The following is a 144,179-nucleotide window of genomic DNA, read 5'->3' as shown; positions in this document are numbered from 1 at the left end:
CAATACTGAATACCAATATGATTCAACACAATCTTCTTACATAGAAATCAAACTCCAATACAAAGTACACTTTAGATTTATCCAGTTAAAAGGTTATTGCTTACTGATATAAAGAAAGCAAATTCTCTTTCGAAATGAAGAAATACAGTATGGAGGGAAAAATTAACAAATGAATATGGCATCTCGGGATGAGATAACTCATGAACTCACAAGTGTGACAATTGAGTTAGTAATGATAAAGCATCTGGAATGCTTCCATTTAACTGGTTTCCTGAGAGAGACCTAAAATATCAGAACGAAAGAAAAACTGCTTTAAGTACATTTCTAGATATGCATATGGCAAAAAGATGACTAATTACTATGTCCATGAAGAAAAAGAAAACAAATTCAGATGTGAAAAAGACAACATACAAGCTTGTAAGAGTAGGGGGCAAAGTGAATGGAATGGGCCCTCCAATGTGGTTGTTGCTAAGATCACTGCACAAGAAAGAGAAAGCTTCATTTCTAGTTCAAACAATTACACAATTGGTGCTTAAGAGGTACTAAACTCTCTTGATTAATCAAACAGAACCACGTTTAACGTCTCACTCATCAGTAAACACAATATTGAAATTGAAACAACACTTACATTTCTAAGATGGATGGAAAATTCAAATTACTACCAAGCTCTCCACCCAAATTCAGGCCATCAAGTCTTCTGTCAACCCAAAATACAAGTTTTACTTAGTCTTATTGCACTTAATTAAGCTCTATCAATCAAACAACTAATGAAACATTGAAAATGATAACATTATCATTTCCAACCAATTATATAGAGCATGCAAACAATAAATCAATATTAACCAAAAATAGTTTAGAAAGAGAACTTCACATACATGGAAGTGATGTTGGAAAATACACAGCCAACACCTTGCCACATTTCAAAACATGGATCTCCTCCCACAGGCTTCCACCCTAGAAGAGGCGGTGAGCCAAGAGCAACATATAGACTACTGATTGCTGCAACTGTGACCATAGCACATATTGAGTTAAGAGTTTAGACAAATTCTGCACTTATATGATACATGTTACTTAATTAGGTGAGCTTCCCAATTAAATTTTTAACCATCATCTTTCAAATTGCAAACAAGTTATCATCAACTCTTTGATGATAATATAGTGCAATAAAGCAAAACAAATAACACTTGAAAGCTAAATGAGTTTTGTCGTCTTCCTTTTTTTTTTCAAAGGGAAACAACAGATTATTTCTGCTATTTTTTATTTCAAAAATAGAAATAAAACTATGGAAAGGGAAAGTATCTACCATCAACTACGTCAGTGTCACCAACTGCACAGAAAGTTCCAGCAAGAATCACCATCAGAGTAACAAAGAGTCGAACATGCAACACCAAATTCGTACATCCCATTTCCTCAAAGGGTAAAGTTTCCAAAACCGAGGCCTCCACTGCAACAATGAACTCCAAAGACACACACCAAGTTGAACTAACACCACTGACCAAGACAAAGGTAGAAACTTTGCGGAGAACCTGAGGTAGTTCTGAGAAAGGAAACAAACCCTTTTCAGTGAAGAGCTATACAAACCAAAAATGAGCTGCAGCCCAAAAAAAAAAGAAGCTTTTTTGTTGTTTAATGGTAGGTACTAGGCATGGTGAGTGGAAAGTGGAAATGGGAGCCTAAGGGTACTTAGAAACGAAGATAAGAAGAGTTGGAAAGCCCTAACATGGTCCAACCAAAGCATAAAGCACACTCACATATACATACAGAGAGAGAAAATTTGTGTGTCTGTTTGTGTGTGTGTGTATGAGAGTATGTCATGGCCTATGCTTTGCTCTCTCTTTTTTCACTTGTTCGAAAGCAAAGGAGCAGTGTATTGGAGAAAGAAAATTTGTATATTGAAATGGTGGATTTTGGGGTCCATCACCCGCCACATCAGAAGATTGTGACAGATTCACAGAATGATGGTATCTCTGCAACATATGTCATAAGTAGTAACTCTTCTCACGTTGTATGATTGTATTGTATGGTGTCAAATGTAATCTGTTTGTTTAGTTAGATTATTAGTTGTGACGAGGAACAAGGAACAAAATTCAATACAATGTTGCTACTTAAACCTACAAGGACCAGAGTTAATATTATTGCTTATCAAAATCAAAATTGAGAGGGTATGAAATTCACCTATAATTATCTTTATATAAAGATGATATTTAAAAATTATTAGATAATTTAATAAATTTAAATAAATTATTATCTAAAATTTTTAAATATTAACTTTATATAAAAATAATTATATCTAAATCTTCATTATTATTTAAATAGAATAACATGATTTTAATATTCAAATTAATTATCATTGGAAGACGATTTTGATTATTACGAATAATTAAATATGATGACATCCGAGGCCAAAAAATCTTGAAACAGAGCAAAATTTGATTAAATGCTTTAAAATGGGACAAATAAAAGAATAAAATATCTAGGGGATTAGCAACTTTATTAAATTTTAATTAGTATATAATTAGTAAAAAAATAAATAATCACACATCATTAAATAAAATTTCACACAATTAAAAATATTATTAATGACTATTTAATAAATATAAATCACAAAAATGACTGACTCCTTAACACTCCTTATAAAATAATTACAATAATACAAAAAGAGAAAAAAATCGTAGGAAAAAAAAGCTTTAAATATCTGCATTGTTGTGGTACGAATGGGACGTGGATGCCTATTTCCCATATAAAGTTTACATTCTCAAGAGAGAATGAAATAAATGAAGGTTGACAATATCCCTTCCATAAGCTTATAAATAGGAGGTGAACCTCCGTTAATGTGACATAACAAGAAATAATATTCTCCCTTCTTTAGACACACAGCAATAATAAAATAAAAACAAATGCAATTTTCTCTCTTTACTTTATACTCCTTTCTATCTTTATATATATATTTATGCAATTCTTTCTCTCTTTACTTTTTATACTCCTTTCTATTTATATATATATATATATCACATTACAACATATAATATTATTATATATATATATAAATCATTATTGAGCTAATTATTTTTAACGTTAGAGTCTTCTATTTATACATCTTTATTTTATATTTAATATATCTTTTATTTATTTTACAACACGTTATCAGCACGAGACTCTGATTAAATTTTTAAGAAGACTCAGGTAACAATTTTTCATTATGTCAAAACTCTCTCATCTTGAATTCAATACTCTTGATATATCTGGAAACAATTATTTATCATGGATATTAGATGTTGAAATCCATCTTGATTCAATGGATCTTGGAGATACCATTAAGGCTGAAAATAATGCATCCCAAAATGATAAAGCCAAAGCCATGATTTTTCTTCGTCGTCATCTTGACGAGGGATTGAAAAATGAATATCTCACATTAAAATATCCTGCAGATCTTTGGAAAGACTTTGAAGAAAGGTATAATCATCAGAAAACGGTGATACTTCCTCAAGCCCGATATGAATGGACGCACTTGCATTTACAAGATTTTAAATCTATAAATGAATATAATTCTACAATGTTTCGAATCACCTCACGAATGAAATTGTGTGGGAAAAAAATAACTAATCATGATATGTTGGAGAAAATTTTCTCAACCTTCCATGCCTCGAATGTGCTCCTGCAGCAGCAGCATCGAGAGAAAGGGTTTAAAAAATATTTTGAGTTAATTTCTTACTTTCTTGTTGCTGAACGCAACATTGAGTTGCTATTGAAAAATCATGAAGCGCGCCCAGCTGGCGCCGCCCCATTTCCTGAAGTAAATGTGGCAAATTACCCAGAAGAGGTAAATGGCAAGCTTTTAATAACAAGAAAAATTATGGAAGGAAAAAGAATTATATTCAAAAGAGATGATGTCACCAGAAGTGGGATAAAGAAAGAAATATCGGGCAGAATAAATCAACAGAGGATAAGTGTTTCCGGTGTGGTGGAAAGGGTCATTGGTCACGTACCTGTCGTACCCCAAGGCACCTAGTTGATCTTTACCAGGCATCTTTGAAAAAGGACGACAAGGGAAAAGAGTCAAATTTTGTTTCAAATGATGCTGAAAATTCCACCACTCATTATGATGTATCTGATTTCTTTGAGGATCCTGAAGGAAATATTGGTCATTTGATCAATGATGGAATAGTTTAATATGTGAGACTGTTAAGTATCCATATAAATAAATAATGTAAAGAACTTATTATTAAGTTTTATTTTCTATGTATTTAAGTTTCAAATATGATGTATATAAATAATGAAATATTAATGTTTATGAATTTTGAAATTATTAAATGTGTCATGTTTTAAAATAAAATTTTAGTATATGACATTATTTTATGTACAGTGTTTCTTAGAAAAATAATTCTGATCAAGTATTCAATTTAACTGTGCATACTACTCATTTTATTATTATTTGTCTTTTAAGAAAATGACAAGGATATGTAATGAAGATGTATGCCTTGCGGATAATGCAAGTTCGCACACTATTCTAAAAAATGATATATATTTTACCCATCTTGTGCCAAAAGAAGAATGTGTAATACTATTATTGGCTCAGGCAATGTGATAGAAGGCTCCGGAAGAGCTACAATTTTGTTTTCCGGAGGAACAAAATTCATAATAAATAATGCACTATTGTCTACGAAGTCTTGAAGAAACTTGTTGAGCTTTAAAGATATTCGCCGAAATGGATATCATATTGAGACTATGAATGAGGAAAAATCATGAGTATTTATGTATCACAACTCATAATTCAAATAAGAAAGTTATATTAGAAAAATTACCCTCACTTTCATCTGGGTTATATTATACCAAGATTAGTTCAATTGAATCACATGCCACTGTAAACCAGAAGTTTACTAGCCCAAATGAATTCATAACTTGGCACGACCGATTGGGTCATCCAGGAACAACCATGATGAGGAGAATTATTGAAAACTCTCATGGACATTCACTAAAGAACCAGAAGATTCTTAAAACTAGTGAATTTTGTTGTACTGCATGTTCTCAGGGAAAGTTAATTTTAAGGCCATCACCAGTAAAGATTGGATTTGAGTCCCCTGAATTCCTAGAAAGGATTCAAGGTGATATATGTGGACCTATTCATCCACCATGTGGATCTTTTAGATATTTTATGATCCTAATAGACGCATCTTCGAGATGGTCACATGTGTACTTATTATCTTCTCGCAACCTGGCATTTGCGAGATTACCGGCTCAAATTATTCGATTAAAAGCACAATTTCCAGAGAATCCAATCAAAGTAATTCGTCTTGATAATGCTGGTGAATTTACTTCCCAAGCTTTTGATGCTTATTGTATGGATAATGGTATAAGTGTTGAACATCCAATAGCTCATGTTTACACACAAAATGGGTTAGCAGAATCACTTATTAAACGCCTCCAATTAATTGCTAGACCCTTACTTATGAGAACAAATCTCCCAATATCGGTTTGGGGGCATGCTACTTTACATGCTACAGCACTTATTCGTTTGAGACCAACGAGTTACCATAAGTTCTCTCCTATGCAATTAGCTTTTGGCCAGCAGCCAAATGTCTCCCATTTAAGAATATTTGGGTGTGCGATATATGTTCCCATTGCACCGCCTAATCGCACCAAAATGGGACCCAAAAAAATTGGGGATATATGTTGGATATAATTCTCCCTCTATAGTAAGGTATCTTGAAATACAAATGGAAGATGTATTTAAAGCCCGGTTTGCGGATTGTCATTTTGATGAATCAAAATTTCCAACATTAGGGGGAGAGAATAAGCTTCCTGAAAAGGAACTTAACTGGAATGCATCATCGTTGATGCATTTAGATCCTCAATCAGGGCAATGTGAACTGGAAGTTCAAAAGATTATACATTTGCAAAGAATAGCAAATGAATTACCTGATGCATTTTCCGATACAAAGAGGATAACCAAATCTTATATACCAGAGGAAAATGCCCCAATTCCAATTGATGTCCAGTTGGACAAATAGCCACCGAAGCAAATACACGCCAGAAGCGTGGCAGGCCTGTCGGTTCCAAAGATAAAAATCCTCGAAAGAGAAAAGAGGTAAATACTATTCTTGTTGAAAAAGACATAGTAGAGACACCTGCAGTTGTCCAAAATTCTAATATAAACGCCAGAAGACGTTTAGGTACCTGAAAATTGTGAAAATGACGAGATCTCGATAAATTATGTCTTTACAGGAGAGAAATGGGACCGAAATAAGACAATTGTCAATGAAATATTTGCATATAACGTGGCATTAAATATCATGCATGAAAGTAAGGATCTTGAGCCAAGATCAGTCGAAGAATGTCGACAAAGGAATGATTGGCCAAAATGGAAAGAAGTCATGAAGGCTGAGTTAGAATCACTTGCTAAACATGAAGTCTTTGGACCTGTAATCCGTACACCAGAAGATGTAAAACCTGTTGGATATAGGTGGGTATTTGTGAGAAAACGAAATGAGAAAAATGAAGTTGTGCGCTACAAAGCCCGACTTGTGGCACAAGGTTTTTCACAAAGGCCCGGTATAGATTATGAAGAAACATATTCCCCTGTAGTGGATGCGATAACATTGCGTTATTTGGTCAGTTTATCTGCATATGCATTTAATGGATGTGGTAACAGCCTATTTATACGGCTCATTAGATCAGGATATCTAAACCACCCAATGAATATTCGCAAGGGTTATACTCAGTCAAATTACAAAGATCTTTATATGGTCTAAAGCAATCTGGACGAATGTGGTATAATCGTCTTACTGAGTATCTGGCCAAAAACGGATTCAAGAATGATGATATCTGCCCCTGTGTTTTCATAAAGAAAACTACATCTGGGTTCATTATAATTGTTGTGTACGTTGATGATTTAAATATCATTGGGACTCCTGAAGAGATTCCAACAATTATAAAAACTCTAAAAGAAGAGTTTGAGATGAAAGATCTTGGAAAGACTAAGTTTTGTCTCGGCCTGCAGATCGAGCATATAAAAAGTGAGGTCTTTATTCATCAAACAACATACACAGAAAAGATCTTGAAAAGATTTTATATGGATAAGTCACATCCATTAAGTACCCCAATGATCGTAAGATTTTTGGATGTGGAAAAGGATCAATTCCATCCTAAAGAAGAGAATGAAGATATCCTTGGTCCTGAAATACCATATCTTAGTGCCATTGGAGCGCTAATGTATCTTGCTAATAATACGCGACCTGACATATCATTTGCTGTGAATTTACTAGCAAGATATAGTTCCTCTCCAACCAGAAGACATTGGAGTGGAATCAAACAAATCTTTCGATATCTTCATGGGACAGTTGATATGGGATTGTTTTATCCCTATGGATCTAAGTCACAATTAGTTGGCTATGCAGATGCTGGATACTTGTCTGATCCACATAAAGGGAGATCTCAAACAGGATACCTGTTTACATATGGTGAAACAGTTATATCATGGAGGTCCACGAAACAGACGATTACTGCAACATCCTCTAATCATGCCGAAATACTGGCGATTCATGAAGCTAGTCGTGAGTATTTTTGGCTGAGGAGTCTGATTCAATATATTCTATCATCATGTGGACTGATTGATCATAAGATAGCTCCAACTGTCCTGTTTGAAGATAATGCAGCATGTATTGCTCAACTTAAATGCGGATACATCAAAAGTGATAGAACGACGCATATTTCTCCCAAATTCTTCTTCACTCATGATCTTCAAAATCAAGGGACAATTGATGTCCAACAGATCCGCTCAGGTGACAATTTGGCAGATTTATTCACAAAGTCACTCCCAAAATCCTCCTTTGAAAAATTAGTACATGAGATTGGGATGCGCCGATTTCGAGACATTAAATGATGTCGGCAAGAGGGGAAGACTGTACTCTTTTTTCCTTGGTCAGATTTTTTTTCCCATTGGGTTTTTTTTCTTGACAAGGTTTTTAATGAGACAGTCCCCATCACAAAGGATATTGTACTCTTTTTCCTTCACTAAGGTTTTTCCCACAAGGTTTTTCTTTAGTAAGGTTTTAATGAGGCAATATTCCTAAATGGTCATCCAAGGGAGAATGTTGTGATAGGAATGGGACGTGGATGCCCATTTCCTATATAAAGTTTACATTCTCAAAAGAGAATGAAATAAATGAAGGTTGACAATATCCCTTCCATAAGCTTATAAATAGGAGGTGAACCTTCGTTAATGTGACATAACAAGAAATAATATTCTCCCTTCTTTAGACACACAGCAATAATAAAACAAAAACAAATGCAATTTTCTCTCTTTACTTTTATACTCTTTTCTATCTTTATATATATATTTATGCAATTCTCTCTCTGTACTTTTTATACTCCTTTCTATCTTTATATATATATACACATTACAACATATAATATTATTATATATATATAAATCATTATTAAGCTAATTATTTTTAACATTAGAGTAATCTATTTATACATCTTTATTTTATATTTAATATATCTTTTATTTATTTTACAAGCATATGTTTTTGAAGCGAAGAATACTACTTTTGACATGGCTAGAATTAATGGTGAACCCTCTTATTATCTCTTTCCTTTCTTATTTTCCCACACGTTCTGGTTCTTTCTCACTTGGATAATTTAATGAATGGTTGTGGAGAAAAGATTTCTTAAAATAAAAACTAGTAAAAGTTCTCATACAAGACAATGTATGATTACAACCCAACTGACTCGTTTAATTCATCTGTCTAAATTTCTAGTCGTAGATCGGTGCAACATAGAATTTTGATTTGCGTGAAGATCACAGTTTTCTTTTTTTTTTGGGTCAGGTGAAGATCACAGTTTTCACTTTTTTTTTTGGTCAGGTGAAGATCACAGTTTTCACTTGCAATTAACAAACCATCAGCGCCATTGGGCCTAAAATATATTGGGCCTAAGGAAACCAAGCACAAAAATCTTCTAAACCTCAGCTCCATTGGGCCTAAGATTTAGCCAATGTTATTAGTAAGGATTGGTCATAAGCATCAGCCCCAAAAAAAGTCTTTAGGCCTAAGCTTTAATATTTTCATCATATGTTTTTGTACTCAACTATTTTATTTTATTTTTTCAAATCATTGATTTCATTCTTAGTTTCTGTGTCCTATGTTAAATCTGGCATTGGTGGGTCACTAATTTAAGAATGTAAGACAGGTATCAAATGGCACGAGCTCAAGATGATTGGCTGAGAAGCTATTCAATTTTGATGGTACTAAGTACAGGAAATATAATATTATTATTATAATAAATAAAATATCTAATGTAAAGATATTAATATATGATATAAATCTTATTAATATATCTTATTTAAAGATATTTATAATTACTTATTTTAATTTATAATATTTAGCACAAAAGTTAAAACAAATAGTTATTAATGTGGCTTGTATTATATATAAAACTTTTATCTTTTTTAAGTTAAAAGACTTTTTATTGTTTTGATTTTGTTTCTAATTTTTTTGGTATTTCTAACCGGTTCACCATATTGCAGGAAGTACATTATGAAGAGATGGCAAGAGAAATGACAAATGAGGAAATAAAAAATGCTGTGTTTTTTATGGGTAGTTGGAAAGTACTTGAAAGTACCAGTCTCCTAACAAAATTTTATCAACAAGCAAGGTATATGATGGCTACCTCTCTCATATACTGGATGAAAGGTTTCAAAGAATCAAATAATATTTCAGATATTAATAAAACTCTAATTACCTTAATTCCTAAGATTCCTTTGTCAAAAAATTTGGGACATTTTAGGCCAATTATTCTTTGTAATGTCTGTTATAAGTTTGTAACTAAAATTATTGCTTTAAGACTGAAAAAGTTTATGCCTACACTTATCTCTAACACCAAATCTAATTTTGTGCCTGATAGGGTGAGCGCAGACAATATATTAGTAGCGTAAGAGGTGGTTCACACTATGAAAAATAAAAAGCATGAAAAGGGCTTTATGACTATAAAAAATGACTTCGAAAAAGTCTATGACGGATTAAACTGGGCGTTCATAATGGACACTCTTAAGGATGCAGGAAATCCGGAGAACGTCACTAAAGTCGTCAGCTATTGCATATCAACGACTTCTGTAAATATTCTATGGAATGGTTCTTCTTTAGAGACCTTCAGGCCTACCAGAAGAATACGACAGGAAGACCCCTTATCCCCTTATATTTTTGTTCTTTGTATTGAACGCTTATGTCACTTGATAAATAAATTAATTCATGACAAAAAAATGAAAATTTATCATGCTTTCAAGGGATGGACCTAAAATTTCTCATCTCTGCTTTGCAGATGACCTAGTACTTTTTGCTAAAGCGAATATGAAGCAAGTCCGAATCATCAAAAATGCTCTCTCTCTTTTTTGCGATTGCTCGGGTCAGAAGGTCAATCTTGGGAAGTTTTGTGTTTTCTTCTCTAGCAATGTCAACCATAACACTAGACATCTTTTGAGTCAAGAGCTAGGAATCAACCTCACAGTTAACTTGGAAAAGTATTTGGGAGTTTCACTCATTCACGAACGGTGCAACAAACAACACTTTTAGTTTATTATTGAGAAGATGCAAAGCAAGCTGTCTAGCTAGAACAGGAAGACTCTCTCTTTAGCAAGAAGATACACACTCATACAGTCTGTTCTTGCAACTATTCCAAGCTATTGTATGCAGACCATGAGGATCCCCGCAGCAGTGTGTCGAAAAACTGACAAGATTTGTGGAGACTTTTCATGAAAAAGCAGCAAAGGGGAAAGAAAAATACACTTGCTAAATTGGGATAGCATATGCAAGCCCAAAGAGAAAGGCGGGTTGGGTTTGAGGACGGCTCATGATTCAAACTCACTCTTCCTCATGAAATTCGCTTGGGGACTAATTCATAACAGAGACAAGCTTTGGGTAAAAATCATGAGAGCAAAATATGAATGTAGTGAAGATATCTTGCCAAAAGTTCAACATAGATCAAGTACCTCAAATGCCTAGCTTGGAATTAACAAGATTTGGGAGAAATTCAAAACCAATTTCATCTAGAGGCTTGGAGATGGGACTTAAGCCTTTTTTTTTTTTTGAAGGAACAATGGATTCTTGGATTCACTAATCTGAAAGAGGTGGCCTTAACTAATCTGGAAGAGGACAAACTCAATGAAAAGGTTGCAGACTATGTCAATGAAAATGGTGACTGGATTGGGAAGTCCTCAATCGTGCTTTATCCGAAGAGGTCACAGATATTCTACATACTATCAAAGCTCCAAATCTGCAGATTGGAGAATATTCTATCAGTTGGATGTCCTACCCAAATGGTGTCTTTTATATTAAATTAGCCTATGAAACTTTTTGTATTGAATATGGAGAGGAGCATACTCTATACAAACAGATTTGAAAAGTCAAATTGCCACAAAAACTTAAATCTTTTTGTTGGTTACTCGCTTATAAGACATTGTTGACAAATCATAAAAGAAGAAGGAGAGGACTTACCGAAGATGGCAACTGCCCAAGATGCCAAGGAGAAGAAGAGACTTTACTCCATACATTATGTGACTGTCCTTTTATTCACACTATTTAAAACATTGTCAATAGTAGTTTACAACAAGAATTTTTTAGCCTTTCTTATTCAAAATGACTTAAAAATAATTTGAGTAAACATACTCCATCTCAAAATGGTATTCCGTGGACCATCACTTTTGTGACAACCTGCAACTTAGCCTGACAATGCAGAAATGAATTAGTGTTTAACAACCTAAATACCCAGAATAATCAGATGCATCACAAGATTAGAAACTTGGCAAAGAACTACAACCATATTCTGAATATCATAGAGTAGAATAAAAGAGCATTTCGTCTTACCAGAATAGTCTTGATTGGGTGGAAGCCACCAGAAAGAGGATGGCCAAGTTTAACATTGATGGTTCTGTATTTCAACTTGACAGCAAAGGACCCAGCAGGGACATAATCAGAGATTCCAGGGATGCATTTGTTTCTGAAAATAAGACAGGACAAGACACTGAGAATAGGACAGGACAAGACACTGATGGACAGAGACACAAAATTTTGTGTTCTTGTATTCTGTTTGGTGATGAACTAGAACGAATTATGAAAATTTCATTTATTCTCATTTTTTTCATTCAAAAAATTTGAGATGAAAAATATCATAATAAAAAATATAATTATGAAAAATTAACAAGAATAATAAAAGAAAAAATGAAAAATAAGTTGTGTCCTTTATTAGCGTCTTCGTGTCCTTTCTGTCAGGATGGACACAAAATACACTAATTCAGTGTCTCTAGACACATTGTCTTTGTCCATATCTCTTCTGTCAAACACGATTTTGTGTCTCTGTGTCCATGTCTCAGTGTCCTGTCTTTGTAAATAAACGCAGCTCAGAGGACGATTTATCGCTGGATTCAGTATGAATATTAAAAAATATACAATTACTATAGCTGAGTTTTGGGGTTTCTTTCTAGGAATGAAATTAACAATAGACTTGCATATTCCTTACTTGAAAATTAAATCTGATTCAAGCTGTGCTATTAATCTCGTCCAAAGTACCATGATTGAGACTCATGTTGGAGCTTCCCTGGTGAGGTCGATCAAGGAACTGCTAACAAAACCGCAAAAGGTAGTGATTCGGCACATCTTCAAAAAGGGTGAATCAATGTGCTGATGTTCTTGCCAAATATGGGCAAAAAATGGAGAAAGGGGTCATGCTGTTCGAAGAAATCCCAGCTATGATGGTTCTCTTGATGAAAGCTAATGAGCATGGAATAGAATTCTACAAAACCACTTTGGTTTAGTGTTTTTCTTTTTTCTGGGCTTTAGGCCCGTTATAGATAAAAAAATTTTACTTATTATCTTTTATCAGTTATTTTAATTAAATACACTTTTATTTATTATGAAACCTAAAATCATGTGTAATTTAAATAAATATTAATGACATATATAATTAATGATTATTCAGTGATCTTAATTAAATTCCGTATTTGTAAATATTTCTTAAGTTTTAAGTTTTTTTTTAGTTCATTCATTAAGTAAAATTATGGGTTAAGTATAATTTTGATCTTTAAAATATAAGTCAAAATTTTTTTATCTCTAATTTTTTTTATACAAAATCGTCATTTTTATTTAAATATTAAAATTTTGATCCAAATCACCTATAAAAAATTATAAAAAAAGAAAAAAAAGAGAAATTGAGTGTTTCTGCTCCTGCGAAGAAGGGAAAATGAAGAAGAAGTTGTCTACGATCCATCTCTATTTTCGCTTTCGTTGTCACTTCTGTACAATTTTGGTTTCTAAAATAACGATGATTTTAAAACTAAGTTAAACCTTATGAACTATTTTGCATACAAAAAAATATTGAGAATGAAAAAAATTTTCAGATTTAAGCCGAATTATCAATAAATTCAAATTTCATATTACATTAAATATTTTATTTTGGTAATATCTAATCTCCCCTGGTTTATTTAGTGTCGCATATCTCCCTTTTCATGATATATATAGTTTGGTGTCGTATAATATATATATATATATATATATATATAGTGTCATTTATGTTATCCTTTCTGCACTGCCATTATAATTAATGTTATTTATAGGAATAAAAACAAATTGAAAAAAAAATATTAATATTCTCTGATTGGACAACTGAGCTTCAGTTAGATTTCTATCACAATGAATTTTAATTATTCATATCTTGACACACACAGTTTATATTAATTAATTTGCCAACTAATTAAACAACTCCTCATCATAGGATTCTTCTCTTGTAGTTAGAGGGAGCCTACCACATGGGTGGCAGCACTCATATACTAAAACTTAATAATGGTGTTACATCTAATGCCAATACATCAATTATTCAATAAATTGACCACATCACGTTACCTCCAAGCAAAAAGGTACAACCAAATAATGTTAAATGAGACCATATCTATGGTTATGGGACCAAAAAAAAAAAAAATTCCCCGTGTAGATTACAAAAAAATTATGTTTGAATGGCTTATATTGGCTTATGCATGTTATGTGTGTCTGTACAATAGGGTTCATATTTTAATAAGCTGACGCAGAATATTCATGTAGCCATCACGTTTTTTACACTGTTCATGCATAAATGTTAAGTGAACCAAAAACTTAAGCAGCCACATTTTCACACATTTGACCTAGATCCCATGCATTATTTAATTTATTACCATCCATTATTGCTTGCAATTCCAATAATAATTAACCTTTATAATTGATGCCTATTTATTTTTTATTTCGCCGCTTCAAACTTCTGCCATTTCACTAGACATCATATGTTTTTTTGTTTCTTTTTTTTTTCTCACCGAAATCAATTTCCTATTTATTATAAAAAAAATTAATTGTACGTATATTAATATTAATCATTATATATTTACATTTTATATTTTAATATATATATATATTATATTAATTATTAAATTTAGTGAATGCTTTTGCTATATATAACGAGGGATCCTTAAAACTAGTTGCCATATCTTATCATAAATTATTATTATTATTAAATGGACAAAAAATCTGCACGTAAAATGACCCATGATTGCGGCGTGGTATGGATCCACACACCGTTTTTATCATAAAAAAACAATAATATTAATATAGACCTCACTTTATGACTATGATCCCTACACTTTACTCATTTAATTTAATATATAATAACTAGTGTGGTTCTTGCAGAATCTGATTTTCTGGATATCAATGTTAAAACTAAAGAATAATATAATATTAGAGACTCAATATTTTTTAGTTTATTTATTTTTTAAAATATTATCGTATTTACTTTAAATTTTAAAAATAAATTAGTTAATATTAATTAACTAAAAATTAATTCTTTATATTTTTCTAAAAATATTTACACATTGTCTATAAAAAATATTTCTCACATTCTCATAATAATAAAATGTTGAATCCACATGTTCTTGAGATATATTATTCCAAACTTTTGTCAAATGTATAGACTCTCCTTGACAAATGTACATACAAAACATTTTTCTTGACCCAAACCTTAGAAATCTCTTAGCAAGTTTATGCTTCCATATATTTTGTTTTTTTCTTCTGAGATACATTGGATTAAATGAGTAATGAAATATTGAGCAATGGAGGTTGTAGGAATCTTTGTCATGTGAAATTTTGGTAGCCCATATAGGATTGACTTGATTAATGGTGGGTCCGACCTCCATGAGTCCTTAGGCTGCTTTCGTTTATTGACAGTTCAAACATAAAGAAAGACCCGTCCAAAAAAAAAAAAAAAAAAACATAAAGAAAGACATTATATTTAAAGATATTAAATTAATACATTTTATATTTATAGTGATAAAAAATAAAATATAGAAATATTAGGGGTGTTAGAATATAATTAAGATTAATTAGGATCAATTAGCATGATTTAACATATTTGAATATTTATTATAGGATATTACGTCTTTGTTATTTTGATTCTATTAGCATCTATAAATACCGTTCTATGTTGTATCATTCTAGATAACTTGAATACACTCAACAATACACAAATCCTTTCTTCAATTAAGTCTCTTGTTTCTAACATGGTATCAAAGCCATGGTATCCTTCTTGAAGAAAGGATTTGTGTATTGTTGAGTGTATTCAAGTTATCTAGAATGATACAACATAAAACGGTATTTATAGGTGCTAATAGAATCAAAATAATAAAGACGTAATATCCTATAATAAATATTCAGATATGCTAAATCATGCTAGTTTATGCATTTTTTTTATTTCGTTTTATTAATTTTTAAATAAGTTTCAAACTCTTCTTTCGTGGCAGTTTAGTTTGTGTTTTCTTGTGCCAGTTCCATATATGCATTTTCTCGTGGCAGTTCCGTCTGCGCTTCCTTCAGACAAGCGGCAGTTCCGTCTGTACTTCCTTCAGACAAGCGGCAGTTCCGTCTGCATTTCTTTTAGACTAGCGGCAGTTTCGTCTGCGCTTCCTTCAGACTAGCGACAGTTCTGTCTGCCCTTTCCTTCAAACGAACAGCAGTGCCGGCAGTTTCGTCCGCACCTGTTTTATCAGTTTATACAGTTTTTTTCTTTATTTCGTTGTTTTAAATAAGTTTCAAACTCAAGCTCTCACTTGAGTTTGAGGGGGATGTTATAATATAATTAAGATCAATTAGGATCAATTAGCATGATTTAGCATATCTGAATATTTATTATAGGATATTACGTCTTTATTATTTTGATTCTATTAGCACCTATAAATACTGTTCTATGTTGTATCATTCTAGATAACTTGAATACACTCAACAATACACAAATCATTTCTTCAATTTAGTCTTTTGTTTCTAACAAGGTGTGTCAAAAATTTTTAGGAGGCAGGAATCTCTACGGAGACTGTTTTAAATGGAGTTCTAATGGTAGAGAATTTTTTTGTGGAGAAGAAGATGGGGAGCAAAATTTTTTTGAGACACGTGCGGGACCCGAGTCGGGATTCTCGCCCCATTTCCGATAATTTTTTGAATTTTTGAACTTACTTAATAACCCTTACTTTATTTTTAATATAGGAGTTTTTTATTAATTTCACTAATTGAAAAACTCTAAACATATTGTTTAAGATTTTATTTTATGAGGAGTGCTACACATACAAGTCTTTTTGACTTACAAGTCTTACAAGTTACTAGGCCTTTTAATGCGTTATTCAACGTTTCCTGTTTTCAAAGCGCTACACTCAGAATGGTTCTTCTTCTTCCTCTTCCTCTTCCTCTTCCTCTTCCTCTTCCTCTTCCTCTTCCTCTTCCTCTTCCTCTTCCTCTTCTTCTTCTTCTTCTTCTTCTTCTTCTTCTTCTTCTTCTTCTTCATTTTTTTCGATTTTCATGGTTTCTGAAATCAAGCTTTGAAATCGTTTTGAAGAAGAAGAAGCAGCAGAAGATGAGGAGAAAGAGAAAGAGTTCTGAATTATGCAACGAATTTTGGGTGTATTTCTTAAATACTTTGGGTGTATTTTTCGTAATCCTTTGGGTGTATTTCTGTAATCCTTTTGAAGATAATGGAACTTCAAAAATACACCCAAACGATTACAGAAGTACACCCAAAATGATTACAGAAATACACCCAAAGGATTACAGAAATACACCCAAATGGTTACAGGAATTCACCCAAACGATTATAGAAAATACACCAAAAGGATTACAGAAAATACACCCAAAGGATTTAAAGAAATACACCCAAATTTTGTTAAAATACATCTTATGCATAATTCAGAACTCTTTCTCTTTCTCCTCCTCATCTTCTACTGCTTCTTCTTCTTCAAAAACGATTTCACCATGAAAAATCGAAAAAAAAAAAGATAAAACAGAGAGAAAAGAACGTAAATGAAGAAGAAGATGAAGACGATGAAGAAGAACGTGCAGAAACAAAAGAAAAGGAGAAGAAGAAGAGTAAGAGGAAGAAGAACGTGCAGGAAGAAGAAGAAGAAGAAGGAGAAAGAGAAGGCAAGAAACGAAAGAAAAGAAGAAGGAGAAGACGAATAGGAAGAAGAATGGTTGGAAGCGTGTTTTGAGCGTTAGTTTTAATTGAACTTGTAAGGCTTACAAGCCTTAATCGCTTGTATGCGAAGAATTACTCTTATTTTATAGACTATGATTTGTTATGTTATATTTCTGGACTTATAATATTGGATAAGATATGTTTGTGTGTTTGTAATAATATTTTGTAGTTTGTTTTTTTATTTTTTATATTTTTTATTATAATTTTTATATGAATGTTAAACGTAAGGAGATGGAGAATGGGGCCTGCAAAAAACGCGAAAAACACGGAGAATGAGAATAGAGACAATTATTCCTCCATGGTGGAGAACGGGGTGGGAATGAGAATTAATTCTGGGGTCGGGGACGGAGAGCAGGGAGGCATCCCCGCCATCGCCTCGCCCCATTGATATCCTTAAGAGATGCTAACAAAAATGATTTATTTTTATTTTTTTATTATTTTTGTTAATTTTTTATAATTATATTTTTATTATTATATTTTTTAAAATTTTTTAAATAAAAAATAAAAAAATTAAATTTTTATAATTTATTATCAAATTAAATATAATAACATTAATTTTTATATTTTTATTTTTTGTGTCTTCTCTTTTTCTATTCTTAAAATCAAAGACACCTTAAATACTACCCATACTTAATGATATATGTTTCTCATTAGTACCGATCCTAGGAGTATTCGTGGTGCGGTTTGAATCGGTTTTGAGTAAAAAATTCATTCGATCCGAACACTAATTTTACTTGCGATGCAGTTTGGATTGGATGATCTTTTAAAAAAATCCGATCCAATCCGATCCAATTTCAAGCGGTTTGGATTGGATTGGATTTGCGGTTTTGTAAATTAAAAAAATTAAATACATATAATAAGTCTCAACATCAAATTTTAAATAATCAACAATGACATAACAAGTCTCAATAATATTTTAAAAAACTAACAAAAACATAACAATAGAAATAAAATTATAAGTTAGTTAAAATAATTAAATAAATAATATTTTGAACATAAAATATTTATTAAATAATAATAATACATGAATAATACAAAAATGTATAATAAATTGAACATGTTATAAGTATAATTGTAAATATAATAATAAAATAATAATATTATAGCACATTATGCGGTTTGGATTGGATTGGATCGGTTATGAAAAGTAGATCCAAAATTCGATTCGATCCCGCAGTTTGCAAAAAATAGAATCCAATCAAATCTGAATGAGTGTGCGATTTTAATCAATTTTCGATTTAAATTGAATTAACTAAATGATTTAAATTGGATCGGTTTAAATTTAAACACTTCTAGGCGATGATTCTGTCATTGACTCCTACTACTCCACTAGCAGCTTACTTAATTAGCACATCCACTGCATAATTAGTACTAATTAACTTTGCACACACAGAATTGTGACGCACGGATCCAGACTCCAGTCTCACATGGAGAGCCGCACCTCAACCATAATCATATATATGTAGCTACTTAATTTTGGATTTTACTAATACGTATTCTAAGAATATAGATTAAGTATATTATAAAAAATATTTTATAAAACTATTTTTTTTATTTTGAATACATTAAATACAATAAAAATACTAAAAAAATTTTATTATTATATTTTTAAAATATATTCTTAATGCATAAATTAATTAAATCTTAATTTTATTTATAAAAATTTGTTAAATTACTAGAATAATTTTATCATTATAAAGGTTAAGGGTATACATTAGAATTATTATTGGTAAATAGTTTAAACATCTTATTTAATAAATATATTTAAAAAATTAAATTTTATGTATTTATTATATTTTTCAATTAGTAGCTTTAATATGTTTTTTAAAAATACATATTAGTTAAACTTAAATTATTATTAATAAATTTTTTATGTTTTTACTTTAATAAATATAAATAAATACATTGAAAATTTTAGTTTTGTGTGTTTTTTATGAAAAAAGCTTCTCAATTAATAATTATTTTAACATGTAGTCTAACAATACATGTTTAGTTAAATCCTAATTATGATAATAATAAATTAGTATTTGGTTACAATGTATTTATTAAAAAAAACAAAGAAAAAATTTTTATTTGAAAATTGAAGATTTTAATATTTTTACTATACTTCTAAAATATTCAATACACAAAAAATATCAAAAGTTACTACGTAACTTTAATTCCTATAAATTATTATACATTAGAAAAAGTTAAGAATATAAACCATAAAGTATATATAGTAGTATTTGTTTTTTGGTGACTAAAGTGTATATAGTAGTAGGAAAAGTATATAAGTAAATAATGAAAATATTAAATAATATGAACAATGAATATATTGATTATTCAATTTAATAGGTATGTATATGATTATATTTATTATTTTAAATTAGATGATTATTTTTTTAATTTAATTTAATTTATTTATGTACAATTAACAATAATTAAATGTTCAATTTATTATTAGATATATAAATAATTATTTTAATATTAAAATTTAAAAATTAATTTAAAATTAAAATATTTTTTATTTTATTAGATCAATTCTAATACAGGAGGTAGTTACTTAGCTTGCTTAAGCGTTATGTTTCGGGTTCAATTGTTAAGCATAACCTATATGTATACGACTGATTTCATAACCAACTTCCTTTCGATCGAAATCTGAACTCAAAGAATTGGTTATCTCTAATAACTTAAAACACAAGTAAAAAGGGAATATTAAATATATAATTATAATATATATAGTGGTATAAACTATAAAATAATATGAATTAAATAAATTTTAAAATCATTTAAAATTTCGTTCCACATGTTCAGCTACAATTATCCTCTGACTTCTTTTAAAAAAAATTATATTGTGCAACAATAATATATGAATTAGGTTTGCTTATATTTGTACGAGTCTTTTTTTATTTATTTTATATTTTTTTATATTTTTAGAATTTATTATGAATCGAATTCTTCATCTTTTGAACATAGAACTAATATCATGTTATGAAATTAATCGAGCTCAGAGATATCTTAAATAACAGGAACATAATTTATAATTTTATATTAATAAATTCTAACTTATATATATTAAAAAATATTAATTTTATATGTTGTGTTGTATCTATTAATCATGAATTTTTTATTTATGTCTTATATCAAAATTATATAAAAAATAATTATAAAATTTTAAATAAGAGTATTAAATATATATGTACTAATAATTTAATATATATATATATTCAAGCCAGTTCACGAACTAATGAGTTGAGTTTATTCAAACTCAAACTCAACTAATTTATTTTATGAGCTCAATTTTAAGCTTAAGTTTAACTCATAAGTTCATTTAGTTTATCGAGTTATTAACGAATCGAACTTAAACTGATTTATGAGTTAACTTAACTCACTTCTAATCTTATTCACAAGAAGGAATATATATAATTTGTACATCATTTTCTATTTTTTCAGCCTTAAGAGGTGATCCATGAATGACAATGTGAGGCCAAAAAAGAAAGAATGATTACAGCAAAGGAATTGCAGACACTAACGAGTTATGAGTTATGAGCAGGGGCCTCTCACCTCTGCCTCTCTCATTGATGCCTTCAAAGACAAAGACAATGACTACATATCACCTACTTTCAACTCTGTCCGCTATGTTTTTATTGTTCACTCTTGCAATGCCACATGTCCATTAATAATGTGCTTTTAACACTTAGTTTTCAAATACTCACTCCATCAACCTTCTTATATTAGTTTAGTTGCTGCTATAACCTGGGTTTAAATTATAATAAACAAAATATCCAATAATTCGAAAGTATGTCCAGTTTATAATGGATAATATATACTACCATAGAGAATGGAGTTTTAATAAAAAGTGGAAATTATTTTTTAATTAAAAAACTTGTCTCTTCATCAATGAAATTTAGAATTTTTTATTTTTAATATTGAAATGGTAGTGATGTTTTTTAAATGTGAATTATTGGGGTGTTATACTCAAATGTGAAAGTTTAACAAGAAAAGCAAAAATCGGACCGTCTGATTTATTAGAGGTACAGAAATCGGACCGTCTGATTTGTAGAAGTACAAAAATCAAACCGTTCAATTTGTGGTAAAAAATTTAAAAAATTTGAAATACAAAAATTGGACCATCCGATTTGTAGAGGTACAGAAATCGGACCGTCCGATTTGTGACAAGTACACAAATCGAACCTTCTAATTTGTGTACTTTCATAATTTTAAAAAACACCAAAAATTACAATATTAAATATACACTTCTATTTCCATAACAAAAATATTAGCCTAAAATTTACTTTTCACAAAAGAAAAATTCCCCTCTATAATATGGGAAGTGAAAGTTCGAAGCTTCTGACATAGTAAAAGAGAAAAAAGAACTATTCTTCATCCACATTGTATTTTTTTATTTTTTACCTTGTAATGGCGGGATGGGGTCCATAAAAAAAGTACAATAAACAAAAGATTAATGTTGAAAACTACTATTCCTGAACATACATCAAACATAGCATTACACCAAAATATACTTCTTCTGAAAATTAATTTCTGCCAAACATAAACTATAATTAAAGTTTGTCTAGCTTTTTCTTTATATATATTGATAACTGTTAAACCTAATTTAAAAAGAAAAATTGTCTAACGACAGTCAACAATTTATTTATAATTAGGCCACATGGGCCTCAAAATTTTCTTTCTTTGTTTTGTTTAGGCATACATCTTACTTTAGTAAGAAGCGATAAAAGGGGCTAGACCGAAAATTTTTTAACAAATAAAAAAATATTTTGTGAATTAGTTTGATGCCAATAGACATTATATTCCCTAATCATTATAAAATTATAAATCAATTTTTATTCACTTTTATATTTATTTAATTCAATTCTTACAATCAGTTGAGAGTAAGTTAGGCTTTTTTATATAAATAAGCATGGGAGAAACTTTAATTCCAGGAATACGCATGGCTTGATATAATTACTGAAATACGCATGGCCAACTCCAAGCCACCGGCCACGAAATGGAATTCCAAACCAATTCGCAGCAAGCGACTACGAAATGGGGGAGCAACAGCAGAGGCCATCTCAGCTGCGCCGACCACGAAATGGTAAAGCAGCCATTTTGTGGCTGGCGCCCACAAAATGGGGATTGCGTGGGGGGCGAGCACGAAATGTTGCACCTCATGTGTACCGGCCACGAATTGGCAATATAATTTTACTATATAAACGCTCGTGGATCAGCAACGAGAGAAAACATTATCACTCTCGTCTCACACTCCATACTTCCCTCAACCTCTGCTTCCTCTTTCTTTCTTTAAAATTTTTAGGTAGTGAATTTGGATCTGAGATTTGCATGGCGGGAAAAAAACGTTTACGTGATTATATATCCTAATGGAGAAATTTCTCACACGGCAGAAGGTATTACATTCGTTTGCGACGATCCACTGTGGATAATGATTCCACCACAAACATCGTTGCAAGATTTGAAGAATCTGATTCTGATGCATACCGGAATGGTTGGAAAAAAAGAAATTACGAAGCTGACCTACAGAATGCCGGTTGCGGTGGCCAACTCGTTTTCCTATCAAAAAATGCAGATAAAAAGCTGATTAGCATGTGTCGATGATGTTTTCTTATCATTGCAGCATAGGAAGCATCTATTCATTGGAGCTTTGTCTGAATCTTCAGGACATTGGCGGAAGCTCGTCTAGTTCGAATAATGTGGAGGGTGTCGGAAACCGCGGAGCGGGTGATTTTGTTCCAGATCGGATACCAGTAGGGCCCCAAGTCCAAACTTCAATGCATTTGTCCCGATGGTACAAAATTTAGTTATTTGTGAAGCACGCCCCGCCCCTTCTACACATGTGGGGGTCGATAGGCTTCCAGAGGCTGCTATTGCAGATACGTCTGACGAGGATGAGATTGAAGATTTCAGTGGTGATGAGGCAGATGTCGTTCCAGAGACTAGCCTCTACATGGCGATGATGTTCCTCCAACACGGGTCGAACCTGGAGGTGGTGGTGGTTCTTCCTCCACACCGGCACACTACCTATCCTTAAATTTGGGAGCAATGCATTCGACTAACGCAGAGGACAGACCGAGCACGTATCCTTTGTCAGGTGAGATGGAGCTTGAGATTGGGTTGAAATTTCTTACCCAGGAATTAGCGATGCTAGCGGTAAAAAACTACAACATCCGTAGGAGTGCAGAATATAAGGTTGTAGAGTCAGACCAAAGTAGGTATGTATGTCGATGTAAGCAGTTCTGGGATCAATGTCGTTGGATGGTACGGGTTGCGAAGACAAGGTCCTATAGATTTTGGGAAATCTGAAAGTATGAAGGTCCTCATAGTTGCTTGGCAAGTACAATGTCTCATGACCACGCCCAACTCGATAGCAACGTCATCTGCCAGCACATATTTCCCATGGTGCATGCTGATGCGACGATTTGTGTAAAGGTGTTGCAAGGATCAGTAGAGTCAGCGTACGGTTACAAGGTATCTTACAAGAAGGTTTGGCACGCAAAGCAGAAGGCAATCGCAAGGATCTATGGTGATTGAGACGAATCATATGACCAGCTGCGTAGATACCTCAGTGCTCTCCAAGGTTTCGTCCCAGGTATTACTTGTATTTTATTATGCAAAGGTCTTTGGTCTTTACTGTCCGTTTAGTCGTTTACATGTTTAACTAAGTAAGCATTTTCACAACAAGGACAATTGTTGACCTCCAAACTCTGCCGTACTATGTCGGGAACACACTAGACCATGGTAGTGTCATGTTTCACCAGGTCTTCTGGTCGTTCCCTTCATGTATTAAAGCTTTTAGGCACTGTAAACCGCTAGTCTCAGTGGACGGGACACACCTGTATGGTAAGTACACAGGCACCCTTCTCATGGGGATTGCACAGGACGGGAATAAAAACATTCTACCCGTCGCTTTCGCACTTGTCAAAAGAGAGAATACAGATTCATGGTACTTCTTCCTAACCAATTTGAGGAGGCATGTCGCAACTCGGCCGGGAGTTCTGCTTATATCCGACAGGCATGCGGCAATAAAGGCCGCATTGGAACGTGAGGGGTGTGGCTGGGAACACAATGTGTATTGTGTTCGACATATTGCCTCCAACTTTGCTACCAGTTTCAAGAGTAAGGAAGCCAAGAGACACCTGGTTAACGCTGCATATTCGAAGACGCAAGAGCAGTCGCAGTACTACCTGGAGCTAATCAGTAGCGAGGATCCGGTAACATCTCCGCAGATGATGGAGTGGATCCGAGGTTTAGAGCCACCTAAATGGTTAGAGCACCTAGATGAGGGCCGACGGTACGGACACATGACGACGAATCTCTCTGAGCGTATCAACTCCGTCCTCAAGGGCACCAGAAATTTACCAGTGTGTGCAATTGTGAAGTCCACTTACCATCGCCTGAATGAGTTATTCGTCATGAAGGGTCGGCAACCGCAGGCGCAGGTTGCAAGTGGTCAGGTGTTCTCACAGTTCTTGCAGAAAGGCATACTAGCGAACCGTGAGGGCATTCCCCAGATGTTGGTGACGTCATACGATAGAGCTACAACTATATTCACAGTCGACGAGATAGCTGCTGCAGGGGTGCAGTCACGGTTCCGAGTTAACCTTCGGTACCACAGATGTGATTGTGGTTACTTCCAGGCGTTACATTATCCTTGTGCACATGCTCTGGCCGCGTGTGCATATGCGAGGTTGGACTGGCAAGAGTATGTTGACTTAGTGTACCGTGTTGAGAGCATATTTCGGGTCTATCAGATGGAATTCCAGCCCGTACCGGATGAGGAGATGTGGCCCCCTTATGAAGGACCACATGTCCGGCCCAACCCCCTTCTACGACGGACAATGGAAGGGCGTCCGGTATCTACTAGGATTCGGAATAAAATGGAAGATGTTGAGCCGGGACCACGTAAGAGGTGCGGGATTTGCAGGCAACCCGGACATACCAGGCGACATTGTCCGCATGCTTCTGCAACCTAAGTTTTAACCAATGTAATCTAATGTACTTTTTTTATTATTTCTGTTTCGTTGTACTGGAGAAGATCCAAATGTTTCGTCTATTGTTTTTGATTCTGTTGTTTCTTCCACATTTGCATTCTCGGTTTGGTATCATGATAATAAAATGCGAGGCTATCATTACTAAAAATAGTCGTCAACAAAGAAAAGACGTAAAGTAAATGCATGCTTAATAAAAGAACCGAAACAGCACATCAACTTCAAACAAGAAACAGTACAGGAAATACACTCTAAATAACATACGAAACAGCAAATGGTAAAAAGGAGAATAAATAACACCAAGACTAAACAGTAAAACGAACAACATCAACAAACTAACACAAGACTAACGATGCTCGTGACCCAATCTGCCGCCTATGCCACACGAAGGGGCTCGAGTGTCCCGGCAGGGGCGAGCAGCTGGTACATCTACCTCGTCTGCTGTAGCATCAGCTCCTGTGTACGAAAGACGTCGGCCAGGCATCTGCATGGCATCATAGGGTCGAAGTGTAGAACCAGCTGTGTCACCAAGAGAAACGGATCTCATCCCTGCATAGGCAGGCTGCGTGAATATGTCTGAGCGAGGCAGGGCGAGTGCAAGATCAGTGGGGGTGTGTGGGGATGACTGCTGAGGAATAAAATGGTCCAACCCGTCGAATAATGAAGAGAAATTTGTCCGCCCAACTCTGTCCATTGAATCAATCAAGTCCTGCGTACCTCCCTGTGATGAGCCGCCAATCTCGTAGCTACTCTGATATGGCATAAACTACTGAATGGAAGAAGGCTGCGGGGGTTCCGTCGGTCCAGCAGGTTGCGGGTAGTAGCAGTCCCCTGCAACTGGAGGATCCTCTCGGGGAATATGGTGTCTGTAATCTGGCTCAAAACTGGGTCGGTCTTGTTTTGGCAACTCTTGCTCATCCTCCCCATGGTCAGCATGACCCTCAACTCTGGCTCTGCGGGGACGGCGCCGCTGATGGTCTCGGGGAACGGGAGGCAAATTAACCACAGGGCCTCGTCCATACTCTGCGGGGGCATCTGTGGGGACAGCGTCACCCCGCGGGTCATGCAGTGCGTCAGGGGCGGACAGAAACCTCCTTGTTCTCTCATAGTACCACCTATGATAATCATGGCTGGGACGCAATGTATCTGCACGATGAACCCGCAGCCGGTATGCATCCGTGCGCCGGTTTCCCCATACCTCAAACCATTCTGATAGTCGAACCGACCACTAACCCTCGTCATTACGGGCTGACTGTCGATGGAAGATATCAATATTAAGCGGCGGGTTTGGACGTCCTTGCTTTCCCCCAAACTGTCGTAACACCCGGTCAACATTTAGGATCTCAATCCACCTGAAAAATATTAGAGGCACAACGGCGCTATAGAAAGTTCCATGCGGGTGGCCGAGAAATTCTGCGGGAACTCTAGACAGAATCCGGGGGTCCATGTACGGTTGCCAAACAAACTGCAAATATAAAGGAACGCCGTCACAACAGACTACATAGGCAGGTATTGAGTACATAATAATAACAACGGCCACCAACCTCATCGACTTGCAGATTGTCCAAGCGGAGACGGTGCCTAAGTAGGCGCTGCTCAACATAGTCATTCTATCCTTTTTTCCCTGCCCACCTGTTGGACAACCACAAACTTAATCACAAATATACATTTCCAACATTAAAGGATACTTCATAAAAGTTACTAAGTGTGAAGCATGAAATAAATACCTCGTGGCCAAAGTAAAACTAATGGGTGTTGTAACATTCAGGGCCCAGAACGGTAATCTGTAGTAAATCCACGACATGTGCAAGGTATGACACCCGGCCATACCCTCAACATTGTAGTCTGTTGCTAGGCACATAGAACGATATAACCAGCAGAGGATGGCACTACCCCAACTGTAGGTACCAATGGCATCAAAGTCAGCCAATAATGGCAGATATCGTACATGGACTGTGATGTTGGCCTTGTCCGGGAGAAGCACGCCTCCCAACAAGTAAAGTATGTAACAACGTGCATACTGCATGAGACCATTATCATCTAACTCAAGCGGCATCTGTTGAAGACGAGTTCTCAGCCACTTCAATTTGATGTTGTACTTCGTTGTCCCTACGTGGCCGGGGGAACCTCACCTAGAAGTTCATGACACCATTCCCAAATATCTCTCTGATGAAACTTACTCCATGACCTCAACGTACCGCTAACAGGCTGTCCATCTATAGGTAGACCTAGCTGCATGGCTACATCCTCCAGAATTATAGTACACTCACCCCAAGGGAGATGAAACGTATGCGTTTCCGGACGCCACCGTTCTAGAAAGGCACTAATAAGTGGATTGTCGTACTCGAAACGCTTGATCAAAGAGGCATGATAAAATCCGGTGCGTCTCAAATAAGGGTCGAGCCTCTCCCGCCTAATTTCCATGGTTGGATTCCCAGACTCTAACATGAATACATCTACGAGCGTGCCATGAGGAGTAAGAACACGTGTGGGCTACAACATAGGAAACCAAGAAAGACAACAGTTAGAAATACACTATAAAATAAGGTTAATATCGAAAAAATATTACTAACAATCCCTAACAATAGCAAATTGATTAATGGTGTAAACAAACCTTATGGAATAAATGTGCCGCTATATGATGTTCGTCCAGCCGGTTCAAGTTCTCCTCCACGTTCACCCCACCCCCACTCATATTAAGTTATTTTTTAAATTGAAAAACTCACTACCAGAAGCTCACCTCCTCTCAGGTTACATTTACCATGCTAACCACTTTGTTTTTTTTTCCTACCCCACTTGGAATTCAACCGTGCATGAAAGCTCTCCCCACCCCCCTTTTATACAACTATTGGCTCCCTTTCCAAGTGTCCCTTGCCACCAGACACAGCCAATGCATGTGACCTTGCTGCTGCTGCCGTGCCATTCAGAACACCCAACTCGTGGGCGCCAGGAACGAATCCACCCAATTCGTTGTCGCCGCCAGCTAATTGGCCATTTCGTGGGCGCTGATCTTGACATTGACCACTTCGTGTGCGCCGTAATTGATGTGTTTCACCTACTATGTGGCAGCCACGAAGTTGAAAAGCTGCTGCTACTCCCCCCCAATTTCGTGGTCGCTTGCTGCGAATTGGTTTGGAATTCCATTTCGTGACCGGTGGCATGGAGTTGGCCATGCGTATTTCAGTAACTATATCAAGCCATGCGTATTTCTGGAATTAAAGTTTCTCCCATGCTTATTTATATAAAAAACCTAGTAAATTACATGTTGATATGTTAAGTAATATATTGTAGCTGTCTCTTTTGTAATAAAAACAAATTGTCTCTTTAATCTCTTATTATAAAGTGTAATTCTTCTTCTATTTTTTATTATCATTTTCTGTCATCGTCTTCTTTTTCCTCCGAAACTCTCACTCCTTCTACTTAAATCTCTTGCTAAGCTCAACATCTACAAGAAAAAGTTTAAATTTGTTGCCAACCATATCAACTCCCTTCATCACCATTGCGATTCCTTCACCTTTCTTTTTACGGAATCCTTGTGATAAGAATGAAGAAGAATGTGAGTACGGTAATGATGATTTCAGAGAAAAAGTGAAGCAAATTAAGAGTATTGGTAAAGAATAAGGAGTTGAAGAGGGAGAGAGTTTCAGAGGGAGGAGGTGGCGACAAAAAGAGAATAAAAAAAATGAAGGAAAAATCACGTTGGACTATTAAAAGATTAATGAAACGATTTGTTCGTATATTAGAGTAAACATGTTTTCTGACATATCAATGTGTGACCTGCTGTTAATCGATTGTAAGAATTATATTGAATAAATAAAAAAATAAATAAGATTGATTTATATTTTTATAATTGTTAAAAAAATAAATTTTTTTAATTTTTTAATAATTAAAAAGTTAAAATATAATTTTTTATTATTAATTTTTTAAATGAGATAAAAAATAATAAAAAATTAGAAATTATATTTTATACTCTTAATTTTTTTTTAACAATAAAGTGAATCTATTTCGCGCTAAAAAAAATACAATTTCTATCAAATAAATGGTTAGAGATGGAGAAGAAATTTTACTCTCAGTATTAAATGTTAAGTTGTGTAGGCACCGAAGTGCTTGCGTGACTGTTGGAGATCTTACAATAAATGGGATATCCTTGAACCTTTCCAACTCCAACTCCAACTCCAACTCCCTCCTTCTTCTCTGTTGTAATCAAAATCTACCATTTTGGTCACAACCCATCCACACTCTATCAACCTTCATGTCTCTCATTTCTTCTTCATAATCCCAAACAACCACCAACTTCATTAGCTATGGGTTGCTGTGTCAGTACAGAAACTAACAGATCTTCACACTCACAACCACCAAGATCCACCATTTCCCGAGCACCACCACCTCCTCTCATTGACGAAGAGACCGTCAAAGAAGTCCTCTCAGAGACACCCAAATGGAACCCACCACCAACCTTCTCCAAATTCCAACCCCAACAACCCCACAAGCCCAAAACCTTCCATACAGAGATCAAGAATTACGACGACGACGATGCTGATGCATTATTTGCAACAATGGCCACCACCAAACCCCAAGAGATCTCCCAACTCTCTGAGGAAGTTTGCAGCTTGAGCGAGAGTGTCTCCACCACAACCTTCAACGAAGAAGAAACGCGCCAAAGGGTAGTAAACAGATCACCCGCCAGAACGCAGAAAAATCGCTCCTTTTCCGGTGACTTCGCCGCCAGGACGGTCGGGAAGTCTCCGGTCAGGAGGTCGGAGCAGTCTCCGGCGAGGAGGAATGGTGGGTCGGTAAGGCTTGTTCAGAGCAGGGACCAAATGGGGAACGAATTATGGAGGAACCAGACTCGCCGCCGTGACGCCGGCGAGAATTCCAGCCGGCGTTCTAGGTCTCCGGCAACCCGAACCGACAACGGAGCAACTAGATCTATCGTGGGTCGGAGCCCATCTAAGAGGAGAGGAACAAATCAGTCCCCTGCAAGGGTGAGGCAGGCCCCTGCACCGGCAGTTGAGAGTGGTGACCGGAAAATGGATAATCCGGCCATGGAGGAGGGAAAGTGGTCATCTTCAGCTAATAATGAGTCTCTGGAAAACCCTCTTGTGTCATTGGAATGCTTCATCTTTCTCTAGTTATGCCCAAACTGCAATGGCGGTTGCGGTGGTTATGGGCGGTGCCACCACTTTTAGTGTCAGATTATAGTACTATTAGTAATTATTAGCAAGTCATAATTTCATGTACCTTCCTTGATTAGTGTTTGGACTTTTGGAGATGATGAAATTTGGGTGTAAATATTTGAAGTCAAGGTCAATTGTAGGACCCAATTATAGGATATCAGAGTTAATTAGAGCTGCCTTGTCCCAAATCCCAACATGAGCCCTTTGCACTTGAGGAATTATATGAGAATATACATAATTGTCTACTAAGTATTTTTTTGTCAAATAATATTACATGTAAAAATCCATATTTAGTTGTTTTTGTGTGTGTGAAGTTAATTATAAAGTTAATAATTATATTATTAAATAATAATTTAGTCAAATTTATTAAACAATAAATGTTTTACATGTTAGAGTTAGTAAAATTGTGCACTTGTCTGCTTCGTCCACTGCAAGTGGTGGTTGCTTCTATGGCAGGGTTAGGAAAGATTGCATTCCTGGCATATATGATTCAGTCTGTAGACTGTAGCAGTAAATTAAGCACCTACCGCTTTGTGACAATGAATATATTTTGAATCATTTAAGAGGAGGAGCATGAAGACAAATTATAGAAAGTACAGAGCATGTTCAACTTTTTGTTACAGTATAAATAGAACCGCTGTTTTTAACCATAGGGGATACAAATACATCTCCTTTAACCGTGACCAAATAAGGGAACTACTTATTTTGGCGGGTTTCCAATCCTCATTCCCCACAAAAAAACACAAACTGAAAGTGGTGTGTGTCATGTCAATTGTCATGCACATGGCTTTTCTGCTTCTCGAGGTGAGATTAGTTAACAATTCTACTTTGAGTCCACTTAATTGGAAATAAAAAAGAGAATACTAAGAAGGAACCTGCTCTCTGCAATCTGCATCATCAACAACTTCGAGGCTTATCTCATTCTCATCTTATCTTTATTCTCATTTACAAATTACAAACTTACTTCATTAGCATTATTATATTCTGTAACTATTTACATTGATAATTTCCCTTACTTACTTAATAATTGGAAGAGAACATGAAAAGGGTCACCGACTCTCATGAATTTTGATTGATATTGAAAAGAAAAAGGAAGCCCGGCTCCCCCTTCTAATGTTAGAAATAACTTTATGTTGTTAATCCCATGTTTGAATTTATATATGGAATCACATGTGGAACAACTAATATCACGAGCCTGCAAAAACCAAATCCACACACAAACAAACGTGCATATCTATCTACTTAATCAGCTCGTAATCATTGCTACTTATCTAACTTCCCTAAACAAACTCTCTACTTTCAGCATGAATACAAGAACTCAATCGAACCTGGTTAATCGAGAATCGGCCACTAGGTCAGTTCGATTTAGGATAAGGAAAAAAAAAGAAAAAAAATTTTGTAAATGAATTGTTCAAAAATAAAAAATGATATAATAAAACTATAGATCAATTGAATCAAACCAACTTTTTAGTGGTTAATTCTATGGAACATGGCCGGATCTGTTGTGTCAGATATATTTTAAATATGACACTTATTTATATTTGTCTAATATGTTTGTGTTTTTTATTTAATTATATTTTAATAAAAAATAAAAAAATTTTCTCTAAACACATTTAAATATATCTAAATATTATCATGTGTCAATGTGTTCAGTTTTATTTTTGAAATGAGTTTATAAATAATATATATTATTAATTATTAAAACAAAAACATTTTAAATACTTTATATAATTAAAAAATATGAAAAAATTTAAAAATTATTTTAATATTAATAAAATATTAAAATATCATTAAAATTTATCTAAAAAATATTTTATATATATGTTGTGTCTCTATGTCTTATAAGAATTTCAAATTTGTATGTTCACGTGTCATGTTATGCGTCATATTATGTTCCGTTTCTGTAAATCATAGTATTAACTTTTTAAATTTTAACATAATAAAACACAAAGCATATTTTTTTAAAAAATTATTTTTTATACATAAATATATTATTTATTATATCCTATTCCATCTCCATTGAAGTTTTTGTTTTGGCTTTTGGCCCAATGCCAAACCAAACAAAAGATCGGGTCGGGTAAGAAGCCAACACAACCCTATGCTACTGGTGTAGCACCCGCTCTCCTTATTCGTCTCTCTCATTTTTCAACACTCGGTGTTCATCAACTACGCAGCCATTACCGCTATCTGTTCGACGACGATCCCGGAGGCTGCGATGGCAGCATATCTCGCCGCCCCGCTGCATAAGATCTTCAGTTCTGTCGCGGGTGTAGTCCTTCTCGTTCACTGCAACTGCCGATTTCCACCGTCGCCGTCTGATGCTTTTGCCCGCTGGTGAAGTCCTTTTCCGTCGCATGCCTGCCATGATTCGTCGTCGCCAAGGAAATCCCAGTTGGTTTCTCTGTCTCGTTGAATTTCTCCTTCCCTTGTTGACTGTCTTGCCCAAGTGTGATAGTGTCATTTAGGAAGACGTTTCTCCTTTCCGACAAAGTCGCATCAGTACCTTTGATAATTGAGAGAGGGTTTAGAGTTCCGGAATTTGGCATCAGGTCTATCCGCCACATTGAATCCTCGAAATTCAAATTTCCTTGCCTCTGAATTTTGGAATGCAATGTGTTTTGAGTCTTGTCCATTGAATGGCTTCAATTGGAGCATCCATTCTAGTTCGAAGCTTCCCTCGTCAATTGTTATGCTATTTATCGTAGGGGCTTCCGTCTCCAGTTTTCCTCCAATTGGCCTGCCAGGGAACATTTTGCCACTCTATCAGCGACTTTGTTTCCCTCTCTAGGGACCCATGTAAAGCCACAATTGGACAGACTCTCAGCTAGAAGCAAAATATCTCGAAGAATTGATTCTACCTCTCCTATATAAGTCTTTGATTTCACTGCTTGCACAAGAGGTAAATTGTCCGATTCTATTAACATTTGCTCCATATTAAGATTTATAGCTAGAATTAGTGCCCTTCTCATTGCTTCTGCGTCTGCTGCCAGGCTGGAATAATCTCTGATTCTCATTGATTCTCCTGTTAACAATCTCCCGGAATTGTCTCGAATCACAACTGCAATTGCTCCCTCTGCCGTCGATCTACTATAAGCAGCGTCTACATTAGCCTTCAGCCAGTTCCCCGGTGGAGGTCTCCAAGTAATGCTCCTTCTGCTCATACTTCTGTTCTGGTTTTGCCTGAGCTGCTCCCTTTTTTTCATTACTTCCCTAATTTCTGATTCTAGGATTTTAGCTTTGATGATGATAGCATTGGGGTTGGGGTTAGTATTTTGGAATATAGCATGGTTTCTCATTTTCTAAATCTCCAAACTTAGCATTCCAATTCTTCGAATCAGATTATCTACCTCTTCCTTTCCTTGTCCTCTAATTTTTCTGCACATTTTAATCAGCCATTCTGCAAAAGACTTGATTGTCTTTGGTGTTGGTAGACATTGACTCTGTGCTCCAAATCACGTTGCTCTAGTCCACGAGCATAGAAGAATTGCATGCTCCGTTGTCTCTATTCCTTCCCTGAAAATTTGACAGATAGAAGTATTGGTTATTTTCTTTTTAAATAAGTTGTTATATACTGGTATTATGTCATGTGCCGCTTTCCATAAAAACATTCATATCTTCGACGGAACATTCATTCCCCATATCTCTTTCCAAAGATCCGTCATATCTGTGCTTGTTGAAGGTCCCGCTCTTTCGCTGACCTATTTTTTCTTCGTTGCCACATGATATCCTGTCTTAACTTTGTAACCCCCATCATATTTGAAAGGCCATATTAGTTTGTCTTCGCTCCTCAGTAGACTTATGGGTGTTTGCAGAATTTTGTTGCTTATGTTCTTCGTTAATAATTCTGTTATTCTTTCTTGTTTCCATCCTTCTCCCTCGACGATGAGCTCGTTTACTCTATCCACTGAGTGATTTCTGTTCAAAAGGATTTCACCCATGCCCATAACCCAGTTGTCTTCTCATATCTTTACTTTTGAGCCCTTTCCAATACTCCATCTCCCATTCCTTCTCAAGAAGTCCCTGCCTTGGATAAGACTGTTCCATGCCCATGATCCTCCACTCCTGATGCCAACTTCCCAAAAATTACTATCCTCAAAATATATTGCATTTAGAATTTTTACCCATATTGCATTTGGATGTTCAATCACCCTCCATGCTTGCTTGGCTAGATAGGCTAAATTCTGACATTGTAAGTCTCTAAAATCTAACCCGCCATCCCACTTGCTTTTGCACCTTGCTCCAGTTTTTCCAGTGTATCCCCTTCTCTCTTTCCGAATATGCCCACCAAAATCTTGCAACTTTTGATCCTATTCTTTGGAAAAAGTTTTTGGGCAGCAAGACAATGCTCATAGCGTAACTGGGTATGGCTTGAATTACTGCTTTAATCAAAGTCTCCTTCCCTGCCTGGTTGAGTAGTCGCTCTTTCCATCCTTCAATTTTGTTGTCTATCCCTTCTTCTAGCCATGCCAATGCTTTGTTCTTTGATCTTCCGCAATGTGCCGGAAACCTAAGGTATTTCCTAGGTTTTTCCCAGTTTTGCATGCCCATAATCCCTTTTATATTGACCCTTGTCTGAAAATCGGTACCTGCTATCCAAACACTATGCCCGATTTCTCTAAATTTATATTTTGTCCCGATGCATCCGTGTATCTGTTCATAATTAAGATGATTTGATAAAGTTCCTCTTCTTTGGCTTCCGCAAAAAGAATGCAATCGTCAGCAAACATAAGGTGGGTGATAACTGGTGCTGTTGGAGCAAGCTTAACGCCTGAAATACGTCCTTCTCTTTGTGCTTCTTCCATAAGTTCTGTGAAGACCTCTGCTGCCATAATGAAAAGGTATGGTGATAAAGGATCACCTTGCCTCAGATCTCTTTGAGGTTTTATCCTCTTAGACAGTTTACCATTTTTTTTAATTTTATAACTTGCGCTTTTGACACAGTCCATTACTAATTATATCCAGCTCTGCTCAAAACCAAAAGAACGTAAAACATTTTTCAAAAAGTCCCACTCTAACCTATCACAAGCCTTGTTCATGTCCAATTTTATAGCTAAGTTTTGGGAGCTAAACCTATCTTTTTTGTTTAAATTGTGGAAGGCCTCTTGAATAATAACAATGTTGTCTTGTATGAGTTTTTCTCCCACAAAAGCACTTTGGGTAGAGAAGATTAATTTATCAAGAAACTTTTTTAACTTGAGAATAATGATCTTCGTCACGATCTTGTAAATGTAATTACAGCAGCTGATAGGTCTTAATTGGCTAAGGCATTCTGGTTGTTTAACTTTGGGAATCAGGACCATTATAGTCTCTCTCATGTCCTCTGGCATTCTCCTGCTAGCAAAAATATCCTTAATAACATCACAAACCTCTCTACTGATAATAACCCAGTGATTTTGAAAGAATAAACCGTTAAGACCTTCTAGACCAGGCACTTTCAGGCTTTCCATACTGAAGGCTGCATCCCTTATTTCCTTATCTGACACTTCCTTTAGAAGCTCCTTGTTCATTTCAACTGTGACCTTTTTCGGGATAATCCGGGTGCATTCTTCTACTTTGCTCCTTGTGGTTGTGGCAAAGAGATCAGTGAAGTGTCTCTCCTCTAATTCCATAATGTCCTTGCTCCCTGTAATCCAATTTCCCTCTGTGTCCTTCAATCTTTCGATCTTATTCAAGTCTCTTCTTTGAATTGTCGTTGCATGGAAGAAGGAGGTATTTTTATCTCCAAACTTTAGCCATTTTAATCTTGCTCTCTGGCCCCAGTACTTTTCTTCTTTCTTCCATAGTTGTGATATCTCAACCTTCAGATCCTTGATCCTTTCCTGCTGTTGTTCCGAAAAGTCCTGATTCTGCAGTTTTGTGATTTCTTTCTTAAGTTGGTTGATTTCTTGTCAGCTTTGGTGAAAGTTTTTTTGCTCCATTGCTCCAATTCTTTCTTGCAACTCTTGAATTTTCCTTGTAGTTTTTTCCATTTATTCCTTTTATTTTCATTCTTTTCCCATCCTTATTTGATGATCTTCTCACAATTTTTGGGATCTTCCCAATATGCTTCATACTTGAAGTGTCGTTCGAATTTTTCTTTCGGTTCCAGCTTTAAAACTAGAGGACAATGATCAGATCCTATCGTCGGGAGGGATGTGAGGGTTGCATTCTGATATAATCTCCTCCACTCCCAGTTGACAAGGACCTTGTCTAGCCTTTCTTTTGTAACGAAGCCATTTTTAGAATTGCTAAACCATGTGAATTTTCCTCCCTTAAGATCGATGTCGATCAATCTGTTGCTGTTGACAAAATTTCTAAATTCTTCCACCTGCTCTCTTGGCTTTGGGTGTAAGCCCAATTTTTCTTCCTGATTCAAAATATCATTAAAATCTCCAATTAACAACTGTGGTTCATTTTGATTTTAATTTTGAGTTACTAAATCCCTCCATTGCTTCCTTCTCTGCCTAAAGTTGGGGTCTTCATACACAAAACAGCAATCCATTTATTTCTTTTTCTATCTGTAATATAAGTTTTAAACATTATGATACCAAGAGTAAATATCAAGATTCATATTTCAATTCCATAAAAGACTTAGACCTCTGGACAAGCTCCGGGGTTCTACACAAAAGCATTTATCAAAATGGAGCTCTTTCTTTAACTTTTTGATTTTGCATTCCTTAGCTCTTGTTTCCATAGGGAAAATAATGGTCGGCTTGATCTTTTTGCAAAGATCTTTTAATTCGGAATCTGTCGTGGTTGCCGCCACACCCTGACAGTTCCAACTTACTATACTCATGGCTGGGGTTGGGGCATGTGTAGGCCCACCTCCTCAGCCTCTGTACTACTGAGAACATTTTGCACTTCCCCTACAACTATGACTCTCTCTGTTACCTCATCCTTCCTGGTCCTTTTGGTCTTGGTGCTGTCTTAAAACAATTCTTCTTCTTCTTCTTCCCCTACAGCTTTAATTATCAGGAGTTGCTTCAATTTTAACCAAAACATAAACAGTTACATTAAATACCATACAATCTTAACCTTCTGTCACCTCCACCTCACAAACCCAACACCTTTGAGCACACCTTCACTTCTCTCTTCAAACTAGTTTACCACGCTAGTCAATTAACCAACAACCACATACATCCACGAGTAGCACTGCACCAAAAGAAGATACACAAGATGTCACAAAACATGCCAAACTTTGGAAGGGAGTCAATAGAAGGAAAAATAATCAATATCAAGCGAAACAGCCAAAAGGAACATAAAGTAGACATCATCAATTTAGAAGGACAAATCATATCAAGCAAAGAAATCCCATTCAGAAGCAGCAAAAATGCCATTATGGGAATCTGGGGAAACCCAGAAGGAGTTTCTATCTCTGAAGTGGGACATAACAAAGTTATGATAAGTTTCAAAGATATGTGGAGAGGTCTGCAGACATTGAAAGGGGGGCCATCGAGTATAAAAGGTCATCTCCTAAATCTCCACCTATAGTCACAGTATAAATCAATATCGGAGGTCAGCTACCAATATATGGAGTTTTGTGTTCAGATACATGTGCTACTCCTTGAGAATATGAACAGTGAAACAGGCAGAATCATTGGAGACATGATGGGAATTGTTATTGATGTGGAAGATCCGATGAGGAACTATGTACTCGTGAGAACTTTTCTAAGGGTAAGGGTAGCCGTGGATATTCTCAAGCCTTTAGCCACATGCTTCTATATGGCAAGGAAAAACCTCCCCAGTATCTGGTTTCATTTTAAATATGAGCGCCTTCAAGATTGTTACTGCATGAACGGTGGGGTTATAGGGCACAGCAAAAAAGAATGCAATAAAGAGATTGTCATGGCGGCGTGGAATCCAGACGTAGCCAGATATACCCATGGGATAGGGGTATACCAAGCCAAATCTTTGAATAGGAGAGAGCGAAGAAGATGGAAGCAGAGTAAATCACAAGAAGGGGATGAAGAGACGGAAGCGCGTGACATCCAAGACAACTATGAGAGAGTGGAGGAATTCCAGGAGTCTGCAGCCAGCGGAGTAAGTAGAAGTTTAGAAGAGGAAAGGAAGAAAAAAGAAAAGAAAGTAGCATCAGAAAATCAGGAGCAGTTAGGACAAATGAATCTCAGAACTGCAGAGCAGGTAGGAGAAATCTCTCTTAATCAGTTGAGGATGGCAGAAAATCAAGGAAATTATAATCGAAGAGCCGAGAAGATACTAGAGAAAATTATGATAGACTTAAAGGAGATCAGAGCCAGAAGAGGAAGGAATACTAATGGGCCATGCCCAATAAAAGAAGGAATAGAAGCTAGCTATTGGATCGGGAAACAACAGGAAGAACAAAAAGGCATTAACCAAGAAAGAAGAAGCCCAAATAATTTGGACCATACAAACCTAATGGAAGTAAACCAACAAAGCACAAAAAAAGACAGGAAAAAAGAAAGATGTAGAAGACAGCATAACAATACGGAGAATGATTTGAGCCCAATGATAATAAAGGAGATTCTGAAGGCCAATTTTAATGCAAAAAACACAACAAATGCAACAGGAGAAACGGAATCTCCATAGAAATTTTAGTTCTACCTATTCAATGATTGGTTTGGTTTTGGTAACCTTAAGATGTTTTTGCTTTTAAGCTATGTGACAAGGGTTGTTCCAAATAATACAGGGCTTGGGGCTCAACACCCAATCGGCTTCCTTGACATGTATATTATTTTAAGGCCCATTAAATAACTGAAGAGTCTATTCGGTCCATTGAATCCCAAATATGGGAGCCCAAAGAAGAAAGCAAAAGGCATTGTTTTGTTGAGATTGTTTTGCAAATCATTGAGAGCAACTTTATGCCGGATTTCGCGTTCACGTGTTACCATCATTTTAATACTTTTGAGTTTCAGCGTGCGTTTTAACACTCAATGGTAATGTTTTATGTCTTAGCAATCTCATCAAGTGCAATTTTAATACTTTCCATTCATTCTTGATGGAACCACATTTTTCCCTTCAAATCTAACACCTATTTACATTGCTACTAATTATGGAGATAAAAATGGTTTGGTGTAACAACACTCTCTCAACAACTTTCTCTCCTCATACTTGCCTCAGTGTTGGAACTCGAACAATGCTGATGAGAAGGCCATAAAATCCGCTCCGGTCGACATGGCGCCGGCGCCGGATGAGCTATAAACCTAGGAATCTCGTCCCCCGGCATCATAACTGAAACCCAACTAGCATATAAACTCATCTGCAAATGCATTAAGTAAGAAACTTTATGACACTAAATACAAATCTTAAATTTCTCTAATTCGTAAGGTCACAAAAAAAAGGTAGAAACTCAGGTGCAGTCGACTTCACATGAAGTTGATAGTTGGAAACCGATAAATGATTTGATTGATTTGACTAAATTTTCATCTAGCGACTTTCAGTTATCAACTTCACGTGAAGTGAACTGCACCTGAGTTTTCACCCACAAAAAATTGCAAATTAAAACAAAAGTTGCCATATCATTATTGCTTAATTTTCAACGGAATAATCAAAATTCATAAAATTTACAAATTAAGAAACATAATCCAGTGAATTGTCGGCAAGGAGAGGTACAAAGCAATTAATTTTCCATTACCGAATATAGACTCACCATGATTTCAACATTGTCAGACACAACAATAACACATGTACGGATTTAAAGATGCAAGCAACCACTTCGGACAACAACCAAATTAAATTATTAATTACAATTAGCTAGAGTGATCAACAACCTATAAACATATAATAATTTTTCCTAAAGATATAAATGAAGCACTAATCAATCTTCTAAAATAATAATCATCATTAACAAACCAAGGCCCAGAGGGTAGTGATACATCCCATCAATCATAAAAAAAAGTGGGTAAAATTAAAAAAATAATATAAGATTCTTATGTTACGTAGAATCTTATCCGAGTGGACATCACTTCTGGACGAAATTATAAAAAAAATGGAAACTAAAAAAGACATTCAACAAACACAACAAAATGACAATGTTCCTGCTACATTTTTCTATTCATCTTTTCTTTCAATTTATGGACAGATGTGTTAGATAAGGCGCAAACATCATCCAACATCGTATCATATATTTGACTTTTGACATCAATATATGACTCATGACATTAAATATGCTCACCAAGAAATAACCATGCCGGTGACACATGGATCAAATAAAAAGCATAATATAATTAAAAAAAATAATAAATCGATCCCTGAATTTTTTTATCTATAGACATTTAAATCTTCGAGAATTTAAAAATATATTTAAATCTCTTATCTCTTTAAAATTTATACACATCAATTTCTGAGTCTAATTTGTCTAATTTTAAAAATTCTCTTACGTGTGCATTTGTATCAACCAGGTCAATACAACGGGACTCACGTTTGATTTTTCTGTTGGGTCTGACAGACCCAGATGAACACGAGAAATCAATATATCCAGATTTTAAAAAGGTTAAGAATTTAAATATATTTTCAAATCTTCGAACACTTAAATGTCCACGGATCAAAAGGTCAAGGATAATTAAATACTAGTTGCCTTTTAGAAATAAATAAATAAATAAAAGAATGCTTAATTATGTATATTACATGTTAAGATCACCTTTAATAATTTTGTAGTTATCATGCAAAAACTTTGTTTTACGTCATAGACACTACAACACTGAAACCACTATATAGAGGAGTGAGTGAGAGATCACATGATGGTATTGCAATTTAGTTATTCCAAAATCACAATTATATATTGCATTATTGCTACCCTTAATCCAATTTCCCAATGGGTTGTGACATTAATGATAACCCCCAAAAGAAACATTATTAACTTGTAACTTTAATTAAAGTGAAATTAAAATTTTAATTTCCTCACATGGTCTCATTGCCTAAGCCCCTTAGTGGCATCATTAAAAGGAAGAATCAGTGTCAGAAGCCTAAGTGCTGAAGCATGTTCTCTACTAATACCTTATCCTTTGTTGATGATCTGAGTTCAAAACTAACAAAAGAAAAAGAACAAAATTATTAAACTATTTATATTATTATTATTATTATTTGTTTTGTTAGTGAGGTTTTGCTTTCAAAGGGTGATTGGCCAATAGTAGAAGAGAAACATTAATTTTGTTAAAGTTGAGAGAAACAACTCTAAACACAAGGTCCCATCAGGGGGCTGTGCCCTCTTCCCTCCTGAGAACATAGGGTTTGATGAAATATATACACATAGGTGGGCCTACTGTGTTCCTCCAAAGAAGTGGCACAAGGTGGACTACACAATTCTTGCATCACACTTACTTATCATAAGATTTAATTACTATATTAATTATTATTTAACAAAAACTAAGCATATGGGGAACTAGTAGCTAGAAGGATTGAAAATTAGTAATTAAATATGTTGTTCTCTGTGCTATATGCAATTTTGAAAAATTATAAGAAAATGAAGCTACATTTTTACTAATAGTTACAATAACTTTGGTTTAGTGATGAGTGTTGAGTTTAGTGACTATTAATTAATCAAACACGGGCCATGCATTGGTATCATTAAAATTTGGAATTGATGGAGCAGATTAGCATCAAAGACAATGTGGGTCTCAATTCCAACACAAATATGAAGAAAGACTCGTGGCTAGGGAAGGACAGGGACCTATGAATGATTCAGCAGAACACTTCTTTGGAGGACCATGTCCATATATATAAATATCAGTAAACTGTAGACAAAACAGTTCACTCATAATTAAGGGTATTTGATAGAACGTGTAGATAGATCCATTAAGAATTAAATGAAACAATTTGGTGGGTTATCATCTTATCATACACCTTTTATGTATATCTTCAGATTTTTTGTATTATATATTATTATACCCAGTAAAACAAAATTATAGCTTCTGAGAAGCTAAATTCAAAGTTACTACCTTTTTTTCCCCTATTGAAAAAAAAAAATTGGGGGTTAATCACAATGATGAATAAGCACACTGCACATAAGTGAATAAATGCATACTAATAAGCAACACTGCATCAATCTTTTTAGTGTTAAGCTAATAAGAAAAATCTCAAAGAACATTATGTTTAAGGGAAATGAGAAGGAAAAGAAACACAATTTTCTCAAAAAGTGATTATTTGGGATGTTGAACAGTGAGGGAGATGATGAATGCACACAGTACACAAACTTTCTGAATTGGAAAAGGGTGAGGAATTCATTAGAAGAAAGGAAAAACAGAACCCAAAAAAAAGGTAATTTTTACCAACAAGTAGTGCCCAAGATCCAATATTCCAAATTCCAAACAGTGAGGGGATGCAGAAGCAGAAATGCATTAACAAGGTGAAGGAAAGCTAATAAAGACTTACTTTTGGTGATGGATGAGTGAGCTTGGAGTTGAATCCAAGGTGAGGGCGGTTGTGGGAGGGGGTGGCGGTGGAAGAGGAGGAGGAGGAAGGAGAAGAAGAGGAGGAGGGTCTGAGGAACCTCTCAAAGATAGCCATGAGCAAGAACATGGAGATGAGAATGGCAGTGGCAACAAAACCAAATGAAACTGCATTAACAGAGCTGTCAAAGTTGGACCAATGTTGAGGAAGATCTTCATCCACCATCTTGTGCACCTTCACTGCTACTGGTGCCCCAATGGGTCCCCATCCTTCACCACCATTTTTGCTGTACCCTCTCGCCATTCTTAGAAGCAAGATTGCAGAGAGAGAGAGAGAGAGAGGTGTTAAAGCCTTGGAATTTGGATATAAGGCTTGTCATTTCTATTTCCTTTGCCTTATATCAATGTCTAATGAAATATAATTATATGAACACTAGAATATAAAATTGGAAAAATAAGATAAGATATGAAATTGTTGTAAAATGAAATTGAAAACCAAATATTGATGATGGATTATTGTTGTTAATGGTAAAAGACAAAAACAGTGATTTTTGAGCTTCGAGTCATTGACGTTTTGCATGTGTATATCTGTTGACAATCTACATAAAAAAAAAAAAAAAAAACTCTTCCTAAAAACAAGTGATGGACAAAATCCAGTTTTACCCAAATTTGAGTCTTCATGCATTTTGTCGGATGCACACACATTCTTCCTACTTACTCCTACTTAGCATGGAATCAGAACCCTGATTTTGTAATTTTAACTCATTTGGGTTAAATTCATATATAAAAAATATTCAATATTTTCACACTTTTCCAACACACATATACTTTAAATAACTTGGAATATCATGTTCCCTAAATTTTTGCCTATTAGCATAAATGCTTAATGTGATGTTCCCTAAGCAATTGCTTTTTTATAGTGATTTTGACGTTTTTTTTTTCTTTTGTTTATTAGTAGCATAACAAACTTTTATTCATGTCTATTCCCTTTATGATTGACTGAAATTTGCATGCAAGAGATGCCCACAAAATGCATCTATTCAAGTTTTCAATTATTCAAACTTTGTGTCTAATCAGGGTTATTACGTTGGACAAACTTTGATAGAACTTTTTGGCTAATTTCTCAATCGTATCCAACACATAATCTTATATATCTTTGGGCTTAATTAATCAATCCGGATAACATATAAAGTTGAATTTAATTACTAATCGTTTCATGTAAATAAATGGAGATTATGATTATATGTAGTAATAGGTTTTGGCTTGTGATTATTACAATTTTTACTTCCATTCTACTGAAGTCTATAAATATAGATCCCTCACTAGAGTTATATAACATCCACTCAATCATCAGGCAAAGACAATAAATCGAATCGAATGTGTAACATCATCCAATAATGGAAAAAAATATGAAGCTAATTTGCCTTAAGATTTAATTAATTTGGAAAAATGAAGAAGCAACAACTTTTTGCGAAGAAAGGGACATGTATGGCCTAGTTTGGGAAATCATTACGAATTACTTTGCAGGGTATCGTGGAACAGTACTACACTACCACATTTATCAAACAAATTGACCAGAGTTTCTTCAAAAAATAATTCTACTTTAAAAGAATACAAAAGTAGGCTAATTTTTTTAGTTATAGAGATTTAAAATGTGTTATGCTCAATTATAAAAAAATGATGTGTTTTTTATGAATATGGAAATAATTTTTTTTTAATTGAAATTCACAAATCGAAACCTCAGTTTTGTTTTTGGAAACAAAACTTAGGGTCAGGTTTGGAGTTATAGAGAAATATGACCCTTAGATTTGTGTGGACTGAAATTTTTTTAAAAGATAAGCAAATTGATGGATCAGTTTTATGAAAAAAAAGTTATAAACCACAAATCTGACCCTCAGATTTGTATTTTTTTTTTTAAATTAAAATCCACAAAACTGTGCCTCAGATTTGTGATCATCCACACAAAAAAAACACACAAACTCTCCACATTATTTAAAAACACCACAATCTCAATAATAAAAATAAAAGTCTGTACAAAAATATTATATGAAAAAGAATATAGTGCTAGTTTTTTTTTCGAATTTTTTATTTTTAATATTGGAGTAGTAATAGTGTTTTTTTTTAAATGTGGATTGTTGATGTATTATTTTCAAATGTAGAGCCGTTTAATTAGAAAAGTAGAAATCAGATCGTCTGATTTATTAGAGATATAGAAATCGAATCATTCGATTTCTAAAAGTACACAAATCGGACCATCCGATTTATATTAAAAAAGAATTTAAAAATTTGAGGTACAGAAATCGAACCTTTCAATTTGTATACTTTTCACAATTTTAAAAAATACCAAAAATTATAATATTAAGGTATATTGCTATTTTATTTCCATAACAAAAAAATACCCTTTTTTTCCTTTCCCAACTTATCCTAAAAAAGAGTTATATAATAGTTTGGTGTTTTTCTCTATAGTAATAGTTTTTTTTTCGTGGTGATAGTTGTTTTAGGATCTCTAGCTCATTATATATTCGTTCAGTAATTATATAAATTCAAGTTTTTTTATGAATTAAGTTCAATGAAATTAAATAATAAAATTTTTATATTAAATTAATTTAGTTGAATTTAGTTAATAAAAAAATTTAAATATGTAATATTATTCATATTTCATAAGATCATTATTTGTTCTTTTTCATTACAATGCAAATACAAAAAATTTTCTCTCTCTTTATATTTATATATATATAGATAAAAATTTAAGTGTAGCCAACTTTACGTGAGATTAATAATTAAGAGATATTAAATAATTTGATTGATTTGGCTAAATTTTTATCTAATAGCTCTCAATTATTAAATTTACGTAAAATTTGGTGCATTTAAGTTTTCAATATATATATATATATATATATATATATATATATATATATATATATAATTTATGAAACTTAAGTTATAATGAAAGTAAATAGTCAGCATAAAAGCATAGGATATTCCATGAGGGGTGAATGTGTGAATATGAATCCAATTATAGTGAATCATGTGTTAGCGCCGTTAAGCTTACAGCTTCAGATATAAACAATGCAAACTAGTTTGGCCCAACAAGGGGAAGAAATATTAAAAAAAATTAAAGAAAGAGAGAGAAAAATCGCATGCACCATTCCTTCCCCCATCATCATGATTCGTATTTCAACCTCTAATCCTCTTCCACGTGTCACAAATCCATAGCCTACCACGTATCTCAGTTTCACGAAAGGGAATAAAAGTACCAAGACGAAAAAAAAAGTAAAAAAAAGCCTCCCATATACGTGTGTCGGCCTTTTTAAGGCCCAAACCCAACATGTGGCCCTCGGGATTGTCTCACAAGATCAACGGCTCATATGAGTTTAAGTACAAAGAGGGTCAAAGTCAGAGGTTACTATAAAAATGAAATATCACGTAATCAAAAATATTATTGGATAGTGACGTGAACTGTGTAGGGTTCACGCGTGCATGCCACGCCCGGCAGGTGCGAAGATCTTTGCTTAACCAAATTGTGGGGCCGGGGTCTGAGCCCATGGCTCACGTGAACCATGGGCCCACATTCTCTTCTTTTCACGTTGCTGATGGTCACACAAAAAAGGAATGGTGCGAGAAGGCAGAAGCATTAGAATTGAGTGTTGGGCTTTTTATCTATTTTTTCGTGGTTTTATGTTCACAGGCCATGTGGGCTTGAGAAGTTTGTGGTTTAGCCTACAATAGAAAATGGATGGGGCCCAGGAAGGACTTGTTGTTGACCCACCTTAGGGCTTGTCTGATTTGATGGGATGAGATCATGAGAATCATGCAACATTATAAAGAAGAGTATCAAGACCAACCAAAAAAAAAAAAAGAGTATGAATGTTTATGTAAGCATCTAAAATTGTAACACTATAAATATTAAGAGAGTTGAACAACACAGCAATGGCTACAAAGCTCTCTCTCACCGTCGAATTCCACAGGCTGAAAGGTCCTCCAAGCATGTCCGGTGGCTGACGTGTCAAACACGTGGACAAGAGACAGTGTAGTGACAACATGACGATCCAACCTGTAACCTGCGAAGAAAAACAAGGAGGTCGCAATTGGTGCCATTGTTAGGTACAAACGTTTGCTATAGGTGTGTTCCAAAGAGGAAAGGCTTTGGTTGCTTGATCCATCAACTTCATACCAAAGCTTCCCATCATACGCTTCAATCTGTCCCTTCCATGCATTCAAGCAATCTCCAGAGCTAAACAGAGTTCCATTCACTTCCACTATTTGATTCGCCGGCACGTCCAACTGCCACATCCCCGCCATCAGCTCCCACTTTTCCGTCGCCGTCTCATAAACCTCCGCCGAGCTCCGCTCTACTAAGCTAGGCATCGTCTTATCTGAGTCTTCTCTTCCAGCGAATCCACCGACTATGTACACTTTTCCCTGCCACGTCACTCCCGTGCATTTGTACCTCAAAACACGCATATTGGGTAGAGCTGTCCACGTGTCAAACTCGGGGTCATACACCTCGGCAGACGAGATTCCTCTCGCACTTGCCAGCGTGGACTTCCCTCCTGCCACGTAGATCTTGTTATCGCAAACCGTGCACGCGAAGTCATACCTTGCCACGTGTAGTGGCGCACATGGGAAGAATTGGTTGATTTTTACATTGTAACGGTAGACCGTTGGAACAACCTGGATTCCAACGTCAAGCAAATCAGCTGACTCATCAGTGACGTGGACCCTTTCCTTGTGACAAATTTGGCCACCAATTATGTAAATTGAGTCCCCTAAGGAGACCATAGAGAAGCCCTTCAACACTTGACCATCCATTAGGCCCGGAATTGGCCCAACATGGCTCCATGTGTTGGTGTGTGGGTAATACAACTCAATTGAATTTGGGAGAGTCACTTCTGTGCTAGCTTCCCTTGGACAAAACACAGCAGCCACAACATAATTCGAGAGATAATTCTCCGACGACGGCGACGGCGGCGAAGGAAGGGATCCCATTCCAGTTTGGGTAGGTTAATGCAAAATCTAGAAAGAAATATTTTTGTTTAAAAAGGGGTATTATTAAGATATAGTGAAATGTTACGGAGGAAACAAAGTTAGAGGTGGCATCATGTGGCGCTGAAATCAAAGGATTTTCTTGTGATAAATAGTATAGAAAATAAAAATAAATGTCCTATGTCCGGAGTTTCCAAAGTGTAACTAGCTAGGAAGTGATCAACAACATGTGATTAGTTTAATGTGTCTAGGTGGCGGGGATTCTGATGTTAGGACTTAGGACTAGGGATTAATTATGATGGCTTGTCATTTGTGTCTCCCATTTTGCCAGCACCACGGCCGTGAGAGGTGACATTGTCATCATTGGAAATTAAAGTGTTTGTGCAAATATTATATTCTTTCTAGCTACACTATGCCGTGTAATTTTTAGCAGTTAATCATGGTTTTGGTAATGTAAAATTAAATTTATGATTGATTAGCACATTAATATAGATGAATGTCAAAGGCATGGTATGGCATTGCTCTAATTAGAAGGTTGAAAATGTAGAACCTTAAATTTGTAATGACTGCCTAGGTATGAGTATACTAATTAGAATTTTAATTTAACTCTTAAAAGTATTTTAACATTATAATTTTGAATGAGTTAATAACTCTATAAAATTTATTTAACTCTTGTTACGATTTTATGTTTCACATATTCAATATGCTTTTTCAATTTTATGTATCTCTACCTTGCATGAGTATATCAAATATCTTGTGCATGCATATGGGATCTTTCTAAAATTTTGGTGTCATATGCTCTTATTTTTTTTTGAAGGAAACATTTTTCAATTATAAAAAAGCTAAAAGACACTTATAAATATTAAAGAAATATCAATTTTATATAGAGAACAAGAAGATAAATATCTCATATCTTAAACCATAGTCTAATAGTAAAACCAATATTTGAATACTGAAAATTTTAAAAAGTAGAAACAGAGATCGACTAAAATTTTTTTTGTTTCCATATTTACACGCATGTGCTGCAAGTCAATAAGATAATCTTCTTCTTTTTCATATAGATCTAACTATTTTTTGATTCTGAAAGTTTTCTTATAACCAAAACTATTTCTTTGTAGAGTTTTTCTTCTAGATTTGAAAAGATCAACAACATTAAAACACCACCAACAATCATAAAAGGAACCAAAACACCACCACAAAATGAGAAAAATCACATATAGATTATAAGATCAGGAACACAGAGCTAAACTCAAGTCCAAAGAAAGATTATTTTAGGTTTAGATCTAGATCACAAATCTAAATCTCTGAAAGAAAAGCAGAAGAAAACTAAGAAATAGAAAGCAAGGAGAAAGGAGATAAGAGAGAAGGAGATAAAGTGGCGGCGGAGCGGTGTGAGCGTAAGCGGAGGAAAAAACGGGAGACGGAAGAGAAGGAGAAAAGATGGAGAAAGATGGGGAGACAGAGAAAACGAAAAGGAAGATAATGTTAAAAGTTAAAGAAGGGCCACTGCGATCTAAACTGAGGCGGCGACGGCGGCCCTCAAGTGAGCTTTGCGTTTTACCTCACCGGGAGAGAGACAGGAGTTGCGCTAGGGCTTTTTACACTTAAGTGGAATGTCATGGGCTCTTCTTTTATTATCCTAAAGTTGCCTTTTATTGGAGAAAAAAAGATATATATGCACGAGAAAAGATAGACGTTAAACACTTGAATTGAAAGGAGGGCACGGATTCCATGTGTCGTGCGTGTTTGGCTGACCAGTGTGCATAGCACTTTATTTTCGCTAATCGGTGCGTTTGTTGATGAGGGCTGTTGGATCTTTTTTGTTTTTTAATTTGATGGTAGAGATCACCTTGTTACTTGTCTCCTTTGATTGGTTAGTGAATATCTTTTGCTGCTTTTGTATCAGAGGGGTAATTTTATAAAATTTATTTTGTTGTTGGTTATTTTGTTAGATCCAAAAACTATTCGGTTTATGTAGAAAATTTTTATGATTTTTTAAGTTGAAATTAATTACAGTTAATGATTGTGTACTTCGTTAAATAAGAGACGATGGAGTTAGGCTGGGAAGGAAGGAGATGTGTCTTGGACGTCATTTGTCGCATAGAATAAACGCTTTGATGTTTACGTTTTCGTCACTTACCATCGTTCTGTCTATGCAGTTCGGGTTGCAGGAAGTTTTTCCCTGAAGAATCACGGTGTAAAGTTGCCTACTCTCTGAATGGCGCATCTACCGCGATGTATGCGTGATGATGAGACGTTAGTGTCATTGCCGGAACGGGACTCGATTCCCAATGGATGACAAGGAGTGTTGTTTCGGGTGGATGTTTAGCTTTGCTAGAGAGGATCAACAACGAAGGATGGAAGTGGCATGGAGATGGTGGGCGATAGACTGATGAAGGAGAGACAGAAGATATTTTGGGTCGGGTGGGTCATGTTGGCACACAGTTGGGTTGGACTTGGTTGCTTCTAATACCTATCTAAAAAAATAATGGACATGTATAGTATATTTTTTTATATGGAGATGTATGTTTTTTTCTGAAACGAATGTTGGATTCATGGGTTAGGTTATTAATAATGTTGTTAAAATTTGACCAATCTTTTAGTATGGTTCTCTTTACTATACCAAAAAAAAACCTCACATGCCTAAACAAAGAGAAAAAACAAAATAGTTATTGCATGTATAATTAGTAGTTGAACAATTTAACAACAGTATTCAATTACTATAGGATATAATAATTAAAATATTCTGTAAAATCAACTTAGCTGATTAATGTAAGATTTTATCATATGTGCACTAAAAAATGATGATGGTGTATAAAATGAATAGAAAAGTTGAATAATGAACATGCATATACGTACCAATTGAATATGAGATTGTATTCCTACAATATAATTAGTTTAGAGATTCTTTACTTGTTCTTTAAAATTCAGTCTTTGGTGAGACTTTTTAAGGATCTATTATTATTTAATTGTACTAATTAATTTATTATAACCTCAGAGAGAAATATTTTAAAATTTATTTAAACCAGTTCTTTCGTATTCTTTGTTCATCCAAGCAATTTAATTGGAAACATATTTCTTTTTATAATTTGACATAATATTAGGATATGTTAAAAATGATAATATGATGACATTCCTTTGTTTTATTATCTAGTGTAAAATGACGGTATGTTAAAAAAAATATAATTTTCGTTGGAAAGAACTCGTAAATATTCTTGACAATCAAACGCGTTGCTTGTGCTAATATAAGACAGAACACAATATTAACAGTTAATCGCATCTAGAATAAACAATGTGAATACTTATTCTACACAATTGCACGATTTGTTTTTCGCATTAAAAATAAGGTTATATTCGATGTCACATAACCTTCCATACTTAAAATAGTTAACTTTTGTAAACAAAAGGATCGGGGGAGAGGACATCTATATAGAAGTGTTCCTTGGGCCGAATATATACTGACTACTTAGCATAGAATATTAATCTTTCGAAGCAAAATGAAAATAACTTAGAAAGTTTCTTCTTGTGGTGTAATACTACTTTGCCTAAAAAGAAAGGATAAATCGATAAATAGATTTTTGATAACGCACACGTAAATAGTTGACGATATGTTCCAGAGTCATGATTTGGTAATGGTAATTGGCACCAGCGTAGCATAAATCCCTAATTATGTGTCTGAACTATGAGTAATTTAAAACATGTGTTTTATATTCGCTGATTTATAAATTGAGGGTCTGAACTATGAGTAATTTAAAACAATTTAAGATAAATAAACTTTAAGAACAAACTAAAAGCAGATATAATTAGGGTGACTGAGTTATAAGTAACATTCCTGAAAAACAAAAGGGCGCTAAACAAACTAAGCAAATAAATCATTCATACACACCTCGATGGAAAACAACATAAACATATCAATATATGCAGTAAGTTAAATAACTCCAGCATCGTCTTCATTTTTCCTAACGGACTCTTGATCACTACAGCCATGTGTCATTTGCTCCGCTTCAATACCAGTACCACTGAGCAAGACTTTATGCTTATCCTCCAAAGAAGCACCCCTGTGTGTAGGGGTGGCGAGCGGGAAAGCCCGCCCCGCTCCGCCAAAAGCCCGCCCCACCCCGCCTAATGAGACGGTCCCAAAATCCTAGCCCGTCCCGCCTAACAGTGGGCTGGCGGGCCGGCGGGCTAAGCCCGGCAAATAACCTCTTTTTTTTTTTTTTACTTTTAACTATTAAATAATATATATAAAGGCATAAAAAAATCTCTCATATTTTTTACTTTTAACTATTATAATTTTTAAAAGTATAAACAAATTATAATTTTTATATTCACAAATATTAAAGTATTTGTGATTATAAATATCTAATAAATATAATTATAAATCAAGTTTTCATCCAAAATATAATTATAAATATTGTTCTCAAAGCAGAATAAACATAATCCAAAACATAATTATAAATATTGTCTCTAAAACAAAATAAATATAATAAAAAATACTCAATTTTCATCTTCATTCTCTTGTAAGTTGGGTTGGGAGAATTCGAAGCTGGGTTTTGGTAAAAAAATTGTAAAAATACTCCCTTACTAAAAAAATTCTAAGCCCGGCGGGGAAACCCGTCCCGCCCTGCCAAAGTCCGCGGCTTAAGTGGTGCGAGTTAGACAGGCTTTTACTATTTGGCGGTCCCAATTTTTCAGCCCAACCCGCCTTTTTTGGCAGGTTACGCGGGTCGACCTGGTGAGTTTAGGCCCGTTTGCCACCCATATCTGTGTGCCAGTTCATGCCACTTTGCCACCTCATATTGTTCCTGTTGACGAAACTTGTTGATCTGCGCCGTCAATTCATTTGCTTTGTTATCCATTTGGCAAACTGTGATTTTATTCTTCTACCATGCAATCCGCAACATCATTTCCAGCCGCCGCCGTGCCTTCTCCTCTTCCTCCACTTCCAACTCCTTTGCCTTCAACCTGACGTTGGCGATCAACTGTACCACATTCGCCACACTCAGTTGTTCTGTGGTCATTTCAAGTTTAGCTTTCAAATTCTCCTCCTTTTTGACCAGTGCGGCCTCAACTAGGTCATAGTTTATGCATTTTTCTTTTTTACGGATGATGTCGATCAGATCGGCGATCGACAGTTCCGCAAATAGTGTGGCTTGGGTTCGTGATGGATTCCTACAACATTCTCTCAGAAGAAGACGGCAACGCGAGGCCGACGATGACGATGCTTCAAGCAACGATTCTACTTCTGGCGTTACTAGTGAAAAGTGGATATTTTTTATATTTCTTATACATTTAGTGTGCGTTACTAATGGAAAGTGAAAAGTTGTTTTGTATTTTTTTTTGTAATTAGCATGTTTTAATTTTTCATCTAACATTTAAGTTTTTAAAATATAAAATAATCATTTTTAACATGCGTAAATAATTTTTTTCTTTATTTTTGAAAAAATAAAAGATTAATTTAAACTACTTCGATGAACAATAAAAAAGCAAAACATAACAGTTATTTTGTGAGTAATTAAAATAAACAATTAAAATACGAATAATAGAACATTAAAATTGATTAAACCATTCAGTATTAGATGAACAATCGAACAAAAACATTAAATTATTACATTAAATAATAATTAAAATACTTTGTAAAACAAAAGTAGTTAAATAGGATATAGAACAGAAGTATTATATGTGTTCATGAAAGCAACTAAATAGGATAGATATGATGACACGTTTTTAATTAAATATAATATATACTATTACGATATATGCTTAAATTATAATAATATAATATTCCGTATTTTTATTAATATCACCTAGAAGCATCGGTAAAAAAAAAAGAAAAAATTTAGAGAAACGTATGCGGCATTAAATCCACTTAGCTTAATGCTAGTATATTAAAATTTTAAAAAGATATAATATGGACAAATTAATTAATATAATAATTCTCCAATAATTCTCCCCTCTTTCGCCCCCAAAGTACTTGCAAATGGCTGAACATCCTTGTTACGATTTTATGTTTCACATATTAAATATGCTTTTTCAATTTTATGTATCTCTACCTTGCATGAGTATATCAAATATCTTGTGCATGCATGGGATCTTTCTAAAATTTTGGTGTCATAGGCTCTTCTTTTATTAGCCTAAAGTTACCTTTTATTGGAGAAAAGAAAGTTATATATGCACGAGAAAAGGTAGACGTTGAACACTTGCATTGAAAGGAACCAGCAACAAGATGCGAAAATGGTAAATAAATAAGAAATGATGGTATTTTGTAGGCAAGCAACAAACACAAAGAAACAAAAAGAGTGAAAGAAATTAAAATACGGATTCAAAGGGAACATGCTTATAAAAAGCATCTAAAAAGACGATAGATCGGAAGCAAATCCAAATGAGATACTACTTCTGCACTGCTTGAAGATTTTTTTTATTATTATTATTTTTCTTTTTTCTCATTAAGAAAATCGTAGTTCGGCTGTAGGCATAGGCTTGCATATGTGTCATAGTGTGTGTTATTTAAATTTAGGTTTAATTATTCTGTTGGTTTTTATAGTTTTATCAAATTTTTAATTAGATTTTTATATTTTTTTTCTTTCAATTGAGTTTCTATAATATTTTTAATTTTGTAATTACGTCATTTTTATGCTAAAAATATTAAAATTAACATAATATTTTTATCAAAATATATGCCGTCAAAAGATTTAATTAAGTTTTTAATTATAAATACCTTTAATTTGCGAAAAAATATTCAGTTAACTCAATCTTTTTTACACTAGGAAGGACTTAATTACAAAATGAAAGGAGTGTAGGCACCCAATTGAAAAAAAAAGTATAAGAATTTAATTAAAAATTTGGTGAAACTATAAGAACTAACAGAATAATTAAACCTTAAATTTATTATAAAAATGTGTATGATATCATACAAAATCTAAGAATACAGTTTAAATTTAATAACTAATTTTTAGTGTGTATATAAATATTTTTTAAGATTTGAAGGAGGTAAAAAAATAAATATCAATACCGAGTATAATACACTGTTTAGAAAGTAGAAACACATCAAAACAGTATAGCCTATCAAGAAAATGACCCTTTTTGCTATTTCCATGCTAAACTTTGGCTTAATAATATTGCATGCTTTAGCAATCTATCATCATCTTTATCTTCTTTTTCGCCTTTGAAGATTTGGTGCCCCATGATAGAGATTTTCTTTGATTAAATTTCACTATCAAACATGTGTTGCCTATTACAGCCCCAGCAGATCTTTGCTCACATGCTAATCCTTTCACATTTGTAATTGTGCATGGCAAATACTTTTTTTAATCTTCGAGTAACAAAAAATAGGTATTTAACTTTTTATCTTGAAAACAAATAAGTTATCGACTAATTAAAAATACAAAAACATTTATCATTTTCTAAAATACAAGACATTTAAGTCTTTTTGAAAAAGCGATTTGTCTTTATATATCTTGGACAGAAAAATTTAAATATCTTATATTTTCAATTAGTTAAGAATTTATGTTTTTTCGAGTAAAAAAATTATGAACCTATTTATTTTTTTCTTTTCATTTTTATTTTGCCTTTTGGCTGCTCCTAAAGAACGGCAATGTCCTTGAAAAGGTTTGGGCATTGTTTTTTAAGGTCTGAGATTTTTGGGCATTCATAAAAACTCTCTTTTTACATACATAAATCTAAATCTTGTACTTTGAAACTATATTCAAGCAATCCCACAGGGCCCATATATTGATTGTATCAATTGGATTTACATCATTTGTATAAATAATTGTATTATGATGGCATGTTGATATTCTAACTATATGTAGGTGCTGTCTGAAATTTAACAATTTTGACCAAAGAGGCAATGTGGAAAGCAACCACACCCACTTTGTGTTGCAAGTATCATGTGGAAGGAAACCCCTCTTTTGTCCAGTTTTTTGGGGACTTGCACCCAAAGAATTCATGATCATGACTAATTGCTTGTTCTGAATGCTGTAGAAGAATCATTCAAAAACATTAAGGGTGACAAAGACTTTTTAACAGAAACCACCTTGGCACTTACCTATATTTATATATTTGGCAAACAGAATTCTCCTAACAATAGGAATAGTAACATTTACATAGGAAGAAGAAAAAATATTGTCTTAACATGCCATAGATATATTTATTAACATATGAGAGAGTGTTATATTATACATTGGTTAAAAAAGAGTCTGAATAATAAGAAGAAAGGGGAGTTGGGTGGGTTTAGTTAATTAAGCACATGAAGAAGAAAATGGGGAAATGGAACCTAACATGTATAAAAAGGTCCAGCTATGAGTGATAGGGATGGGGAAGAAGGGTTATAGGGATAATATTGAGTGGACAGTTGGGAGTGTTTGGCTATTTTGTGATTGCAAGTAATTGGTCCTGCCATATTGATTCAATATGGTTATGATCACAGAAATCAGTACAAACTAACAAAAATGGGGTAACCAGTTCATTCCCTTCTTGGCCATACCCAAGTGGTAAAGTGGTAGCATGATTTATTACTTATTAGTTAGGTGTAAGTGAAAATCACAAATGTTGATTTTGGTAAGTACTCAAATGTTATAATTGGATAATGTAGACAAAACACTACCAAAATAGATTTAAGACTAGAGATTAGCATAGATAAATTAATGTAGCAGAAAAGTGGGGGTCCAATAAGAGGAAAGGAGTTTGCATAGGGTGCTAAGAGTGGCTCTGATGGGAAGAATGACAAGTCATCTAAAAAGGGGGGAGGCCCACATGTGGGGGGCAGCATAAGCTATGGTGTGGTATTGGATTGGAATGGGACAAGCTAATGCAAAGGGGGGAATTTAATCAAAGGGGGGCTATTGGTGTATAAAGCAAAAGTCAAGTGTGTCTTTACAGGAAGAGGACAAAAGGGGTTAAGAGAGAATCAGATGTGGGGGGTGCAGAATGCTATCAGAGCAACCCACATGGTTTCTGGTTTGGCTTTGTGTGGGAGACAAACCAGTTAGGATGCAAAAATATGCCAGCTTTGATTTGATTGATCAACCATGCTTCTTTTTTCATCCCCTCACTTCTTGTTAGATTTTTTACTCTTGCCATGTCTCTTTCTTAATTTCTTCTCTTGGTTCTTTCTTTCTGTAGTTTAGTAGATGCATATATATTCACTCAATCAATGCAAGCTGAATCAAGTTTTCTTTTCTTTTTTTTTTCTTTTTAAATTATTTTAGGGGCTAGCAATTTGTTTCTTTCCCCTGCATGTGCACAAGTATGGGGATAATATACAATTTTACACTATTTCATGTAAACTCAGTAAGCCAAGAAAAATTAAGGAATTACAATGTTAACTGTCATGGCATACAAATTAATATTTGAATGACTTTTTTTCTTTCTTATGATGTTGCCGCATGGGTAGCTATTATTACTCCTATATAGTACTGGACCCATGCTTTAAACTACTGCAGATTTTGGTGTAAATATGGTATAAACTCAATGTGCTTTTATTTTTTCATTTATGTTGTCAAGATTCAAAATTTATTAGATATAAACTAGTTTAACTCCTGGCAATACACAGTTACTTACTAATTTGTTATGTTAGAAAAAATCAGTTACTCCTTAAAATTTAAATATATAGCAGCATAACAATATAAGTCAATCAATTGGTGGAAGATTATTATCCTAACTTACTTAACTACAAGCTTATATAGTTAAATTTGTCTAAGTAAATAAATAGTTGAAATAGTTGAGATTATAAGCAAAAGAAGCAAGGAATTAATTTATGGATAAGAATATTGGATTAGCATTGAGCAATGAAAGATCTATCATAATGAAACGAAGTCCCCTAGAATCAAGCAATTTCACCGAAAAGGAAGTTGATGAGAGGAGGAGTTATATATAGTTAAGAGAAAATCGGAGGATGGATCTTTATTACTCAATTTCGTTATGTTACATAGCATTAATTAATTATTTAATATTTAATATGATATTGTTTCATTTTCATTTGACAACAACATTCTGAAATCTCTGATAGAGAAACGACCTTAGACTTTTTGGGGCTCTCTGCCCACTGCAAAACCCCACCACCTCCACCACCACCATCTCTCTCTCTCTAGGATGGAATTTTAGCATCCCAACGTGACACATAGTCACTACTATATAGATTGGATTAGATAGTACCTAACTGTGGAACATTGCACCCAACTCATCAGTCTGCGCACCTTCTTATTTAGAAGACCAAAAAGACTATTATCCTTCTCTTTCAGTGTTCATTCTTCTCCATCACCCATCACCCCCATCACATAAAGCTTCAACCTTTTTAAGCATTTCGACAAACCCATCTCACACGTCCATTGTTGAAAACACCATACCATGCTCCCACTCCCATATTCACTATAAAGTACACATACCCTTCTTCTTGCTCTTGTGTTACACCACATTGGGACAATAAAGCTTGAAGCTTTTCTCTTCTTTCTGTTGAAACATGGGGTTGCTTGCGAATTTGGACGATTGGGTGAATGGTTTTGGCAAGAAGAGGTGCAGGAGCTTGTTTTGGAGGATGCGTTCTGCGGTGAAGAAGGCTTTCAAGAACAACAATGGTGGAAAGAAGCAGATCAAGTTCCAATATGATCCTTCAAGTTATGCACTCAACTTTGACGACGGCACTTGCCACCACCTTATTAGAGATGCTGCAAAGATGTTCATGGCAGATGCAACAGTCCATGAGCTCCCAGATATCCACAACAACACAACCTGGGTTTATGTTATTTGGGTCAAAACCAAGTGACTCTGTTACGTTGCTGCTTCTTAATTCACAGGTTCTAAAAAGAACACGCTTCGTTTTTTGTTTCTTCATGTTGGGTAGTATTTTAATGTTTCTAGTTTCTTAGGATAACAAATGAAAAAGCATTGTAGGAATTTTCAAGGATCTTGTAATGTTCTGGACTTCTGGTCTCTTGTTTCACTGTACATCCTCCTCACACAGTTCACATTATTCTTCTTCACTTTGTGCGTTTGAGTTTGACCATTGAGTTAGAGAGAATAGATATAGCTAGAGCGAGAGTGTTCACATAGCAAGACAAAAGAGGAAAAACTAGGCTAGGTAAATTGTGATGCGCTGTCTGGTTCAGAAGCAAAGCAACGTTAAAATTATTACTTGGTGAAACTGGCACGCGTTTACTTCCTTTGGCTTATGCTGGAATATTACATATTGCATTAATGAGGCACACAGAAGGATGTGAAGATAGTAATGGACTAACGGTCCCCACTAATTGGAAATTATGATAGGCTGCATCATTTTTTAACCACCCTTTTTATTTTTGAAAGCTTAACCACCTTTCAACCTGATAGGAAAGAATCATTTTTTTTTACCCGTAATGCGCAACTGAATATCTGTCTAAACAATCGATTACCTCATGGAAAGAATTGATTTCTGTTTGACAATCTCTTTGTACAACGGGGTAAAACATTACCTAGGAGAAATGGACACCAATTATGACAGTACCTTTCTCTTTCAAGTACACCAATAATTTTTCAATGCAATGACCATAAAAGCTCCATGCGAAACCTAAAATGCGGCAAGTATTCAGACAGCAGGATCTTCTAATATAGCTTTGGATAGATCATTTATCCGAGGGTAAGCTGCTTTCTCATTCAGCTGGTTTTGGGCCCATATCAGCATCTTCAGCAAGCTTGGAAGTTTTGGATCTGATTCAATAAATCAAAGTTAAATGAATGATAGTACAGCAATCTAACTTAGGGGGTTTTCAACTGTTTAAATACCACAATCCCTCTTAAGGAACATAGGACCAATTGGCAAAAGTTCACAATTATATCAGTTACTTAGGGATATTTGATGCCAATCTTTCCAGATAAAGACCAGTAATGGTCCTCCCCCCATTCACTTCATCTGAAGTGAATTTAATCACACTTTAAGTTCAAAGTTGAATCCAGATTCCAAACACAACATTCCACGAAAGTAAGCCAAATCTTCTGTTCAGATCTAAAGCACATATAATATAAATGGATTGCCAACAGTTGACATCCCCTATAAAGGAAGCCAAAAGACTACAAAATGATTGAAACTAGTAGATGATAAACAATAAGTCCTCTCAGTATTCCACTGGAACTGAGATTTGTGAAATTAGGAATACATTAGGATATTTACCAACTAGAATTTTGAATCCATCTTTCATATTCAGTCATAAATAATCAGAACTCAGTCCATGCTTTCCAAAGGAGCATTGGTTTAATTGGGACAAATCCGGCAAAGCATCTATTATTATTGAAGTTGACAAATTTATAATGCAACAGTTGCTATTTGACAAAAATTGTATCCCGATCATGGACATCTTAGAAGATTATGCCGTTATAAGTGGTATATACACTACACGTAGGGAAGAGAAAAGTATATGTTCAAAACTGAGGCAGTAGCTCTAGTCCAGCCTAAGTCTACGTGTATTAGATTTTGTATTAACAAGAACAATGCAGAAACTATCAATGCCAATGAAAAGAAAAATCCTGGGGATAGAGGATTTCTTCAACCTCAAAATTCTATTCTCCAAAACGTCTGAATAATCTCCTACTTCCCCCACCCCAGTATAACTACCCCATAAAACAAACCCACTTTCTCTCTACTACTTAGGGTTTCCTGGGCATAGAGGATTTCTTCAACCTCAAAATTCCATTCTCCAAAAAGTATGAATAATCTCCTGCTTCCCCCAACTCAGTATAACCAACTTCCCCATAAAACAAACCCACTTTTTTTCTACTACTCAGTTCTAAAAACCCACCATCTTATTGTTTATTTATTTACCCATGGACCTGGTTGAGTGATTGTGGCCCAATTCCCTTTTCCCCTAAACATTTTAGTCAGGTTTGAGTCTCCAACATAAGGTATTATATAATCCTCAGATAATTTAATATTCCAAAACTATAATTTAAAGCAAGAAACAGATACCCAAGTTATATATGCCAATAAATAGATTTTGTAGCAAACACAGACCTTTTTCGTGACTTTGGCTTGTAAGTATGGCTGCATTCACCTCACTTGCTGTCTTTAGCCGCTGTGATATGTCAAGAAGCTCTCCAACAGGACAGTTAGAGACATCTTCAAAGGCAAGCAATGCAACTGTCCTCTCCAACTCTTCCAAAAAGCTTTGCTGAAGGGAATCGAAATTAAGAAAGTCTTAGTACCAAGTCTGTGTAACTAGTTACACAATTTTCCACTGTAACAATGCATTTCCATTTTTGGTATTTTTTTTCTTTTTCTTTTTTTCTAACTAGAGGCAATCTGAGTAAAAACATCAGTGTGAAGAACTAGCACATTACTGGAAGTGCCAGAAACACTTCACTAGCTAGTAGAGATTATATGTAAAATAAATATACAAAATATCATCAGATGGTATTTACGTTTTCCTCCCCCCTTGGTGCAAGCTCCTCCTGAGCAAATTCTAGAGCTTCTTCTACTTTCCCGTTTCGGATTAGTTCTATCAGCCGTTGCTGTTGAAGATGGAAAAATAATTGGGGATTTGTATCCAGTATCTGCAGTGAGCTCAAGTATCATAAAATGAATATTAATTATCAAGTACATATGAATGAATATGTGCTATCAGTACAAAATCACTCTGTCGGATTTAAAGAATGAGGTTCAGAAAAAGCAGAGAAGTAGAATTAGCAAGAAACAATACATAACTTGAACGGCAGGCTTCACACAATTTGAATACAAAAATGAGGATAATTGAGCAGGCAATATCAACTTGTAAACAAACCCAACTACAAGAGTTCCATGCCAAGTTCCATTTGAACAGTTTGCCCCCTTCCTCAGCCCCCTTTTCCCCAATAATGAAAGTACAACACATTTAGTTTACAAGACAAACACTATCATTTTATGTTCAACATGGGAATTTTCAACATCACTTAATGTGTCAATGCCCTTAATTGGTGCGAAGCAATAAATAGATTGAGCATATGAATATTGCATGCATGATGCGGGCACACTAACAAAAGGAGACTATGATACGATTAAATGGGATGCTATTAACAAAAGACTAGTAGTAGTGAGAAGCCTACCTCTGGATTCAAGTCGTTCACTTTTTCAATTGCATCCTCAACATTACCACTTTGTACTGCCTTCTTCACAGCCATGCGATCAGTTATAGTCGCCAGATCTATATCTGCTATACATATCAATAAGGAGAGACAAAGGGCAATAGAGAAGCTGAGATCATACCAAGACCAAAATAAAAGAACAAAAATGAAGAAGGAAAAAAAAAACAGGAGACTAAAAGAGGATACGTTCAGTTCCAGACTCCATTTGAAATTTCTCAGCAGCTTCAACATAACCCTCGGTAACAAGGAAATTCATTACCAACTTATTCATGTCTTCTTTCCTAATCTTGACATCACTGAGCTTCTTCTCCCACTCTTCTCTTGTTATCACCTTCTTTGATGCGGCCTTTACACAAAAGATTTCAAAGGCAACATAATTAGCATTGCATTGCCCTCACATATATTGTTGCCACTTCATTTTCACTACCAAGCAGTGTGTATAACACTCTCTATAATCAGTCCATACACAGTATTACTTATGAAACAAAAACTTTAATGGGCTCCACATACTTCACACAGTCCTTTTTGTAGGAGAAATTAACGCACAAAATATATCAAAATCTGATTATCTGAACTAATTTTCTGAATCTATATACAATCAAATAGAATTAGAATGTAGAAAAAGAAAAACAATACCATGAGCTCCTAAATTAGCTCAAATACAAGATCCTTAACAGTTAACACCAATCCCATCAAAAAAAAGAAAATAACAGTAAAAAACCAATCAACAAATAAAGCTGGTAAAAAAGTGTGTTATGTGAGTGAGAGGAGAGAAAGAGTAGAATACCATTGCCTCGATCTCTGCAAGTTGACGAATCACAATCCAGAACAATGACATCAGTGCACACACTCAAGCCCCATTTTCAATCTCCAAAATGCCCCTCTCCTGAAAAATCCGAAACAAAATCGGTACCAAAACAAGATTGAAGGTCAACAAACGAGAACCAATAATAATTTAAATCAAACTGTTGCATTAAAATCTCCAAGACATTCAGATCAAAATGTTTACAAACCCTACTAACAAAAGGGGGGAATAATTTCCACAAGCAGGAGATGGATACAAACGGTAAGAAGCAGAGTAGTAGAAAGTGAATAAATTTTCCGGGAAAATGGCGGTGAAAAATTTTCCGGGTAAGTTTTAGGTAGAAAACGTGAACGGGAGTCGGGAAGTGAGTAGAGTGTAAGGTACCTATCTACGTTTACGGTGTGCCGGCGAGGAGGCGATTCCCTCCCTTCACTTCAATTGTACGGAACCTGACCGGGGGTTATGGACTCGTTCTTCAACGTTGATATTGTTTCGGATTCGCTTTTTTTTTTTGGACAAATATCCGCTTTGTTTATTATTTTCTACCCGACTCATTAATGGACCGGGTCTCAACATAGGCCCAACAAAAGAAATATTGACCCAGCCCAATAGAAAGTTTCCATTATTTTACATTTTTACTTCAGTTAAAACGTAATTAATATATTATTATAAGTAGAATTCATGCGCAGAACTGGTCCCATGGTCTAGTGGTCAGGACATTGGACTCTGAATCCAGTAACCCGAGTTCAAATCTCGGTGGGACCTTTTTATGATTCATTTTTGGACTACTAACAGTGTCGGCTTTTGAACTCGTCACATTCTTTGATCTACAATGTTTTCCAGTCTTTATACAATGTTTTCATCACTTTGGAGAGTATCTAGCTAGCTAGTAACTAGATTCCAATTATTGAATTATTTTTTGTATCTATTTATTCTTTTAGAGTTTAGGATCTAAAAGACTCTCTTTAATTATATATTGGATATAGGATAAGTTTGTGATCAACTATGAATTATTTCTCGTCTAGTTCTAAGTAATTTGAAATAATATGAATCTAGTTTATAATTTCAATCGATATACATATATACGTGCCCCTAATTATATGTATATGTTAAAATTTTGGAACTGTTTCCAATGATGAGCATAAAAATAAGGAAGAGACAAAAACGCATAGTCTAAGTCGTCCATCCCTATCACCAAATGAAATCAAAATTTGACATGTAAATAACAATATTCATGAATTCGTAGGTGTAATCATGTATATGATGAGATAACGATGGTGTGAATGAAAGCGAGGATTATCTGATTTTCCACTAACTGGTCAATGTATGCAGATCATATCCTTTCGAATAGTTTGTCCCACATATACATTAATACATACATGCTTCCATTGTTAATTAGTAGTGTGTCTTTTCATGTTTCATATTGGTCAGAGGTCAGACACCCAATAAAATTCAGACATTAATAAACTTCCTTTTTAATATGTTTCATCATAATTAATGGTGCTCATTTACCAGCCCATGTTGCCTAATTTGTTTTAGGATAAGTAGACTTTGATTTTATATTCGCCAACATTGGGGGCTCACACTACTTTAGATAAGAACATAATTTTTTTTTAAACAAAGAAAATTTAATATCCTAAGGTGGAGCAACAAACAAAAAATACAAAAACAAACTCAAATCCAAAGGTTATCAATTTTATGTCATTTTTTACGTTATCATCAACAACTAAAATAGTTAATACCAGTATAATTTTTGTAGTTTAAAAACGTTCTTCGTTGAATGACTTTAACACCTGCTTTTTTATTGCTGAAAATTCTATCATTACTTTTCAACTAGGTATTCTAAATTATTGCAAAGAACCCAATCAGTAACATCTTCTGCTCTTCCTTTCTATTATGCATGTCAATCCAACTCTCAAACAAAACTTTCATGGTTTTTGGGATGGCTCACGCTCTACCAAAACACCTCAACCAGCGCACCACACATGCCACGTAAACTTATATGAAAGAAACAAATGATGAACAAACTCCATTTCCTTCTTACACACATATTGTCACTCTAATGAATAACGCCTAGTCTACTCAACCTCCCTTTAGTGTGCACCTTGCCGACTAGAACAAACCAACCAAAAAGCTCAATTCTCGGAAGTACCAACCCTTTTCAAATTGAACTTGTGAAACTATAACTCGTAATCTCTTTCGAAAGGGTCTCTGATTGCAATACCTGAACAAAAGAATTAATAGAAAAAATACCTTTATTATCAAATTTTCACACAACATTATCTTCTCTGCTAGTTGATAGTTTCACTGGCCTTAACCTCTCATGAAGTTGATGAACAAGTTCCAACTCCCATTGGAATAGCTCTCTCCTCCAATGAAAATTCCAAATCCACTCTAACCCATCCCAAAATCCATAGTCCCCTATCACACATCTTTGTTGGTTTGAAATAGAGAAAAGCCTTGAAAAACTAGCTTTCAGAGGACCACCTTGCACCCAATTATCTTCCCAAAACAGAGTTCTTCTTCCATTCCCTAATTCCATCGCGAGGCCACTAATAACTTTTTCTTTCACCTGTTGTTCTTTTATATTCAACTGACAGATGTCTTTCTACGGACCCCCTTCACCGGTAGAGCCTCATTTGATAACATTACTTTAGGATTCGGATTATTACAAGAACAGACAATCTTCTTTCACAATGGACAGTCCTCTTTTGAAAACCGTCACCATCACTTAAACAAAAGCGTTGTGTTCCTGAGCACTGCATCTTCGACCCCCAAGCTCCCAGTCTTTTTTGGTGTCTGAACCACTTTCCACTTTATTAGAGGTATACCATAGTTACCATCCTCCTTACCCCACATAAACCTCCTCTGAAGTTCAATCAACTTGTCAGCGACTGCTTTCGACATCTTATACAGACTAAGGTACTAGGTCGGTAGGCTATTCAACACCGATTTGATAAGAACTAGCTTGCCTGCTTTGTTTAGGACCTTCCCTTTCCACAAGCTGAGCTTCTCTTCCACCTTATCAATGATCGGCTTCCAAGTCTTCACCAAACGCTGATTCGCTCCTAAAGAAATTCTAAGGTATCTAACAGGTAAAAACAGCTTGCTTACACCCTAGTATGACGCACACTTGCTCCACCCACTCCTCCTCCCAATTAAGCGAGATCAGATTCGACTTATCAAAATTGATGCTCAGACCATACATCAACTCTAAACACCGCAACAGCCTTTTATAATTCACAACTGTTCTTGTCTCTGGAGGACAAAACAAGATAGTATCATCCGTGAATTGGAGGTGAGACAGTTCAATATGATCTCTCCCGATAAGCAACGGAGTAATGCGCCCATTCATACGGCTTCCCCCAACATCCTATGCAACACATCAACTACAAGAACAAACAGAAGGGGAGAAAGAGGATCTCCTTGTCTTAGTCCCCTCTCTATTTTGAACGGCTTGGAAGATGACCCATTCACTAGGACAGACATAGTGGCCGTACTGACACACTCCTTCATCCAATCTCTCCATCTTTGTCTAAAGCCCATCTTCTGAAGTACAATATCCACAAAAATTCATCTGACTCTATCATATGCTTTCTGAAAGTCTAGCTTTATAATTGCTGCCTTCTTTCTACGCGACTTGGGCTATTAAACCGTCTCACAGGCAATGAGGGTGCTGTTATGTATTACCTCCACAAAAGCACTATGTGTCTCTCCTATCAAACCCAGCATAACTGTTCTCATTTTTCTCACCAAGGCCTTCGAAATTACTTTATACACACAGCCCACCATACTGACGGCCGAAAGTCCTTGATCTCTTTAGTATCCACAAATTTCGGAGCTAGCATCACCCACGTGACATTCGCATCGGTTGGTAGCTTAGCACTTTGGAAGAACTCCATCACCGCTGCAGTGAACTTTTAACCAATATCCTCCCAGCATTGTTTGATGAAGTTCATATTATATCCATTACTACTCGAGGCTTTAGAAAATTCAGTCCCAAACTGCCTCCTGAATTTTTTCTACAATAGGCATAACCCCCAATGCTACAGCCTCAGCACCATCAATCTGCCTCACTAACCCATACCAAAAATCAATTCTCGAAGCATATTCCTGTCGATACAAATTTTTATAAAACCCTTTGATTGCAACATTTATTCATTAATATAAGATAAATATTAATATTAATTAATATAAGATAAGAATATAATTAATTATAATTAATTAGTGTTAGTTTAAATATAAGATAAATATTAATATTTTTGTCAACATTTATATTTTTTTTTTAATTTGGTGACTATAGATATGACTATTTTAATTTATATAACATGTATTTTATTTAATCCAGTAAAAGATTTATTTTATTCTCCGTGTACATGGTGTGTCATAATTTATTTTAAAAATTATAGTAATTAGTATTTTTTTTTTTGTGTCTATAGAGTATAGACTATAGTAGCTATATAGTATATACTATTTAATTAACTAAATAAGCTCTATCATCAAATTATTAGTGCGCTACTATGTCGTCCTACACTAACTCTTTAATTGCTTTTTGAATTTTGAATAAGGTGATAGAAAACAAGCCATGTGCTCTTCATATAAACTAATTAAAGTGAGACGAATTCAAGTTAAATTGCTGAACCCTAATATATATATAGGGTTAGGGATTGTTGCAACATGATAATATAAATACCGGATTTATGTATTCGGACTACTACTACTTTAATTTAGATTTTGATGAACAATAATGTTTGTGGTAGGTATCCACTACCAGCTTATTATTAGAATTTTTCTTTAGATGCATCAATTAGCCCATAGCCTATACCTTAATTAGCCAATGAAAATGCATATGTTGTTTTTCAATCATAAACGACACACACAATGCCACTAAATCTTGGGTCCATGCTGGTCCCTATATGGTCAGAATTTTGAAACTTGAGAATTAAAAGGTGTACGTGATAAACATGAAAAATAAATAATAGGATAAATTATTATTTTAGTTCAAACATTTTAACTGAATTTTAATTTGGTCTTTAATGTTTTAAATGTTCTTTTTTAGTCTTACAAAATTTTTAATCATCTTATTCAATCCAAAAAAAAAATAAGCGGGTTTAATGTTGTCTTACCATTAAAGTTGACACAAATAATTTGCATATTAAAAAGTTAATAGTATTTATTTTCAGTATATAAGTGAAATTGATCTACCAATTATTACTAATATAATTTTTTTTAAATTTTAAAGTGTTGATAATTAATTGTTAAAATTTGAAATTTCAAAAAAAAATTTAAAAAAAAAAAGTGTGATAATAAAATTTTGGTTATATTTTTTCAACACATAAAAAAAATATAATTTAATTAGTATTATTATTAGTGTCAAATTTAATAATAATATAACATAAAATATGTTTAAAACTTTTTGAAAAAAATATAAAATTTAAAATATTATAAATTAAATTAAAATTTGCTCCAAATATTAAGAAATTAAAATAGTACTGTATCCAAATTAAAATAATGTTAATTGAACCTACTTTACCTTGTTTAGACCAAAGTGCTAATTTTATATTTATGAACTGAGCATATACATATACACATGCATGTACATTTTTTTTATTCAATAATTCAGATTTTCAGCTGATCGAGGAGTTAAAATGGTAGGTTATAAGTGAATTAAGGTAGATGTAATTTAATTTATATTATATAGAAATAGAACAAGTTCCTATTTAATTATGTATGCAACCCTCTCCTGGCCTGCATGGCCCTTATAAAATAAATTAGTAGGTTAAAAATTATTATTGATTTGACAATGAGGTTGACTCCATATTCATGCATGTGTGTGTGATTTTAATCCTATCCCTCATTAGAAAGTGCGCTCTATCTCATCACTAATTTGGGATGCTATTAATCAATTTGGGTTAGTCGAATAGTTAGCTTATTATTTTTTTATTTATTGATTTATTAGTTTTTACTATTATTATAGAGTTAATTATCTTTTAAAAAGTAGTAATTTTTTAAATTATATTACTAATATGTTATCGTTTTGTAAAATAATAAGGTAATCCAAGTAATTGTTCAAGAAGAAAATTGATTAGTTCTCTCTGCCATTCATGTGAGCACTTAGGGTTCCCGTAGTTCAAGTCATAACGCACAAGGTTCGCCACAAAAACACCACCTTTCTACTTTGCTATGATTAGATTCTTGAAAACAGTATGTAGTAGTGAGCTATATATATATATATATATATATATATATATATATATATATATTTAAGAGACAAACCACCATTTTGGAATATATACCAAAATGCATTAATTTTCCATCTATGATATGTTAATCAACCAACACCCGAATATGGTCATTGGTCAATATATACTACTCCATGCGCTGTGATTTTAGTTTGTATAGTCTTTTCGATATGATTATATATGTGCATATATAGAATAATGAGAAAATTACACTCTTCTCCTTTACGAGATATTAAAATGACACTTTTTTTTCTTTTATTTATAAAATGTATATTTTTTTTTCTTATAACTTTTAAAAAAATTTTGTTAATAATTTTTTTATATTTTACTATTAATTTTTGATATCAATGTATATTATTTTAACATTAAATAAAAAAATCTTACCATTATTAATATGTATAATAATTAATATATATTGATATTGAAAAATAATCTTATTAAGATTTTTTTAATATTAAAATAATATATATTGATATCGAAAAATTAATAATAAAATATAAAAAATTTGTTAATAAAAATTTTAGTAAAATTATAATTTAATAATTAAAAAAATTATTGAAGGATATCTTAAAAAAATAATTTAATTATTAAATTTTTTTAAAAATATTTTGATAAAAATATAATTTAATCAATAAAAAATAATTTATTAAAGGAAATTTTGGTAACCAAAATTTAATAAAGAATAAAATTTTTGCTAAAGGATATTTTTATAAAAAATAATTTTTTTAAAAAAAGATAAATTTAACATTAGTTAACACAAAAAATTTAAAATGGATTAAAGATGAGGTTTTTTAAAAGTTATAAGGGAGGAGAATGTACATTTTATAAATAGAGAAAGGGGAGTGTCATTTTAACATCTCGCAGAAAAGGAAAGTAGAATTTTCTCTAGAATAATTAAACCTTTTATAATATAATAACACTCTTTTTTTTCTCCCATTAATACCCTTTTAATTAAATTCTATATACCTTAATTGAGTGATATGTGAATTTACAAATATATGGAGAATGATTATTTCTCGCTACAAAAAAGACGCTAAACTGCGGGGTATTTTTTTTCGGTTTAACGGGAGCTTTTGATTTTCGCAAAAAGTGTTACGTCGGTTCAGAAAATTGACGCAGTTATGTGTCCTACTATTTGATTGCGGGAGTTTTTAAAAAATCGTTGTTATTTGGTATATATTGCGACAGTTTTTGACTCCTGCAGTTAGCAGCGATTTTTTCTAGTTTTGTAGCAGTTTAAAATCTCCGTAATTTGGTAAGCCAAATTTTTTAAAAAAATTGTGGGAGAAGAAGATGGGAATTGAGATCAAGAATAAATGGTGACCTGAAAAAAAGAGAGGGAGAATAGGATTGAGAAAAGTGACGAGAACAGTTTTAAAGTTTTGCGGGAATGAGAATTGGATTTGGCGGGATGTAAAAAATAAAAAAAAAAGAGATAGAGTGAAATTGGTGAAGAATTTTAAAGTAATAAGATTTTAATTTTAGGAGTTTTGTAACTCTTGTTATTTGATATTAAAATTTGCTGTAAATTAGGAATAAAAAACACAGAAGAAAAAAAATTGATTTTCTTATCTAATTTGAAGGATTTTTTTAAAACCTCTATTATAAAACTCCTATAAAACTATATTTTTTGTAGTGTTTATTTGTTAATATATATAGTATATATTAATAATTATACCAAACAAAAAATACATCAAATATTATTAGATTTAACGACGGATTTTACTAATAGATTTAAGAGTAAATTTTTTAATAGTAATAAGTCAAAAAAGTTTTAAACAAAAATTCGCCAAATTTAAAATTTTGCGGCAAAATCCAACAATAACAATTTGGACTTTTTTTTAAAGAAAAAAAAAATTAACAATGCAAAATTATTTTACATTAGCTAGTTATTAACAATTAAATGATTCATCAAGTATGTGTCTTTGGAAGATCTCCACCGTTGCATTACCTTGTCCTGACTTGGACTCTTATGTTTCATTATTCATTATTTTAATGAAATATATTTTTACCTGTGAAAAAAAAAAGCTAGTTATTATCGCCACTACATAAAAAATAATAATCCATTTCTAAATTTAGTCCATGCTTTATCGTGTATATATATATATATATATATATATATATATATATATATATATATATCTTTATGCAAACTAATTATAAATTAATACACAGTTCACAATCTCTGTGCATAATGCGGTCAAATATATACCAAATCATATATGAGTCAGCATAGACAACTTATTGCAACCATAGAATTTCCATTTACATGTCATAGCGATGATTTGATGAGCAAAATTGATTCATCATACTTCTTTTTTGGGAAAAATTAGAAAATGCGAACCTCGATATTCTATCAAATATATGGATGAAATTATGCACCATTAACAATCAGAAAATAAAAGAACTTGACACATATACATGGTCAATGTTAGTTAGACACGTATTTCTTTCTAATAACCAAATCAAGATCAATCTTGTAAGACATAATCGAATATTAATTAACGTTTTTTTTTCTTCCTAACGTTGTCGAATTAAATATGAACGATTTTTAAATTTAGTTCAGTTACGTATTTAAATATGGAAAATTTTAGGCCAATAACTTTTATATTTTGTAGTAATCACTTAACCATAAAAAAATGAGTAATTTTTTATTATTAGATGTAATCTCATACCAATTAAAATACTATTAATGACCAATTGATTGTTACAAAATCCAAAAGTTGCTGACTCCTAACACTCTTCTTTAAATATTTTTGACAATTAAATCTAATAAAATTGGTCTAAATTCAACAAAAATCACTTTCATTATACCAGTATATATACATGCATGTTTCAATAACACAAAACATATCCTTCTTATTCTCCGTCTTCTCCTTCTCCTTTTTCGTTTCCTCCTTCTCTTCCTCTTTTTAAATTCGCACACATAGATTCTTCTTCTTCTTTATTGTCGTCATCAACAACACTAATATTTTGCTAACATCTTTATTGGTTCTGATTTTCTCTGGTATCATCATTAAAAAATTTCGGTTTATTTTTTAGTTTATTTCGATTTATTTGTGTATTAATTGAAGTTCACCTGATGCTGCTGATAAGTATTGACAAATTTTTTTATTCTTTAAGTAATTTTGGTTAATTTCTTAGTTTATTTGAGGTTCATTTGGACCCATAAATGAATTTGATGTATTTGTGTTAATTGAGATTCACTTGATGCTGCTAATAAGTATTGACAAATTTTTTAACAAAGACGAATGAAATTATTCATTATCACTTTATTCAATTGTATTAGATTTCACTCTATTTCATTCAATTAATTTATATTTAAACAAGCAGTAAAAAAAATTTAATCATCAACAAAAACACATTCATTTTTGAATCCAAATAAACATCAATTAAACTAAGAAATAACCCGAAATTACTTAAGAAACAAAAAATTTGGTCAATACTTATCAGCAGCATCAAATGACTTCAATTAGCACACAAATGAACCGAATTAGTTCAATTTAAACAAACAGTCAAAAAGACTCAATCATTAACAAAAACATATCGAATTCATTTTTGGATCCAAATGAACCTCAATTAAATTAAAAAATAAACTAAAATTACTTAATGAATAAAAATTTGGTCAATACTTACCAGCAGTATCAAGTGAACCTCAATTAACACACAAATGAACTAAAATAAATTAAGAAATGAACTGAAATTATTTAATGATGGCAGCAGAAAAAATCAGAATTAATAAAGATGTTTGCAAAATATTGGTGTTATTAGTAATGATGATAACGAAAAAGAAAAAGAAGACGCAACATTGGAAAAAAAAAGGAGGAGAAGGAGGAGAAGAAGAAGGGAAGAAGAAGAAAAACCTGCATGCCAGAATTAGAAAGACGAGGAGGAGGAGAAGGAAAAAGAGAAGGAGAAAGAGGTGCATAATTTAAAAAGTTATTATAATAATTTGGTTAAATTTGATTAAATATTTTGTTTGGATGTAAAGCTTTATTTTTTTAAATTAACGAAAGATAAAGCTTTTCTTATCAAAGTTTATCAGACAATAAAAAAATATTTAGTAACTAAAATATATTAACTAAAAATAGTTAAAATTTATTTTATTTAATATTTATTAATTATTATTAAATAAAATAAGAACAATTTTTATTTTTTTAGTATTAATATTTATTAATTATTATAAGATCAATTTTAATTATTTTTATTTAATTTTTTTGTTATTAAATATTTTTTATTGTAATTATATTATGATGAAATGTATGATATTTATTAGAACATAATCGATTCCAAAACAAGAACGGTAGCTAAGCTAGTGAACCATAATAATTCTCCAGCCTTTTTAATTAGAGAGATCATAAGCTGTTATTACATCATAGAATCAGTTGCCCAATAATAAAGAAATTTTCGAAACCATTTTGATGGGATTGTTGGAGAGAGAATAAATATTAGAATAAAACTAAGAAACAAAAATTGGTGCAATCTCAGCTGAAAGAATCTCTTTCCAAAAAAGATATATTATATAAGATACAAATATGATAAATCTAATTAATGCAGTGTTGTCACATGCTTTTTCTACCTTTATTCTCTTAATGAGTTTCTATTGGGTCCCTTTTTTTTCTTCATATGTTCTGGTATGTCTCCCATTAAAATGAAAGATCAATATGTTCAGTTTATGCTAATAAGTGCCTCTTGGTTCGTTTGTTTCCTTCTTATTTATTTATTTATTTTATATTGCTCAAACGTAACTATGGATGTAGCAATAATAGTACTGTTAATTAATTTGAAATTATTATAGACATTTGCTAAAGGAAATCTAAAATGAAACCTATAACAAATTCTAAATCATGCATACCTAGCTACATATCTAGATCGCATCTATTTGGTATAGATAATAAGGACAATCGATCATATCATACATAATTTCAATTAATCTTTACTCTTGAAAAAGATAATTTACTCTTATTACATGTGCATGAATAAAAAATAAATAAAATAATCAATAACTAACTACTATGATGTCTATCAAATTCATCATGTAGATTATTGATAAACGATATCGGTGTCATAAAATTATATGACTTAAGAATTTAAGTTTATAGATAAAAAAAAGTACATCTTTAATTAATTTATCCTTAAGAATTTAAATTTATAGGAAAAAAATTACATTTTTAATTTATTCCTGATAATTTTTTTTAGATAACAAAAATTATACTTTATACACTTTAAGTTATACAAATTTTGAAATACTTATAATTTTAAAAATTTTAAGTCGATAAAAATAGATATATGTATAATTGTCATAATTGAATCGACAATCGAATTGACCAAACTATTGAATTATTGATTTAGTCAATGAATCATTAGTTGAATCGGTTGACCCGATTTCACTTAAATAAAAAAAATTCAAGTAGTGTATGTGATGAAATCATTTAAAAAAAAATCAATCAATTTACATAACCTATCGTCTAACAATAGTATCACACTATCACATAACCTATTAATCAATCAGCATATGAACTCCACTAGGGAGACAATGAAGAATCTTGATAATGTGTACAATGGATTTTGAATTTAGCCCAATACAAGAAAAAAAAAAGAAACCCAAACAGTTATTTTAAAAAATTAACCATCCCAACCCTAATTTACCAAAAGAATTTATCCAAACACCCTCTTTCTCCCTCTCCCAAATCGTCTGCTACCCCACCCTCATCAAACATCCACCTTTCCGGCGTTAGAAGTTCTCTCACCGGCTATCAAATAACCATCCACGTAGTTATTAAAATAATCATTTAACTATCTAGTAAAATGATCATCCGACATTTGTTAATTGTATATACTATATACTTAAACTGAATCAAACAAAATAACCATCCAATTAAGAATTAAAATAACCATCTATATACATAGTAAATTGAACATTCAGCATCTAAATTCGTCTGTTATTTTATATACCTTGAAGACGTAAGGAAAACGAAATTCAAAAAAGCCAAGTTGGCCGAAAACCTCCGCAACACCATAAAACAAAGCACTCGCCTTCTTGATATCTTCAATCCAATGCACCACATCCACCGGAGGCAATCCCCCGAATTCTAAATTACCGTACACGTGGTACCATATCCACCCGTTGTATGTTGCGAATGAAGATGCTGGGACGGTGAAACCCACCCAGCTGTCGGGGGGCTGCACGACCGCCGCATTGGTGGGCTGCGCGACGGACGCAACGTGCGCGAAAGCGTGTCTTTGTTAGACGTTCTCAGATTGTTGGGCGGCGTCGAGTTGCGTTCTGGGCGGCGGACGGTGGTGATCTTCGCGGCGTCAGTACAGAGAGAGTGAAAAAGACTGTCGGAGAAAAAGAAACTTCAGCGCATTCTTCGCATGCATAAATGGAGGAATACGCAACTTTCCCATAACCAAATCTTTATTTTTTTAAAAATTTAAGATTAGAAATTATCAAAAATTAATAAAATTAATTATTAAATAATTATAATTTCAATTTTACCCCTAATGTACACATTGTATACTAAACTCATTGAGTCATTGTCTCTCTATATTTTCTCTTAACGTATTCCAATCATCTAATAAAAAAAATCAACAATTCACATAACATATCATCTAATTAATTCACAGAGTATCTAACCATGCATTGCATATTCCAATCAACCAGGGTATAAATCAATATATGTAAACCTCGGAAAATTAGCGAATAATTAGTCAATAAATTAAATTTTAATAAGAAAAATTAAAAATATAAATCTAATATTAAAATAGGATAGAACTCTTTAAAATAAGAATTTTGAGACCAATTTCAAAGAATTTGCTCCAAAGTTGGGCCGAACGAGTCGAATCAATTGAACCGAACCCAAAATGAACCCAAGACCCAACCGAACCCAGCCCATTAAAGAGGACACAGCCCCTTATTTCCTTTCTTCTTCTCATTCACTCTGGAAATATTGAAATACACTTGAGATGGTGGAGGAAGCACAAACCCTCAATCCACATTCAAATCACTGTAATTTCTTTGTTCGAACTCCGATTGACGATCTGTTTGCGGCCACGCGACTGCAGCATCGAACTTTACAAAGCCCATAATATTTTAAGGTAAGGAAGCCAAGTTTTTTTCCCTCAATTTCTTCATTTTCCCTTCTAAATTTATTGGGCTTTGGTGTTGAGATTTTGTATACTTTCGGTGTTTAGAGATTTTGTATACTTTCGGTGTTTAGGATCGAATTAACTTGATAGACTTATCGAGTCTTGTCCCAATTTTTCGTTGATAAGGTGAAAATCCTAAAAACCTAACTAATTCATTGATTAAGTATTTTTGGGTATTGAATTGTGGGTATATATGTGTTATATATATATATATATATATATATATATATATATATATATATATATATATATATATATATATATATATATATATATATATATATATATAGGTGTGTATGTATGTATGATATGAAATTTTTAGAGCCATTGGAAGCTTGATTGAGATCTTGGTTGGCGATAGAGCTGATTTTCGGTATTGAGGGTTTGCCTTTGCCTAAGTGGGTTCTCTCGGGAAATACGTGAAAATTGCCCAAGGTATGGTTTAGGTTTCGCGTATTTAATATGTAATGTCCTGTGAAAACTTAGGCTAGAGAACTATAGGATAAGTTGAAATATGCGTATATGTTAATGTTTACCAACCTTGATGGATTTATTACATGATATTGATAATGAGTGGTGATTGATGGTGATGTTGTAAGTGTGAAGTTGGTGCTTGATGATGAATTTAATTGAGTTTGATGGAGGTTGACTTAGCATATTTGATATTACTTAGTAAATCCTTGATGTAAATGTTGAGTTACTCATGAAAGTGAAGTGGAGTATTTATTGTTGGTTATTATTGAATAAGAGTTAAATGTATATGTTAGTATATGTGATAAGGGAACTAGGTTTAAACATGAGCATAATTGTCATTGACTTGGATTTGGAATTGTGAAAATATATGTGTATATGTAGAGAGTTATTGAATGGTTGAGAATGTTTGGTGTGGTGTGTTGTAAAATGAATGGAAGGTATGGAGTTGAGTACTGGTATGCCTTGATTGTGAAATGTTTGGTTGAAAATGAGATTTTGGTTAAAATGGAGGTTCCGTAAATTTTGGTAAAAACTTATTTTTGATGAATTTTGATAGTTCATAACTCTCTCCTCAATTTTTGGATGAAAATGAGGTTTGCTTCAAATGAAAGACGGTTTAATAAGCTTTTGAACGATACCAATTTTGTGAAAAATGAAATTTTGTGGAAAAAGTTATGGACGACAAAAATTTGGTATATAAAACTGTGATGCAGGTGTTAAAATCTGGTTTATAGCAGCTTCCTGGCATTCTGCCAATTTTGGAAAAACGTCCATCCACGCGTACGCGTGGCGTGGCATTTTGACGACGCATGCGCGAGAAGCCATGCATGCGCGTGTGCGCATGACTCACGCATACGCATGGCCTCTGTTTGCTGCAACCTGGATTTTGGTTGTTTAAACCGGATTTTTACTTCTAAACCTCCATTTTTCTTCCTTTTAGACTTAGTGTATAGTACTGAGTCCATTAGATAATTGAAGTTAGGAATTTGAGATAACTTGAAAATGAAGAAAAAGGGTGAACAAGATGAATTATGAAGGAAATGGTGTGAAGCTGAATGAATATACGTCGCTATGGTTATAAAGAATGAATGTAAGAACATGATGTGATAAATGATGAGATTTAAGATGACTGTGTGTGGCCGAAATGGTCAGAGTGGCAAAGTATGGGTGTAATCCCGCTTGCGTAATTAATTTGAACATATGTTCGGATGGCAAGTTGAGGATGGAAGTTCCCTCTCTTGTCGTAACGTGGATGTGGGGAAGGTGGAAAGACACTCTCCTTCGTATTGTATCCCCCACGTTCTTTTCTGGTTGCAAGGCGGAAATGCACACTCCTTCGATGTGGAAAGACACTCTCCTTCGTGAAACCTCCAGGAGAAGGTAGAAAGGCACTCTCCTTCGTTTATGATCCTCCTGGAGATGCATAACCTAGAGACCAATGTCTGGGTTAGCTACCAGATGTGTCGTGTTCTGGCAAAGTAACCGACACGTGAGCTCACGGCCAGTAGGATAGACATTCATCATATGCATATGTGTGCTTTGTTTGTTATGCCTTAATTGAGAATGCTTAATTAATTATGTTATGCTAATTGTTGTAATTGTTACTTGAACTACTTGTTTTCTACCTGTGCTTGCCTTATCTGTTTATTTTGTCTATGCAAATCATCAAAGATGGAGGTACGAAGGAAAGGTGAACAGGTTTAGAGTTAAGGTTAAAGTTTAAGCTAGGTTTAGAATTCCCTAGAAGACCACCCCTCTTTATGACTTCTGTTTAGAAATTTAAGCTTTATAATTTGAGTCGACGTTTTAGGATTGCCTTTGGCATTCTCAGGACCTTATATATTATCTGCGTGGCACCTTTATTATGCTGGGAACCTCCAGTTCTCATCCCACACTGTGTTGTTGTTTTTTTCAGATGCAGGTCAAGTGGCTCCTTGGCAGGCATCTGAAGGTTCTACGGCGAAGTGGCTTATTTTGGGATCTTTTTTTGTTATTTTGATGTATATATATGTATAGTTTCTCTTCTTGTAAGTATGAATACTTTGTTTTTGTACCTCCTAGAGGTTTTATGGAGAACTAGGGTTTTGAACATGTTCTTTTGGGTTATTATTATGTATATATATGTACGTATATGTTCTCTGGCCAGCTTTGCTTTCGCAAACTGAGTCAAGAGCTAGTTATGCTGTATTCTTGGCTTTCTACTCGTATCATCTGTTCATATATGTTATTGAACCTTAGTTTTCTTCTCACGCAAGTAACCACGTTTTCTGAGGGTTGCGCTTTTGAGTTTTGCAATTTTATTTTATCCGTTTTTCAAGATTCCTAGTTAAGCATCTCTTTCTCCATTATTTTATATATATATATATATATATATATATATATATATATTCTTAGAGGTCGTAATACCTCACTATCTCAGTCTTATGACTTAAGCATAAGATTAAGTATGGTAGGGTGTTACAATAAATATATATATATATATATATATATATATATATATATATATATATATATATATATAGCTAAAAAATAGCATCAATCAATAATTAATATAGAATTCAAGAACAAATCAATCCTAAACAATAACAATATAAAACAAATCAACTCTAAATAGCATCAATCAACCTAAATAATAAAAATCAAAAGAAAAAAAAAACAAAAATCTTCCACTAAATTTACTAGATAACAATCACCTAAATTATTAAAATTTAATATAGAATAATTAAAAAAATAAAAAAAATTCTCCTCCATGACTTCAAAAGAGTTGATACCTTGACGCGTATACTACGCATAAAAGAGGGAGACAAAAAAGCGAGCCACATTGAATAAGGACAATGAGAAGAATGGAACCACAAATTGGTAGATGTAGGGAAGACGTAACACGGACGGAGGCACGGTGATGCAAGGGAGCTGGTGAGAGGCGCGATGATGTAGAGGAGCTGGCAAGAGGCTCAACGACGACCATGCAGTGTTGGCAAAGCTTTGTAAGAGTGAGAAGGTTGAGGGCTTGAAGTATTGAAGTTTGAACTCTGCCTCTAACCTTTGCCGTTTGAGAGTAAGAGAGTAGGTTGGGGAAGGAGACTCCTCGAAAAATCAGATTTTTTTTTTCAAAAAAAAAATTACATGGTTTTGAGGGTTTAAAAGAAAATTCGAACCAGTCCGAACATAAATATGCTGATTTACCAATTTGCATCAAAACCAACAAAGTCAAATCAATTTTTGTTGGTTCTTTTTTTTCCGGTCCTATATCCGGTATGGACCAATCTTAAAATCAATTCACCAATTTTTTATTCGGCCGCTTAGGTCGGTTCGATTTTTATAACTATGAGTATATGGATGATTATATATATTACAAAATTATATTTTTAACTCCTTTAAATATGATTTCTTTTAAGTATGTCATATTATAAAATTATTTTTTAAAAAAATTTAAATCGATAAAAAAATAGATAAAGAATTATTATATCTATAAAAAGTCAAATAATTAAGCACCCAATATTGGAGGCTCCATCCACCCATTCCTGTGTCCATGCATGAATGCTCTAGAAGCTACCTAACAACCATGAAAAATGTCATATCAATATTCAAAATATATGGATCAAACTTGAGCAAAAGTGACCAAGATATATTGCCAGGTAGGACACTCTGACCCCCTAATAGTGTACTCCTCACTCACTATAAATACCTCTATATTCTTCACTTTCATTTCCATCATCAACCAAGTTCCAATAATCATAATTAAAGGAACCAATCTATAATAGTATTTTAATTTGTTGTTGCTGTGAGTTTTTTTTTTCCAATTTCCATACAGTATGGATAACATTATAGTAGAGAGTACTACTACTTTGGGTTATATATATATAATAATGCTTTTTCTATCATTGAAACATGAAATAGTAGCAGCAGGAGATAACAACAGTGCCATTGATGACCTTGTGACTAACTTGCCTGGCCAGCCTCTTGTAGATTTCAAGCACTATGCTGGTTATGTCACGGTTAGTGATGACACCAATAATGGAGGAAGAGCACTCTTCTATTGGTTTTTTGAAGCCATCACCAACCCTCAAGATAAACCATTGGTGCTGTGGCTCAATGGAGGTAATAATAATGCTACAACATATATGTACATGTACATGCATAACTTTGATATCAATTGCATTATTGAAATAATTTTTAGAGAAAATACTCAGTTTGGTCCTTGAAGCTACATTCAAGTCTCAATTTAGTCCCTGAACTTTTCAAATTTTAATCACGTTAGTCCCTACAGTGATTTCCGTCACATAGTCAATTGAAAAATTTGGGGACTAAATTGAGACAATTAAAACTTTGAGGACTAAATTGAGGCTCGAGTGTAATTTCAGGAACCAAATTGAGTATTATCTCTAATTTTTATGTTTATTATATTCTCATTATGTAAGCTCATTGTCAAAACAAACAATAAATTATTTGAAAAAGGTTCAAATAAAATGGTGATGGTTTAATTTGGTGTATTTCTTAATTAATTAATTAATGTTGTGTGGCAAGGTGACAAGGTGCTTTATTGTTGCAGGTCCTGGGTGCTCTTCTGTGGGATATGGAGCAACACAAGAGATTGGTCCATTTTTAGTGGACACAGATGGCAAGGGCCTTAAATTTAATAACTACTCTTGGAACAAAGGTACCACCACATATTAATTAATACAAAAAAATATCATATGGATTATATTATATTATATAATAATATAATATATACCTTCTGTCACAGTCCACCTCACTGCTTTCTATTTCATTAAAATTCTGACCATGAGCCACACAAATTAATTAAACAAGTGTTATGTATGTCCCTACATACCATCATATATCTAATTAAAGTTCTTGGTTTGTGTGAAATTATTTTATAACAATGCAGAAGCCAACATGTTATTCCTGGAATCTCCTGTTGGAGTAGGCTTTTCCTACTCAAATTCAACTATGGTCTATGAAAATCTGGATGATGATATCACAGGTCAGTGCTTAATAATGTGTATGCTTCCATATTTCATACATATATTATGTGATGATAATTAATTTTAATTTTGTGCTTTCACCAATTGTTTTGAATTAACAGCTAATGATGCTTACAATTTTCTGCACAATTGGTTTCTCAAGTTTCCATCATATAGAACAAGCACATTTTATATTGCAGGAGAGAGCTATGCAGGTACTGAAATTAATAACATACTTTGAAATTTTTGGACCTTTCTTTAATTTATTTTTGTACGTCTAACAAATTGATCACTCATGAAACACATGTTTTTTCAGGGAAGTACGTACCTGAGCTAGCAGAACTGATATATGATAGGAAAGATGACCCTTCCCTTCATATTAATCTCAAGGGTATTTTGGTAAGATTCTACATGAGTGCTAATAAAACTAAAGCGTTTGGTGGAGAGACAGAGGCGGAAAGACTGAAACTGAGAGACAGATACTAAGGTTAAGAGACAGAGATTGAAATAAATCTCAGTATTCAGTTTGGTGCAAAGTGGGAGACAGAAATTAAAATAAGAATGAAACTTTAATTTAATTTGTACAAAGAGTAAAATTGGAATCAATTAGTTGAAATGAAGGTATTTTAGGTATATATCTCTAAAAATTTTAGTCTCCAGTGTCTCCACTTTTTAGAGGTACTGAAATATTGAAATTTTGGAGACAGAAACAGAAATTTTAGTATCAATCTCTGAACTAACAAATATGATATTGAATCTCAGTGTCTCAATCTCTGTCTCGATACCTCAAAACAAACGCTACTTAATAAGAGAGTAAAAAAATAAAGTAGTTAGAGCATAAAGAATATTTCTCTTGTTCAACATTTAAGAAAAAATATCTATTTTTCACAAGTCACATCAATTTCTACTATAAATTACTAAACATGCATGTTTGCTGAGAAAATTCTACACCTGCTTTTGTTGCTAAGTATGATTTGAAGTTTCAGTTGAAGAATATTTGATTGGAACACTCTTTTCATGTAAAACTCTTTACACTATTATTGCGACTGATTTAAACCGCCACTATTTGAAGATAATATATTTGATTGAACAGTTGGGGAATCCTGAAACATCTGATCCCGAAGACTTGTTAGGGCAAGTTGATTACGCTTGGAGCCATGCAGTGATATCTGATGAAACCTACAAAACAATAAGAAGAAGTTGTAACTTCAGTGATCCATATAAAAACAAAGATTGTGGTGATGGACTTGATGAACTTTATAAGCAATACGACCAAATTGATATTTATAGCCTCTACACCTCTGTTTGTTTTGCCACCACAGCGCTTTCAAATCATCAAATCAAGCACTCATCTAGGAACAAGGTTAGTCATGTTTTTCATACACTAAAAAATCATATTCCCCAACACATGGTAACTAATTTGGACGTGGAAATTAATTACTATAGATGCGTAGAATGATGGGAGGTTTTGATCCATGCTTGGATAATTATGCCAGAGCCTTTTACAATAGAGCAGATGTTCAGAAAGCTCTCCATGCCAGTGATGGTCTCATTCTCAAGAATTGGACTATTTGCAAGTAATTCACCTCATCCTAAATTTTATTTTACATTAATTTTATTCTTGAAGTTTTTAATTTGTATTAAATATACTCCTAACCGTTAAATTTTTAAAAAATTTAAGACCAACAATAATGCATGACAACTACGTCTGATTTACTTATGTTGAATATTATTCTTGTGAAATTGTTGCTGAGTTGTGTTAATGTTGCAAGTGTGAGGAGTGTTGAAGTTAATTCCACATCAAAGAAAGCATGGAAGAGTGAGGAGTTTATAAGATGAGAGACCCATTAACTTGGCATCTTAAGGTTTTGAGTTAAATGTGGTGTCTTCTCATCTTATGTTCTCTTACTTGATTCCTCTCCGAAGTCTCCCCGGTTGTCGAGAGCTCTCTACGGTCGGCCCAACAAGTTGGTCCTAAATTTTTTGAAAAAAATAGCTGCTAGAGATATATTTGATGCAAATAGAAAACTTTTGAGACAAAATTAAAACAAAATAAAATTTACGAATATTTTTAAAATTTTTAACAAATTTTAAAAATAAAAATATGCTTCACCCAATGATATATGTATTTATACAGGAATATATAATTAATTTAGTAGCTGTGCAAATAGTATTTTTGAATTAAACCAAATACAAGCTTGCTGATATTGTTTTAAGTATTAATAAAATGCAGCAACGATATATTCAATAGTTGGAATTGGAACAAATCAAAGGCCTCTGTTATCCCAATATACAGGAAGCTTATTTCAGGAGGACTTAGGATTTGGGTTTATAGGTAAATTAAATTAAATTAAATTAAATCAAGTATAGTGTAGTATAGAACATTATATTAAGTAAGATAATAGGAATGATTATTATTGCAGTGGAGACACAGATGGAAGAGTGCCAGTGCTTTCTACAAGATACAGCTTAAGTATTCTGGGTTTGGGAATCACTAAGCAATGGAGGCCATGGTACCATGAGAAACAGGTTAGTGGGTGGTATCAAGAATACGAGGGTCTCACTTTTGCAACATTTCGAGGAGCTGGCCATGCTGTCCCTTCTTTCAAACCAAGCAATTCACTTGCATTCTTCTCTTCCTTCCTTCTTGGACAATCTCCACCCTCTACTAGATCTACATGACCAACCCTTTTTTTTATTATTATTATGCCAATTACTACTCTTACTATATATATGTTACCAATAATGTAACTATTATTTAACATAACACGTGTTTATGTCGCCATCTTTATATAATTAGTCACCTATATATCAATACATTAGCATTCTCATTCCAATAATGTGGTTACACTTAAAAGCCAAAAAGAGCATTTTGTATGCATTATTTTTGGAAATAGTCTAATTAATATTATTCTGCAAAGAGGAAGAGGAAGGTAAATTGATGAGTTTTTTGTGACTAGTGTCTTGTTTGGCAATGGAGGGAGAGAAAGGTAAATTACTCTTTTTATATGCTCTAACAACGTAGAACATAGTTATTAAACCGACTCGATTTGATTAGAAACTTGGTCACTCGGTCATTAATCCTGAGTTGAGTCATTATTTAAACTAGTTAAATAATTAATTCGGCCAAATTTAATCAAATCAGATAAAATATATTTAAAATCGGTTTAAATTGATCTAGTCAAATTAAATTAAGTTAAATTAAAAAATATTAATTTTATACATAATTTTTATTAAATATATTACGTAAATAAAATTAAATTATATTTATAAATTTAAAGAAAAACAATATTTTTTTAATTACAATATATTTTTTATTTCTATGATTGTTATTTTTTTTATAAATATTTAAAGAGTATAATAAATATAAACTAATTGATGAGTAATTAAAATTTGAAAATAATAATTAATTTAATATAAAATAAAATTAAAAAAAACATTTATTATAGAAATAAAAAAATAAATTTTATATAATTATTTAATTATTTAATTACGATCCAATCAATTAATTTAATCTGTGATTTATCGGTTAAATCGATTACCGATTCGATTTAGATAATTATATGTTAGAGTCAAATCTATTTGAAGAGTTATTGTAGAACATCTCAAAGACTTTGAAGCATGACAAATAGAGATTCTTACTAGGATTTGACAATGCACATAGTTGTTCAAGGAACTCGCTCTTCTTTCCCTCAATTACCTCAGTCTCCATATAGCAACACTGCAACAGGGATTATGATTGCAGTCTTAGCCACAAGCATTCTAACATATCAGTCATGAGAGAGGAATTGAATGTGCAAATACCTGTCTTTAATCATTTGTATTTAATTTCACCTCTCTTTGATCTCCATTATTAGTTTTTCCAGCTGAAAATAATAGTAGTCTCCTTGAGAAGGTTCTAGCTTCTTCCGGTTCATATTCTCCATAGAACATAAGGCCTGAGGCTCTATACACATGAAGCATTATATTTTTTAAGTGTTCATGATGTTTTTCAATTTGGTCTCGAATTTCATCTTCATGTAGAAATATGCTGCGGATTTCTTAGTAGAAAAATGCAGATTCTGTTATGGCAGCTAAAAAAAAAGAAAAAAATGTGTTTATTACATTAGTGAAGAAATCATATCTTTATAGAGATAAAAGCTATACAGCTATTTATAGCAAAAAAAAAATTATACTAACTATCTTTTTATATTTTATTATACAACTATGATCTATTAATATGACACAGTATTCAATAAAATAGAAAATACTCAATAAAATAGAAAATACTGGAAGTATTACTAGTACTCAATAAAATAGAAAATACTCAATAAAATAGAAAATACTGGAAGTATTAGTAATATTTATACATTAATAAAACCAACTCAAGCTTACTGCTCATAATAACACAACACTTTTTTTTCTTAGAATGAAAGATTTCATAGTATATTATTGTATGTATAACACTAATGAATAATATAGACTAGACAATGTTTCTCGTGTTTTATTTACTATATTTATTTTGGTGGTCCTTAAAAATTATTTATTTATAGTGACAAATAATTAGTTTTGAAATATGAATACTCTTAATTTTTTTCTCAAATAGTATTGCCATTTTTTATTTTAAATAAAATTAAAAAAGTAAAATATTATTTTAGTATTTAATATTTAAATCAAATTTTAATTTTAAAAAAAATTTAAAAAGCCAACTATAATATAAACCAATTCAAACCAACCTCCTTTTATTTTTAATTTTGAAATTCTGAAAATTAGGATAGTAGAGAGGTATTATTATTTTTTTTGGTAACTAATCTGTTTTTTAACTACTAGTTAACTCCACTTAGTTATATTCTTAACTGATTTTCTAAAAAATTCTTTAATTTAGTTTTTAATATTTTAAATATTTTATTTTAATTCTAAAAAATTTCAAATAAATTAAATATTATATTATCATTAAATTTGATTCGAATAATAAACGAAAAATCTTTAAATTAGTGATAATTGGTAAATCAAATTTATTTACTTATTAAAATTAAATACATACTAATTAAAATTATAATTTAGCTGTAACGATAGATACCCGGACATGGCATCGCACGATATTCAATGCTATGGAAAAACGACATATCTTAGAATTTATGTACGTGAAGAGGAACCAATAAGTATCCAAAATCCAATCCTCCTTAAATTAGATAGTGTTTCTTTTCTCTTCCTTTTTCTTTTTTGTAGGGCTTTCAACAATAATTTAACATTATTCATGCTATCACATCATATGATACAGTTTCATAAACAAATATTATTCATTCTAATAATAATTGAAAGTAGTACGGTAACAAGTAAGAAAATAAAATGGAGAGTGTAGATTTCAGATCTTAGAAACCAAAAGAGGTTTGAGGGGTAAATCCAAAACGGCACAAGCATCGGGATACAAGTTCTTTCTTATGTCAGCATACACGTCTCCCACCCATTTCCTACGAGATAGCTTTTCCGCAAGGCGCATGCTAGCCTCCACCACGCTCTCCGCACTATCGTGCGCCGAATCCACAATCCCCATCCTCACCCCCTCCGCTGCCTTCACCTTCACGCCGCTCATCACCACCTCCCGCATCACGGTCGGAGATCTTATCTTCGACCTGAACATCGCCGCGAAGTAATCCGGCAGCGGAAGCCCTAGGTCCACCTCCGGCATGTACAGCACGCCGACGTCGCTCCTCATCAGCACGTAGTCGTGGCAGATCGCCAAAAGGAAACCAGCCGCGGCTGCGTGGCCGTTTAGGGCGGCGATTGTCGGCATCGGGAGAGACATCAGAGCCGCTGCGACGGGCTTCAGGGAATTGACCATGGACTGGAGGCGATTGGCGGCGGCGGCGCCGGATTCGGCCTTCCGAGCCCAAATGAGGTCGAAGCCGGTGGAGTAGTACCTGCCGTGTGCGGTGGTGATGAGAACAGATCCCGGGATGGCTTCGGCGGCGATGCGGGAGAGGGTGGAGAGGAGGGAGGCGATGACCTGCGGGCCTAGGCGATGTTGGTCGTCACCGTCGGCGCCGGTGAGAGTGAGAATGAAAAGGGTCCCACGCTTCTCGAGAGAACACATTTCTATCTCTTACTTTGAATGAGTTTCGTAATAGCTACTACATCTTCAAAGTGAGTTTCTTATAGTCCCTTCTCTAATCTTTGAATTTAATTAGTTAAATTAATATTAATATTATTTTTTAAAGAGAAGTTCTATAAGTACAGTCATTTTTGTGATTTGTAGTCATTAAGTGTGTGTTTGGATTACAGTTTGCAAACGGGAGTTTGAATAAAATTGATTTTGCAAACTTGATTTTGATGAAAAGTAAGTTTGTGTTAAGTGATTTATGTTTGGCAATATTTATATCAAAATGGATTATAGTAAAATAAATGTTGTTTGGATTACACTATTCAAAATCACTTTTAGAAACAAAATTACTAAAATACACATCAACTTAAATAATTTTTGTATATTATTTTAATTTAGATATTTAAATAGATCTTATTAATTAATTCTATAATAAAATTAATATTTATACACTAAAATAAAAATAATATATAAAAATTGGCAAAATATACTTTTAATTAAAACTAACAAAATATAAATTTAGAGAGTACTAAAAATAATAAAAAATTAAATATTTATTTTGGTAGTAATTAAAATAAATCAAAAAAAATTTTATGATATTTTTTATATAGTATATTTTTAGTACTCTTAGTATTCTTTTTTAGTATGTTATAATTTTTTATTATTATTATTTAGAATTCATTTTTTGTTTAATTTATTTTCTTAATAGGATCAATATATTATATTAAAAAAATAAAAAAAATACAAAAAAAATTATAATTATAAAAGTGTATAATATCAAATAAATAATTAATAAAAAAATAGTAAATAATAGAAAAAGATAGTTCATATAAACAAAAATAATATAAATAATATAATAGTATGCATAAAGGATAAAATTGGTAAAAGATAAATAAAGATTGAGTATTGATGGCTAAAAACCCGTTGGTGAAACGCAGAAGCTTAAAATTGTTGCTTCTTGAAAGCGTGGTTTTGAATGCAAAATCACTTCTGCGTTCATGATCCAAAAATTTGCCAAACCAAAAATTACAGCTTTCAAGATATCTAAACGTACTTTTTCTCTTTGAACGTGGTTGCCAAACACACCCTAAAGAGTTATCAATAATAATTTTAATAGTATGAGATTTTATACAACGATTTATTTTTTTTGCTGGTTACATGTTGGCCAGGATTTAATAAAGTTATTGCCTCTCTAGAATTTTTTCTTTTTTAAAACCCAATCTCTTTTCAATCTCAATAATTAATATAAGAAATTATAGGGAGCCAATAAAGTATATGTTTAATGTGTACAATGAAAATTTAGAGATGTTTGATTCAATAGGATATCAGATGTTTATTATCTAGATAATATGAATATATTGTGTTCGAAAAATTAATAATATTTTATCTTAAATATTTATTTTTTAACTCATATTGAGCCAAATAAATAACCCATTATATACAGTATACAAATACTCCTTCAATTAATATACATGTGCTGGTTATACGGATGCAGCTACCCTCTTAAAAATGAATGCAGTTGGACCACAATTCTATCATTTTGTGGTGGGTAGTATGCATTTAAATAAAAAATCATTTTAAAAATCCAGGGTACATTTTGTCCGAAAAATACACCACCATAAGGGCCCAATGTTCTCCTATATGGGCCTCATCCTTAACCTGCTCTCGCTTTATATAGTTTATGCCTTTGGGCCTCCATAATACTACAAAAAAAGAAAAAAACAACAACAACAGCAAAGAGGGAGCAAGGGGAAGAAGAGAATCAATTTCTTTTAAAAGAAAAAGAACAAATAAATAAATTAAAATTCTGCTCAAGCTGAAAATATCAACATCATGGTGAACTAGCTGTATCAACGAACAATTTTTAGATTCATACTTTCATAGAACTCGAACTTAAAAGGTTGCTTAAAGAAAAACAATTGTGCACAACTTGAATGCATTGCCATTACCAATCTATTTATTAGGTTTATTTCAACTAGCTTAATTTCAGTATCTTCTCAGAGAAAATCTTAGATCATCATCAGTTTTATGTTTTGTAGGAAAATCCCTTCTTTTCTCATGCTATGACCAAGTGCTCTAATTCAATAAAATAAACTTATCATTACTTAAAAATCTATTCATTTAGATAGATTGTTTTATAAACACATCCAGATTATTTAAAGAACATCTTATTAATTATTATGAATTTAAAAGATAATATATATAAAGTGAAATTTCAGCTGCAGTCAATTTCACACTTCACGTGAAGTTGATATTTGAGAGACGTTAAATAATTTAACTGATTTGACTATATTTTCATCTAACAGTTTTCACATGAGTTTCCACCTATATATAAATATAAAATTTTCAAAATCTTGTGTATATATTATCACTATATAAAAAAGATGTTCAAACATTTAATTTTGTTTTATTATAAGATAAATGGTTGACTTTTATATACTATTATTCATAAAAATTAAACCTATAATCTTCTGAAAATATAATTTGCCACATGAAAATGTCTTAAAATATGATTTGACTTGTTATATATGTTCTAATCTCACTCTCACATATCTCTCACTAATCAATTATAGCGCAACAACTAAGAAGAAGAGAAGTACATATTGGTATGTAAAGTAATTAAGCTTATAGCATTATTTTACAATACATCTTCTCATCATATCATATCAAGTGAGATGATTGCTAGGTCAGAACACTCAAATACGTAAATTAGTTTCAAAATGTTATACATATTAAACAATAAATTTTGGTCCCATTTTAATAACCAATGATATATCGATACATTAGAGATATTCTTATATTCAACGAAAGGGATAAGTCGACAACTAAGTTTGGTGCTTTCTAAGGAGCCAATGCAATGGCGATACATTACAGAGCTATATAGGAAAAATGATAAAACATATCACACTGAAGAGCTGGCCTTTTAATCAACAAATCTAATCTTTATATATAATAATCAATTAAATCAAATACACGATTATGACCCGGAATAATCAAACGTCATTAGGTAGAAAAGTTAGCCGCTAATCTTCTCTTATCATACTAACTAATAATCCTTTGTGAATATTTTCATCTATTTATTTGGCTGCACCGCAGCCACCAACTTTTTTTTTTCGCTTTGAAAAAATTTATTTCAAGTTCGTATCTTTCAAAAATAACATGTTTAAATAATTTATTAGCACGAAAAAATTCTGACTTACTTAATTTTAATTTTAATATGATATGTTAGAGTTTAGCTATTTCTATAAAATACAAAATAAATATAAATTTAATTTTAATATACAGTTATTTAATTATATCTATTTTTTAAATAATTATTTATATAATCAATATAAAAAATAGTTATTTTTACTAATATAGTATTATATAATTAAATATACGTATAAAATTATTTTATACTAATAATATATGATAATTAACTTTTATATATATAGTATTTTTTAATGTATATTTATATGTATTTATATTTTATATTTTAATATATTTTATATAAATAATTAATTTAATAATTAATTTTTAATATATATTTGATAAAATAATTATGTTATATGTATATTAAAATTAATATTAAATATATATTAAAATATAAATATATATTAAAAATAAATTAAATTATATATATTTATATATAAATATATTAATAACTAATTTTAATCTACGAATAATAGTTTCGTTCATAAAAATTGTCGAGCTGAATTGTTGATAAGATATGATTGTGCGATGAGTGGGACACCAAGGAGACGAATATGGTTCATTTGAATTTATATATAGTTTTGGTATTTAATATGTCACATCAAAATTAAGTGTTGATACAATCCATTAACTAAAATTAGTTTCTGGAATCGATGTGGTGGCCGCCGCATCATGGAGCTGGCTAGCGATGTGAAGATTCCCACTCAACAGTCACACAATTTATTGAGACTCAATATTATTAAGGAACATGGGACATGCACTGTTTTCTGCTATGCTATCCAATTCCATAAAATAAGAGTAGAGTTCAGCATCATCCTATGACCGCAATAATAATACCTTCATACCTTTTGACTCTAATAATAACTTTTGAAAATTAATCTAATTTTGACTGATTAACCAGTAGCACGTGAATAATTATATTCAACATATCTTTTATGTGTGTTTTTATTTTAAAAGATATATGTACATTTTTTATATAGATTTTTTATTTATTTTATGTCTTTTTTTTTTCAATAAATACTGATTTTAATTTTTTTTGTTATATTTCTAATATCGTATTATAAAATTATTTATTTTAAAAATTTAAGTTGATAATAAATATTTAAATATGGGAAAAGAATTCTCCTTTCGAAATCATAATTTGAATAACTTTATAATTTGAAACTTTCGTGTCAAAAAGATACTTTTTTTCACCATTACTAGCTAAAGGCTTCAATCTCATCTCCCCGTTATTGGAATTTATTATTTGTATTGTCACAATCCCATCAATATAGCCCTTTACTTTTCTTACTTTTCTACGTGGTATCATTTTAGGATCGAGTATCGACAATGAACATCGAGTGTAATATATTTAATAATACTTCTTTTCTTCCCTTGGCGTCTTGTATGGCAAATAATGGATAGAGTTAGTTGTTCTTATACTCTCTGTCTGTTTCAACATTTTCTCTTTCACATACACACAAATAAGACCAATTATCTTATCTGAAAGCATACAAACATGTATAATAATTTAGGTGAAAACTAGGTGCAGTGGACACTTTATGTGAAGTTGATAGGTAGAACCTTAAATGATTTGATTGATTTGACTAAATTTTCATCTGACAGCTCTCAACTATTAACTTCACGTAAAATTGACTGCACCTGAATTTTTACCAATAATTTATCAATTGTTCGCATATTATTCACTTGAAAAATATTATTAGAAGGTCAGTAGAATTAGAAAGTCAGTAAAATTTATTGATTTTAATAGATAATTAGTTAATAATGATTAAAATATAAATTAAAAATATATTAATAAATTATTAAATTTAAAATTAAAAATTTTAATAAAAAATAATAAATTATGTTGATTGTTGAATTTTTCTGTATTAACTGCTTGGCATTCATTAAGCTAATATATAATACTAGAAAAATAATAATTTAAATTTATCTTATTCAATTTAATTAATATTATATATTTATTCAAACAGTAATTAATAAATATAAAAAAACAAAAGAAAACAAGTTATAGCTATCTATAATTTTCAAATTATATCCCCCAAACATTTTTGTTAACAACATGGGAGAAAGCTAACATAGTAAATTAACTAGAGGCAGCATATTGACTACTCAAAATGCAAGAGCTAATTTTGTATAAGCTTGGTATATAGGTATACTTACATCATAGAATAGTATATTTTGTATACAAACATTGTATAGCTTAATTAATTAAGCTTCAAATAGAAAAGTGACAATAAAATAGCTAATTACATGTACTGTATATATAATCAATGATATTAGACCACTCTGATCACACTACATATAATAATATATAGCTAGCTAGCTAGTCAGATGAGAATTAATTTATAAGTTCCAATTAATTGTTTGAAGTTGAAAGTGTTGCCTGAAAACACCATCAGCAACAGTAGGGCCAAGAAGAGAAGCATTGTTAGTAGGATGAGGAATCTGATTATGGCTAAGCAGTGAAACAAAGGAAGTGTTATCCTCATCATTATTAGCAATATTAGCAACAGTGTTAGTGTTGTTATTGAGATCACAATGGAACCTCTTGTTTGTCTCATTCCAAAACTGCGAATTATTCATATTCACCAGTGCCCTCTTCATTGGCAAGTTGTGATGTTGATGATTTTGATGATCAGCGGCTAAGATTCCATCGAAGAAGTTGTCATCGTTTTGAACCAGCAATGGTCCATAATGTTGTGTGGGCTTGGAATTCTGACTCATAGTGGACATGTTTTCTATCATACTCGTTGTTTCCGCGGAAAGCTGATCCTTGTTGTCATCATCATCATCATGATCATGGTGCTCCATCAACGCTGTTCTTGCAAAATTGCCACGGTTGCTTTTTTCATATATTCGGCACAACACCCAATCATCAAGCTATAATAATAATAATAAAACCAACCAAACAAACAATAAAGTTAACTATTTAAAAGAGCTTAATCGAAAATATCAAACTGTAGCAAAATATATTTAAGAGGAATGTTAGAGAATTATCAAAATTTATTTTTCGTAATCATAATTATTTATTGATATTTAAAAATATAAAATAAAATATATTATTAAATTATTAGGCTGAAAAAATTAAGTTGATAAATAAGTGATATCCAAATAAAATATGTGTAAGAAAGAAATGAACGATAGATACCCTCAAGGAATTCTTCTTCTGATTGGAGGAAGGAAGATTGGAAGGAAGAGAAGGAAAAGACTTTGATGAGATAGAATTATTGTTATGAGTAGTAGTGAGTCTATATTCGTGCATGATCCAATTGGTTTTGACCCCTTTTGGAGGCTTGCCGCCATAGAAAACGAGAGCTTTCTTGACGCCGAGTCGGTGTTGGCCATCAGACGCAATAATAGGCTTATCAGTGCCGGTGGCCTTCCAATATCCAGACGTAGCTGCTCTGTTTGGGCGAGCCCCATTCGGATACTTGCGATCCCTCGGACTAAAGAAATACCATTCTTGCTCCCCAAACGTGGCCTTACCTGTATATGGATAGATGTTAAAAGATGAAAAGGAAAGAAGAAAGTTGAGATGAATGATTTAGGATTGGTACTTGGAAGCTCCCATGGGTCGAACTTGTAGAGATCAACGTCGGCGATGATGGCAACGGGGAGAGGAGCAGAGGAAGCTTTTCTCTTGAGGTAGTGAACGATGAGTTCTTCGTCGGTTGGGTGGAACCTGAATCCCGGTGGGAGTTGGGGTTGACATGAATCCATGCGTGATGCGTGGGTGGGGTAGGATCAGATAGATGAGTATTCATCAGTGTATATGGGACTTTGTGGTACAGATAAATGTACTAACGGACCAAGGGAGGTGCCTTCCTCACACGTGCAAATCCAGCAAAATACCCGCTGTCACACGTGTGCCCAATCAAATCCATCCTATTACTACACCACCAATGCTTAGGTGTCTATGGGAATTTAGTAATTTTGTTTCCGTAAATAAATTCTCTCATCCACGTATAAAAGATCAATTATCAATTTAATTATATGTAATGGTTGATTTAATAATTAATTTTTAATTATTATCTTTATAAAAAAATATTTTATACGAGTATCTACACTTTAAAATATTTTAAATAAATATGTTTATAAATGAATTTTAGAATGAATTTCGTTAAAAAGACAATAAGAAATTTTGAAAATATGTACAATGGATTTTAAATTTGACTAAATACAAGGAAAAAAATTTTTCAACGATAGAATTTACCCAAATACCTTCTTTCTCCCCTTTTTCCAATCATCTACTATCCCATCCTCATCAATCATCCCACCTCTCCGGTGTTAGAAGTTCTTTCACTGGCCATCAAACAACCATCTACGTAGTTATTAAAATAATCATCTGATTACCTAGTGAAATGACTATCTAGCATTTGTTAATTGTATATACTTAAACTGAATCAAACAAAATAACCATCCAATTAAGAATTAAAATAATCATTTAGTAAATTGAACATCAAGCATCTAAAGTCGTCAGTCTTCAACCCACTCGAAGCGAAGTACAGCAAAATCAACAACTCGGACACAAAATCCTCGATCCTCTCTATCAGCCTCTCCACGAAATCCCCTCCCTTCGGAATCGTCAATCCAAACACGAATGCGCTAAAGATCGAGTGGATCCCGATCAAATCCGTCACGAATCCCGATACCATCACTCCGACGAGGGTTAAGCAGATATACATCTCGTCCATCGTATCATGCTTCCACGAACATCCCTGTGCCACCAGCTTTATTGCCGGTTGGATAACCGTCATCATGAAGATGACGAACGCCAAGCTAAACAGAAAAACCACACAGACACAGGGGGCTCTTGTGGCCGCCGCTGCCATTGGCCTTTCCGGCGAGTGCTACAGCGAGGGCTAGGAGGATTCAGGCCGCCACGTCGTTGAAGGTGGCGGCGGCCATTGCGGTTTTGAACTGCGCGATGGACACAACGTGCATGAAGGGGTGTCTTCATCGGACGCTTTTTGACAGCTGGGTGGCATTGGATTGCATTTTAGACGACGGATAGCGGTGATATTCGCAGCGTCAATTCGAAAAGAGTGGAAGAGACTGCTAGAGAAGAAGAAACTACGGCACGTTCTCCACACACGTAAAAAGGAAGAATACATAACTTTTTCATAACTAAAATTCTTATGTTTTTAAATTTAAAATTTAAAATTATTAAAAATTAATTAAATTAATTATTAACTAATTATAATTTTAATTTTATCTTTACTATATACATTATATACTAAATTAATTGTCTTTCTATACTTTTTCTTTTAGAATATATATTAAGTATGATTCTAAAGCATTCAATTCTTTTTTTAGGAAAATGGGACTTATGAGAAGGGAGCTAACTGCCAATTGATAGGAGAATTTTGATGTCATGCATAATGCATTTGTTATGCAGACAATTTAAAAGCAACCCTCCTGACAAAGTTATGACCAACAAATATATTAAGAATCTAAAAATCGAATCAGATTAGTCAATTCGATTAAAATTAAAAATTATTTTTTTTATTGATTCGTTTAATGTGAAAAATTGTATGTATTACAAAAAATTAATGAAAGAATCGATTAAATTAAGGACTAATAGATGAATTGTTAAAACCAATTCGAAGCAATTTTAGTTAAAAAAAGTCCCTTTCTAAAATAGCATTATTTTATTTTTTTTAAAATAAAAAATACTTCCTCTTTCTTTCAGACCAACAAACCCAACGTTCCAACTTTAAACTTTTGATAATAATAGTTAAGCCAACAAATTCAAATTCATTGTCGAACTCTTCTTCTATGGTAGAGGATGTTGTTATTGTTTTGGAAGGTCTGCTCACTTCTCCTCAACATCACACAAATATTTGTTTGGAACTGTTGGCATCATCGTTACGAAAGGCTACTCCGTCATCATCTCTGCTTGATTTTTTGGTGTCTGTCTCTCTCTACTCAGCGATAAAATATTCATTGCGCTGTCATTTTCCGTTCTTCTTCGGCACCGATAAGCACTGTTATCTTAATTTAGTTTTAGGTATTTTGTTAATTTAATTTATTCTAATTTTTAAGTTGTTGATTGCTAACTTTTCTGATTTCGAGCGATTGATAGTGTTTTGGTGCAATCCTTCATTGCATTATTTATGCTAATTTTTTTTTAATTTTAAGTTGTTGATGCTATCATTATGATTCTGAGTTATTTATGTTAATTTTTTTATTCTTTGTTAATTCTGGTTGTTAATTTTTTAGTTCTGAATTGTTTCTGTTGTTATTTGTTGTTTTTATAATTTGAGAAAAGAAAAATTTCGGTCCTATCCTTTTTTAATTTAAACAACTTGTATTTTAAATATTGAAAAATAATAATTTATTTTTTAATTTTTTTAAATTTAATTTTGATATACTAATAATATAAAATATTTTACACAATTATCTAATCATATTTATTTTTTGATAATTATTCATGTAATTAATATAAAAAATTTATTTTTATTAATTTAATATTATATAATAAAATATACGGGTATTAAAATTAAATTCATGATATATGTTAAAAAAATGTAATGCCTCAATTAGAAGATACTAGAAGTATGTGCGGAAAAGAATGCTAGAAACCAGATATGTATGTCTTTGTGAGTGCGTGCGAATCAGATGATGTCAATGACTCCATCTGGTGCCATTCATTATTGGTTATGTGAATTTTGTTTTCTTTATTATAAATATTTTTTACAATTAAAATTAACAGATAAAATTATTGAAATTTATTAGTTTTTATTTTTTTTCCTTAAAAATTTGATGTAGCTTGTTTTTCATGCCCCTTATTTTGGGAGGTGTTATATACTGTATGATGTCAAGGGAAGTTTTGTCCCATAAAATACAACTTGCATGAATCTGATTTCAAGCTAAAACTCGGAGAAAATTTTCTATATATAGAGTGAATATAATTTTTAAAAAAAATATTATTGCTTAACTATTAAGCTAACAATTTGTGATTTGCATTGAGAATTTGAGATTATTACTAGAACCATCGATAGGAAACAATAATAACTTACTTGGATTAATTTAGTAATTGATTTATTGTTTTTTTAAATAAATATTAAAAATTTAAATTTTATTTTTTTATATAACAATTTATTAATTAACAAGTCATCCACAAATTATTAAATGAAGTTTTAATTCATGATAGATTAGTTTGTAAAACTAAATCTAATATCCTTTTGATTTATTTTCAATCATACTAAGTATATATTGAATTAGATAAACAACATATATATTTATATACAAATATATAATAATTAATTGTTTTTGTATATATAATATTTTTTATAAAAAAATATAGGTAGACAATGAAAATACTAAACAATATGAATAATAGATATATCGGATGTTCAATTCACTAAGTGTGTAGATGATTATTCTAATATTAAGATTTAAATGAATAATTTAAAAGTGTAATGTATTTTTATTTTATTAAACTAATATTAAAACCTATTATTCACATTATTCATAAAATTTATTATCGCCTAACAAAGTTTTTTTTTATATATATTTTTATTTGAAGCACTTACATGAGTTGTCAGGATGGTGTTGTAAAGCTTATAATAAATTAAGATCCATGTGCCATGATGATGAAAATAAGGCAGATCAGAAAAAAACTGAAAGTTTGTTAAAGATATAAGTCTAATCTGGTTTAGTACAGTACATCAGATGCTTCAGCATACCTAACTACCATTCAAGTACAACTTATTGCCACCAATTCAGAACTCTCAACATTATATTATCTTGCTATAAAATGTAACATCAAAATTAATTATTACATCTCGAAAAATATTTATTTGAAGAACTAGTGATGAAATTAAATATTAAGGAAAAGGGTAAATTAGTCTCTAAACTTTTATCAAATATCAATAGTATATTAATAATGGTATAATATAAGTTCTAAGTTCTAACAATATATTAGAATAATTGAGGAGATACTAAAAGCTAATTACATTATCGACTAAAGTATTAAATTAGTCTTTATATTTGGACGTAATCTTATTTTGGTCCTTAAAATTTAAAAGTGTTCTATTTAAATTCAAAAAAATTTTATTTAGCTTCAATTTAGTTTTACCATTAAGTCAAAGATAAATAATTAACGAAATGTCCTACATAACAACAGTATAAGAACAAGGTCGATAATTTGGAGAATAGATATAAGTTCCAGAGACACAAAATCAACCATGAATGTGCATCAATACATGTATTTAATATTTTTTTAGTTTTATAGAAAATATTTCATTTTAATTATAAGAAAAATGATAAATAAATATATTGATGCATCCACGGTTGATTTTGTGCCTCTAAAACTTATACTTATTCTCTATATTATCGACCTTGTTCTTATACTGCTGTCATATATGATATTTTGCTAATTATTTATTTTTGACTTCTGGTGGAACTAAATTAAAGTTAAATAAATTTTTTTTAGATTTAAATATGACACTTTAAATCTTAAAAACCAAACAAAATTATACCCAAACATAAGAGACAAATTTAATACTTTACCTTTACATTATCAAAGTCAAAGCTTGTATGGAATCTATAAAAGTTTATTTAGAATAATTATTTATGAATAATGGACCGTTAATTTGAAGTTCTGTAGTGGCTGAGCCACATATATAAAAAGAAAGCTAAGGACATGCATGTGGGGTTTTATTGTTTCGGCTTACATACAAATATAATTATATGTTAACATAAACACATTTTTCCGAATAAGCTTAGGTAAATATGCTTACTAATTCAGTAATATATTCTTTCATACTTTATTTTTAAAGAAAATAAAGAGTATGACAATTCATTCTATCTTGCCGACGAATTTATCATTAAGTTGATCATATCATCGTATGTCTACTTAATCATCTTTAATTTGCATCATTATTATCTATAATATAAGAATAATAGTACATGATCGACATAATTTTATTTTTGGCCAATATTTAATTAATATTTTAAATTTTAAGTATTAAATTCTAAATCTAATAAAATTTAAATGTATAAAAATAATATGTTAAAGGGAAGAAAATCAAAACTTTTATTATTATCGAAGGATTCGAGACTTTGAGGTAAAAGAGATTTTAAAACAGATAAAAAATGACAGAGCAGTAGGACCTGATAATATCTCGATTGAGGTTTGGAAGGGTCTTGAAGAAAAAGGCATCAACTAGTTAACTAAGCTTTTTAATGACCATTTTAAGATAAAAAAAGATGCTTGATGAGTGGAGAAAAAATACCTTGGTACCTATCTACAAGAATAAGGGTGACATACAAAGTTGCGAAAACTATAAAGGGATCAAGTTCATGAGCCATACCATGAAGTTATAGGAATGGTGATAAAACGGAAGTTGAGAAATTGAACAGGATGTATCATACAAGATAATGAAAAAATTGAACAGGATGTAAATCGTAGAATCCAAGTAGGTTGGTCAAAATGATGGAATGCATCTGATTTTATATGCGACAAAAAAGTGCTTTTAAAACTTAAAGGTAAATTCTATCGGACTGCTATAAGACCGGCTATGCTTTATGGTACGGAGTGTTGGGTGGCCAAAAGGGAACATGAACATAAGTTGAGTGTGGCAGAGATGAAGATGTTGAGATGTATGAGTGGTCATACGCGATTAGATAAAATAGGGAACGAAGATATAAGAGAGAGAGTCAGACTAGCACCCATTGTGGAAAAGATGGTTCGTTGAATTGCGTCTCAGGTGATTTGAACATGTGAGAAGAAGACTGACAAAACACCCAATCAGGAGGGTGGATGAGATGGAAAATGGACACGGGGTGAAAGGTAGAGGAATACCTAAAAAGACTATCTATGAAGTGGTCAAACGAAATCTACATGTAAACGGTTTCTCTATAGATATAATACATGACAGAGCACAATAATATTATTTGATTCATATAGCCAACTTCACCTAGTAGGACAAGACTTTATTGTTATTGTATAAAAATAATATGTTAATTAAAAATATTGACTAATATAAATAAAAAAATAATCTATAATATTTTTTGTAATATAATAATCCTTTTTAATTTGATCAACTGAGAATGAGTGGACATATTATATTTATCACACGCTCCAAAGTTTATGATCTTTTCATTTTCTTTGTTTTAAATTTTGGACTATTTATTATTTATAATTAGATTGACATTAATTATAAGCACATGTTTAAGGCTTAACTCCATATACAACCAACACGGCTTCTATAGTTTGCTCCAGTGATTAATCTTAATTCCTTTGTTGTTATACATAATGATTATATAAATAAGTACGATATACTAAGAGATAATATTTAATTTGGTCTCTGAATTTACATGCGGGTTTTAATTTAGTTATTGAAGTTTTAATTGCTTCTATTTGGTCTCCAAATTTTGTAAACATAACTCATGTTAGTCTTTGAAACAATTTTCAACGTACAAACGTTAACGGAACACTGTCGTGACAGCCGAATGCCACACTAAATTTTGTAAAATGATGTTGTTTTGGTTTTGGTACTCAAATAACCCAAAAACAACATCATAAATGGTGTTTATTAAAATTTTACCTAATAAAATAAGTATTACGATACCGTTTTTGAGCTATTTAAATATCAAAATCGAAATTGTATTATTTTACAAGTTTTAACGTGACATATGATAGTCTATAACAGTGCTCTATTAACGTTTTTATACTAAAAATGGTCTCAAAGACTAATATGAGACACGTTTATAAACTTCGGAAACTAAATAGTAGCAATTGAAATTTTAGAGAATAAATTAAGACTCGTGTATAAGTTTAGGGACTAAATTAAATATTATCTCTAATACTAATGAGATAAAAAAATATATAAATTTATTTTATTTAATATTTATTAATTTTAATAATAATTAATAAATAATAAATAAGATAAATTTTAACTGTTTTTAGTTAATTATTTGTTGTTATCAAATATTTATGATAATACTATGGGAAAAAAATAGCTATACTAGTGATCATAATCTATGTAATTCAAATTAAGTGATACGGTTCAATTGATGAGCCTAATGAAAGTGGGGAACCATGATTCAATTGACACCTCTTAATTTTCGTATGTATATAGTAAAGGGATATGATTGATGTGGCTTGAGTATGATTGATGTAATTAATTAGCACTTCTCTTTGCAAGATTCTAAATTATCAAGATAAACAAAATGATTCCATTAATCTCATGCGGTATCAAGATACACGATTAAATGCACATCATCTTAAATTGTGATTCTAAAAACATGATATAAATATAAAAATTAAAAAATTTTTACGTACAAGTGTCTTACGCTTACAAGCTTTACAAGCTTGAAGAGAACGAAATTCACTAAACACGCTGTTCATATTACGTGCCTCTTTAACAGATTTTTAAATCAATTCAAATCAATTAACGCGTAAATATATAACTTCTATTTTTCAAAAGATTTTATTTTCTTTTTTGAGTTTTTTGCCAAATTTATTGGATCTCCTTCGTACGTTTTCTCTTTGTCTTTTCATTCGTTGTTTTACCTGCGTTTATCATTGGTTTTTTATTCGTCATTTACGTGCGTTTTCTCTCTCTATATTCTTGCTTCGTTTTTTTCGATTTTTATGGTTTCTGAAATCAAATTTTGAAATCGTTTTGAAGATAATGGAACATCAGAAATACACCCAAACGATTACAGAAATACACCTAAACGATTACAGAAATACACCCAAATGGTTACAAAAAGAATTACAGAAATACACCCAAACAGTTACAGGAGTACATCTAAAGGATTATAGAAATACACCTAAAGAATTTAAGAAATACATCCAAAACATGGGGGAGATAGTATATTTCTTCTAAAAATCTTTTAATGTTTTGTTGGTTAAGGATGAGGCATATGGCAAAGACAATCTAAAAAAAATCTAGAAGAAGAGTAAAACAGTACCTTGAATAATATTTCTTCGTTTTTTCTGGTGATTTTTGATGGAGATTTGTATCTTTTTTTCTTGATTTCTTCTATTTTTCGCGAGGAGTTGAAATGTTTCCGCAGAATTGTAGTTTGTTTTGAATGTCACTTGAATCTTGACGGTCTGTGTTTTGATTAAGGAAGAAGAGGAAGAGTGCGGCATAATGAACGTGTTGTGAAAGAGTGATGGACGCTTGATTCTAAAAGAGTGGTGTACGTATTTTTTTTTTTTGGACTTGGACTAACTTGTAAGCCAAAAAACTTGTATGTCCTGAAATTAAAAATAACAAAAATATTTTTTAAAAAATAATTATACTTTAGACGCTACTTATATGAATTTATATCTATCCATTTGATGATAATAGATAAAAATAGTTTAATAATTTAACACAATTAAATTTTCAACTTTAATTTTCATATATATATGAATAGTTAGCTACAAGTCAAGTCTTATATATTTTTCTTGGAGTAAAACCATCAATCAAATTCTGAAAACGGGTTTGCTGAGGCTGATGTTGGACCAAATATGCATATCATCTACCACGTGGCACCAATATTCACCACCAATCTTGTGCTTCATGCATTCAATATAATTGGTTTGGCATAAAATAAAATTGACGTGGATATCTCTGATCAAATTCGAATCATGCTAGAAAATAATTTGTAAGAAATAAAAGAGAAAGTCATTTTTTTATGTTGGTATTCAATTATTGTAAGCTTATATAGCGGCAGTTCAGTGGATAACATCATGTGAGTATTAAATATTTGGAAACCGTATGCCAATTATTGGAAGAAATTATTGATTAATTGATGAGATTGTCAGTTAATTAATTAGTAGAGACAAATTTCTACATGATTATCTGTAAATCCAAAAAGAAAATTCTAATGGCCAATTTCAAATATTATATATATATAAGACTGGTATAGATGAATCAATAAAAAACAATGAAAGAATCTCCGCCGGCATTTATAAATTCACTACTTACTTGCAGGCAATTAGAAAGTAATCCATGCTGCTTGTGTGTATGATTTCATAACAAAATATATAAGAGGAATTTTTAAGGATAAGTAATGTTTAATATTTTTTATTATTATTTGATCAATATAAATATTAAATTATTTTTAATAAATAAATTTTATTAATTTATATGTATATAAATTTTAGAAAATAAAATATAAATTATAATAATTTATGTATATAAAATTTTAATAATATGTGTAAAATATCTATAAATATGAGTATAAATTATTATTAATTAAATACTACTTGTTGAGCCAACTGTGGAGAGTTTTCTATTATCGAAAAAATTTCAAGAAGAAATCAAGTAAGAAAACATAAGATGAGAATAGGGATGATAATATCACCCGAATCCGCGGATACCCACCCTGTCGTCTCTACCCGTTCTTGGGAGGGACAGGGCGAGTTTTTGGGAGGGGCGGGACGGGGTCAAGTTTAGGTAATATCCGCCTCTACCCGTCCCGCTATATATATAATATATATAATTTTAATATATAATATGTATAATATATATAAAATAATTAGTAAATGATTAATAATATTGTATCATATTTAAATTTTTACTTTAATTTATGTTATGTATGTGATGATGGTTATATAAATTTTGAAATTTAATTTTATTTATTGAGTTTTAATAATTATAGGGGCAGGTTAGAGTTCAATGTTTTACTATCCGCGGGTAGAAGCGGGACGGGTTTTTGTACGGCGGAGCGGGGTCGGGTAGAATAAAAATCTGTCCCGTTGCCACTCATAAATGAGAAGACACCACATCTAACTCAAAACTTTAAGATAATAAATTAATGGATCTCTCATCTTATAAATTTCTCACTCTTTTTTACTTATTTGATGAACACTTTACACACTTGCAACATTAACAATGACTGCTAGCTACCATTTAATTGGAGGTGTATCAAGAACCAAGCCAAGCTTTGGTTCATCATGGCATTCTTCTTCTTGACTTGAAATTGATATATTTAACTTAAAATGTGTAAGCAAAATTTTTTATCTTTGCTTTTTATGTATAAAGGTTGATTTTAGAAGTCATCCATGTTATCAATATATTTATAATTTCAACAAAAATCATTATCCATATATCCGAACCACCTCATCATTTAATTATTATACTATATGGCTATGATTAGTGATTGAATCATGATGTTGAAATATGGGTCCTGGGACTAGTATGTGCTTTGAAAATTTGATAGGGTGAGCATGATGAAAGCCTAATGGAAATTCGTAATACCTACTAATAAGATATACAGTTTATATATTATTTGTTTTCCTCATCATCAATGTCATCACCTTCGTCAATTTAGTGTAAAACGAGGCGGTGTATTAGCCCTCACCTTGTTAATTACATAATATATATGAGAGTAAAACTTTCCATAGGAGCCTTTGAAATACTCAACATGCATATTGTGATATATATATAGTATTGAATAAGTTTCAGAATATCCCTTACTAATATATATATATATATATAGTGCTCCATAAGGAGAGAAATATATTTTTTTTTCTAAAAATAATAGGTTATATTTTATTAATTATTAAAAAATAAAATATAAAAATGTTTAAAAATAAGATAGTATAATAAAAGGTAGAGATTTTTTAAAATAATACATTGAAAATATTTATCCACCGGTGTATGGTAAAAAAAGGAAAAAAATCTTAAAAAAATAATAAATCAAATTGAATAAAACTAAAAATTTATCTCATAGAAATGTCGATCTAAACTGGGAGTCTTTTGGATTTTACTGAGCAACTTGATTGTTAGAATGATAAATAACATTGAAATAAAACCTTCAAAAATTAACTAGTTACAAGCTTTTTAGCAATTCTTCTCATTATTTTTATTTTGAATTCTTTTTAACTTTAAAAAATGTACCTAAATTATTTTATTATTAACAAAAATATTTTAAATTTTGTTATGAATAAAAATATTTTTAAATTATTTAAAAATATGATAAAAATACACACAGATAAATTGAGATATTTTACACTAATGAAAAAGAGTGGTATAACAAACTTTAATCGGATCAAGTTCTTATATGACAAGGGAGACTCTGACATTAGTAAGTGAGTCATGTTATTTTTTTATTAATGGAACATGTTATTTATCATAGCTAAATAATTTTATCATATTTTTAATTTATCTGAAAATATTTTTGTTGACAACAAAAATCAGAAATATTTTGATTAGCACGAAAATAATTTGTGTACATTTTTTTTTGGTTTAATTTTTTTTTATTCTGATGAATTAGATAATTCCCAATCCTAAATATATATGCAATGTATTAAGAACTAAGTCTCAGCTACGGTTTAACGTCTTTTTTAAGGCTAATCAACTATGTGACCACTGAGACGAGGCTCATTGAATTGGGTTGGGCCTGAGTAGTGTTCAATAACTGCCCAATGGAACAGATAGCCCAAATTTATTTCCAGTCAAACCAATTCCTGACTCATGATTGATGATGATATTTTATGGGCCCATCATTCCTAGTCAAAGAAGGGCCCAATATGTGTACCAAAAATAATAAAAAAGTTTGCTCTTGGTTGACCCAAAAAAGTAAACACAGGCAGCAAAGAAAATGTGCATTGATTGACAAATTCTTGTTAATTAATGGCTAGTCTCCGAGCTTAAGTGAAAGACGGTTCATGAGTCATTTTAATGTGTTAAACAATCTGAGAAAAGAAAGAACATACCATAACATATGCTCAATTGAATCAGACTCGGTTTGTAATTTCGTATATTGTAATAACCAACGTAGAATATAATATAATTGATGTAAATAACAGCATTTATTCAGAGATTATTATATATTATTCAAAGTCAATATAATATAATTGATGTATAGATTACATTTTTATTGATATTCAAATTCTATAAAATTTGGTAAGCTTGATTTTCATGATAATATGACATGATTCAATGGTTGAATTGATTGAGTTCATTTGGCGTTATTTTCTCATTTCATGGAACAGACTCCGAAATGCACTTTAGGGAAAGAATTCGGCACAGGTCAAATTCCATTAAGAATTATTCAAGGTGTAGAATGTGGCGATTTAGAAGCTAAGTCTTATTTGTTTTTCCATGCATGGTATATCGGTATGGTGCAGTGATCATAATCCACAACGTATATGAAGAGCTAGAAATATAAATATATGTAGTTGAAAATTCAAGTGCAGTCGACTTTACGTGAAGTTGATAGACAGGAGCTGTTAGATGAAAATTTAGTTAAATCAGTCAAATCATCTAACGACACTCAGTTATCAACTTCACGTGAAGTCGATTGTATGATTTTTTTTGTTATGCTTTAATATGTCTGAGTCTATCTACTATAAATTGGACAGGGTCAAAGAGAAAAGCGATTATAAAGGGAGTGAGAAATTGAGAATTTGAAAACAAACTTGAATTCAAAGGCACATGTTGTGTTGCCTTGTTGATATGTACATACATGAATCATGAAAATGAATTAGAATCTCATAATTCAATTCTTGTCTCATAAATTTGGACACGATCCCTTCGATTTTTTCTTTTGACACTTGGAGTTTAGTTTATTTGATTTTTATCTTAAAAAGAAATTAAATCTCGCAATTGCATGCGTATAGCATTGAAACCTTTTTCTTTTTAATTGCGGCGGCTAATGTATTTTCTTTTCGTTTAGAAGCGTGTTGGGTAAAAAGTTTTATTTAGTGCTTCAGGCAATTATTATTATTATTATTATTATTATTATTATTATTATTATTATTATTATTATTATTATTATTATTATTATTACTTGAATTTTAGCTTAACTTTCAAATGAACTTTCAAGGAACATTTCATTTCCGAATTCTCCTTAACATTCATGTGGTCCAAATTCAAAGATGAGCAATATATTAAAAGCTTTTCCGTCATTCTAAATTTGTTGAAAAATCTTCCATTTTATTTTTCATTAACTTAAATATTGTATAGACCACCCACATAGAACTCAAAGCACGCATAAAGTAATTTTTTTTTTACGGCAATAGATATATTCGAAAAGAATTTAATTTTAATACATTTAATTACGTAACATCACATCACATCAATAGAAATAACGACTTTTTACATTGACTGTGTGAATAGTCATTCAAAATAACGAATGTGATTGTACATTTTATATTCACAGTGCATCAAAATTAAACTCATAAAAATAAAATAATTTAAATGTGTAACTATAACGCCGTTATAAACTTATATAATCCTACTTGGCTTTATAATTAATTAATTATCTTTTTAAGAAATAACCCAGAATTTCCAGGGAAACATCCTACACAGTTGATGTGCTTGTGTTATGTTGTCTTGGCTCACATTAATTTAGACCTTGCAAAAAACCATATGATATGTATTCATAGATACACATACACTCACAATAAGTGGTTGAAATTTCGTTAGAGGTTGATGAGTCATGAGTAATGTTTATGGATTCACACAATAAAATCACATCACCCACTTGAATCTATAGCTAGATAGTATATGATAGTGATTTATTTTGTGGGGCTTTATTTAAGACTATATGGGGAGTTCTGTCTTATTACTCATGACTCGTTCAATGATTAACAACAAGTACATTTCAACTAATTTATTTTTTATTTTACTAAAACGAATATACACTACTTTAAACTTTTTTTTGGCGTTTCTTTTGCTCTAATATGTTTAAAAGAAAGAATGAAAAAAAAAGGTCTTTGGACTTTACTTGATTTTTTTTTTTTTTAAAAAGAAAGACTCTTAATTGATCACTTCATAAAATATGTAACATCTTCTCATCATCATGTAACTATTGGAACTTCCAAATTTCCAATAATGTTTTAAGACCAATATTAATAACAACAAAAGGAGGTAATCATTAAATCAAATAAAAAATATAGCACAATAAAAAAAGTTACTAATATGTGGTAACTATTTATTATGAATTAGTATTTTTCTTTATAATCATTAGACAATGACGATATAATTATTTTATATTATATTATATATATATATATATATATATATATATATTTTTTTTTTTTTCTGTCCGATCCATATATAAATATATAGTGATCATTATTCAAGGAGTTAATTATGGACATTGATGTGGATCCTTGAAATGAGGTTGTGATAGATTTACCATCCCGAAAAATATTTTTTTTTTTAATTGATCAAATATTAAAAAAATAATAAATTTTATTGATCCTATAGTAATTTTTTCAAGTTTGTTTCTTTAAGTACAATGTGCATACCATTGAAAAAGTATTGTTATTGTAGTGTATTAATTTATTGTGTATTGATTGTTTTTCTTACTTTTGCCCTACTTTAACTGTTAAAAAAATGTTGATTATATATATATAACATTATGTTATTCTTTATCTAAGTATAAAAAAATTAAATTTTAGTTAGTCAATACTAAAGATTTTTTTTAAGATTTATAATTTAAATTTAAGAATTTATAATTTATAATTTAAATTTTAAAAAAATTAAATGATATTAACTTTTTCAGTATTCATTATAGAAAATACATACACGTGTAGCAGCTAAAGTAAGTACTAACTAGCTAGTTGCATGTAAAAGTTGGACATTTATTTCCACTGATATAATAATACATCCCAAATTATGGGCATAAGATACAAGAATTTAGATAGCAAAAAATAAACTACCTAAAAATAAAGAATAAGAAATTAAAGAATTTGGTAATACAAATGAATTGAAGCCTAAGCCAATTAATTAAGCTACTTCAGGCCAAAGAATATTGAATGATATGATACATCATTAATGTTATATAGCTAGGGAAGCATATGGTTTCAATCACCCCCATACACTTAAAAAAATAAACGAATGTTTTTATGTGTTATTTAATTTTACTATATATACCATGGTTGAAGAATGAACGAGCTATGAAATGAATGAGGTATAATTATAGGTGAAAACTCAGGTGCAATTGATTTCACGTAAAGTTGATAACGGATAGCTGTTAGATGAAAATTTAGTCAAATTAGTCAAATCATCTGACAATTCTTAGCTATCAACTTCACCTAAAGTCGACTGCACCTGAGTTTCCACTGTATCACAATTACACCCTCATCTTCATGCGCTTTCTTTCTTCCTCTACCTCCATCAAGTTCACCATCACTGCGTCCGAAGCATCCCTTAACAACTCCGACCAGTCCCTGCATCAAAACCCAAGTTCAAATATTAGAATAAAAAGGAAAACGCGTTTAATTTTCAAACATCACACAATGTAGAAGAATTTACTTACTTACCCTTTAGAAGAATCAAAGGTTAAACCCACAATGTTCTTAGCTTCCTGGAGAGCCAAGTCAAACCTTCGAAGCTCGTTAGGAGGACAAGTTCCATTGTCCTTAACACGAAGATTCGAAGGCTTGACGTCGAAAAAGATGGGAACGACCCTCTTTCTGGACTCCATGAGCAGAGCGAGCTCATGGAGACAGAAATAGGAGTCGCAATAGCGAGGGGAGAAGACGGCAACACCAACCTTGCTTCCAACAATAGCCCTATCAATGTGATCAAAGAGTCTATCCCCAGGCTTCATATTCTTGCTGTCCAAGAAAGATCTTACACCATTCCTCGTGAGGCTGTCGTACAACAGCCCGGCGATGTTTCGCTTCGTGTCGATCCCACGGTGGTTGATGAACACGTCACACGCCGGACGAGCAACCTTCCGGTACAACGTTGCTGACAAACGCTGCATGAGTTTAATATATAATTTCCTTAGGTAGTATGAAATTGCAACGAATAATATTTGTGTCACTAATAATAAAAGCGTTACTAATAAGTACACCGGTTAGGTGCTTTTATATATGACTATGATGTGTGTATTTAACTATTTATTTGATTTGAAACTTTTAGGGGAGAGAATTTTTAATTGTTGTTTGTGATCTTGCTTGTTTGTAGTAGCAAGATAGATTATATTGATGGGAAATTTAAGGAGGATGTGATGGGGTATATATATGTAAATTTTGGTGGAAAATTAATTGAAGTGATTTTCATTTCCTTGATGAAGACTCATTTGATTATTTTTATTTTTTTCTCGAGTCTGAATTTCAATGTATAAGTCCACGTGGACTTGAAGAAAATACGGAGGCATTTTCAATGGGGAAGACAAGAATGAATGAAGAAGAATAAAAACTTAAAAAGAATAAAAGTGTTTGAATTTTCTGACTCTCTTATGAAATCCGTATTTTATTCGTACTTAATTGTCCTTCAAACACGACAGATATAATGCTAATAGAATTTGTTTTAATTAATTAATAGTATTGGGTTAGTTCATAGTATATACTTTCAATCTTATTTTGTGCGTCAAGTTTTGGGTTTCGGTCGGCTCTTCGTTTCCCTCAATTTTGTGGAAGTTTAGAGGTCGGTTTCTCCCTCAGTCAGATTTGTGGCAAACATGCTTTAAATTAAAGTTTTAATTGTCATGACTTGTAACTTCAATTATAATAAATACTCAATTATGGTATATAAAAGTACATATTTAGTATTTTATATATTAATATTGTAAACAAGTTTAATTAATTATTTATTATAGATTTAATTATTATGTTATGACATGTTTGATTGTTTTATTGGTTGAGTATTTAGTTAAAAAATATATGAATTAATATGTATAAATATACACATTACACAATATATAATAATTGATTAATAGATAATTTTAGTGTATATAAAATATTTTTATTGTAAGTTTTATACTGACTAAACTTAAATTAGTAATATTTATCTAGAAAATTATAATAATAAATTTGATGTGCTAAGATTTTTGGAAAAAATGTACATTTCATCTCTTTTATGGTTTCTCATTATTTAATTCACTAATTCAGCTCTCTTTAATTTTTATGCTCCCTATCTGTTTAATAAGCCAAATAATTATATAGCATTAACATATATATCGGATATAAAACTTTTCTCCCCAAAAAAATAATTAGTTGCTTTATTTTCTTAATTATTGTTAGTTATAATTCAAATAATATTAAATATAAACATCTCATCAAATCATAACCGTAAAAATTGAACCAGATTAATCGGTTTAACTGAAAAACTAGTGAATTGGACTATCAACTGGTTCAATTCGTCTTTTAGACTATTTAAGAATAAAAATCGATATGAACTGACGAAAATCGGTCAAATTTGATAAGAACCGATTTTCTCCCTTTTATCGTTATCATTTGCGACGGATAGGGAACACATAAGTGTGTTGTTCAGGTTCGAATATGGGACCTCTTGTTTACAATGTCTCCTAATTACCACTATGCCACTGTGATATTAGATATGACAAAGACTAATTATATAGTGAAACCTTAAATTAAATAATTTTATAAATATTTAATTTAATTTAAATTTTGTATTCTCTATTTTTTGAATTAATTATATTTTTAATTATTTACTATTATTAATAGAAATATAAATTTTATTAAAAATTTATTAATTTATTTTATATATTTTAATGTTAGTGTTGTGATTAAAGTTATCTGCTTTGATATTAGTATTGAAACTTACTGATATTATGGATTGTTATATTTATTGTGTCAAATTAAGATATTATTATATTAGTATTAACTAATTTATGTTTATCTTGGTATTACTTGTCTTTAAAATTCGAAACTTGGTTGTTCTTAAAATATTGTAGATATATACTTTAAATTTGTTAAACTTTTTACTATTTTATATTTTGTATTTATATAAAACCGATATTATCGGTTAAACCAATAAAATAATAAATTAGTAATCTAACCAATTTGATGATCACCAGTTCCATTCTTACAACTATGCATCAAATATTTTCAAATGTTAGGGTACTTTTGTGAGTAATAAAGCTTTAAATTAGTTTTTAACCCCCCCCCCGGAAAAAATATCTATATATTATAATATATTTACTAAGTGTTGTATTTGTAACAATAAATACTTAAAAGTCAACGAATTATAGTTCAAATAGTATAATTTTTTTATATTTATCTAGAAGTTGCGGATTCAAGTCTCCCTCTTAACTTTAAAAAAAAACAATAAATACTTAAAGTCCAAGGTATGTGATAGAGACTAGTTTATTGTTGCCAAATGGAAACTACTGTAACCGAGAACTATCATAAAGTGTTGCTCAATGCTCATCATCAATATCAATTAGTAAATTGAGCTTTTTAGCATGTGTTTGTGTTTAACTGTTTATAATATATTGGTTATATTAACCAATTTGGGTTGGTCGAGTGGTCATCTCACTCGTCTGCTTAAGCAAGTATTGGAGGTTCGAATCCCGCCTTGTGCATGCAGCAACCCATTGGTCAGCGACAAACCCTTAAATGAAACTTCGATCTGTGACAGATTAATCTTTGACACCTCGAGTTGAGGGATACCATGAGCAAAAAAAAATGTATTGGCTAGATTTATTTTAGATTTAACTAAAGTCAAGTTGACTCATTTATAATTTATTGGAGTAAAACATCTTCAGTAAATAATAATAGTTAAATTTAATTTGCTTTACTAAGTAAAGATCAACTGCTAACTAGATTTTAAATCTAACTAAAGTGAAGTTGACTCATATAATTTATTAGAGTAAAGCATTTTCAATGAATAATAATAATTAGATTTAATTTGATTTTACTAAGTAAAGATCAAATACTACATGGATCAAATCAAATCATAATGATAAATGTTTGCTTGTACACCTTAGCTAAGTGCTCTGTTTATTATTTATTTAAACTTGGAATGAGCATTCAATAATATTTTAAATTTGTCTTTAATAATTTTTTTATTTTTTTTCTTATGACAAATTGTCGAATTAATCTTTTATTTTTTAATAAAAAATATAATATAGTTAAGGGGTTAAATAATCTAAATTTTAAAAGATAAGAGACTAGTTTATTTTTTATTTTATAAGGAACTTATTTATCTAATATTCTAAAATATTTAGATCAATTTTTCAAAAAAAAAAATATTAGAATCTAATTTATCTGAAATACAAATTATTAAAAATAACCTGGATTATTATTATTATAAAAGAACGTTTAAAATGTGGTTTACATCAATTACATACGTTTTTTTTTTTCCTTTTAAAAAAAATGGTTCCTCTAATTTACCAAGTTCCCCAGTTTGGAAAGAGTCATAATAAACAGAAGGTTCTATCTACTTAAACCATTCTATTTGCACCAAATTAGAATGTACGAGCTAGCCATTTTATTCGTTGGTAGCAATCAGAATATATTTGTCAAAAAGATTGAGTTCAATTATATTACGGGTCGGACTCAGTCCATTACAATTAAAATATAATAATTTACCTATAAACAATTATTAGTAATAATAGGAAGGAATTTTCTAACAAATCTCATATATGCTTGATTGATTAACTATAGATTACAACCGATCTAACTAATAATAAAGCACTTTTCTAATCCATATCATATCCTTTTTTTCCCTCTCACATGAATGAACATATAGAGCCTAAAATTTGTAGAATCCAACGCTTTGTGGTGGTATTTTAGTAGTATATTAAAATTAAGAGAAGGTCGCTGTCAAAAAAAAAAAAAAATTGAAAACTAACTTTTGGTTAGCTAATATTCGTCAAGGGGGATGCTTCCATAAAGACGCAGAAAACGTCTTTTTTTAAAGATATTTTTTAATAATTAAAATTTAACACATATAATAATTTAAATTATGTTATTTTTATCAAAATTAGGTCAGAAAAATTAATTTGATAAATGAATAGTGAATCAAATTTTGAATATGTCTAAATTAATATTATTTTTTATAAAAAATTACTACAATACCCCTATTATATAAAATGATTAAAATACTCTTATTATATATATTAATTTTAAAAATTCTAAATTCTAGCCCTTTTTCTCTATTGTTATAAGGTTAGAATTTAAAGTTTTTAAAATTAATATATATATATATATATATATATATATATATATATAATAGAGATATTTTAGTTGTGTTTTATAATAGGGATATTATAGTAATTTTTTATAAAAAATATTAATTTACACCAATTCAAAATTTAATTTATTAATTTTTGTGCTAAACTGATTTGTCCACTCTAATTTTAATAAAAATAATATAATTTAACTGATTATATGTGTTAAATTTTAATTTTTAAAAAACATCTTTAGAAAAAGATGTTTTTAACATCTTTATTTAAGTGGCTCCCATTCGTCAATATTAGAGTTTAAATTTATAATTTAGAATTTGAAATAACAAATTTATGATTTAAAATCTAAAATTTAAGATAAACAAAATAATTTTAAAAAAATTTAACTGATAAACCAAAAGAATTTGAGGTGGAATAAGAGATAAAAATTAAAAAATAAACATCTTATTTTATTTGATCTATGTAACGAGAAAATAAAAGAATAACAAAAATTAAAATAATTTATAAAATAAGAATAAATAAGAACACACTTATTTAAAACAACTATGTTAGAGATACAATTATTCATATTCTCCTCTCTTATTAGCTTAAACTTTTGAAAAGAATAATTTCATGACATAGTATCAAAGTTCTATGTCCGAAAGATCTAGAATTTAATTTATAAAAATAGCATAAGATAAATAAAAAATAAGAAAAAGTACTAGAGATATAACTATTTATGTTACCTTCCTATTAGCTTAAACTTTTGGAAGAATAAACTTTTGAAAGAAATGATTTTATGACAAACTAAATGCATCCCTGTAAAAACAACCTAAAACAGTTGAGCAACTTAAGCTATGTACCTATTTGGTTTGTTACAATTGATTCTTTTTTAAAATTCCAAGGAAAAAAAATTAAACCCTTGCAATTGTAGGGTTAGTGACCAAATTAAGAAACATGTTCTACAACAGAAATTGGTATCATATTTAAACAACGAAAGAAAATTGTACAAAAGAAACGATATTATGAAGTGCAACCAATAAGAGAACAAGAACCTAGTTTAGCAGCCACAGCAGTATATAAGAAACAAAATAGTTGATTAATTAGTGATCAAACTCTAAAGGTAGCATCCATGTATCAAATGGAAGTCTAGGTCCTATACAAAGGTAGCATTCATGTATCAAAAAAAAGTCAAGGTCCTATACAAAGGTAGAGTTCCAGAGAAATAGACCTTGGTTGATAAAATTTGCATTAGAAAGCAAACCTATCAACTTCCTCATCTTCATCCTCATCTATAGCATCTCCCTCTTCACTATATATCCCCAAATCATCATCATCATCATCCATTTTATCATCCTCTTCAACCTCATCCTCCTCTTCTATTATGCTCTTGCTTTTACTTGCTTCTTTGTCTTTCAAACCAGTGCTCAAGACTACGTTTTGTCCCCCAGTTTTCTCCATGTCCCTCCTCAGTTTATCCATGTTTTCCCTCCTTCGCTCTGCCTCTAATCGCTGCTTCTCTTCGCGTCTTTTATCAAGATCAGCCCTAACCAAAGATTAAAAAGTTAATCCGTCAACCATTACAAACAAATTGCAGTGGCAGTAATGCAAAATTAATAGTGATATAATGATATAAGATAACAAATAAAGTTCGGTCAAGTTTAGACTATACTTATAGCTTTCCATGTATTCCTCTGCACTAGTTTCAACAGCCTTGAAGAAGTCTTCAACACCTGCACCAGAAATTGCAGAAACTCCAACTGATCTCAAATTCTTGTAGAATTCATCTAGTGCAAGAGAAAGGCTCTGAGTCAAGCTTGATGTGTACGAGTGATCTGAACTTACTGCTGCTTGGAATGCCTCGAAATCATCCATCCACTAAATATAACAAATTCAAGTAAAGGTAAGACCAAGCAAATTAGCAAGCTATAAAAACAACACAAAACAGCAAGATCAACAGAAAGGGAAAAGAGTAATCTATACGAGAGTATGAGACCAACAATGAAAAACAGAGGGGCACATTTTGAGTATCATTTTATTTTTGTGTGCATAAACAAAAAGAAAGATGCAAAGGAAGGAACCATAAACCCACACTTAAAACAAAGTAATTTAATTTCTTTATACAATAAATACTCCAACATAAAAAGGGCTAATGAATATTTTCTCCATCAATAATTAAATTTCATTCCTATCTGATTGAAATTACACGTGTCTCAACTCCATCAAGCATAAGTGTCTAATGTCTCTTGATTAGAGTTATACATAGGCAGTCTAGACATACAATACAAGGAAGATCAAAATAAACATCCCAAAGTGATAATTCAGACGAGTAACAATTTTGTCCACCTCCCAATTTAAGGGAAAATAATTCAATCAACTTGAACATCATCTTTGATTGAGGGTGGTACATGTTTTCAAAAAATAAAAAATAAAAACTTGAACATCATCTTTTGTGATTTTTGAATATGTTCTAGTGGTATCCACAACATCATTATAGATACAGCTCAATGTCATTATGTCTCCATCTTTATACTTTAGATGCAAATCAGTAAACAAAACAATAATAAGATTCTTCAGGAATAAAGAATACCTCCAAGGCAAATTCATGCTGAGCTACATCAACCTTGTTGAAAGCCAAGATAAGAGGTAACCTGGTCTTGTAGAGGATACTACAAGCATAAAGCATGTTGCTCATGAAAGTGGTGGGATTTTCTGAACGAGGTGTATCAACAACATAGGTGACTACAGTGGGGAATGTGGAGGCAAATGCTTCTGTAATAATAGCACCAGAAGCAGACCAGGTGAATATCTCGATCTGCCCAGGCGTATCCACAAGAACATAGTCAAGTTGATCTGCTCGCCTCTCAATAACTGAGACTACCTGAAAACAACAAGCAAAAACATTTCATAAACTGCATTTAAGCACCATAGCTGGGAGCAAAACCAGCATAGTAAGATGAAAAGCACTCAAGAAAATCTACCCCAACCAAAAGTAAAAAAGGAAAAAAAAGAAGCAAGGAACCTACATTACTAAAATTATTATTTATCAGTGAACAGGATAGTATGAAGGACACTTAATTCAAAAGGGAGTAAATAGGGTAATAAGTAATATTGAAACCAAAATGTTTCATGAACCAATAAGCAATTATTACCTCGTCAAACTTGGTAGCAAACAAGTTAAGGGAAGTCAAAATTCCACCATTAGGGCCAAGGTTGAACTGCTTCATGACTTCTTTGTACTTAACAGTATCTCTAATATCAATGTTTGCAGCAAACGGCAGGGTCATGACAGCTGGGTCGAGATTGACCACATAACCCCGAATATTCGACATTTGTGTGTGGCAAACCAACCTATGAAGAAATGTTGTTTTCCCAGTACCTAAGCACAAATTTAGTTTTAATATCTCAGTCATTGTTCAGTTCTTCTAACACCATTTTCTGTTACTTTAGCACAAGAGAGAAACTAAGCAAGAACCATTAAATATTTACCTGCCATTCCTACAACTATGATAATGACCGGTTTTCTTCTGAAGTTAGGTGATCCATTCCCAGATGATGATGATCCTTCAATATGCAATTTGTTCATATTCTCTGTGAGCTGCTCCTTCTCTTTGTCTTCTGCCTTCAAAATCAAACCAACAAAAAAAAGCATAAAGAATCTAACGATGCAAATTTTCAAAGTTAAAAACACCTAATTAACGTGGAAATAAAAAACCAAAATTAAGGAAAAGCAGAGTGAAGAGAGTGATGCTGGAGTGATTACTTGAACTGCCGAAGAATTGGTGGAATCCATATGCATAGGGGCTGAGTGAGGAGGCGCGGCTGGAGGAGGAGGTGAGGTCGGCGAATCGCGACTGGGGGATTCAGAGTTAGAGCTGAGTCACGGATTGAGAGAGAAGGAGGAAATGTATTAAGGGTTTAGGGTTTGTCCGTAAAGAACTACCTTTTTTTTAATTCTTAATTAAGCACTTAAATATATTTTTAAATTTTTAAAAATTTAAATATTTATAAATCCAAAAATCAAGAATGAATTTTTTTTTAGTTTTTTTTTTATCGCCTAACTATCAGAAGATATGACAAGTTTAGATAAATTAATTTTTAATATTTTAAAATTATTAACTTTAGGAAAACATAACAATATTTTTTTTTTGGGTGAAAAACATAACAGTATAAGTGTATATAAATTTTTACTTTTTTTATTTGTAATTTTGTATTTTAAAATTTTTTATTTTTAGAGGTACTCTTAATTTATTTGTAAAAAATTTTATGTTGGACAAATAAGTATATAATAAAAAAAACCATAAATTAATTCATAGTTTTTTAAATACTACAGAAATTTTTTTAATAAAATTAAAGAATAAATTCGTCCTTAACATTTTTAAAAACTAAAAAAATATATTAAATTTTTATCACAAATTAAAAAATAAATTAATCTTTAACTATTAACAATTGATTTAATGATTAATGTTTTTTGAGAAAATACTCTTTCTGATTCTGTCCTCTTGGAAAATTGACAAATCATCCCCTAACCTTTAAAAAATGATAAATCGGCCCCTTTCGAATTCTTCCGTTAAACACATCGACCATTCTATGGTTCCCTCACTTGAAACTCGACGGAAAACACTGACCTGTAACGGTGAGCTGGTGACTTGGCATGGACACATCAGCTGAATTTGTTAGGACGATATAGCCCATGTCCAATCATCAAAACGTCGTCGTTCTCGGTAAAGGAGAGACGCGCGTTTTGGAGACGTTCTCCGCCTTCTCCCCTTACGTCTCCAAAACGCGCGTCTCTCTTTTATTGAGAACGACGACGTTTTAATGAGTGGCAGGGGCTATATCGTCCTAACAAATTCAGCTGATGTGTCCATGCCAAGTCACCAACTCACCGGTACAGGTCAGCATTTTCCGTCGAGTTTCAAGCGAGGGAACCACAGAAGGGTCGATGTGTCTAACGGAAGAAATAGACAGGAGTCGATTTGTCATTTTTTAAATGTTAGGGGACGCCTTGTCAATTTTCAAAAAGAATAGGGACCGAAAAGGGTATATTACTCATGTTTTTTCAGTTTAGGATTTATGATGGTCGCTAGATCGATTGCTAATTTATAATCATTTTAGAGACTACTTTCTTAACGACTTATTTAACTAATAATTTTTAGTTTAATTTTATTTTGGTCGCTAAATCAATTGCTAATAGTAAAAATAATGCTCAACAGTAATTAAAAATAAAAATTTCTAAGTAATCAAAATTTTGTTGTCTTGTTTTGAAATCATTAGTGTTAGTTTAGATTGATTTTTTTAACTAAAAAAATATTTTAAAAAAATTATATTCATTTAGCCAACTATATTTTACTTTTAAAAAATAAAAATTATTTTTAATATTTAAAAAAAATAAATAACCTATCTAACCAACAACAACGACAACAACGAAGTCTTGTCCCATTAAATGAGGTCAGCTACATGCATCAAACAACGCCATTGAGTTTTATTATGTATCATGTCTATAGAGAGATCGTTGTAGATCTTATTTGACTACATCAGGGATGATCTTCCTAGGTCTTCCTCTGCCTTTCACCCCTTTTCCATCTTCTATTTCATCCATCCTCCTGACTAGATGCTCTGTCGATTGTCTTCTCACATGTCCAAAACACCTCAAACGCAATTTTACCATCTTTTTCACAATAGGTGCTACTCCAACTCTCTCTCTCGAATATCTTCGTTTCTTATTTCTTATTCTAACCAATTGCATATGATCACTCATCCGTCTTAACATCTTCATCTCTGTCATACTTAACTTATGTTTGTGCTCCCCTTTGGCTGCACAACACTCTATACCATAAAACATAGCCAGTCTGAAAGCAGTACGATAGAATTTATCTTTAAGTTTTAAAAGCATTTTTTGTCACATATAAACCCAGACACACTCCGCCATTTGGAACAACCTCCTTGGATCCTGTGATTTACATCTTGTTCAATCTCTTCGTCATCTTGAATGATACACCCAAGATACATAAAACTTTTAACTTTTCGTAGGATGTTTTCTCTAATCTTTATCTATGTGTTAAGGTTTTTCCTTTGACGGCCGAACTTACATTCCATATATCCTGTCTTGCTATGGCTTATGCGCAGACCATACACTTCTAAAGCTTCTTTCCATAAATCTAACTTCTTATTTAAGTCTTCCCTTAACTCTCCCATAAGGACGATGTCATCAGCAAAAATCATGCACTATGGCACAAGCTCTTGGATATACTCTGTAAGTACTTCCAAGACTAATGTGAAAAGATATGGACTTAAGGATGATCTCTAGTGTAATCCTGTAGCAATAGAAAATTTCTGTCACACTATCTTGAGTCTTCACACTAGTTATAGCACCATCATACATGTCTTTAATTGAACGAATATATGCGATCGTTACGCTTTTCCTTTTCAAAACCTTTCATAAGACCTCCTTTGGCACTCTATTGTATGCTTTTTTCAAATCAATAAACATCATATGTAGATCCATTTTATTACTACGATACCTCTTCATCATCCTTCTTAACAGGTATGTAGCTTTAGTGGTGGATCTGTATGGCATAAAACCAAATTGGTTCTCTGTTATTTGTATCTCTTGTCTCAACCTCCGTTCTATCACCATTTTCCATAACTTTATTGTATGACTCATGAGCTTGATCCCTCTATAGTTTTTGAAACTCTGTATATCTCCCTTATTCTTATAGATAGATATCAAGGTCTTCTTTCTCCACTCATCTAACATCTTCTTTGACCTTAAAATCTCATTAAAAAGTTTAGTTAACCAACTGATACCTTTCTCTATAAATCTCTTTCAAACTTTAATCGGAATATTATTAGGTCCTGCTACCCTTCCATTTTTCATCTATTTTAAAGTCTCTTTTTCCTCGAAGTCTCGAATCCTTCGATAGTAGTCAAAGTTTTAATCTTCTTCCCTCGTGCATAACCGACCAAGACTTGGAAGAGTCTTCTGTTCTTCATTAGATAAATCATAGAAGTAATTTTTTCCACCTTTCATTGATCTTCTCATCTTGAGCCAAAATCTCTCCGTCTTTATTCTTCATGTACTTCATATGATCAAAGTCTCTCGTTCTTCTTTCACGACTCTTTGTGATTCTATATATACTTTTTTCTCCTTCATTCGTGTCTAAAGACTGGTAGAGACCCTCATATGTCCTTGTTTTTACTTCACTTACAGCCCTTTTTGTCTCTTTCTTAGCTACCTTATATTTTTTTTCAATTATATGCATTACGGCACAAATACCACTCTTTAAAGCACTCCCTTTTTGCCTTTATCTTTTTTTGTATACGCGTATTCCACCACCAGGACTCCTTGTCTCTTGGTCCTATCCCTTTAGATTCACCAAAACTTTATTTTACTGTTATTCTAAAAACTTCTGCCATCTCCCTCCACATCTCTTCCGTACTTCCATCTTCTTCCCACTTTGTCTCTTCTCCTACCCGTTTTAGGAATCTTCTTTGTTCCTCACTTTTCATTCGCCACCACCTTGTCATTGGGTTTTTCGTATGATATCTTTTCCTTAACTTTTACTCAATACAAAAATCCATAACGAGCATCCTATGCTATGTTGTTAAACTCTTTCCCGGAATAATTTTACAATTAATGCAAAATTTCTGGTCGACTCTCCTCAATAAGAAGAAGTCGATTTGAGAGCTTGTTATGCCACTCCTATATGTCATAAGATGTTCGTCTCTCTTTTTAAAGCATGTATTTGCGATAAGAAGGTCAAATGTTGAGGAAAAGTCCAAAATAGTTTTACTCTCGGTATTGACTACCCCGAAACTATGACCTCCGTGAATACTTTCATACTGAGTCACTTCTCTTCTAACATGGCCATTTAAATCTCCTCATAAAAAATTTTTATCTCACGAAAGTATGTCTTGGACCAAACTCTCTAAATTCTCCAAAAATCTTAACTTGTGTTACTCGTCCAAACCCACTTGCGGTACATAGGCACTAATCACATGAAAAGTACCTCCTTCCACCACAAGTTTGATAGAGATGATCCGATCACCCACCCTCTTGACATCCACTACATCCTTCTTCCACTGCTTATCCACGATAATACCTACTCCATTCCTATTCTTCACTTTTTCTGTATACCAAAATTTGAACCCGGAGGTATCCAAGTATCTAACCTTCGCGTTGACCCATTTTATTTCTTGTAGGAACATGATATTAATTTTTCTCCTTGTCATGGTATCTGCCATCTCGCTCCATAGATTTTTCTGTTAAAGTACGGAGTGCTTATATTCCATGTCCCAAATCTCAACCTTATGTCGTTCCGACCTTTACCTTTACCTTTTTTCTTTGTGAACTAGCTTATTTAACTTCGTCTGTTCATGGAAATGCGGGAACCCTTGCTCATTTAATATTACACTGGGGCACCGATGCAACGGCTCTTACTCATTTGACACTGTACGCGAGCCATACAGCGCATTGCTTCCGGACAACGACCTAACTTTAGTACAATTATATCTTTGATCCTTGTCATGAAGATTTGACTAAGTTTTACGTTAGCTGTCGAAAGCCTAACACAACCCTCATTCTTTATCCCGGTTTAGAATCGATTATGTACCACAGGCGTAACATAGGTGGAATTCAATCACCTATCTAAATATAAAATAATCCTTTTATTTAAAAATTAATATATTTTTTTAAAAGTCAATCCTAACCGAATAGTTTATCTCTTCAATATTTTTAAGTTAGTAATATTGGCTCACTAGCATTCAGTATTAAAAATTGTGTACTAGCTTCTTTGGTATTATCTGTTGGGTTATTCACAGAAAGGAATATGCTCCCTTATAAGGGAGAAAAGATATTTATAAATTTCATTTTGTGGACATTCCACATAAAATAGGATAAAAAAAATGTAAAATGGGAAATAGATCCATTGTGAAGTCAAATTTCTCATTCCTGTCTCAAGCAAAGCAAGTAAAAATATCAGCTGTATTCTTAAATAGATTCTTAATATTGGGCATTAATCAATCAAACAAAGGGGAAAATACATTTAAAATTATGATCATATTCCTTTCCAACCTAAAATTGATCCTACTCCACCATTGCAAACAAAGGGAAAAATCTTTTATGCTGACAGTTTTCTCTGCTTGGCATGGATTCCAAGGCTGTTCTGGATTATGCTTTACAGTTTACAATGAAAGTCTAATGTTTTTTCAAAATGCACATTGCCTAAGAGCTTGTAATATTTTGAGATATAGTTCCTGCATTCAAAAACTTTTGTAATGAACTCTCTGCCCTGCATGTCCTTTTAGGAATTTCAAGTGTTCTTCATTACTTATAAGTTAATTAAGAAACTGCACTTATTATGTTATCTATGAATCAATGTGGAATGTAGATGCAGCTCTTGTTGGGTTCAGGAAGACAAGTACACTATTCTTTTCATTGTGATCATCATTCATGATACTTTATTTCATTCAACATTGGTTCAGATCATTTGCACAAATTAATGGCCATCAAATACAAATGATACATAATATAGCACAATTTTATAAATAAAACTCATTTTTTCGCTCTTCATACAAAAGGGTAGTTTCTTACAAGTTTGGACAGAAATGTTAACTAAATATAGAAATTAAAAATAATATATTTGGTTATTTTTAGGCATAATAAGCCTCTCACAGGATATCATTAATTTGTTACAACACCCTCTAACTCTTGTCGTTATTCTGTTTTGGGTTCATTTATTTTATTTTCTTGTAATAATTCTCAAATAATGAAAATTAAAACTTTGTGATTTTCTTATTCAAGTGTAACTGAAAACTGCATCTTGTTGTGTTTATCAGAAGTAGCTAGCTTCTTCACCCACTTAGCATTAAACTAATTACGCATTAAACAACTTAAACAAATTAAATCAAATCTTTTTTTTATAAAACCTTTACCTCTCTCACTTTCATTCCTTGGCTCTTCTCTTTTTGAGAAAGTTCCATTAGAACTACAATTACAACATTTAATTGTTGTGTCCCACCAATTATTAGGTCTAACATCCCTAATATATGGCTTGCATGTCTCCTTGAATATTCAGAAACAAAGAGTTGAAGGCTTCTGTTATATTAAAATCATTATTCTGTTATATTAAAAAACTAATTTTTTGCAGGGTTTTCATCTCTTCAAGATGAACATGTCAACATGCTAATACGTGTTCCCTTAATTAGTTGTGCTTGGCACATCATCATAAATTATATTCATATTTTTAGTCTTCGCTTTTCAATCATTATAAGCAATTTAAGATCGTATGGCATCTAGCAGATTATGCGGTTTTCCTTTGCTCAATAGAAGAAGAACTTATGATGTAAGTTTCTGAATTCTGACCCTTCATTTTTTCCATGATTTAATCATATAAACAATGCATGATGTACTATATAGAAAAGTGTGTATAGGATTCAGTATTTTAACGATATATGTATGTGCAGCCTATGAAGGGGAGTAATAGTTCTCCAAAGAAGCAATTTTCAAAATCATTGAATGAAGGGAAGAAGGGAGAGTCAATGGAGTGGTCATTTGTGAGTGCAGATCAATTGATGCTAATGATTCAGGTCCATAAGAAGATCTTGGTCTTCAGGGACATCATTGACCTAGCTCCATTGAACACATCTATCTCCTTACGTGAGGTATTTTGTTATGCCCTCTATGTGTTTGATTAAAATACAGCATTCTTTTTCCATTTTGTTCTTACAATATTCATCTGCTTCATTTTGCAGATGGTTATTACAACCCTGGGTGATCTGCATGGGCTCTATCCGGGGATCATATTGCAAAATAAGGTTTCAAGGATTAAGGATAAGTCTACTGATCAGGTTCAAACATCCCTTTGAACATCAATTTTTGTTTCTAATTGTGATTCATTAAATCTTAGTCTCCCTGAATATGAATGTAACCAATTTTTTTTCCCCAGGCTTTAGCCTACTTTTGTGAGGTTTTGAAGTCTATTGGAGAGTCATGGATAATGAATAGTGACTGCACTAACAACATCAATTGTGTGTTTCCTTCTTGCAAAGATAGGAGCAATATGCTGCAACTTGGTATGTGATTGATAGATTCTGTGAGGGGATTGAAAAACTTGAATTTTGGCAGAATTTGAATGGAGTACTTGTTTTAAACGTTTTTTTTTCAGGGGAAACTTTGTTGGCCACACTTGATTGTATGATCAAGATTGCAAATGACAAGTTTGATATTATGGAAGAGGATTATAATAAGAACGAATTTGGGGCATTCGGAAAATCTACACCTACATATGGTTCCCCTTCCTTTCATGGTAGCAGCTTCTTGGGCAGCTCTTCTCCGGACACACCTAGAGGTGTTCTTCCAGAACCCATGAAATACCCTGCCAGAACCGGAGAGAACAGTCCAAAATCTTCTGGTACCTCACCGCTTAGGACTCTCAGAATTCAGTCTTTGGGAAAGCTGAATCCAATTGATTTGAAGCGCTTGTCTTTCCATATGTCACCACCCCACAAGGCAACTCAAAACAAGAAGATTAATGAGGAACCAGACAGGGAAATGGAAGTGGATCACAAAGATGGAAAAGATGAAAAGGATGACACATCAGAGGATCTAGTTTTTAGTATGGAGACAACAGAGAAATCAGAGATAACAAATGCAGATCATAAAGAATGTGATGAAGCTCAAGCAATGCAAGAAGAAAAAGAGGAAAAGTCACAATCTCCCAAACCATTGGAAACAACAGCTATGCTGATGGAGGAAGCACCAAAGCTTGCATCATCATCAAATTCATCTCCATTATCGCCAGTAGTAACAGCAACAAATGTTATGCAGCCAAATAAGGCAATGCTGCCTCCGCCACCACCACCACCACCTCCACCTGCACCATCATCAGCCAAATTGCAAAAAAGTGTTGTAGCACTTAATATACCACCACCACCTTCTCCACCACCAGTGCCTCTGAGCTCAAGCTTGAGTTCAGTATCATCACCTCCATCACCATCTCCCCCAATCATATCCTTGAAAGCCGGATCAGCTTCACCACCTCCACCACCCATGTCCTTGAAAGCCGGATCAGCTCCACCACCTCCACCACCCATGTCCTTGAAATCCGGATCAGCTCCAGCACCTCCACCACCACTGCCACGTGGAAATGGGGGTGCTGCATTGCCACCACCTCCACCTGGTCCAGGTAGATGCTTGCGGCCCAAGGCAACTACAAAATTGAAGAGATCAACACAATTGGGCGCCCTTTATCGAACTCTGAAGGGAAAAGTGGAAGGGTCAAGCCTCAAAGGCAAGTTGGGTGGCGGGAGAAGCAGCTCAAATGGAGCAGCATCAAGTTCCGGAGGAAAACAAAGTATGGCTGATGCTCTAGCAGAGATGACAAAAAGGTATATAAGCTGCTTAAACTGCATAATCTGCTAAATGCCTTCGAATAATTCAAACTAAGTGCCTTATCATTTTGTTTCTTTGTTTCTCCATGTATTTTTAGATCATCTTACTTCCAACAAATAGAAGAAGATGTTCAAAAATATGCAAAACAGATCCAGGAACTGAGGTCTGCTATTACCAATTACAAGACTAAAGATATGACAGATTTGATCAAGTTCCACCAAGATGTTGAGTCTGTTCTTGAGAAGCTAACTGATGAATCACAGGTAGAGAAAATTCCATGTCCATTTGAATTACACAAACATGATGATACCATAATAATATTAATACTATGTATTGCTGAGTGTAGGTCCTATCAAGGTTTGAAGATTTCCCCTCGAAGAAGTTAGAAGCTATGAGAATGGCAGCAGCACTCTATAATAAGCTTAATTCAATTCTTAACGAGCTTCAAAATTGGAAGATAGTGAGTCCTGTGAATCAGCTCCTTGAAAAGACCGAACGTTATTTCGATAAGGTATGATCACTCATAACCTTATGAATTATGTACTCAATACTTCCTTTATTTTTCTGCAAGCACTTTCTAACCTACATGAGGAACACACAGATTAAAACAGAGTTGGAAGCTTTGGAGCGAACCAAAGATGAAGAATCCAAGAAATTCAAGGGCCATAACATTGAATTCGACTTCCACATTCTTATAAAAATCAAAGAAGCAATGGTGGACGTCTCCTCTAATTGCATGGAGTTAGCACTAAAGGTTAGAAAACATTCATATTACTATTTGATCAAACCAATTATAGATCAAAGAGTTAACACATGATAATTTCATTTGCATTTGGATTAAATAATGTAGGAGAGGCGCAGTGATGCTGCTAAGAATAATAGTGATGGGAAAAGAAAAGATTATGCAAAGTTGCTATGGAGAGCTTTCCAATTTGCATTCAAGGTTTATACATTTGCAGGTGGAATTGATGATCGTGCTGACAAGCTCACAAAGGAACTTGCTAGGGAAATAGAGAGTGATCCAAACCAACCGTGATCCTGCACACAAAATAAACTGATATATACTGTATACTATATACTAAACTATATATGCATGTAGTTGGAGACTTGAACTTTATGAGACTATATACTATATATCTGACTTTGTGCATATCCATTTTAACTTCAAATCCGTTTGTATTGTAAATGATTGTTGGAGGTTTGGAGTTTTTTTTTTGGATAGGATGCAACCTTGCTTAATTTAAGTGTTGAAAATTAGTTGCTAGTAGAGGTTGGAAGCTTCAAGCTACACTTGCAGCTTCATAACTTTATTCTCAACAAAGGACACATTCAGCAGAGAAATTTTTTTGACTTTCTGAAGCCTTGCCTTATTTTGATTATAATTTATTTATGCTTTGACTTTCTGAAGTTACAAAATTAAAGGACATATAGATCCTGTCTAGTTCCTCCATCTCCTCCATTTTCAGTTCTTCATATTTTCTAGAACATTCTTCATGTTCTTCTTCAAATCTTCATTGACGATTAAACAATTAATACATATCAGATTAGGAACTAAAACTATTCCAAGCATCAGATTTTGAAAAAAAAATTAAAAATCAAAATATCACCAATTAATTTCAAGTGGCAACACTACAGGCTTTATGGGTGATATACTCACTGGACACAATTATATACATTTACTTCAATTCATTCAACGTCAGTGTAGTTGTTTGATCTTTAATTTAACTCCTGTGCACGTATGTAGTCTTCAATGGATTGTAGCAGCTGAGCATATGCCTAAGAACAAGAAGAAGATTCTGGGAAATATGAACCGGAAATGTTGTTATATAAGGTAGGGTTTGGTGGAGAGATAGAGACTAAGATACAGATATTGAAATAGATCTCAGTATTTTGTTTGGTGCAAATTGAGAGACAGAAATTGAAATAAGAATAAAATTCTAATTTAATTTGTACAAAAGATAAAATTGAAATTAATTAATTGAAATAAGGGTATTTTAAGTGTAAAATATTAAAATTTCAATCTCTATCTCTAAAAATTTTAATCTCATGTGTTTTTATTTTTTTGAGGTATTAAAATAGTAAAATTTTAAAAAAAAATTAAACCCACAAATATAATATTAAATCTCAATCTTTTAATTTTTATTTTGGTATCTCATAACAAATATTACCTAACGGGAGGAGGTGGAGGGAGTGGATAGGGACTTATATGTCCTTTAAATTTTTTAGCTTCTTCCACGTATATACTGGCACGTCCTGCGTTTGAAGAGTTGAGAGATGGTTGTATTTTTAAGGGCAAAACACTAAAATAAACCAAGGGAAAGAAATTTTTACGCAAATCCGCCAAACCAAAATTTATTTTATGAATCAACCAATGCATGTTTATATGTAGTTCGAATCAACTAGATTCGAACTCAATCTACACATAATTCGAATCATATTGCTTCGAATTATACACAAAACTCACACACACATTAATTCGAATCAACTTGATTCGAATTACACACATACAATAATTCGAATTACACCCTGATTTATTAAAAAAATTAATAATTTATTAAAAAAATTATTAAAAAATAATAATTTAAAATTAAAAATATATATATTTTATTTCATGCATTAAAAAAAATCTAACAAAATATTTAATTATGAGACTTTTTTTAAATATTAATGAGCTAGCAATTCAAATTTCATACAATACTCTTTTGTCCATTTTTAATAGCTCATGAATATTTTTTAATAAATTTTTTTAAATTATATGGTGAGATATTACATGATTCGAATTACGCATGGAAAGTTCAATCACTATGATTCGAATTATATGGTGAGCAATTCGAATTCTATATAATATTCTTCTGTCCATTCTTGATAGCTCATGAATACTTTTTAATAAATTTATTTTAATTATACCACAAAAAAATATTTTATTCTATGCAAAATAATTTAAAAATAGCTTAAAAGATGTTAGGAGTACTATCAAAATTTGTAATGACCTAGGACATTAATAATTTAGAAATTAAAGAAAATATATTTTTATCATGTATTTACCTAAATCACTAGAATATTACAAACTTTTATAGTACTCGTAACATTTTTAAGCCATTTTTTTAAATTATTTTGTATAAAATAAAATATATTTTTTAATTATTTTGGATGGAATAAAATATTTTCTTTAATTTTTAAATTATTATTGACTATCTAGAGTATTTTATTTAAAATTTGTGTACATGCATGTATTTACCTAAATCATTAGAACATTACAAATTTTTATAGTATTCCTAATATTTTTTAAGTCATTTTTTAAATTATTTTGCATTATTTTTTTGTGGTTTATATAATTAAAATAAATTTATTAAAAAATATTCATGAGCTATCAAGAATGGGCAGAAGAGTATTGTATAAAATTCGAATTGCTCACCGTATAATTCGAATCAGAGTGATTGAACTTTCCATGCGTAATTCGAATCATGTAATATCTCACCATATAATTTAAAAAAATTTATTAAAAAATATTCATGAGCTATTAAAAATAGACAAAAGAGTATTTTATGAAATTTGAATTGATAGTTCATTAATATTTAAAAAAAGTCTCGTAATTAAATATTTTGTTAGATTTTTTTTAATGCATGAAATAAAAAATATATATTTTTTAATTTTAAATTATTATTTTTTAATAAATTTTTTAATAAATTATTAATTTTCCCCTTGGCTTATTTTAGTGTTTTGCCCTATTTTTAATGTGTTAGAAACATGTTTGTCTTGGCCGATTAGGGACTTATTCGTCATTTTATCTTAAAATAAAAGTACTATCATTGTTGTTGTGGTAAAGTTAGTAGTACCATTTGTACTCCTCTTTTCTCGGGCTAGGGGCAGTGCAGTACTATTGTATTGCAATTGTACTACTAAAATAGATAGAACTTTATTGAGTCTATATATATTGATATCACTAAGAAGCTTTCATGATTCAATTCATTCATGACATTATAATATACGACTATCTTTCTTGGTCAGGCAAAATTCTCCTATCTTTGAGGACACGGCGAATCCTCTATTCTCTCTTCTGCACTGCCGCCTCGTAAATCACTACTGTGATAGTTTTTTATTGGGCCTAGGCCCAGTGGTGTGAGCAAAGAAGAATAGAGGGTCCCCATGTTCTCATAGTTGGACTGAGTTTTACAATAATATGAACGGGTTTAAGGAGTGGCCACTTTAACGGTAAGAGTTATTTTTTTTTTTCAACAAGAACCTTTTTTTTTGCCAATAAACCTTAGTTCAAGTGTCATAAAAAAAATACCTTTTTCTGTTGCACGAGTGAGTATATACTATATAGTGTGAGTATGTGTGAATTGTAATGTTGTAATATTTACGATTTGGAATTGTTCAATTTATTAAAAAATAAACAAGAACCATTTTCTTTGTTTTCGGTTTATGGGAAAATTAGAACAAGTGTTGGGTATAATTTTATGAGTAATGTTATTTATACATCTAAATTGATGGAAAATGTGAAATAAGCAAAAGTAGAGAAACATGGTCTAATGAAAATGATTATAGTTAAGTATTTGAAAATAAGATATCAATTTTGGTAAATGGAAGGATCGTCACCTATAATGTACTGACATGGACACGGAATATGATACGATACAGGACACGCCAACACGTAAATTTTAAAATCTGATAAGACATGAAAATACGCATACATATAAAATATAAAGTATTTTTTAGATAAATTGTAATGATATTTTAATATTTTATTGATATTAAAATATAAATTAATTTTTTATTATTTTTATAATATTATTTTAATTATATCAAGTATTTAAAATATTTTTTATTTTAATAAGTAATAACATATACTATATCTAAATTTTTTTTAAAAGTATATCTTAAGAATAAGACTGGACATACTGATACGTGATGCTATTTAGGTGTGTTCAAGCGCGTCCGAAAAAGAATCTTTTATTTTTTATTAAAATAGGATTGGACATATCTGACACGTGTGTCGATCGAATGAGTATCGTATCTAAAATGTATCCAATACGCGGATACGACACTCAGCAAAGTATCCATATTTCATAGGTCGTCACTGTATAGAAGGTCCATGTTTCCTATTTTTTCACTTTTGGCAGAAGCAGAAGCATCAGCTACTGAGGGATGAGAGCATGTATGTTTATTTGAAGAGAAGGACATCAAGTTACATACGCCATTGAGAATCACATGCATCATGCATGGGACTTCACCGAAAACAAGCACTACTGTATGTAAAGACATAATAGGTGTCTATATTTCAGATATAATATTCATATGAATATATTTTTGGAATATTTTTATAAGAGTGTTAATGTCTTTTCTAACATGACAAATAGTTTTATTACCCTTCGCTTTGTAAAATTTCTTGTCAACAGCAAATTAAATAAATGACAAGGATTAGGTGAAATGCTTCTAAAGTTCACCATTTTTATATTCTACAAATTACAAAATAGCTGAGGAGACGGTGCACATGCATGTATGCCACTTTCAAGCAATAACAATTAGTTATTGGTTTCTTAAGTGTTAGGCCGTTCCAAGAATAGTAGGTATATAGGATTGTTAAACAAAATCCCTGCTTGGATGAGACTTTCCGCGGTCTTTAATTACTAATTAATTCATAATAAGAAGTTATAGACTTTGTTAATATGCAGAGTGACGTTTGCATTTATCAATAATAGAAAAATCAGAGTCCCAGCAATTGTAATTTATTTTGACGATTTTGACTCGTCTCTAAATAATACTTCGATTTCTATTTTGGTCCTCGAAAAATAAAATTGATCGAAATCGTCTTCGAAAAATATACGATTTGGTCACGTTAATCCTTTCGTCAGTTAAATGACGACATATCACGTTAAGTGATACGTGGCATGATGACGTGGTGGGTTAATGCCATGTGTCACATGATGGTTGGTTGACGTGTCAGACCAGTGACACCTGGTACGCCACGTGTCACTTGACATGTAAAAAAGTTATTTATAATTAAAATAGTTATTGAAAGTTAAGATGTAAGTAATTTTCATTCCTAAAATTTTAAAAATTAATCAAATTAGTCTTTATATATATTTTTTAGTTTTTTCTTGATAATATTAAATTTAAAATATTTTTTTATACTACTAATTTTAATAAAAATGTAATTGACAAACAAAAAATTAGTAATTGTATCTTTCTTTTTAAAATTTTTTTTAATAAAATTATCTGTCTCCTTTAATTCTTCTCAAAATCTCTCTTATTCTTTTCTATTCTAAAACCTTTTTTTTACGTTATTTTTGCTGGAATATATATATATATATATATATATATATATATATATATATATATATACTCAAAATTGAAATGTATGTATTTGTTAACCTAAACAAAGTTATATGTTTAAAATCAAAATTTATGTATGTTAACCTAAACAAAGTTATACCACTATTTTTTTACTACATCTTTTTTTTTCATTACGGTATTACTTACATATAGGATGTAATGATAGTGATATTAAAAAAAATTATATAATCTATCTCAAACATATGAAACACATAAAAATTTATTATGATCTTTGCATGTAGTACGCTTAAGAAGCAATTTGTTTAGCATATATAATAATAATAATAATAATAATAATAATAATAATAATAATAATAATAATAATAATAATTAATCAACAAATTTTTAATATTTTGTAAAGTTTGAAATTGAAGCAAAATTTGTGGATCTTCTTGAATTTTGACTTTTAATATATCACTCTCATTACATCCTATATGTAAGTAATACCGTAATAGAAAAAAAAAGATGTAGTAAAAAAAATAGTGATATAACTTTGTTTAGGTTAACATACATAAATTTTGATTTTGAGCATATAACTTTATTTAGATTAACAAATACATACATTAATTTTGAGTATATATATATATTCCAACAAAATATAATGCAAGGAAAATGTTTTAGAATAGAAAAGAATAAGAGAGATTTTGAGAAGAATTAAAGGAGAGAGATAATTTTATTGAAAAAAATTTTAAGAAGAAAAGATACAATTACTAACTTTTTGTCAATTACATTTCTATTAAAATTAGTAGTATCAAAAAATATTTCAAATTTAATATTATCAAGAAAAAATAAAAAAATTATATAAGAACTAATTTGATTAATTTTTAAAATTTTAGGGATGAAAATTATTTATATCTGAACTTTCAAAGACTATTTTAATTATAAATAATTTTTTTATATGTCAAGTGACAAGTGGCGTGCCACGGTCACTGATCTAACACGTCAACCAATCATCTTGTGACACGTGGCACTTAATGTGACACGTTATCATCCAACTGATGGAAGGACTAACGTGATCAAGTCGTGTATCTTTCGGGGATGATTTCGATTAATTTTGTCTTTCGATGACCAAAATGGAGATCGAAATATCTTTTAGGGACGATTTTGACTATTAACTCTTATTTTGACTAAAAATATTATCTGTATATTAAAATTAATTATTATATATTTATACATAAATATATCTATTATTTTATTTATTTTTAATATATATTTTATATTAATAATTGATTTTAATATATACTTTATAGGATTGATTTTAGCTAATATTTTTAATTAATAATTAAATATCTTTAGTCTAATACTATTACATTTAGCAACACTTTTAATTATTGTAACCGCATATAAAAACCAATAAATTCTACTCATTTTCTAACTAACATTCCTTGACAATTTTACTTATTGTTATAGATAACACTAAGCAACTATTAAGACTACTAATTAAATGTGCCATAAATTTTTTTAACACTATATATACACTAAATATCAAATAGCAACTTTTATTATTTATAGTCATCAAATAGCCATTAATAATGATTTTAATGGTGTGAAATTTTATCTAATAGCTCACTTTTCTTTGTTGGTTACATGCTGGCCATAATTTAACAAAGTTATTGCCCCTTAAACTTTTCTTTAAAATAAAATAAACAACATATATATTTATATATAAATATAGAATAATTTATTTATTAACATAGATAGATAATAATTTATTTAATGACTAAATTTTAGTATGATTTTTTAAGTTTTCTTTTTTAATTACAATAGTACCCCTGGAATCTGTTTCATTATTCAGTAGTGTATATCCATTAGTAACAAGTGATGAATCAGTTGAGGAGCTGAATGTTGATACCTCCAATGGTGACTTGCCCTTTCCCAATCTTGGGAACCAAAGTAACCGCAACATGCTCATCATCTTCAGCATCAAGCTCCTCCAGCAACTCCGTTATCCCAACCCTCCACTGCGTCTTCATCTTCCCCTTCTTATGCTTATGCTTATGTGGCACACTCACAAAACTCCCCGCAAACTCCGTCTTCGTGGGCCCACTCTCCACCTCATCATCTTCATCATTCACATACACATCGAACTTCACCGCAACATCCCTCTCAAACGAAATCCCTTCCACCACCAACACCTCCTCCTCTTCCTCCTTCTCCCTCTTACTCCTCCCCTTCTTCGGCCTCTTCACCAAAACCCTCACGCTCGAATCCAAAACCAAAGGAAACTTCGCTCCTTCTTCCGCAGCATGTGCTACACCACCAGGATGAAGCCCCTTTTTAATGGCGTTCTTAACCCTAACTCTACGCGGTGTAGGCTTAGTGCTCAACCATGGAACTTCAACTTCTTGGTAAACATATCCAAGCTTCTTGGTGTCAATACAATCCTTCACCTTCACGCGAACAAGATTCTTGTTCTCATCGTAGAACAAAAACCCGCTCTCTAACCAATCCACATCATTGAACTCGTTCCTCTTTCCGCCAAGCGTTTTCCATATCGACCACATTCTGTCCACGTTAGAATGGTGAGAGAAGAAGATAGGGTCTCTCGCAGCTGAATAGAAGTTCCCCATGTCTTCGCCATTAGGCTGCGTGTTATCACCGGTCCAGATATGGACAGGACCATGGGGAATATTCTCCACAACTCCGGCTCCGGGGTCGCTCTCGTCCCCGGCGCGGTAAGCGCTTCCGAAGAACAGAGTGGCAGTCTTGGAATTCGAAACCATTTGCCTGTACATAGTCTTGAGGTTGGCATCTATAGTCTGTTGATCGGGAAGGTTATCTTCAGTGCCATTGAAATCAAGGTCAACGAGCTTTGGAGGTTGGTGATTCTTGTTTCGAAGGGAGTCATAGAGCGTTGACTTAGGGTCAACGAACATGGAAGGTATTGGCATTCCCTTAGGGGAATCCCAGTTCCAAAAGGGAATGGCGAAGTTGGGATCTAAGTCTTTGATGAGGCTGGCTAGGATTCGTTCATAGAAGTAAAGGTACCATCGATGGAAGGGAAAGAAGAGCCATGAATTGTGGATTTGGAGATCAAGATCAGGGAAGCCTACTTGGTGATACGCACCATCGCAATAAGCACAGTGAATATTGGATTGTTGAGTGAAGCTTCTTGGATCGGTTCGGTCAAGGGCTTTCATTCTCCGAAGGGCTTCTTTGTAATTTCGGATGTAGGTGGCATCAGCCAAGTGTGCAGCGGGTCTCACTTTGACTTTTTGGTTTAATGGGAAAGTGAAGTCAATGATTTTTGAGGAAACTGGAGGGCAGCAATTCACTGGTTTGGCACCTGAGGGTAGGTCCGGTGGACCACATTGGGTTAGGTTTGGAGGTGAAATTGGTGCAGCTAGAGACACCAATGGCTCGTTGGTTAGGGTTTTTGCTACCCCATAAAGCCCTCCTAAGCCAACCAGGATGTTTCTTCTATCAACCTTATTATTATTATTATAATTATTATTGTTGTTGTTGTCACCATTATTATGTTTGGCTTTACATGATGATGAGTAGAATATTCTAGAAGCATGGTATTGGCTTGGTTTTCCTACTTTTGGGGCCTTATTGTTATTGAGATGGGGGCTTTTGAATAAGGGAAAGAAAGAAGAAGAGAAAGTGGAATGGGAAAGGGTTGGAAGAGGGTTTAGAGAAGCCATGTTATGTATGTGTGCTTAGAGTTTGTGGATTTCCACCCATTTTATAACCATGTTTAGGGGTGTCGTGCACATATATCTAAACCACGTGCATGGTTAATTATAATATAAATATGAAAAAGTATAGGGATAAAATGAAAATATTAAATAATGTGAACAATGAATACGTTGGATATTCAATTTAATAGATATGCAGAAGATTATGTTGATTATTCTTAATTGGATAGTTATTTTTTTATTCGATTTACTCATGTAAAGTTAATAATGACTGGATGTTCAATTTATTAAGTGTGCAGATAATTATCTTAATATTAAAATTTAGGAGGTAATTCGAGAATAATGAAATATTTTTTTACTTTATTGGGTCAATTCTAAAATCTATTGTTCACATTGTTTACAAAAGTCATTATCTATCTAACAAAACCGAATAAATATTATTGCACTGTGTTTTTGGTTGTATCATTGTTATTATTTACCGTTGAAAAAGTATAGGTAAACAATAACATTGTTGAACAATGTGAATAATGGAATTAAAAAAATAAATTAATCTCAAATTTAATTAATCGCATGAGTAATTATTAAAGGTTATGCTAAATAACCAATGACCTTTTTAAAAAAATGAACAATTACCAATCAAATAAAAATACACTATACTTCTAAATTACTCACCTAAATCTTAATATTAGAATAATCATCTGCACACCTAGTAAAATGAACATCCGGTATATCTATTATTCACATTATTTAATATTTTCATTATTTACCTATACTTTTCTATCTAATAATAATTAAATTTAAGACCGATTATTCATGTTATTTAAAAAAGTCATTAATTACCTAACATATCCTTTAAAATTTTAAAAATTGACTCAATTGGCCGCATCGCTAATTGGATATCTACACTTTTTCTATTACTTATTACCACTTGTGATTTATCTAGGTTATGAGGAATGGAGGATAATGGAGCTTATATCCATAATAAACTACTTGACCATTATTAAAATACCTTGGACTCAAACTCTTATTATATTTGCATGTATGTACCTACTTTGATTTTAATATTTTTCTATTTTTTTCTGTAATGTTGAAAAATTAAACCAAGGGTTTTTCAGATTAATTAATTACTTTATCAGTCATAATATGCTGATGATTTTGCTTTAGCTATGCCAAATTTCTAAATTTGCATTTGTGTTAACATTACCTAATATACAATGTCTCTGATATATATATATAAAACTAGTATCCTTAGAACTAATTCAGCAAGTGTGTGTATATGTGGTGGAGAGGATATAATTAATTGTCGGTGGACATTGAAAGTTAGGAATACTGCATGCTTTCGAAATAAAATATATAAATGTTACCTAACGCTTAAGGTGTCCTTTAGTTTCAAATTTTGATATAGTTTTAAGCCACTAAGATTGGATCAATTATGAGATAGATGCTTTGGATCAGTTCCTTTTTAAAATAGTAGTGTTTGAATGTTTAATACATGGCTCTTTCGAAATAAATTAGTTGATGTTTTCAGTCTAGCAACAACTATTTAAAAAGGAATCTCATTAGTAAACCTACAATATGATCCGATCCATTTACTTTCCTTTTGTTTTATTTTAATTTCCATTTGCTTTTTATAAACCTTACCATTCGGCATTATCTTTCTTTCTAAACGTGGAGTTCTGACTTTGTCTTATAAATCATTTTTCTATGACGTGTTTGGTAGAGCCTTGGAGGGATAATAAAATTGATAAAAATTTATGTACAGTCAATTGCACGTAAAGTTGATAATAAAAAATTATTAAATAACTTGATTAATTTAATTAAATTTTCATCTAACAATTCACGTGTAAAGTTGACTCTAGGTGAATTTTAATAATAAAATTTGAATGGTTAACGTACCTAACATTGCAATATATATACATATATATTTGTTTTCAACTTATTTGAAGAAAATGAAAAAAATAACTTTAAAATGTAAAATATTTGGTAGACAATAAAAATTAACCTGAATCAATTTAAATTTGTTTTATTTTATATTTATTAACTATTTATAAAATAAATGTATAATATTAAATGTAACAAAAATATAATTTTAAATATTATATATATAAAAATATAAATATTAAATTAAATAAAATAATTTTAAATTATTATTTTTTTGGTATTACTCTTTAAAAATTAGATTGACATTGAATTGATTGTATTTTTGTATGATATATTGAATCAAAATGAGAAATGCAGAAAATTAATATAATTTATTATTTTTTATTAATAAATACATAGACTAAATATATTGTTGAATTAATAGATTAAAAAAACTGAATTAATAATTAAAAATATAAATAAAAAATACTAAATTTTGTTGACTTTTAAGGTTTTTTCAAACAAAATAATAATGAATAAAAATTGTTACAAAACCTAGCTAGTCACTCAGAAATTGTTAGTGTATAAGATATAGTCATATCCGATATCTCAGATACAATAACGTACAAATGTTTAAAATTGATTAGTTATTATCGTCACCTATATCCTAGTTGCCTGAAGTTAAATTTATTTTTCTTAATTAATCCATAATCTACAGCGATGCACATGCATCACATTGTAACTGTCAACCACGACTAAGCATTATACATTCAAGCTGAAAGTATGTTTTTTTAATTAACAACGACTTAGTCTGTGTTTTATTATTATGTAAGAGGAGTTTAAAAAATCAGAATTTATTATTTTTAATTATTAATTAATTATTAATATTTAAAATATAAAATATAAAATAAAATATATTATTAAATTATAAAATTAAAAAAATAAATTAAATTAACTAAATTAATAATTAAATAATAATAAAAAATAATAAATTTTAATGATTTCTAACCGTTTTTATTTAATAATATATATCTTGTTCAACCTATTTGTTGCCGTAACTCGTTTTTTCTTATTTTTTTAATAAAAAGCTAGGGACAAGGGATTTCGTATAGCTAAGTAAATATTGCGATTGCGTCAAGAACCAAAAGGTTGAAAACAAAACGTGAAAAGCGATTTTTTTTTTTTTAATCAGAGATAGAAAGATTCGAATTTGTGATTTTGTATATAAATATAAAAAAATTATATCATTTAAATTATAATTTATTGAGTAAAAAATAATTTATTAATTAAAAAAATATAAAAAATTAAAGATTCTTTTAACTAAGTTTAATTAAGTAAGAATTTATATATATTTATATTTTTTTCATACTTCTTTTTTTTTCCTCTTTTTTTGTTATTATTATTATTATCACCTTTTTTTTTCTACTTCGTTCCTTCTCTTTCTTTTTTTTATTATTACCATCTTTCTTCTTTGTTTTTCTTTAATGTCATCCTTCTCTTTCTTTTTTTCAAAAAAAAAATTGCAGTCTTTTTTTTTTTGCGCAATTCTTTTTTAATGTAGTTGTTTTTTTCTTTTTCTTTTTCCAAAAAAGATAAGAAAAAAACTGCAATATCTTATTCTTTTTGTTATGTTTAAAAAATTTCGGTATTAAAATTAATTAAAATTTTCTTATATTACAGTTAAAAATTTTTGTGTTATTTTTTAGTATTTTTTTTAAAATTAAACAACTCCTCCTCATTCTTTTTCTTATTTCACACTCTCATAATTTTTATTGTTTTATTCTCTAAGAAGAATAAAATAAAAAATAAAAAATTTAAAAATCAAACAAAAAAAGATTATACAACTTTTTATTTTATTATTTATTTATGTTTTTACAATAAACACAAAAACTTAAAAAAAGATACATAACTTTATAAATAAAAATATAGAATTATGTACGAATAAAGAAATTAAACTCCAGCATCAAATTTAAAACTTTAAAAAATTTAGAAAATTTTGTATTAATATTAAAAAATTTCTATGCCACGATTACAAAATTTTTTATACTATTTTTTATGTAAAAAATGTGTGGTTTTGAGCATTCATGAGCAATTTTTGATAAATTTAAACTAACTTAATTAGATTTAATTAATAAAAATACTTAAATTTATAATAAGACTCATAAATTTCATTATAGTTATGAATATATATATATATATATATATATATATATATATATATATATATATATATATATATATATATATATATGGAAAACATTAGTACGAAACCTTTTTAAATATTTTTTTATTATTTCTAAAACTCATCAAATTCAAAAACTCTTAATTAAATTATAAGTTATTTATCATCTCAACTAATTAAATAATTATTTTGATGATTTAACCAAGCTTTGAATTCAAATTGAGTATGAAAAAATGTATTGTCTTTTTTCTTATTTTAAGTTATTTAAAAAAATATATGAATACTTATATCTAATATAATTTCTTCAAATTGTATCAGCTTACTATTCAAAAGTATATTAAAACGAACCAATAAGTTGTGTCCAACGAATTGTGAATGAACAATGTGGAATGATATGTCTTGCTTTGACATCTAGCTAGCTAGGGAAAGAAATAAACGCTCCCTATCTATATGTTTTGATGAATACACCATATAAGAAGATTTAATTTTTAATTAGTCAATTTTAAGATTTATAATTTAAGATACAAGATTACAATTTTATAACTTAGAGTCCAGAATTTAAGATTTTAATTTAGTTATTTTGATTCTTTTAATATGATTTATGCTGATTCCTTTAATTTGTTTTGTTATGCTTGTCTTGGATCTTTGGACTATTCCCTTGACTCACTTCCCTGTTTGGGATTTGGTGAGTCTAAAGGTATAAATATATATACAAACGTAAAATAATGTTTAAAAATAAGCTAATTTTGAATGAAAGAAAATTGATTTTTTACTATTATTCTATTCTATATTATATTATATTAGGTAATAATATTAGATAATCAATAATTTTTTTGAATAATATGAATAATTACTAATTAAATTAAAACACATTACACTTTTAAATTATTTATTTAAATTTTATTATTAAAATAATCGTTCATATACCTAATGAAATAAATATCTGATATATTTATTATTTACATTATTTAATATTTTCATTGTGTACTTATATTTTTTCTATTATATTTAGTAGTTGTGATTATAGGCCTTCCACACTATCACAAAGGAAGCTATCCGCAGTTCCGTGACCGTGAGGGTGTGTTCATACTGCGCATCTCCATAATCATGATGATGAGTGGCACTTATACGTTGAATTTGATTTCAGATTTTTCTCTCTTAATTTGATTACATACAAGACAGATTTAGAAATTTTAATACCGAGGACCGAATTTTAAACAATTTTTTATTTTATAAAACAAATTAATATATAATTATTAAAATTAATTTTTTTAAAAATTTATAAAATATATATATATATATATAATTATAATTTTTTTCATAATTTTATTTTTAATAATACATAAAAAAATATAACAATATTAATAATACATTATAAGATTATAAAATAATAATAAATTATAATGTGTTTAATTAAAAATTATCACATATTTTATTAATTAAAATTAATTTTTTTTAAAATTTTAAAAAAATTAAAAAATAAATTATAAATTATTAATTGTTTAAAAGATACAATACCCTTATAAAATACAAAATATAAGATATTTTTATAAAATTTTTTCTTTTAACATAAAATATAAAAAAAAGAATATCTAAAATAAAATATAATTACGTAATCGATCATTAATATAATAATATAAATCTCAAATATATCAATATAAAAAAATAAGAAAAAGTATAGGTACCAATATATTATTTGCCAACTTATTGTCAATAATAATTAATTATTATATTTTAAACATATGTACAAAGAGACACATTCAAGAAAGACATCTATAAAGATACTTCTATTAGACACATCTATAAAAAAATATTTTTATTAGATATATCCACAAAGACACTTTCATTAAATACAGTCATAAACAAGAATTGGCAGAAGTTAACAGAAATATTGTTGATAATATAGCAGAAATTAAAAAATAAATGATATTTTTTAAAATAAATATAAAGATTATTATATAAAAATTAATTTAAAAAATACAGAAACTTAAGAATATAATATTAAATTAGTTAAATAAAAAATATTAATGAATTAAATAATTAAAACATAAATTTATCATATAATAAAAAATAATACATATAAAATTATTAAATTACATAATTTTTTATTTTTTTAACACATATTTCATATATATAAGCATAATTTTTTAAAATTTTGAAGGAGTTGAGGCCACTTTGCCTCCCTCTAGCTCCGTCCCTTCTCCTAGATAGCTTTCCATACGCATATGCCAATAGTTGTTGGCAAGACGTGTTCCTTTGTATCTATATGTTATAGTCTCTCTTATGGTTAAAACTTAAAACTCAGTTTTTTTTTTATAATCGAGAATAATTAGATAATAATTTAATTAAATTTATTAAATTATTTAATAATTTATAAATATTAAATTTACATGATAACAATTGCACATCAATTTTTATCCTTCAAAAAACATTGCAAAATTATAACCTGATGAATTTGTTGGGTAAAAAAATGCAACAATTGGCCAACGAAAAAGATAACATTTTAAAATTTAGAAGCTGCATATCTAACATCTAAAAATTATATTTCCCAAATTTATGTTTGTTAATCAATTATTTTTATCGTTTAACTAAATTTAATTCTAATGTATGCGTTTATACTTTGAATTTAATTTTGATACGATAAAATATAAAATAGTTTAACACATGTATTAAATTACATAATGTCACGTTAATAAAAATAATTATATTTTATATTGATCATATGAAAAATTATAAAAAAAAATATAATTACATATTATGCAAAATATTTTATATTATCAGTATATTAAAATTAAACTCATATATTTTATATAACATTTTAAATAATAATTTAAAAATTAGTAATTTTTATTGATATAATAATACTAATTAATTATTTGTGTAAAACTTTTTTACACAACCTACGAAAAGTCAATTTTAATTGCTTGTCAAAAAT

General features: G+C 31.6%; 15 protein-coding genes, 1 long non-coding RNA gene and 1 other non-coding gene across 21 annotated transcripts in view; 6 read left to right on the top strand and 11 right to left on the bottom strand.

Annotated features, from left to right (window-relative positions):
* Positions 1-1,957, bottom strand: part of LOC112714637 (protein STRUBBELIG-RECEPTOR FAMILY 3) — a 5,792-nt gene extending 3,835 nt beyond the window's left edge. Inside the window, exons 1-5 of one of the 2 annotated variants that reach the window (XM_025766269.3) lie at positions 1,304-1,957; positions 876-1,005; positions 629-697; positions 412-477; positions 211-282 (exon numbers count right to left, since the gene is read on the bottom strand). In XM_025766269.3, coding sequence (XP_025622054.1) covers positions 211-282; positions 412-477; positions 629-697; positions 876-1,005; positions 1,304-1,406 — 440 coding nt within the window. In that variant the 5' untranslated portion in view covers positions 1,407-1,957. The remainder of the gene's footprint in view (positions 1-210; positions 283-411; positions 478-628; positions 698-875; positions 1,006-1,303) is intronic. The other variant, XM_025766268.3, reaches the window with a different exon arrangement.
* Positions 1,958-23,731: 21,774 nt separating this feature from the next.
* On the top strand, positions 23,732-25,490 carry LOC112718445 (uncharacterized). The gene is made up of 2 exons (XM_025770202.1): positions 23,732-23,847; positions 24,200-25,490. The coding sequence occupies exons 1-2, from the start codon at positions 23,732-23,734 to the stop codon at positions 25,488-25,490; spliced, it is 1,407 nt and encodes a 468-aa protein (XP_025625987.1).
* Positions 25,491-29,809: 4,319 nt separating this feature from the next.
* Positions 29,810-30,637, top strand: LOC112718444 (uncharacterized). Its single transcript, XM_025770201.1, has one exon. It carries the CDS (start codon positions 29,810-29,812, stop codon positions 30,635-30,637), a length of 828 nt encoding a protein of 275 aa, XP_025625986.1.
* A 2,741-nt stretch (positions 30,638-33,378) lies between these two features.
* Positions 33,379-33,978, bottom strand: LOC112718443 (uncharacterized). The gene has a single exon (XM_025770199.1). It carries the CDS (start codon positions 33,976-33,978, stop codon positions 33,379-33,381), a length of 600 nt encoding a protein of 199 aa, XP_025625984.1.
* A 1,293-nt stretch (positions 33,979-35,271) lies between these two features.
* Positions 35,272-36,291, bottom strand: LOC140175948 (uncharacterized). The gene is made up of 2 exons (XM_072205754.1): positions 35,919-36,291; positions 35,272-35,504 (listed from the first exon to the last, which is right to left on the bottom strand). Exons 1-2 carry the CDS (start codon positions 36,289-36,291, stop codon positions 35,272-35,274), a joined length of 606 nt encoding a protein of 201 aa, XP_072061855.1.
* Positions 36,292-39,561: 3,270 nt separating this feature from the next.
* LOC112714636 (uncharacterized) lies at positions 39,562-43,866 on the bottom strand. Of its 2 annotated transcripts, none has more exons than XM_025766267.3 (2): positions 43,010-43,866; positions 39,562-39,899 (listed from the first exon to the last, which is right to left on the bottom strand). In XM_025766267.3, exons 1-2 carry the CDS (start codon positions 43,328-43,330, stop codon positions 39,729-39,731), a joined length of 492 nt encoding a protein of 163 aa, XP_025622052.1. In that variant the 5' UTR covers positions 43,331-43,866; the 3' UTR covers positions 39,562-39,728. The 2 variants fall into 2 exon arrangements, with proteins under 2 accessions (XP_025622052.1, XP_072060533.1); XM_072204432.1 differs by having other exon boundaries at positions 39,562-39,871; positions 43,010-43,640.
* A 3,008-nt stretch (positions 43,867-46,874) lies between these two features.
* On the bottom strand, positions 46,875-48,416 carry LOC112718121 (F-box/kelch-repeat protein At1g16250-like). Its single transcript, XM_025770021.3, has one exon. It carries the CDS (start codon positions 48,013-48,015, stop codon positions 46,933-46,935), a length of 1,083 nt encoding a protein of 360 aa, XP_025625806.1. The 5' UTR covers positions 48,016-48,416; the 3' UTR covers positions 46,875-46,932.
* A 10,960-nt stretch (positions 48,417-59,376) lies between these two features.
* Positions 59,377-63,407, bottom strand: LOC112714635 (protein GID8 homolog). Of its 2 annotated transcripts, none has more exons than XM_025766265.2 (7): positions 63,287-63,407; positions 62,885-62,983; positions 62,284-62,443; positions 62,059-62,165; positions 61,399-61,530; positions 60,992-61,148; positions 59,377-59,694 (listed from the first exon to the last, which is right to left on the bottom strand). In XM_025766265.2, exons 2-7 carry the CDS (start codon positions 62,933-62,935, stop codon positions 59,573-59,575), a joined length of 729 nt encoding a protein of 242 aa, XP_025622050.1. In that variant the 5' UTR covers positions 62,936-62,983; positions 63,287-63,407; the 3' UTR covers positions 59,377-59,572. The 2 variants fall into 2 exon arrangements, with proteins under 2 accessions (XP_025622050.1, XP_025622051.1); XM_025766266.3 differs by having other exon boundaries at positions 63,111-63,362.
* Positions 63,408-63,595: 188 nt separating this feature from the next.
* Positions 63,596-63,667, top strand: TRNAQ-CUG (transfer RNA glutamine (anticodon CUG)). Its single transcript has one exon. It is a non-coding gene; the product is annotated as a tRNA-Gln (tRNA).
* Positions 63,668-80,497: 16,830 nt separating this feature from the next.
* LOC112714634 (serine carboxypeptidase-like 31) lies at positions 80,498-84,501 on the top strand. The gene is made up of 9 exons (XM_025766264.2): positions 80,498-80,868; positions 81,320-81,427; positions 81,659-81,754; positions 81,857-81,949; positions 82,051-82,133; positions 82,828-83,097; positions 83,181-83,311; positions 83,968-84,069; positions 84,158-84,501. The coding sequence occupies exons 1-9, from the start codon at positions 80,583-80,585 to the stop codon at positions 84,414-84,416; spliced, it is 1,428 nt and encodes a 475-aa protein (XP_025622049.1). The 5' UTR covers positions 80,498-80,582; the 3' UTR covers positions 84,417-84,501.
* Positions 84,502-86,876: 2,375 nt separating this feature from the next.
* On the bottom strand, positions 86,877-89,529 carry LOC112714633 (enoyl-CoA delta isomerase 2, peroxisomal). Its single transcript, XM_025766263.3, has one exon. The coding sequence runs from the start codon at positions 87,805-87,807 to the stop codon at positions 87,079-87,081; it is 729 nt and encodes a 242-aa protein (XP_025622048.1). The 5' UTR covers positions 87,808-89,529; the 3' UTR covers positions 86,877-87,078.
* A 3,577-nt stretch (positions 89,530-93,106) lies between these two features.
* On the bottom strand, positions 93,107-95,052 carry LOC112714631 (NAC transcription factor 25). Its single transcript, XM_025766262.3, has 3 exons — positions 94,563-95,052; positions 94,154-94,491; positions 93,107-93,885 (listed from the first exon to the last, which is right to left on the bottom strand). Exons 1-3 carry the CDS (start codon positions 94,723-94,725, stop codon positions 93,349-93,351), a joined length of 1,038 nt encoding a protein of 345 aa, XP_025622047.1. The 5' UTR covers positions 94,726-95,052; the 3' UTR covers positions 93,107-93,348.
* Positions 95,053-109,590: 14,538 nt separating this feature from the next.
* LOC112718120 (probable 2' cyclic ADP-D-ribose synthase BdTIR) lies at positions 109,591-110,888 on the bottom strand. Its single transcript, XM_025770020.2, has 2 exons — positions 110,234-110,888; positions 109,591-110,140 (listed from the first exon to the last, which is right to left on the bottom strand). Exons 1-2 carry the CDS (start codon positions 110,680-110,682, stop codon positions 110,044-110,046), a joined length of 546 nt encoding a protein of 181 aa, XP_025625805.1. The 5' UTR covers positions 110,683-110,888; the 3' UTR covers positions 109,591-110,043.
* Positions 110,889-115,911: 5,023 nt separating this feature from the next.
* LOC112714630 (GPN-loop GTPase QQT2) lies at positions 115,912-118,783 on the bottom strand. Of its 2 annotated transcripts, none has more exons than XM_025766261.3 (6): positions 118,595-118,783; positions 118,321-118,453; positions 117,984-118,210; positions 117,422-117,712; positions 116,504-116,709; positions 115,912-116,377 (listed from the first exon to the last, which is right to left on the bottom strand). In XM_025766261.3, the coding sequence occupies exons 1-6, from the start codon at positions 118,628-118,630 to the stop codon at positions 116,083-116,085; spliced, it is 1,188 nt and encodes a 395-aa protein (XP_025622046.1). In that variant the 5' UTR covers positions 118,631-118,783; the 3' UTR covers positions 115,912-116,082. The 2 variants fall into 2 exon arrangements, with proteins under 2 accessions (XP_025622046.1, XP_029145377.1); XM_029289544.2 differs by having other exon boundaries at positions 118,321-118,449; positions 118,595-118,778.
* A 6,004-nt stretch (positions 118,784-124,787) lies between these two features.
* Positions 124,788-128,394, top strand: LOC112714629 (uncharacterized). Its single transcript, XM_025766260.3, has 9 exons — positions 124,788-125,177; positions 125,299-125,496; positions 125,587-125,682; positions 125,781-125,907; positions 126,000-127,221; positions 127,323-127,488; positions 127,572-127,736; positions 127,827-127,979; positions 128,076-128,394. Exons 1-9 carry the CDS (start codon positions 125,121-125,123, stop codon positions 128,259-128,261), a joined length of 2,370 nt encoding a protein of 789 aa, XP_025622045.1. The 5' UTR covers positions 124,788-125,120; the 3' UTR covers positions 128,262-128,394.
* Positions 128,395-131,181: 2,787 nt separating this feature from the next.
* LOC112714628 (uncharacterized) lies at positions 131,182-132,769 on the top strand. The gene is made up of 2 exons (XR_003159313.2): positions 131,182-131,437; positions 132,148-132,769. It is a non-coding gene; the product is annotated as an uncharacterized lncRNA (long non-coding RNA).
* Positions 132,770-135,219: 2,450 nt separating this feature from the next.
* LOC112714627 (polyphenol oxidase, chloroplastic) lies at positions 135,220-137,356 on the bottom strand. Its single transcript, XM_025766259.3, has one exon. The coding sequence runs from the start codon at positions 137,206-137,208 to the stop codon at positions 135,388-135,390; it is 1,821 nt and encodes a 606-aa protein (XP_025622044.1). The 5' UTR covers positions 137,209-137,356; the 3' UTR covers positions 135,220-135,387.
* Between the last annotated feature and the right edge of the window lie 6,823 nt (positions 137,357-144,179).

This window comes from Arachis hypogaea, chromosome 10 (assembly GCF_003086295.3).
Source record: "Arachis hypogaea cultivar Tifrunner chromosome 10, arahy.Tifrunner.gnm2.J5K5, whole genome shotgun sequence".
NCBI classification, from domain to species: Eukaryota; Viridiplantae; Streptophyta; class Magnoliopsida; order Fabales; family Fabaceae; genus Arachis; species Arachis hypogaea.
This window is presented reverse-complemented; position numbering and strand designations above follow the sequence as displayed.

What these genes read in the sequence shown, in the direction of transcription:
- LOC112714630 (XM_025766261.3), bottom strand. Translation starts at nt 118,630, where the DNA reads ATGCATATGGATTCCACCAATTCTTCGGCAGTTCAA. An exon ending in AGCATGAATTTGCCTTGGAG is followed by an intron (nt 116,710 to 117,421) that starts GTATTCTTTATT and finishes TGTTATATTTAG; the next exon opens with TGGATGGATGATTTCGAGGC. An exon ending in GAATACATGGAAAGCTATAA is followed by an intron (nt 116,378 to 116,503) that starts GTATAGTCTAAA and finishes ATCTTTGGTTAG; the next exon opens with GGCTGATCTTGATAAAAGAC.
- LOC112714634 (XM_025766264.2), top strand. Translation starts at nt 80,583, where the DNA reads ATGGATAACATTATAGTAGAGAGTACTACTACTTTGGGTTATATATAT. An exon ending in TAACTACTCTTGGAACAAAG is followed by an intron (nt 81,428 to 81,658) that starts GTACCACCACAT and finishes ATAACAATGCAG; the next exon opens with AAGCCAACATGTTATTCCTG. An exon ending in TGCAGGAGAGAGCTATGCAG is followed by an intron (nt 81,950 to 82,050) that starts GTACTGAAATTA and finishes ATGTTTTTTCAG; the next exon opens with GGAAGTACGTACCTGAGCTA.
- LOC112714635 (XM_025766265.2), bottom strand. Translation starts at nt 62,935, where the DNA reads ATGTCATTGTTCTGGATTGTGATTCGTCAACTTGCAGAGATCGAGGCA. An exon ending in TTGCAGAGATCGAGGCAATG is followed by an intron (nt 62,444 to 62,884) that starts GTATTCTACTCT and finishes TTTTGTGTAAAG; the next exon opens with GCCGCATCAAAGAAGGTGAT. An exon ending in AAGCCAAAGTCACGAAAAAG is followed by an intron (nt 59,695 to 60,991) that starts GTCTGTGTTTGC and finishes TTATTGAATCAG; the next exon opens with ATCCAAAACTTCCAAGCTTG.
- LOC112718120 (XM_025770020.2), bottom strand. Translation starts at nt 110,682, where the DNA reads ATGCAGCGTTTGTCAGCAACGTTGTACCGGAAGGTTGCTCGTCCGGCG. An exon ending in ACCTTTGATTCTTCTAAAGG is followed by an intron (nt 110,141 to 110,233) that starts GTAAGTAAGTAA and finishes GTTTTGATGCAG; the next exon opens with GGACTGGTCGGAGTTGTTAA.
- LOC112714633 (XM_025766263.3), bottom strand. Translation starts at nt 87,807, where the DNA reads ATGTGTTCTCTCGAGAAGCGTGGGACCCTTTTCATTCTCACTCTCACC.
- LOC140175948 (XM_072205754.1), bottom strand. Translation starts at nt 36,291, where the DNA reads ATGGAATTAGAGGAGAGACACTTCACTGATCTCTTTGCCACAACCACA. An exon ending in ATTAAGACCTATCAGCTGCT is followed by an intron (nt 35,505 to 35,918) that starts GTAATTACATTT and finishes TCATTATGGCAG; the next exon opens with CAGAGGTCTTCACAGAACTT.
- LOC112714636 (XM_025766267.3), bottom strand. Translation starts at nt 43,330, where the DNA reads ATGGCGAGAGGGTACAGCAAAAATGGTGGTGAAGGATGGGGACCCATT. An exon ending in TCACTCATCCATCACCAAAA is followed by an intron (nt 39,900 to 43,009) that starts GTAAGTCTTTAT and finishes ATGCATTTGCAG; the next exon opens with ATGAGTTTATATGCTAGTTG.
- LOC112718445 (XM_025770202.1), top strand. Translation starts at nt 23,732, where the DNA reads ATGTATGTCGATGTAAGCAGTTCTGGGATCAATGTCGTTGGATGGTAC. An exon ending in AAGGTCCTCATAGTTGCTTG is followed by an intron (nt 23,848 to 24,199) that starts GCAAGTACAATG and finishes TTTCACAACAAG; the next exon opens with GACAATTGTTGACCTCCAAA.
- LOC112718444 (XM_025770201.1), top strand. Translation starts at nt 29,810, where the DNA reads ATGGGTTGCTGTGTCAGTACAGAAACTAACAGATCTTCACACTCACAA.
- LOC112714627 (XM_025766259.3), bottom strand. Translation starts at nt 137,208, where the DNA reads ATGGCTTCTCTAAACCCTCTTCCAACCCTTTCCCATTCCACTTTCTCT.
- LOC112718443 (XM_025770199.1), bottom strand. Translation starts at nt 33,978, where the DNA reads ATGAGAAACCATGCTATATTCCAAAATACTAACCCCAACCCCAATGCT.
- LOC112714629 (XM_025766260.3), top strand. Translation starts at nt 125,121, where the DNA reads ATGGCATCTAGCAGATTATGCGGTTTTCCTTTGCTCAATAGAAGAAGA. An exon ending in ATAGAAGAAGAACTTATGAT is followed by an intron (nt 125,178 to 125,298) that starts GTAAGTTTCTGA and finishes ATGTATGTGCAG; the next exon opens with CCTATGAAGGGGAGTAATAG. An exon ending in GCATGGAGTTAGCACTAAAG is followed by an intron (nt 127,980 to 128,075) that starts GTTAGAAAACAT and finishes TAAATAATGTAG; the next exon opens with GAGAGGCGCAGTGATGCTGC.
- LOC112718121 (XM_025770021.3), bottom strand. Translation starts at nt 48,015, where the DNA reads ATGGGATCCCTTCCTTCGCCGCCGTCGCCGTCGTCGGAGAATTATCTC.
- LOC112714631 (XM_025766262.3), bottom strand. Translation starts at nt 94,725, where the DNA reads ATGGATTCATGTCAACCCCAACTCCCACCGGGATTCAGGTTCCACCCA. An exon ending in CGACCCATGGGAGCTTCCAA is followed by an intron (nt 94,492 to 94,562) that starts GTACCAATCCTA and finishes ATCCATATACAG; the next exon opens with GTAAGGCCACGTTTGGGGAG. An exon ending in AGAAGAAGAATTCCTTGAGG is followed by an intron (nt 93,886 to 94,153) that starts GTATCTATCGTT and finishes TTATTATTATAG; the next exon opens with CTTGATGATTGGGTGTTGTG.